The following is a 107,735-nucleotide window of genomic DNA, read 5'->3' as shown; positions in this document are numbered from 1 at the left end:
TCGACGATGTAAAAAAAATTATAATAGCCTTTCAAGACGTCATAATTATTTGGACTAAGGCAATTAGTTACCCAGCTGAGTACGGTGTATAAAAATACACTGAATATCCTCCACCAGTATTTACATGCGCACAGTAAATCCGTTAAAGAGTAAAACCCTCCTATCCCCCTCATGAAATGCACCAAGAATTTCAGGGCTGTAATGTAGGTCATTTATACACACCAAAATTGTACAAACAACTTATGTCATGTTCTGTATACCAAATTATCATGAAATTGAGCTGTTTCCTTCAACATATACAAATATGTAGAAATAATGTACATCGTTTTCATTAAGATACCAGATACGACTAAACATGTAAACAACCCCTGAACTACAATGTTATTTGGAATCGTCCATAATGTAAACCCCTAATTTACAATGTTGTATGGAATCGTTCATAGCAGGCAAAAGACAGAATTCGCGAATACACAGTTTCCGCTGTTAATGCCAGTGTTATCATGACTGACATAAGGGGATGAAATGCATATAGATGTCTATAAACAGCTGATAAAGTCTATTCAATAGTAACTTTTTTGTTCGTTGAAATGTGTGGGATTGTGCAGCACGTGTCATCATGACATGTGTCCCTTCGCGACCTTCAGTTTAGATTATAGACTAGAGAAGAGACTACATGCGTACAAACCTGATGTCAAATAAAGATATACGGAATTTAAATAACGTTGATCCTTTAAATTTACGAAACACAAACACATATGACAACTGTTCACATAAAATAGATAGTAAAATTTTCCAAATGAACGTCCATTAAAATTAAGTCTCTGATGAATATTTCCCGCGCAAATGTCATGGGATAGACCAAAACGAATTTTAGGTGTGTGTTGTCATTAAAACATTCGGGTCAATGAACACAGTTAGATTAAATATATAAATATGTTAACTATATTTATATTGGTTTATCAGAAAAATGACTTTACCAGATTTTTTTTTGTGGCAAACAACGGTAAATAGCCTATATCATCTTGACATGACATATGAAAACCCCTTAAGCATAATGGTGTGTGTATTGGAATAGTCCATGGAATTGTCCAAACCGATACAGGTGAAATACGTAGAATAATATATTGCTGTGTCTATTGTGGACACAGCAATAAAATCAGATTTAAGATCCTTATGAGCCCATAGTAAATTAAAAAAAATTGTAAAAAGCCTTTTTTTAATAAAATTTGCTCGATTAACCTTGAAGTGAAGACTAATAACGTGTATAGTGAACCCCCTAAATAAAATAATACTGTGTTCTAGACCACTTCCCCTTTCGGTGATCTACAGAAATTATATTTTACTTTATGTTCTAATTCGTGACCTCAACCGAACATAAAGCATTTATCAATATAATACAAAACTCTCAATTGGGAGTAGCCACTTGCAAAAGTCAAGTGCATTTTATTCAGATAATAAATACACATAATTCATGTAATACCGATGAGTATTGTGATAAATTAATTGTCTGTCTCTGACTAGCACATCAATGTTTGCGACCCATCCTGGACTATCAACCTGTAAATAAATAATTTTTTATAATTATTTATTTAGAAAAAAGCCTCTGGAACACTTGACTGCAATGACTCGATTGACTTGAACTACCTTAAATCCACCCGTGCATGAAATGCTACCCGCATTCATTATATAACCAATCAAACAGACCTATTTATAAATAGCATACACCCGTGTACCTTACCAAACAAAACAAACTTGCATCGATATATGTTCAACTTTGATAAATATAAATATAGTATGTTAATAATTTAATTTTGGATGTAACGCGTCTTTTCATTGGTTGACGTTATTTTGTTATCAGCCCATAGACATAATTTAGTCATATGACCGTGACGTCATCAGCGTTTTTTCATAGTTTTCTACGGTTTAAAATGGAATTCAGAAGTAAATTATAAGAAATGACTGTAATATTTTTTCTGTGTATTCGAAATAACATAAAAAATGTGGTGCACACTGTTGTAAATAGCAATTCTCTGTAACCACCAACCAAGTTGCGGCACGCATAGTCTCAGATTTTCTTGAAACTTGGTCTGTTGGTAGCTATCGATAAGCTAACAAGAAAAATGTTGAAAAAAAATTGTTTATGCCCCCGTTGCCATGGTTACGGGTCCCCTTGAAATTTGCCTCAAAAATGCATATTTTGAGGATCAAAAATGACCCATTTTAAGCAGTTATCATGCATACATTTCAAGTTTTATGAATATTTTGACTATAATCCATTAAAATATAACACTTTATGAGTAAGATGAAAGATACAAATTATTTCTGACAAAAGGGAAAGAAGGGGGCAGCACTGGTTCAAATAGTTGAATTTTCAATGTATTCAAAAAGGCAAATTATAGGCATTTTGCATGACATAATTTTACACTTTTGCATCCACAACCAATTATACTAAATGGATAAATGTAAATTATGACTATGCCTAGGAATAATTTATCATTAAAGGTTTGGGAAATAGGTTGCTAGGCTGATTGCTATGGGAACATAAAAGTGTCATTTTTTGTTTTTTGAAGAAAAATTTGACATTGTTATTTGAATAGTTTAAAAACAGTGACAAATACAAAATAAAAATCACTTGGGACATGTTGTGCATTCAATAACCTGAAAGTTGATCTCAAGGTCAAAGGTTATTTATGACCTTGACTTTGACCTTCGGTCTTTTTTTATTTAATTTTGTTAGAAATTTTATCAAATAAACCCAAAAAGTATTTAGAAAAAGTGTTTAGACAAAATTTTGCTTACATTTCGTTAAAAAGCAAAATGCCAGAGGTCAAGGTCATGTTAAAAGTATTAAGCAACGACCCTAACTTGATATAAAAGTACCTAGCAACCATAAATAGTTGAGTTCAGATTGATACGAACTATATATGATATACATCCTAATTAAAAGTTGAGGGGTCAATATTTTCAACATAAACTTTACCAGCCATTCTCATATAATGAGAAAATGCATAGCAACCATCCTTGTATTGTTGCTTTACTAAAGTTTTAATTCATTCTTTCATTTAGACTCCCAAAATTGAATAATTCACATACATGAGTTTACTCATGTAAATTGCAGTTAAATGCTAGCAGCTTTGCTTCCTGTTTTTATTTGAATTACAAATGCTGTTTTTTTCCAAAGTATTGTATCAATTTTACGAAAAATACCAGTTGAATCATTATATCATTTGCCAGGGGACTCGTGTTTTACTTTTATGTTCTTTATAATACACGGGGAGCATGTTTGATCATGTTTGTTTACAATAATAATGTCACGTGATCGCGCAGACCTCACATGTTGCATCGCCCTTACAATCCACTAATACATAACCCATTATCATGCAAACATGCAACGTGAATGTGATTGGTTATCAAATAATACAGAAATAATGCATGCACAGTTTATGAAGAAATTAGTTCATCAAATAGATCGATTTTCACTTTTGACACGAATAGGTCGGGTTGACATTTCTGTCATCGGGGATAATATTGAGATAAATGGGATAAAAACTGACCGTCAAAAAGGTCTAGAGAAGCACATCAGTAGAACCTAAACATTAGTAAGTAATACTTACCAAAATTTCTCTAATTAATAAACTATATAACTGAAATTTCACAAAGATAACGGTAAATAACTTTGATGATGGTGATGATGCTGGTTAACATGGCGCGAAATAATATTCTTACTCCTATTGCTTTACGTAAAAAAAAATGTATAGAATTGAATTTGACTAAAGTTGAACATAAAAAAACGTGAATATGCAAAAGCCTGGTAATATATTAATGAATTAATGATAAAGTGTGTATAAATTTCCGTAAACGAATTTACCCGTATACTTCACTAAGAATTACATTTGAGCGCAAGGAGATCTTTATTTAATAATCGGTTTATTAACCCCGGTTGAACTCAGGGTCGAAGTTCAACATGTTTATATTAACGAAATTTTTTGCGTTGCTTTTAAATCATTGAGGCCATCTTTTTTTATTACGGGTTTCCACATCTTTAAGGAGGCTCGAGGGTATAAGATTTTCAGAAAAATATCAAACATTTATTTTTCATTACAAATTTCATTAATTGCCTTTAGTAGTTGTTACTTAATCATATGGTTAAAAAATTATTCAAAAAAATCAATTCGTTTTGGCCCCAGGTGACTTTTAAAATGTATATATCATTGAAAAAGCTCCAAATTATCTCCCTTTGGTGCAAAAATGCCATTTTTTTGCTTTAAAATTGAAATATCTTTTGTAACTCATCGGTGACCTATATTTTTTAATATAATTTCCATATAAGCTGTACTTAAACTAAATTATTTTAAAATTTGAGCGATTTCTGTAATAAATTTCATTTTTTATTTCGATATTACCTTTCATTTCTCCTATCACTTCAACAGAAAATCCCCACCTTTACAAAAATGTATGCTTCTTCCGAAGGCAGATTGTGAGCGCAATCGAACGGTGACCCCACTTTTTTATTTCATTTTTCTATTAACTATAAGATAAAGTTCATTTACAGAAAAATATAGAGAAATCCTATATAAATGATTTAGACCCGCGAACCCCCTTAAATCAGAATTATAGAAAAATTGGAATGTTGTAAGCAGAATCAAAACAGAAATGATGAAAACTGCAACGTTTTCAGCAAAACATAAATAGGATGGAGGATCTGTGTATCCATATTATTTGTAAAACTCTCCTTATTCCTGTGAAGCGTGTGCTTTATATCGAGGCTTGCTATACTTATCATCGACGTCACAGTACTTGTCTTCAACCAATCAGAAAATGTTTATTTTGGGCATTCGACCTATTTTAACTCAGATTTTGGAATTTTTTAATCTAAATTATAGAAAAATGGAATGTTGTTAGTACATATAAAATAGAAAATGATGAATACTTTTAGCTAAAGAAAATTTGGATGGGGTTCCGTGTATATCCATTTTTTGCGCAACTCTCCTTACTGATGCCATATTTTGGAATTTCCGTGACCTAAATGGTTCCGCGAAAATTAATATTTTTATATATAGTATAGTAATTATTACTCATTAGTAAAGCTATTCGAATTTGAAAGCAGAAATTAAAGTTGTTCAGGTAGGTTTCTCTCTATATATATGTCCTATATACATGAAAGAACAATGATTTATTTCCAATGCTTGTGGTCGATACAGACAGACTGACCTTTTTCCTGTGACACTCTGTTAACTTTATGAAAGATTTTAAACATTTTAATTAGAAATATTACAAACATTACAAACCTTAAAGGGATATCTTAATCTTTGGGATATCTTGTGGACAGGGGACTGTTGTTCGATAAATCAACAACTTTTTGTATTTCAAAAAGCTTGTCCGATTCCAGTATGGCAGCCCAATTATGACATTTCTCAAAAAACATAACGTAATTACGGATATAATATGTTATAACGAATTTTGTAATTGCTTTTAAACGCATTTAATTGTTTTCACGGGTTTGCTGAATTTTCCTGATGTGATGACGACTTATCTTCAGTTTGTGATTATTTCGAATTCTAATTCGCTATTACCAAGGATTTGTATAGTAAATATAGTTCCAACTTTTTTTTCTAAGTCCCTCAATATTAAATTTTCCCATACTTTTTGTTTGTTTGTTTTTTAATCGAAATTATAGAAAAATGGAATGTTGTTAGTACATATAAAATAGAAAATGATGAATACTTTTAGCTAAAGAAAATTTGGATGGGGTTCTGTGTATATCCATTATTTGCACAACTCTCCTTACTGATGCCATATTTTGGAATTTCCGTGACCTAAATGGTTCCGCGAAAATTGATATTTTTATATATAGTATAGTAATTATTACTCATTAGTAAAGCTATTCGAATTTGAAAGCAGAAATTAAAGTTGTTCAGGTATGTTTCTCTATATATATATGTCCTATATACATGTAAGAACAATGATTTATTTCCAATGCTTGTGGTCGATACAGACAGACTGACCTTTTTCCTGTGACACTCTGTTAACTTTATGAAAGATTTTAAACATTTTAATTAGAAATATTACAAACATTACAAACCTTAAAGGGATATCTTAATCTTTGGGATATCTTGTGGACAGGGGACTGTTGTGGATCACCAACCCGGAGTTCGATAAATCAACAACTTTTTGTATTTCAAAAAGCTTGTCCGATTCCAGTATGGCAGCCCAATTATGACATTTCTCAAAAAACATAACGTAATTACGGATATAATATGTTATAACGAATTTTGTAATTGCTTTTAAACGCATTTAATTGTTTTCACGGGTTTGCTGAATTTTCCTGATGTGATGCCGACTTATCTTCAGTTTGTGATTATTTCGAATTCTAATTCGCTATTACCAAGGATTTGTATAGTAAATATAGTTCCAACTTTTTTTTCTAAGTCCCTCAATATTAAATTTTCCCATACTTTTTGTTTGTTTGTTTTTTAATCGAAATTATAGAAAAATGGAATGTTGTTAGTACATATAAAATAGAAAATGATGAATACTTTTAGCTAAAGAAAATTTGGATGGGGTTCTGTGTATATCCATTATTTGCACAACTCTCCTTACTGATGCCATATTTTGGAATTTCCGTGACCTAAATGGGTCCACGAAAATTAATATTTTTATATATAGTACAGTAATTATTACTCATTAGTAAAGCTATTCGAATTTGAAAGCAGAAATTAAAGTTGTTCAGGTAGGTTTCTCTCTATATATAATTATGTCCTATATACATGTAAGAACAATGATTTATTTCCAATGCTTGTGGTCGATACAGACAGACTGACCTTTTTCCTGTGACACTCTGTTAACTTTATGAAAGATTTTAAACATTTTAATTAGAAATATTACAAACATTACAAACCTTAAAGGGATATCTTAATCTTTGGGATATCTTGTGGACAGGGGACTGTTGTGGATCACCAACCCGGAGTTCGATAAATCAACAACTTTTTGTATTTCAAAAAGCTTGTCCGATTCCAGTATGGCAGCCCAATTATGACATTTCTCAAAAAATATAACGTTATTACGGATATAATATGTTATAACGAATTTTGTAATTGCTTTTAAACGCATTTAATTGTTTTCACGGGTTTGCTGAATTTTCCTGATGTGATGCCGACTTATCTTCAGTTTGTGATTATTTCGAATTATAATTCGCTATTACCAAGGATTTGTATAGTAAATATAGTTCCAACTTTTTTTTCTAAGTCCCTCAATATTAAATTTTCCCATGCTTTTTGTTTGTTTGTTTTCAATACTGTGAAGATATGAAAATATCAGTTTGTCGTTTGAAGACACAAATGCATAGTGTGACAATGTGCTACATAAGTAATGATATGTTCATGTATATAAATTGGGCCAGCTCTCCTTTACCCGCTATCTTCGATGAGGGTTTACGGTTAGATTATCAACGACTTATATATAATTACTACTTTAGATGACAGAAACCAATCCAGCGCCGTACAGTAGACGTAGTAGTAGGCGTACCCGCGTTAACATGCACTCTAAAACCCATTGTATCATGGGGAGTGTTATGCCGATTAGGTGTTAGATGATTGACCTTCATTTCACTGCCTCACGGCTTTGGTCCTGATAACGCTTCCTTTTTCTTTGTCACTGCCTTTATTAGTCCAGTTTTTCATATAAATCTGTGTGATTAATGTCTATAAGTACATGCATGTGTAGTAAAATAAGCAAGGAGACATGGGATATGATTGAAATGAGACAACCATCAATCCAATATCAAATGAAAATTTTATAAACTAGTAGTCTACGTGTACAATGATTGAATCAATCAATGTATGTCAACCACCATCAAGAAAACCCATGCAGCATAGCAGGTCGATAAATATTATCGAATGAAACCAACAGCCCATACATAATACATACTAGAAAACACCCGCGAAATCGCGGGCATATACAGCTTGTGAACTGTTGTAGGATGATTTTTTGTAAAAGATATTATGTATTGAGAATTACATAAAAAGTATCTCCCTTTTTCCAAAGTCCGATATTTGTTTCCTTTCTGTTAAATTCAATTATATTCGTGTTTCTGGTTTACGACCACAATTATTCTTCTCCTTTGCTACAATGCTTCTTTTGGTAAAATTCATATCAAATTAAAAATTAGCACCGTTTCAAGCATGAAATAAATGTAACTGCTTATATATATATATATACCCTTATTAGTCTAAATAATATGCTTCTATGACAATCCATCAGTGCTTTTTTTAGAGCCTTATTAATATGTCAATGGTAGGGTTTGAATCATGTATAAATGACTAATCATATTACTAAGGGTAATTTGAGGGGTTGTCGATCGGAAGGGTCCTGATCCCGAAATCCCGGTCTTAAAACAATGAAATCCCGAGATGCAGATTTTAAAGAAATTCATATCCCGAAATCAAAAATTATATTTCCGGATCCCGTAAGGATCAATCCCCAAATCCCGAGCTTAAAAACACCCGATCCTGACGCCCCGAAAAAGGTCCTGCCTCCCTCTAATCTCTACCTTACTTTCATTTTTGTCAATGATCACTATTTTCTCTTTTAACAATAAATTATATATAGAAATTCCCTGACAGAATACAGAGAGTCTCTATATATTAAAGTAGTATAATCGTAGTTTACATGTAGATAAACGCGAAAAATATTTGTCATCTCTAAAGGATATAACAGTTGTGATCATTTTGCGATCTAAACACCGTGATATGGAGAACGCTCTACGATTGGTTGTACTTGTGTCACATGTTTCACTTATTTTAATATAAATGCAACTGGTATGACCCCCTGAAATTAGTAAACATTTAAAAAAAAACCAAAAAAAAAAAAACAGTAGACAGAATACAGAGATTCTCTATAAATTAAAGAAGTATAATCGTAGTTTACATGTAGATAAACGCGAACAATAACTGTCCTCTCTAAGGAGGTATAAAAGTTGTGGTTCTTGCAATCTTAACACCATGAAATGGAGAACGCTCTGATTGGCTTATCTATTTTTCTTTTTTGTTATCTATCATACGATTGGTTATTTTTGTGCATGTTTCAAACAGGAAGTCTTATCTATGTCTAAAAGTCAGTCTGATTTCGGAATCATTTCCGGACTCCTTTTTTGTGGTTTTTCTCCCAAAATAACTCAATCTGAATAATCATAAGAATGGATGACAAATGCGACTATGCATGTTACCTATAGGACACAGAGGCATGATGATTGATTTATTGTGGAAGGAAGAGAAGCGACACCAAAAATGAGGTCTTCTCGTTTAATAGTATAGATACAAAAAATAGTTTTTATACCAAATTTGAAGTTAAGACATAAGAGTAAAGAGATGAGGGATTTGGTATGATTGCCAATCGAATGAGACAGCTCAGTTCACCATAAAAACAAATGATGTTGATGTAAGCAATTATTCAATCTATTGTTATTTCTTATCTTGATAGACAAAAATCGTTTTACATGTATATTCGTAATTGTGCGCTACAAAGTCAATACATGTACAAGGCAAAATTGTACAAAAAGTATCTTCTGTTAGACAATAACCATTTCAGTTATCATGTTAACAAAGACATTTATTGTAAAAATAGTTTTTATATCAAATTTGAAGTTAAAACCTAAGAGTAAAGAGATGTGGTATGATTGTCAATCGAATGAGACAGCTCAGTTCACCAAAGTTCAAATGATGTTGATGTACCGGTAAGCAATTATTCAATCTATCCTTGATAGACAAAAGTCAGTGTTTTACATGTATATTAGTAATTGTGCGCTGTAAAGTCAATACAAGGCAAGATTGTACAAAAAGTATCTACTGTTAGACATTAAACATTTTATTAGTTATGTTTACAAAGATATTTATTGATAAATATCTATAGACGCTACAGTTTAGACCTAGCAAGCATGAAAGTTACAAACAGAAAAGTATGACTTTTGTTTTAATACTTGATGTAAACTGCTGTTACTTACCTCATATGAAAGTGTACCTATGTACAGTCAGAAAAAGATAAAGTCTTCTTTGATATATGACAAGTCGCTCTTTTCAAGTTAATTTCTGTATTATACATGTATGATACATAACCAGGAATAATTCCATGACTAACTACTTAAGAGGCCGTTATAAATGTATGACAGAGAGCTGACGCTATAAGATTGCCCTTTTAATTCATCCACAAATTGATGTAAGTGCTCTGATAAGAAACAAAATTGCATTTAAAGATGTAATGTTATTAGTACAATTAAAAAAAATTGCTTGCAGTTGATAATTTATAACACAATGGCTAACGTTTCTTTTATGCCTACATGTTTATGATGATTGAAACCGCCACCGGCTACAGTAACATGCAGAGGCAGTTTCATAGGGTTTACCAGGGGATTCCCTCTTTATTCTTGTTCCAACCTTATGATAATGATCAGCCACTGACAGGTATATAAAACGCAATGCAGTAATTCGTCCTGAAATGCATGGTCAGTTCTTTTTTGCCACACAAATGGTTTTGCACCGGTTTCGCGAGATTGATAGTTTCCGAAGATGCAAATTCGCATATAGCTATAATGACATCATTTTCAATAATAAGTTTTTTTTTAATTTCTTTGACAATTGACTGAAAATAAAAACTTACAGAAGTCAACATTCAAACACATTGTCAACTGTCGTTATACACATTGCATAACAATGTCCATCAAATAAAACACTTAAATTATGACTCAATTATGATTGAAACTTGAGTGAAAATCAATAATAATTACATTTAAGAATGAATACCGTTACAACATTGTCTATACGTGACAAAAATAAGAAAACAACTCGAGGTGGACCTTATATCATATGGAGGCTTCTCAGATTCCGGAAATTAGTTAACAAGACAGAAACTATGCCCCCTATTGGGAATACAGACCACGACATTGTCTATTCTGAATGCAATGTATCTTTAAAAAGAAACAAAAAACAAAACAAAAAAAAAGATCATAAACGTCATTTTTTGAAAATTAAATATATTAGCAGAGGTATTGATTTTATCAACTTATCTAGTTTATTTAATGACTCTACCGTTCAAAACTTTATACCCTCCCTATTTTGATAATATAGAACCACCTATAATTTCATACACATACAAAAAACGCAGCAGAAGTGTAATTTTTAATTATACGTCGGTTACATCAGACGTGAATATAGATAGTAATACTCCCTTAACTTGAAAATGTGAATCGTCGAAGTTTAGATATGTTCCCTATGGCCATGTTATTACAGGGGACCTCAATATCGTCCAGGACAGAGAGGTTAAAAACTTTTTTGAAAAAAGGACCAAAATATCGTCCTCCATCTTAAATAGATTGAAAAGAGTGTCGTCAAGTCACCAAAGATGCTTTTTCCTCATTTTGTAAAAAATCTGATAAAAAATCTCTTGATTATTATTTAAATGTATGAATGTGGTAGATTAGAGAATACCACATTTTGAAAATACTTTAGAAGTAAATAATAGAGTACATAGTACACCTATTTCCAGAATAAGAAATAAACTTCAAATACTTTCAAAGCGGTTTGTGTGTTTGTACCGGCCGACAAAGCAGCCAACAATGTGGTGGTGGTATGCCGTAAATATATACTACACGGACGATCTTAAGAATGAAATTTTAAATTCATCTACATTCAAGTCCATCCGCTCCACAGAGAGTCATATAGTAAACAAGCATATCACAACCACGTCAAAGCGTAAGGCTTCTTCTGAACATTTGAAGGTTCCTACTATGTATTGGCTACCTAAACTTCACAAAAAAACATTTAAATATCGTTTCATCTCGGCCTCTACACAGCTACTTTTGCATAGGTTCTATTTCTGTACTAAAAATCTGTAGTACTGGAAATTTACTTTTAATATTCAGTACTATTTTGTAACTTTAAAATTATTGTACTATTTAGGTACCTGTATTTTTCAGTACTTAATTTGTACTTGAAATTTAGGTACTACAGATTTTAGGTTACTACAGTTACATTTTCAGCATTTTGAAAGTTTTTCTATTTCAAATCTCTTAAAATTATGATTTTCAAACATGGAATATTGTATTATTTCTGTACCAAAATATTTAGTACAAATCAAGTACTGTAAAATACAAGTACCTAAATATTACAATAATTTTAAAGTAAAGAAATAGTACTAAATATTAAAAGTAAATTTCCAGTACTACATATTTTTAGTACAGATATAGTACCTATGCAAAAGTAGCTGTGTAGTAAGCGTTCTACAACTAATCTTTCAGTGCTCTTAAGTAGTTCATTAACTACTATTAAAGAGCTTACCATAAACTATTGTAATAAAATATATGAACATAGTGGTATAAACCATTTTTGGAGTGTAGAAAATTCTTTGGATGTTTTAGATAAATTACGTGCTTTTGATGGTCCTTTTGATTCTGTTAATAGTTTTGATTTTTCTACTCTTTACACTACACTTACACACTATCTCATTAAACAAAAGTTTTCCTATTTAATTAAATGGTCGTTTGGTAGAGCTGAATTTAAATATATTTGCTGCAACTCATTTAAAGCCTTCTTCTCTAATGAGAAAGGTAAATATGCTAGATATACTTACTGGAGGTGTGATGAGATGATTGAAGCTGTTAATTTTCTCCTTGATAATATTTATGTACGTTTCGGCAACAAAGTGTATCGACAGGTTGTAGGTATCCCCATGGGCACTAATTGTGCCCCTTTAATAGCAGACTTGTTTTTGTACTGTTACGAATCACAGTGCATGACTAAACTCAGTAAAGACCCGTCGAAATTGCATTTAATTGATAAATCAAATAACACTTACCGTTATCTTGATGATATTTTTTCGTTAAATAATCAAGAATTTTCTCAATATACTGCTGAAATTTACCCCAAGGAACTTACTTTAAATAAATCAGTTAATCAGTAATAACTGTCCTTTCTTGGTTTTAGATATTACGGTTTTAAACGGGAAACTCCACACTAAAATTTACGACAAAAGAGACGATTTTTCGTTCCCTATTGTTAATTTTCCATTTTTAGATGGTGATGTTCCTTTGGCACCATCTTACGGTGTTTATATTTCACAACATGTTCGCTACGTCCGTGTCTGTTGTGACGTTTTTGATTTTAACGAACGCAACCTATGTATTACTGGTAAATTATTAAACCAGGGATATCGTTACCATAAATTACTTAAAACCTTTACTTAATTTTCCCATAGATATAAAGATTTGGTTTTGAAGTTTGGTTGTACCTGTAGAAAACTTATTTCAAACGGGATAGCACATCCTCATTTTTACCGAAATGTTGTTAACCGTGCCTGGAAATTTGGAAATGATCCATGTAAACTTGTCGCTCCTTTAAATAAACTTATTCTAAAAGGTGACCTATTCAACACTGTAATAAGATAATTGAATATTGTTTTTATTGGTATAAATATTGATTTTGTTATCAGTAAATTCAAAGCCAACTAAATATTACTAGTATGTTAAATGCATATACATATTCATGGATGTACAATCTGTCGATACCTGTAACTTGGCATTGCACAAGGTCATGTTTTTCTCTAGCTGTTTATGACGTCCTTACACTAAATCCATTGTGTGTTGGATGTGTACGGATTGATAGTTTAGATGCATGATTTTTTTATTAGTTGTTAGTGGCTTTGAACAAGCTGTCAGATAACTGCGAGTACACTCAAATCTGTTCATTGTGTCTTTTTGTGTCGGGATGTATAAGTACCGGGCCACGTCCACTTGTATTTTTGTCCATCTGATGAGTTAAGCCTTTTTCAACTGATTTTTATAGTTCGTTCTTATGTTGTACTATTATACCACTGTTCCAGGTAAGGGGGGGGGGGGTTGGGATCCCGCTAACATGTTTAACCCCGCCACATTATTTATGTAGGTGCCTGTCCCAAGTCAGTAGCCTGTAATTCAGTAGTTGTCGTTTGTTTGTGTTACATATTTGTTTTTCGTTCTTTTTCTTTTTACAAAAATAAGGCCGTTAGTTAGCTCGTTTGAATTGTTTTACATTGTCTTATCGGGGCCTTTTATAGCTGACTATGCGGTATGGGCTTTGCTCATTGTTGAAGGCCGTACGGTGACCTATAGTTGTTTATGTCTGTGTCATTTTGGTCTTTTGTGGATAGTTATCTCATTGGCAATCATACCATATCTTCTTTTTTATATTGAACTGCATAGAAGACTTTCTTTCACTTCGCACACAGACGGTATTACTGGAAGGCACCAAATCTGAACAAATACATGTCACATCAGGGGTACCTCAAGGAACAGTACTTGGTCCCATCTTATTCCTGGTGTACATAAACGATCTGAATGATTATATAAAACATGGCACTCTTAGACTTTTTGCAGATGATAGCATCATATACAAAACCATTAAAAATAAAAATGACTTAGAAAATTACAAGAATACCTAACAGCAGCAGCAAAGTGGAAGAGGACTGGCTCATGTCCTTCCATCCGGACAAGTGTTCAGTCCTCCAAGTAACAACAAAGAAAACACCTCTCCCGTATGATTACATCTTACATGGGCACACTTTGCAACAAGAAACATCTACTTAATATCTGGGCTTAACAATACAAACTGATTTAAAATTTAATAAACACATAAATAAAATCACAGCAAATGCAACTAAACAACTGAATTTTATCAAACGAAACCTTAAAATCAGCTCGCAGTCAGTAAAAGAATAGGCCTATATCTCACTTTTGAGACCAAAGCTAGAGTATGGTAGCTGCATCTGGGACCCACATACAAAATCTCAAAAATCACAAATAGAAATGGTCCAAAGACGTGCAGCCAGGTATATATGTAATCTATATCATAACACCAGCTCTGTAACAAACATGCTTACTTTTAATTAAAGTTTTTCATATGTCACGTCATGCTGTTTCTAAATTTCATAAATTCAAATGTGACATAACGTTTGTGCCTTTTCGCCATCGTAGGTGACGTCATTTTTTTTTAATTGCGTTGACGCCTGTACTGATTCGGGTGTGTCTATTCTGTGTTGGACTTATCTTTAGTTTTCTGTAATTAGTTAACACTTTAGTTTCATTATGTATATCTGTTTCATATTCATTTGATAAAATTTACTGTTTGCAATAGCATGTATTGTTCTATATAATAAGAATTTTCTGATCCCGGGCATAAAGACAATGCCGTATTTGGCACAACCTTTTCAACTTTTGATCTTCAGTGCTGTACAACTTTGTACTTTTTTCACTTTCGATCTTTTATATCTGGGCGTCACTGGTGAGTCTTGTGTGGACGAGGCACGTTTTTGGCATATTGAATTTTAAACCTGATGCTTTTTATTATCTATTAATCATGTTGTTCTTTGTCTAATATGCTCTCCTATTTATTTGTATTGTAGTCCTGTAATATTATGTTGTCATTTCAATGTTATATTTAACTTTGCCATTAAAGTGCGAGGTTTGGCATGCAACAAAACCAGGTTCAACCTTCCATTGTTATTCCCCTTTAAAAATGTCCTGTACCAAGTCAGGAAGATGGCCATTGTTATATTATTGTTCGTTTCTGTTTGTGTTGCATTTTAATGTTGTGTCGTTTGTTTTTTCTTATTTTTGAGATATTCAGATAAGACGTGGCACGGTACTTGTCTATCCCAAATTCATGTATTTGGTTTTGATGTTATATTTGTTATTCTCGTGGTATTTTGTCTGATGCTTGGTCCGTTTATGTGTGTGTTGCGTTTCGGTGTTGTGTCGTTGTTTTCCTCTTATATTTAATGCGTTTCCCTCGGTTTAAGTTTGTTACCCCGATTTAGTTTTTTGTCCCTGGATTTATGAGTTTTGAACAGCGGTATACTACTATTGCCTTTATTTATTAACCATCTTAACTGGCCAACACTTGAAGAATAAGAACAAGGTTTATAGTTTTCTTTTAAATTATACACCACCAAGTAGTAATATACCTCACAAACTTGTTAATACCATCAGACAGTCGAAAAAGACAATACACTCACAGTCACTCATTCATGCACATACAGGCAAAAAAACACTCAAATACATTTTCATTCTATCCGAGGACTGTCATCCAATGGAACCTTTTACCAGTTACTGCTGTCCAATGCACCACAGTTAAAGCATTCAGAGAACAGATTCCTATGTCTGTTCTCAACCAATACTACAACATGTAATTGTAACACCTTGTCAATAGTTTTATTTTATATGTACAGTGAAAATCAAAAACAAGTTATTATTTCTTTATTAATTTTTTTTTATGTAAATATATAAAATTGTAAATTTTACCCACACATGCACGGCACATAGTAATCAATATTATGATGGAGTGCAGAAACTAAAAGAAAAAAAAGAATAGCACTGCAGTGGCAAATAACTTTTCATAAAGGGGCTGCTTGAATCCGGGTCCGTTAGCCCTGATACCTGTTCGACCAGGGTCCATTCACCCTGATTTTTATTTTATTTTTTCTAATTGTTGTTTATAGTCGCATAATTTTAAGTATTTGAACAAAATATGTTAAAGTTTGTTGAAAAATTGACAGAATATTTATATTGCCACAATCAATTTATCATTTTCCCTTTGATTTGCAGAGTAGAATACTGGAATACAATGTATTAATACAATGTATGTATCTTTATTGATAATTTGATATTTGTTAAAAAAAATAATTGTATTCAGTCAAGGTGGTATGGGTAAGAGAATACTACTAGAAGTATACATGAAGACAACACTTGTCCAAGGACAGGATATTCCTAGCTCTATCATTAATAAGAGATTTTGGCAATCAAATATAGATATCCAGAACAACATTGCCCAAGTTGCAGTAAAGAAACAAAGAAACAAAGAAACAAGGAAATTGATCAGGTATCTTTGGACTTAAATAATAAAATTACAAAAAGGACCTGTGATATGATTGCCAATGAGACAACTCTTTACAAGAGACCAAAATGACACAGAAATTAACAGCTAAAGGTCACCATATGGCCTTCAGCAAGCCCATGCCGCTTAGCCAGCTATTAAAGGCCATGAAATCACAAATGTTAAACAATTCAAATAAGAAAACTAAAGGCCTTATTAATGTATAGATAAAAAAATGAATGAAAAACAAATATGAAACACAGTAACAAACAACGAATTACAGGCTCCTGACTTGGGACAGACACATACATACAGAATGTGGCTGGGTTAAACATTTAAGCTAGATCACAACTCTCCCCTAACAGATTGACACTATATCATGGTTTTTTTACGGACAACCGTTACAACCATAATCCAGCCTCTCAGATTGACACTTTATCTTGGTTTTTTTACAGACAACCATAATCCTGCCACTCAGATTGACACTATATCTTGGTTTTTTTTACAGACAACCATAATCCAGCCTCTCAGGTTGACACTATATCTTGGTTTTTTTACAGACAACCATAATCCAGCTTCTCAGGTTGACACCATATCTTGTTTTGTTTACAGACAACCATAATCCAGCCTCTCAGGTTGGGACAGACACATACATACAGAATGGGACAGACACATACATACAGAATATGGCTGGGTTAAACATTTAAGCTAGATCACAACTCTCCCCTAACAGATTGACACTATATCATGTTTTTTTTTACGGACAACCGTTACAACCATAATCCAGCCTCTCAGATTGACACTTTATCTTGGTTTTTTTACAGACAACCATAATCCAGCCTCTCAGATTGACACTTTATCTTCGGTTTTTTTTTACAGACAACCATAATACAGCCTCTCAGGTTGACACTTTATCTTGATTTTTTACTGAAAACCATAATCCAGCCTCTCAGGTTGACGCTATATCTTGGTTTTTTTTTACAGACAACCATAATCCTGCCACTCAGGTTGACGCTATATCTTGGTTTTTTTTTACAGACAACCATAATCCTGCCACTCAGATTGACACTATATCTTGGTTTTTTTTACAGACAACCATAATCCAGCCTCTCAGGTTGACACTATATCTTGTTTTTTTTACAGACAACCATAATCCAGCTTCTCAGGTTGACACCATATCTTGTTTTGTTTACAGACAACCATAATCCAGCCTCTCAGGTTGGGACAGACACATACATACAGAATGGGACAGACACATACATACAGAATGTGGCTGGGTTAAACATTTAAGCTAGATCACATACCTTTGATAACTATTGACACTATATCTTGGGGTTTTTTTTACAGATTACAACAATCCACCCTCTCAGGTGGACACTATATCTTGTTTTTTTTAAAGACAACCATAGTCCAGCCTCTCAGGTTGACACCATATCTTGTTTTTGTTACAGACAACCATAATCCAGCCTCTCAGATTGACACTATATCTTGTTTTTTACAGACTACCATAATCCAGCCTCTCAGATTGACACTATATCTTGGTTTTTTTACAGACAACCATAATCCAGCCTCTCAGATTGACACTTTATCTTGGTTTTTTTTACAGACAACCATAAATGTAGTTGTTAAATTTCACAATTTACAAGACATTAAATGTGATAATCCGAACTTTGAACTGACAAAGTTAATTTCGTATGGATCTTGTGTAAAGTGCATATATAAATGTACAGAATGCAATTTTACATCACCATGTATTAACCTGTTCGATGAAATTAAAACTTCGAAACCTGGAACTAACCCTGGAGAGTTAACCCGCATGCTTGTATCTGCCTTACAGGAGACTCCTATGGGAATAAAAAGAGGAAGATTTCTGATGGCCGCAGGACTAAATATACTATCACCCACTAAAAGAACACTTCAGAGGCATTCTAATTTTGTTGCGAATGAGATTAAAGAGTTAAATGACAATGATATGAAGAAAAAACTTGAAACTGTGAAAGAAGTTAACAGAATTCGTGGTGTAAAAGAGCCTTTACATATTCCTGTAGCAATCGACACACGTTATAACAGTATGCATATATAGTGAGCACAAAAAAAAACGGACAAAATGTTTCCCAGGCAATATCATTGGCATGTGAGCAAGTGACTGACCATAAGTTCATTGTTGCATCAGTTTTTCACAATAAACTTTGCTGGACAGGTTCTTGGCTTAAATGGAAAGGACTTGATGTAACCCGTCCAGATGGGCATGCTGGTACATGTACAGCCAATATTAAGCCAACCATCCCTTTAAGTGAATATCTCATAGGTAAAGAAATTGGACTTCAGATTGATAGGCAAAATGTGCTGGTAAAATATGCAGTTACAGATGGAGATATTTATATTTCTCTTATACTAAAGTTATTGTGCAAAAACCAAGAAAAATGCTTATTTGGGACCTTTTTCTGGCCCCTGATTCCTATACTGTTAGGACCTCGACTCCGAAAATCAATCCCAACCTTTCTTTTATGGTCATAAACCTTGTGTTTAAATTTCAGAGATTTCTATTTACTTATACTAAAGTTATAGTGCGAAAACCAAATGTCTTCGGACGACGAAGACGCCAACGTCAAACCAATATACGACCAAAAAAATTTCAATTTTTGCGGTCGTTTAAAAACTTTACACTGAGCAATGAACCGTGAAAATGAGGTCAAGGTCAAGTAAAACCTGCACGACTGACATATACATCATAAAATATTTCCATACACCAAACATAGTTGACCCATTGCATATAGTATTAAAAAGGAAAAAAACAACTCATAACTTAAATTTGACCACTGAACCATGAAAATGAGGTCAAGGTCAGATGACAACTGCCAGCAAGATATGTAAATATTACAATAATTCCATATATCAAATATAGTAGATACCTATTGCATACTGTATATGAAACGCAGACCAAAACACAAAAACTTAACTATAACCACTGAACCATGAAAATGAAGTCATGGTCAGATGACACCTGCCAGTTAGGCATGCACACCTTACAGTCCTCCCATACACCGAATATACTAGATGAGATATGGACTTGACCATTAAAACTTATCCTTGTTCACTGATCCATGAAATGAGGTCGAGGTCAAGTGAAAACTGTTTGACAGGCATTGAGGACCTTGTAATGTACGCACATACAAATATAGTTATCCTATTACTTATAAGAGAGAATTTAACAAATTACACAAAAAAAAAATAAAAAAATTCAACCATGAAAATGAGTTCAAGGACAATGGACATGTAACTGACGGAAACTTCGTAACATGTTGCATCCATATACAAAGTATAAAGCATCCAGGTCTTCCACCTTCTAAAATATAAAGCTTTTAAGAAGTTATCTAATGCCGCCACCGCCGCCACCGGATCACTATCCTTATTTCGAGCTGTCTGCGACAAAAGTCGCAGGCTCGACAAAAACTAGACAAAGTGATACCCCCGCACTGCACTCCTAAGTAACTATATTATAGTAATGTAGGAATTTCTTTGAGATATTATGTGTCTTGGCGACACAATTTATGCCTCCGCAGATGCAAAGTGTTATTCTAAAATAACTATAACATTAAACCGCTTATACCCCGATTTGATAAAGTTCAACTGTCTCCCAAAAAAGCAAATACAAATTTAAAAATCAAAACCCTGACCACATGCACACCTTTAATATATGTACAAACAGAGAGCAAAGTGAAAACTTCCTAGAATTTAAGCTGAATAACTATATCCCATAATGGGACGGACGGATGGTTTAATATTACAAATTTAGTTCTTACTTCACAAGACATTTCAAGACAAAAAAGTATTGTTGATTTCTGTGATACAGTGCGTATCACTATTTCATCATTTTAAAATTAGGAATGGAAATGGGAAATGTGTCAAAGGGACAACAACCCGACCATAAAACTGACATACATGATTCTTATGCAGACACAGTTATAGGAAAACACTTTAAATTGACACTCATAATTTCTCTATTCTGTTTACATATAATATAAAAGTAGAAAGATATTTTCTTTGTATAAATTCATAAAATAAGAAGTGTTATCATTTCTTTAATATCAATTCGAATCCTTATGGTCCATTGTATTATTAGTAATACACGTTTGTTTTGTATTCTAATGAAGGTCTAACGTGAGAACCAAACATGTGAATAGGTTTTTACCCAAAAAAAAAATCTTTTTCAATGATCCCAAGATTGTGACAATAATATACATAATTAGCTATTCCAAACATTTAAAGATGTCAGAATTTAAGATTTTAAAATTCTATGTCATATTGAAAATCAAATATGTTACAGTCGCCGCTGTAATAGACGTTTGTTTTGTATTTTAATGAAAGTCTTACGTAAGAACCAAAAATGTGAAAAGGTTTCTAGTTACAATTTATTAAATTTTCCAATGATTCCGAGAGGGTGACAATGACATATAAGTTTTGCTATCCTGAACTTTTAACGATGTCAGAATTTTAAATCCTTTAATGAGAAACATTGAAAATCAATATGTTAGTGTCGCCACTGGAGACTATTAACCTATTTTCATCTTTGTCAAAGAATATTGCAGACGGATATTTAAGACCGTCCGACCTCGTAAGAATTTCTCTATGCTGTTTACCATTTCTTGACAGGACTACAACGTTATGCGATACCTCTCCAGTTATATACATGTTTCCATAATTGTCAAATGCAGCACCACGCGGCTGGTTCAGGATGCTTTCATATTGGAAAGTCCACAGCGTTTCACCTAAATGATTGGTACATATAACAGACCTTTTGTCATTCGAATGATATATTTTGTCTTCATAGGTCACCACAAACGATTGATAAGGTAACTTTCCTTGAATGAACATTGACATTTTATAATCTTTTTTATCTATTTGATATATACCCATGTTTTGTACAACACAAAACATCATTTCATCAGTACTAGCTATGCTGTAAGGTTTACCCGGTAGCTTAATAAACTTCATCCTATTCCTGGAAGACAAATCGATTATGTTGATTCCACAGCATTCACCACAACCGGTAGTGACAGCAATATTGTTATTGTGGAGAAATGTAACATCGTATGAGTCACCCATTTCAATTGGAATATAATCTATATAAAGACAGGACCCGTGGTAATCTAATAGGCTTAGTTTACGATTAGAGTGGTGTGTCATAAGCAAAATTTTCTCTGGTGTGATACAGCAACTTCGTATGGTAGCACCACCATTGGATATTAATGTTTTTACTCGTTGCAATGTTATGTCTTGAATAGATATTTGTTTCGATACTACTAACAGTTGTGCTTGTTTGTTTTTTCTCTTTCTAAGCGACAGCCTCTCTTGTATTGTTAGAATCTCTACAGATCCGAATACCTTTATTTCAGACAAACAGTTACCTATATTTGTATCAACTGCTGAATTTAATACCATTTGCTGTAAAAGACCATCGTCAAATAATGACTGCATACTTTTTTCATTTTCTGTTATTCTATTTTGCATTTCTTTCATTCCTAGAAACGTTTGAAGTTCTGACGCGTAACTTCGAATAGCATTTAGGTCTGCTATATTCTTAGATACCTTCTGGTCAGTTTCTTTAACAAACAATATTGTCTTTCGGATCTTCTCGGTCGTTTGCCTGGCTATTTCTTTTATCTCTAATTTTAACTTCCCTTCTAGCTTGTCAAGGTGATTATTGACAAGCAATCGCATTTGACTTATGTGTTCAAGTTGTTTCTCCTTTTCTGTTTCGATATTCGATAAATTGGCCTCTCTGTCATTTTTAATATCTTTAATATTTTCTAGCATGTCTGTCATAATTTGTTCTAAGTCCTTGTACATTTCGGAGGTTTTGATATCTTTCAACACATCATCTATCGGAACAGCTTCACATGTTCCATGACATTTTATACACTTATAGCAAATACAGATTTCGTGAGATAGACAATATAGCTGGTAATTTTCGTTATGTTCTTGACAACTCAGACGAAGTTCGGTAAGAAAGGGGGGTAATTTATTGTAATCTTCAATTGGTATAAGCTTGTGGTTACGTAATAATTTTGCAATGCCATGATGCTCCTGACATTCTGAACAAAGTGACTGTTCACATTCAGGACACCAATGAGTTGACAGATTTGAAAGATGTCTAAATTCGCAGATATTACAGTACGCTGAATTGGTAGCCATTGGTGTTTCTGAAATAACGAATACTTAACATATTGAAATATTACAGCTAAATTTATCATTCTATGAAACCTACTTCTCCAAGTAGAAATTTTAAATTTTGCACACGGTTAATCACGATTTAAAATTCCTATGGAGATTTTCATTGAAAAAGGGAGATAGCTCTGCAAAAAGGCAGAAATATCAATAAAAACTGATAAAATATTATAACTTTACCGCTTCTATTCAGCGGAATGTAATGATTCTTGATATTTTAGAAGTCTGTAGAGTTTAACAAACAACTCTAAAACTGTTTTCATGTCCTTAATCAAGCTACAATCTAGATTTCGAAATTCATTAGTTGACTATTTATTGAAAGTTTTAACAGGTAAAGGTAAAGAATCTCAAATTTAATAAAAATAATTGAGCATATATTCTTGTTTTAATAGTGTTAAGTGTCTTTAAGCAAGATAGATGCTGAACTAATATGATATACAGATATAAACAATACCAAATTTTCACATCAATTATTTCAAAATGATCACAAAGTCATAAATTTGCAATTTCTTTAATGAAAAACGAACAAAAATAAATAAAAATACCCATAACACTCGGTTTTGTACATTTCATGAGCAGAAGATTATATAAAAATGTCAAATACGAACTTACAACCCAATCATGTATCATACTTTACATAAATTTTAAGAAAATCAACCAAATACTGACAAATAAAGACGCATTTTTCAGATTTATCTCTTCTTCCAATGTTAATTTCCAGAGGAAATTAAAAATGCTGATTTTGAGTTCTCCTTGAGTCAGATTTTATGGGACTTTTTTCTGTGTACATTTAGGACGTAATGCTATAGATTACAATTATAATAAATTCTGTTGCAATTAGTTTAAGGTTTAAGCTTAGTTTGACTGGACTAAGGTGCGTGTATTCAATATTTTCATTTCTATAAAGCTAGAGAAGTGTAATTGATAGAAAAATATGAAATAAATTAAAACTGAAAAGATATTTTAAAAGTGTAAGATTGTGATTCTTAAATCCATAATATTAAAACGAATTGTCGTCTCTACAGTGCTCACCAACACAGAAATTATGTCACAAACGGACATACGTAGGTTTTATTCATACACCATGTACACATACACATAGCTTTGTCACAAAGACACATACATATATCCAAACTTTCAACCACTTCAAATGGTATGTATTTTATAATACGCATTGGTAAAGCTATGCGAATTTAAAAGCAGAAATTAAAGTTTTTCAGGGGGACTTCTCTCTTTATTTAAGAACAGTAATGTATCTCAAATGCTTGTGGTCGATACAGACAGAGTGACCTTTGTCATGTGATACTCTGTTAACTTTATGACAGATTTTATACATTTGAATTAGAAATATTACAAACATTACAAACCTTGAAGGGATATCTTCGAGGATATCTTGTGGATCACGTACCCGGAAGTTCGATAAATCAACACCTTTTAGTATTTCAAAAAGCTTGTCCGACTCTAGTACGGCAGCCCAATTAAAACATCTCCAAATATTTAACGTTATTAGTAGAACTAATTACGGCTAGAATATGTTATAACGAATTTTGTAATTGGTTTTATATATATATTTAATTTGTTTCGGGTTTTCTGAATTTTACTGATGTGAAGCCGACTTATCTGCAGTTTATGATAATTTCGGATTCTAATTCGCAATTACTAATTTAAGTTTATCAAATACGGCAGTTTCGGGATACAGTTTTCAGTTGAATCTGTCATACGACTTCCATCACCACGTGAAAAAAAATGTATGCATCGTTTCTGCCAACACATGTTGAGCAAACAGATGAAAAGTTTGATTTTAAACTGCACACAACATTTTTGGATATTGAAATCTAATAAGATGGTCACCCTACCTCATAGGAACGGGAATCAAGAATTAGATTACGTATTTACGGAAATTAAATTATGAAGTATCGAATCAGTCAAACAAAATGAGTTACACTTGTTTCACTTTCAATGTTGACATTCGTTTCCTTTTCAATAGCTGAACACTCCTAGTTCGTTTGTCATCAATCTCTAGTTAAGGGATTAAATTGAAGTTCACATAAAAACAGATTCCTAGCATGTGAATAATTCACGTGTTTATTACAGACATTGAACTAAAATATTTTCAATATCCTACTTCAATCTTGTATTACTAATACTAATATTTGCATGTTAGAATAAAAGGCCGCTTTAGAAAAAATATTGAAATGTATAGACCAGTGTATTGACTTTATACACATGGTTAGAAACAATGGCGGGAAAGTACTCGTACATTGAATTGATGACAAGAAAGAGTGTGTCAGTCAACGTTTGTTTATCATATCTTGTGAAATATTGTAACATCACGTTGACGGACGCATACGATCACGTGTTAAATGAAAACCGTTTTATTCATCCAAATCAAGGATTTTGGAATAGTTTGATATCTTTCGAGGAAGTAAGGACTTGAAAGAGCACAGTTAATCTCGGTATCTTTCGTCCCTCATTGAAGTTGTTCAATAATTATATTAGTGGGTTGGAAATCATTCTAAAGACTGAAGGATAGAAAACGGATGGATAAAGGATTTGTCAAGATTCTTATTCACGCCAATTTTATATAAATTATACAAATGATATGAACTTGATATTACAGCTAATATAAAATAAATGTAAATCTTAGAATTTCAACTGAATAAAGGCAACTTTTGGTTCTTGAATGCTCTTCAACTTTATACCTGTTTGGCTTTCTAACTATTTGATCTGATGGTCTATGATGAGTCTAATGTAGACAAAACGCGCGTCTTGCGTATCAAATTATAAGCCTTGTTCTTTTGATAACTATTTACACCACTGGTTCGATGTCTCTACTGGTGGACCTTTCGTCCTCGAGGGAATCATTAGCCCAGTAGTCAGCACTTTGGTGTTGACATGAATATCAATAATTTTTATTTTCATAACTTTACTGTTTGCAAAATTATGAATTATTCGAAAAACAAGAATTTTCTTTCCTTGACGTTTCTTGCACAACTTTTTGGAAATTTTGAGTCCCCTTGCTCTTTTGGCTATTTTTTTTTCTATCTGAGCGTCACTAATGAGTCTCATGTAGACAAAACGCGAGTCTTACGTATCCAATTATAAGCCTGGTACCCTCGATAACTATTTACTATTAAATATTTTGGGGTGATGCAAATTTTGGAAAGTGACAAGCAAGAATTGATTAATTGTTGGTTGCTTAACGTCCAGTGTCAAATATTTCAATCATGTTAAGGACGAGACAAACAAGAACAAGGTTTCCTATAGTACAACACTTGTATTCAAGAAATTTCTTAATGTCATCTTTCATTTTAATTTTCGGGGCCAAAAATTGGATGTAAGAGAAAAACATCGTCTCCATCCCATTTTTAAAATATAGAGGCAATTGCTCTTAGGCCAGTGAATTAATACGTTTATGCTACCTTTTGATCAATATGTAAGGAATTAAGGGAAATACTATAAGAATTCACCCGATAAAATGATTTTCCTGTATCGCGTAGGATACTAGTATTGTATTTGTATCCAACACTTGTTTACAAATCCTCGTTCATGGGTTTAAATCAAGCAGCGTTATTACTTCTATATTGATAAGATTAATGATGTTTCTTTCATCGTATTAGACAACGCATTTTGTTTATACTTCCAGAATTTTATCATGCATTAGCAAGCGGAATAAGTGCATTGCAACGGTATGTACGTTTTTTGTCATTCGTAAAAGGAAAACACATATTCATTAATCTGCGCAGTATGATGACAAATAATTAACTTTTACGTGTACATAATAGTATCAATTGCAATGTGATATATTTTTCCTTCAAGGTATTTTAAACTTTTGGTATATAGCATTACACTATATGAAGCAATTTGAAATGTAGAAATGACTATTTTCTTCCCATGAGAAAATAATTCAGGTTTCTCTTAAATTGATCACCCTGGCTGTTAAAATCCAATAGAAAGTATATGACTCCTTAAATTAAGAATCTAATAATTCAAAAAGCAGCTTACATATTTTTCATATACAAATTACCTGACTAAGAAAAAGATTTCTTTGTTACTTTTTTGTGCTCATATTCTGTATAGTACTATTGTTTATAAAAATCTGTTTTGCATAACACGATATAGTCTATACATGTATTATTAAAATCGATTCTACTATATACATGTTAGTTTACTGGATTTCTTTGATCCAAAATTGGAATATTATAAGAAAACTATGTTGCATAATAGACCTTATTCTTACTGCCAGTACACAATTTTCTTGCGACTATTATATCAGATGAATACTTAAATGTGTTCTAAATCAAGTACGTTTTTAAAACGGGATAAATAATTTAAAATCGAATTTTAGAATTTATTATTTGGCATCGCCATCGCTAACTGACGCAAATAATATTGTTATTGTACAATGATAACTTTTATGCTAATAACATCTAAAATAATAATATTTGGTTTCTATTTTCAGTGTTCAATCTTTGATTTTAATAATGATCGAAAATTCAAGCTAGCCTTCTTGACGCAGTCAACAACAACGTAAATATAAATATGACCAATTATACAATGACAGTTGCACTTACATAATGACACCTCAAAGCCATGCCTCTTCTTTTAGAAATTTCCTTTATTCCCTTAATGGTGATGTAATTGTAAACAACACAGTGTTCTTCATGAATACTTTTAATGTATTATATTAACTACAAAGCTGCGTAATTTTTGTGATGGGTAAAAACGGAGACAACCTATTATATCTTGCAACCGAAAGCCAAAAGATAACGATGACTATGAAGAAAGTACACCACTAATTCATGGTCCCATTACTTTCTATGTCAAATTGACAATCATTGCATTTCAAAGCAACACTTTATGGTGTCTTGTACTGACAAAATCAACATACCTTTAATGGCATATAGTTCCCGGAACTTCGGATGTACCAAAACAGGTTCTTCAAATCTGACAAACAAACAAAATGTACCCTCCTTTTAAAATTTAATCAGTTTTTTTATATTCAAAATTATAAGTCGAAAAGTATTTTATAATGATCACCAGTCCTTCAGCTTTCATTTGATACCAAAAATACCTAAATAATCTACATATTTTGAAAGTTACACTCATGCGTAGGAACTATTTTGTGTTAAATATGTACTACTTTCTGGTAAGTGCTTGCTGGCCAGGCCTGAATTAGTGGTGTTACACATGAAACAAAAAACATGTAAGTATCACCGAGATCATTGACAAACTTGACATGCTCACTTGTATGACGTTCGCAGTAAATTTCATTATATTGACAACGATGTGTGAACGAAACAAACAGATGTTATTGGTAATAAATGGGACATAAATATAGCCCCTTCGTCCTTATGTTTTTGTAAAGGAACTTCAAAAATTGAGATAGAATTATCCACTAAAAAAATGTTTGAGCTACAACATCTGCCTCTCTTAATGATATGGCATGTGCATAGTTACTGAAATAAAAACCATCTAATAGCTCATGATAATTTCCATGAATTGACATAGGCAAAGGCTATATTATATCAAAAGCAACTCTTTCTAAGGAGACACCGACGTTGTATTGCCGCATTGTATTGGTGGTTTTGATTTTCTTTGGACCAGTTTTTTAGCTGATAAAAGATATATGTAAACCTTGAGTTTCAGCTAAAATTGACAGATCAAAAGGTCGCAAAGGTGCTTTTGATTTTCTATCTGGTCACTTTTTGCAAAGCACATACATCACATCTGCTTCACCAGTTTTCAACATATATTCGTACCTTAATTGTCTAAACTTGCTCCAGGTTTTTCATGATGGCAATCTGTGACACACATTCTTTCAAATATTTAGGAATAACTTTTTGCCAAGTGACAGTATACTCTCTCACTTTCACATTTTCAACATAAAAGTATGTCTCCTATATCAAATAGTTCGATTCTATTCCAGAAGTATTTAATAACTGAACTGAGCTATGATATTTCTCCCCAAATATGTATCAAATTGTTTTGCCCTAATTATCTTTAGGACCAGTTAAGGTGTTGCCCATTTTCTAAATTGAAATCTCTCTCAACATCTTGTTCATACTATACTGCATCTTAGATGACGAGCTCTGTTGTTGTTGGTCCAACTGTTAGATTTTTATGCATCGTGTTTTAACTACTCCTACGTGTTGGTTTCGAACAGCGGTATACTACTGTTGCCTTTATTTAAACAATGGTTATGTATATTTGATTGGCAAACATCAACTGGTGTTTCACTGGCAAATCTCTTTAACAGGAGGTTGATGTAAATTGGAATAAAAATGAAACAGTAATGAAACAAAAAATCAATCATAATTGTATGACCAATTCCATTTTCTTTTTTTAATAGAGCTGACGATTTTTATTTCAATATTGGCAATCAAATCCGAAATATCATATTGTTATGGAAGATTGGCGAAAGATACCAGAGCGACAGTCAAACTCATAGATCGAAAATAAACTGACAACACCATAGCTAAAACTGAAAAAGACGAACAGACAAATAGTAGTACACATAACACAACATAAAAAGACCAAAGACTAAGCAACACGAACCCCACCAAAAAACTGGGGATTATCTCAGGTGATCTGGAAGGGTAAGCAGATCCATTCCCACATGTGGCACCCATCGTGTTGCTCGTGTTATTACAAACCCGGTAAATAGTCTAATTCGGTAGGTCACATTCATGAAAAGGGAAGAGGATTGTACTTACGACGTAAGGAACGTATCCGATATCATCAACAGTTTTATTGTAAATATATACATAAACGAACCAAATAAAGCTATATAGATATAGGAAAATGTGGTATGAGTGCCAATGAGACAACTCTCCATCCAAATAACAATTTATAAAAGTATCAAATATCTACAGCATGTTTTATATGCACGAAATCCCATCATCAAAGTAGTTTTGAAGTCGAATATCAGATTTTGCCGCTTGATTTTGATTTATGGACAGTAGGAATTCAAGTCTTGCTGATTTCAGATATTTAATCGAAATAAGACTCTCACAAATCAAACAACACATTTAGGTATGTTTTTCATATGTTTGTGTTTTAACACTCAGATGATACAGATGTTTTTATTGTTTGCCATCTTTGTTTATATTGTAGTTGAGAATTCGGATAGTGTTAGATTGTGAGATCTGTGGCATTGCCATATATTTTGGAAATACCTGTAATGTATCGCCTTCAAAAATAAGAATAAACTCAAACCATATCGTCGGCTTATAATAAAGCAATGTCGTAAAATACAATTATATTAGAACATAATCAACCCCAATTGAGCCATGTTTTGCCTTTTTTGTTTTTTACACTTTATACTTTTTTTCGTCCTTTATCTCAACTCGTTTTTAACTATTTAATACTGTTTGCAAGGGGATTAGAAACGACATCATGAACAGATTAGTCTTGGATCAAGACGACAGCAAATATCTAGAGCATGTTTTTTGTTTGGTCAATATAAATATCTGGTATTAATCCAGTGCTAGTTTCAATTAGGTTTACTGTATTGGAACCGAATAACTTCCTTTCATAGTTAACTAGTTGTTCCCAGAATCCTATATTTGGACGAATGATTCTTCTTTTACTTTTCACAAAATCATGCGCTTCTTTCAGTTTCATTTTCTTGTGTTTCATTAGGTAGGCTATACATATCGTCGATGATCGACTAACTCCACCAAGACAGTGCACAAGAACATTTCCACCCTGCATAACAACGTCATTGATTTCGTCTGCTACTTTGTCAAAATATTCATCTAAACGGGACTGTGGATTGTCGCCGATTTGAAGGAATGTTGTTTTTATTTCAAGTTCATTAGGACTTGGTGCCTCTAACGTGCAATTAATGATATGGGTTATCCTAAAATCCAGTAGACGTTCGCGCGTAATGGCGAATGCACTGCTGAGGTAGAGAAAATCTGTTAGTTGCGCAAATTGAGAAACAAACGACATGCCTTGAACGACAAGATTGCAATTTAAACTAAACAGACTCTTTCTGACATACAATCTAAAAAAGAAAAAAAAATACATAAAAAAATACTGAAATTTGCATTTTGAAATGACGAAAAACGACGTAACTTTACTCAAATCTAAAAAAAAAATTATCTGTGTTTAAATTATTCTTAAGCGATTTATAATATTCATTCGTGTAAGAAGCAAAACAAATATTGACATTCAAGTATGTTCATAGGAACTGTAAGTTTTGTAAATTAATGCACATGGATCATTTAACATCGCTGTTTAGATACAGATAAACATCAATGGTTATTTTAAGTCTCAACCAGTAATTTGCATATGAAAACGATATACTTCAATTGCGAAATGAGAATGCACTTGTTGTGATATGTTTATGGACGCACTTTACAAAAAGTAAAAAGAAAGCAATAGTGAGATATTGACTAATTAATATACACTGAATAAACTGATCACAATTTTTACTGCTTGGGACAAATAATGTCGATATAGATAGAGGGTATTTAAATCATTTGAGAGATTCTGTACTTACGTTTACATATATACGTCTTCTTGGTCGAGAGGAATAACTAAGCATTTAATCGCGTGTTGCTTATTTTTAGAACTTTGAAGATCAATATGGCTGCCACACTTTAGAATCTAACAGAATAAAAAGGTAAGTTTGCTTTAGATTGTTACATATCCTAGATGCAAACATTATTAAGGTGAATACCAATGTGAAAAAAGGTATTAAAAATTGACAAAAGCAGAATCCGCTAATTATTTATTCAACTATTTGGCTGTTGATTATATTATCGTCCATATTGTTGAGATTGACTTCTGATGTTGAATATTACTTTCTACAGACGTAGGAAGTGTATTAGTGATGTAAAATACCATACTATTAATAGATTTAGAAGTCATTTTCTTGGTTTTGTTTTAAAAAATTTAAACATACAATGGCTGTCAAAGATTATAGATTAGAGAAAGTTATAAAAAAAAAAAAAAACTTACATTCCTTCGAAAAGATATAGGCATAGTTTTCTCTGTACATATAATTTTCAATAGCGGGAATAAAATAGCAAAGCATGACATCTCTTGACAAAGAATTTCCATAGTAAAAATAAAATTTTCGAAATATTTTTTTAATGAGTTACTTTTATAGTTCTCTTATGTATGATTACCTTTGGTGAGCTCTATAGTCTACCAAAATTGCCAGAGATTATGAGAGCAGAGAAATCCATACAAATTCAAATAATCTCATCAAATTATCAAAATTAAGTCTGAATCCCTGATGTGCGTTTTGTCTACAAAATACTCATCAGTGACGCTCCAATAAAAAATGTTAAAAAGGCCTAACTATTCCTGTTTAAGAAAATCCAAAGTTTAGATGAACAGTTAATTCATAAATAAATAATTTTTAAAGGCAACTAAAATTAAAGTATTAAAAATATGTGATTTTTTAAACGCATTAATAAGATGATGTGGCTTTAAAATGAGGGTCTGATATTTTTCTCCTTTTGGATTCTAAAACTCCGATAAAAATGCACTAAGATAAGAACCTCGTGGACCCCTTTGATAATTCAGGATCTGTGCCTTGTTTAATGATACTGAACATGCAGTTGTTTGCACATTAGATATACATATAGATAATTACAGGTATAATTGATTACCAGATCAATAGACCAGGTGTTTAACAAAGGTAACATTGACGTACATAAGTCAATACTTGTGTGTACTTAGGTCAATAATACGTGTTGGATCAATAGTGTCTTTGTTCAAATATAGAACAAGTGACAAATCAAAACAAAGTATTGTTAGCAAATTCAAAAGATATGCATATCATATTTTTCTTACAGAGCTAAGTAGTAACAATGACATTATTAGTTATCAAAGGTACCAGGATTATAATTTTGTACGCGCGTTTTGTCTACATAAGACTCATCAGTGACGCTCATATAAAAATATTTATAATACTTAACATTTGATATCATGCTTAATCTGCAAAGAAGTTGCTGCTTCTATCATCTATGATGAGTTTATTTGCTGTAATGTTTATGATATTTTATGGCCATTTAAATTCACACATTCATTCATTATATCTACAATAATTTTATATTGATTTAATTTAAATGGTATTGAATTTCAATACACGATGTCATAAAGGTAGATAATAAAGATTATTAATATCCCATTTCGGTCGCCATGATGTTTGTTTATGTTTTGTGAGTTGCTGGTTTCCTCCACGTGGATTTGATCTAAGGTGAGTAATAAGTATTTATATATAGTTCAATTTTATAAACATTCGAACAGATGAATGAATAGGTTAATAATGGATTCCTTACGACACCACATAAAAGTAGAGAAAGGTAGGCAAATATAAAGAAAATACGAAAATGTTTAAATGAGTTAAATGCTTTAATCAAAGTTCATTTAAAAATTATGTATAACTTTTACAGAGAATAACATATACTTACATCTATCATATGTTTATGTAAGTTCTTAAATTAACAATACATTGATTTAAGCTACTTCCTCCTATATGTGTAATATCCTTATATAGGTCATGATATACTAGTATATACAAGGATAAACATAGGTAAAATTTGCATAAATAAAAATATACATGTTTGTGTTATCGGTTTAAATTCGTTTTATTTTCAAAAGAAACTGATTGATGAGCAACAAAAAAAAATAACAGAAAACAGTAACATACAAACACAAAAACCTACAAATAAAACCTCAGAATAAAACCAACAGTAGTATACCGCTGTTCAATAGTCTTAATTCGATTTAGGCAAAAACATATCCGGATAACAAACTAAAACCGAGGGAAACACTGTTACTTTAGAAGGAAACATTGAACAGAACACCAGAAACACTAAACTACAACTTGGCAAACACCAACATACATAGAAACGGACTGTCTGATATCAACTGCCATATTCCTGACTTGGCACAGGGCGTTAGTCATTGTTAGAAAGGAAAACATGGGCGGTTAGACCTGTTTGTATGGCTAGTCAAACCCACAGCTTATATGGCAACAATGTCAAAATATAGCTGAAATGACGAAAACACGCTATTCTGACATGATTGTAAACGGTTTAAAACATGCTAAATTCTATTATTGTCTTATAGCCGCATATATGCACAATGGATCATATATAGTTTTGTATGGATAAAAACAAACTATGGTTGAATTGCTTTGAACTATTGCTTTATTTATTATCTCTATACATTTTCTCTATTCAGAAAAAATGAAAGGCTTTAATTCTGTAGCTCAGTTACGGGAATATTTGTTTCTAAGTGGTGTTGCATCTATCAATGAATACAGACTGAAGAAGTACGGTATTACGCACGTGTTGAATACAGCAACTGAGCTAAAAGATTTTCAATATCCCTCTGGTATAACTAATATTTTGCGCGTTGAAATGAAAGACAGTGCTTCAGAAAATTTATTGAAATATATAGACGAGTGTATTGACTATATTCACATGGTTAGAAACAATGGCGGGAAAGTACTCGTGCATTGTATTGCAGGCATGAGTAGGTCAGTCAGTGTCTGCTTAGCATATCTTGTGAAATATGATAGTATGACTTTAAAGGATGCATATGATCATGTGTTCAATGAAAGACGTTTTATTCACCCAAATCAAGGATTTTGGAAGAGTTTGATATCATTTGAGGAAGAAAAGACTGGAAAGAACACAGTTGAAATTCGTCCATATATTTGTGGATGGGAAATTAATGTTATAGAATATGAGACAGATTTAAGAATAGTAAATGGGTGGTTAGAAGATTTGTTTAAATTCTTGTTCACGCCGTTTTTGATACTAGTTATGCAAATAGTATGGACTGGATTTTATAGCTGATATAAAATGATATAAAATCACATCAACAAAATATGATATACCATTCCATTGTAGCTAACTCTGACCGCAAGACAATGTAGGATTTTCCAAGACTTGCAACAATCGTTGGTAAACGCAAAGGAAGCGTGAAATTTAAATGACTAAGGCATGTAACACCACTTGATGAGATGACGTCTACTGAAAGTTCCAAAGTTGACTAGATGAAGGAGTCGTTTGCAACACTATTGTGCCATTGCTAGAGACGTTTCCGAGATAATTCAAATGTTTAGTTGAGACATTTTTCTACCAAATGTTGAGAATAGGTATTACAGGACTGTATTTGACGGTCACATATGTTCGTTTCATTGTCTCCATACCGTCGCCACATGCGACCGCATTATCCTTTATTCACATTTGTAATTTGTCAAATACATCACTTTTACATTAAAATATTTTCATCTGTATCAGTGTGGTTGTTTTTTCGTGTGTCGTATATTATGTTGATATAAAAAGTAAAATCACAAAAATACTAAACTCCAAGGAAAATTCAAAACGGAAAGTCCCTAATATTTTTTCTATTTAATAAAGTGTGAATCTTGTTCGCGAGAGAGCATAGCGATTGATCAGCTTGACGGAGATAAAAACGAAGTGAAGCACGAGATCTGCATACCAAGTAGTAAACACAATTAAAGTGCAGGTGTAAACAATAAAAGTGCAACCGTGCTGTATCAGTCAATACCAATATCAGTCACGGTTGCAACTTAAAATTTAGAATGGAAATGGGGAATGTGTCAAAGAGACGCACCTGGATGCGGGCTTCATTCGGCTTCTTAACAAAATGGTGTACTAGTTCAGTAAAAATGAACTAGAATTGAAAAAATACAAAGGCCAAAAGCTCATGAAGTGGGACAGACGCAAAAATGCGGCGCGGATAAACATGTTTTTTCGTTTCTCGTTTTGTTTATATATAGATAAGACCGTTGGTTTTCCCGTTTAAATGGTTTTACACTAGTAATTTTGGGGCCCTTTATAGCTTGTTGTTCGGTGTGAGCCAAGGCTCCGTGTTGAAGGCCGTACTTTAACCTATCATGGTTTACTTTTTAAATTGTTATTTGGATGGAGAGTTGTCTCATTGGCACTCACACCACATCTTCCTATATCTATTTGTGAGATGTCAACCCTCTCCCTATATATCTAGCCAATGTAAAATAAACAAGCACACAGCAAAACGCACGTTTTATACTCAGTTTATCACATACCAGTCTATTTGATGTCACGTAATCGATATCAGTCACGGTTACAAGGCATGCTTTGTCAAAAATATTTTACATCATGTTTCGTGAAAAACATCTGAATTAGTTGTACTAGAGGTACATGTTTATAATAAAGAGTATTTGATATGGATTTTTCAATTTAACATTCTGTATCAACCCTCATCAAATATAATCCCTAAAACAGAGCTATTTGGATTACATTGGTGTATCGGGTTGATACAGGTAAGCGACTTATTATAGGCGGAATTTATTTTTGCCATTTGTTCTATCCTCGAAAATAAGCGAAAATTCACACCTCTCGAAAATAAACCATAATACGGGTACATTGATAAAAAGCAGGAAAAAAACATTCCAAGCGTTTACCCGCGGTCATAGTTTTCTCGAATAGTGTGAGATATTAGTCATGTATTTGTTGCCCAAATCGTTTTTACAAATCCTCGTTCTGGGGTTTAGATCCGACGGCGTTATTACTCATGTATTGATAAGATAAATGATGTTTCTTTCACCTTATTAGACACTGCATTTTGTGATACCTATAGGATTTTATCATGCATTAACAAGCGGAATAAGTTCATTGACACGGTGTGTATGTTTTTAACCTTAAGAGCAGTTTCAAATGATCACTATAGGGCATGTCAGATCTAGAATTTTATCGGATCAATCGTAAAAGAAAAATACCTCTTTATTTAAATACGCACTTTGAGGTAAAAGAGTTAACTTTGAAGTTTACATAATAGTATCAATGTGATATATTTTACCTTCAAGGTATTTTCAACAATTTGTAAATCGCATTGCACTATGATGCAATTTGAATGTAAAAAAGATTATATTCTTCCAACGAGAAAATGATTCAGGTAATCAAGTGTAAGAATCCCAATCTTCAAAAGCCAAAAAATATAAAGACGGCTTAATTGCTCATTTATTTTAATACTTTTTGGTGCCTAAATTATTTAAAGTATTGGTGTAACAGTGTGTTTAAATAAATCTTGTTCGCATTAACACGACTATAAAACTTGTCATGCTACAAAAAGTTAAATCACAAAAATACTGAACTCCGAGGAGAATTCAAAACGGAAAGTCCCAAAACAAATTGCAAAATCAAAAGCTCAAACACTCAAACGAAGGGATCACAACCGTCATATTTCTGACTTGGTACATGCGTTTTCTTATGTAGAATATGGTGGATTTAACATGGTTTTATATAGCTAGCTAACCCTCTGACAGGCGCATACAACTCCTTCATATTGACAACGATGTGTGAACAAAACAAACAGACATATTTCACAAATAGGACACAGAAGTCAACATTGTGTTATATTCTTAATCACTATGAAAACAGACTAAGCACAAAAAGACATATAGACAAACCACATTAGCAAAAATAAAAGACAAGTCTATAAAAATTTACCATACCACAATAACACAATAACGGTGTTAGAAGTACAGAGCCACGCCAAACCATCCTACTACATTCTATACAAATTATCTTGATTCGTGTGGTCCTAGAATATTGTCAGAGAAATAGAAATATCTACTAAATTTATTGACCTTTTTCTTCTATTGAACAAAATTCGGTCTTAACTTTCTTAACTTATATTGTGAATGTGACCTACCGAATTTGACTATTTGCCAGATTTGTTATCACATAAGCAACCCGACGGGTGCCACATGTGGAGCAGGATCTGCTTACCCTTCCGGGGCACCTTAGATCACCCCTAGTTTTTGGTGGTATTCGTTTTGCTTATTCTTTAGTTTTCTATGTTGTGTCATGTGAACTATTGTTTGTCTGTTGGTTTTTTTATCATTTTTAGCCATGACGTTGTCAGTTTATTTTCGATTTATGAGTTTGACTGCAGGTATCTTTCGTTCCTCTTTTATATGGAATCAGTTTTGAAAACAAACAATTTAAAAAACAAATTCAAAAACACTATCATATACAGATATCTGTTAAATATAGTTGGTTTGCTTTTACTTCAAAGCAATAACATTATATGAAAAAACATCCCTGGTGAGGCAGTGAAACAGTAGTTTGAGTAAATAAGTTATGCTGTTGAAAACTTGCATGCATTCCACATTGATCCAAAAAGTATTCGAGACTCTAATGCAAAAGTTTAAGATTCCGAATTTACGTTAATATTGCATATGTATAAGAGCATATACAAAATTTAATCCTTATTTCTTGGTGTTAAGCCAGGTTTGAGAATGCAAAAGCATCGACAGTCGATATCATAACAATCGCATGGTACCAATTTAAATGCGCTAAACACATGCCTTTGGTGTAACTTTCATCACCATGAAAGACAAACTAACAAACTCAGCAATGTTAGCTAATATTTTGTAAAAAATTCTCAAAGCCAAAATCCTTGAAGATCAATGCTCTATAATAAACATATAGATAGGGTAACCGTTTAATTTCGTCTATGGGAGCATCCGCTGCTAGGTTTTGGTCAAAACTACCAAATATGTCCGAAAAAAATAGCTAAATTAAGTTTTGTTGACAATAGACAAAACTGTTTATTAAATGAAACCGAGCATTTTAAAATAGTAAAATTGAAAAGTGTTCATTTTTTTTTAATTCGATCTTTCTCTCTTCAAACTTTTCTTTTCTTTTGTACATATCACGTGATGTTACATTATTTTGATACGGCGTTATTTTAAACTTATTAAAACTGTTGGTTCAGATTTAAGACTTGATGAAAAGCGAGACTTGTTAATATATTAAATTCGGAATTTGACTATAATGTGAATGACTTGTAGATAAATTGTATAAGACATGAGATGCCTTGTCAGCAAATATATTGTTACCAAAACTCAGTTTCACCGAAACTATACTCATAATACTGGTTTAAATAGTAGTTATCAAGCACAATTAAGTTTTTAAATAGTTTTGGACAACGACTGAATATATTAACAAAACAGCGACGTTTATATAATAGGTAGTCATTACATTCAGAATGATCGCACATCTAAACGTTTATTTTTTTCAAAAGATCGTAAAATTAATTCATCTAATTTTAATAGATTGCTTTTAAACGTAAAATAAAATCCTTTCGGAAAAGAGATTGCTTTTGACAATTTGAAGAAAAGACATGTTATATTTCACAGGTTCTTGTAAAAAGTATGGTATTTTTATTTCATTTAACAGTAGATGTCTAGAAATGATAAGGTCCAATCTTGTTTTTAAAAAACACACACAGCTATAAGCTCCTAAATGAAAATATTGAACAAAATGTTCAAAATTACAATACAAGATTTGTAAGACAGATTCGATAGTGCGGTTAAGACACACAAAAAAATCAAACGATACAGTGGGATTTTTTTATTTTTTTTGAGCTGTTGATATTGCCATTTGATACGGTCATTTCCGTTTTGGATTTTATTTGTCAGTTCTGTATTTTTGTTGTGTTACCTTTTGCAGTTTTACCTGAACGTGAAACATTAGAATTGAACTTTATCATTATTCTTTTTTTATGCTTTTCTTTAATATTTAGCTAAATGAACAAATTAACAACAAACTTGTTTAATTGAAGAAGTGAAAAATTAAAAGCAAAAAAAAAACTAATGGTTTAATGACAACGACCGTGCATGGTCCTATATAAATGTATAGGTGTGCATCCGTCGCCTTTCAAACCAAATGATTATATTAGGAGTGCTGTAAGGTGTGTAGTTCTTTTTTCAATGACAAGCGTGCATTTTACGTTAGTATATGCCTTGAGGTCTATCCATCTTTTTCAACAACATGACATTTTGTGGTATTTCATTGAAATTCACAGAAAATCATCAACGTAATATATATATCACCTTCCAGGTATTTTCAAATATTTGTCAATTACTTTGCACCAAGTTGTTAAAATGACATTTTCCTCCTGCCAAAAATCATCACTTTTTAAGAATAGAAAAATAGTATATCAACTATCATAACTGCACTTCACTTCACGAACAACATATACATTTGATGAAAAGATAAATGTAGAAGATTGGGCATAATTGATATGAGGTTTAGATAGGTGTTAAGATAAAATATCTGTTCATCATTCACAAAATATACTCATCAATAAAATAGCAATAAAATGTTAATTAGTTAGCGCCCACGTCACGCAAATATACGTCAAAACAGTTGAAACTGAAAACTTCCAAAACAAACATATGAAGTAAACAACAAGTACAATACAGATTCCGAGTTCAGAAGTAACAAATTATTAATATAGGCGTTTAAATGTAAAGAAAGTGTGGTTTATAGATCAATGACATACTATATGGCTACCTGCCAGTGTATACCACATAACTAATTATAAATCATAAAGTAAAGGTGTGCTATTGGAGATGCTTGTTATATGGATGTTACTTTCCTAAAATAATTCTTTCGCTTCTAGAATTAGGTAAGTCCAATCAACTTTAATTACTTGTTAATTACATGTTTGTTCTGTTAATTTTACCTGCTTGTTGCTGTGTATATTTACATGCAAACGATTAACAAATAAACCGTGTAAATTGTTATGGAATAAACGTTATTTTAACATTATAAAGAGTCTTTTCAGAATGAGAGCCGTTTGTTTTCAATACAAGACAACCTATAACAATGTTTCATATTGATTCGACAATTATTTTCATTGTTGTTAATCCATTATCGTAATTTTATCATTATGATTTTTATATTCGTTTTTTTATAGCCGGTTTAGTTGAGTTAGAGTTGCATCAAAGTGTTTAAAAAAAATTGTTGGATTGTTTTCTGCGATTTTGTTTCAAAACTTTTTTCTTGCGACAATAGTGTCTTATATCACGATCTTGAATAGGGTTAGATATTCGTCATCTTTATTCTGGTTTCCTATTGCATTGGTTGGATTACATGGTTTAATTTTTGACAAGTTTCATGTAGAAGTCGATAATCTTATCGCTATCTCTAGGTTGATAGGTGTCGATATGACAAACCAAAGAATTATAGCCCATTCACTAATATTAGATATCTTCTTTTTATTAATCAATGACCTATAGTTTTCTTTTTAAATGCTAGAGGTGCCATATTTTAGAAGTTATCAATTCAGCCCCAATTTGCTTAGTAAATATTAAAGACATTCTAAATTGCAAAAATATCTTAACAAACATGACCTTTAACTTGAAGTTTATTCAACTATCTTTCAATCTATGATTATTGCTTTATTGAATCTTTAAATTGTTTGTCAGTGGGTTTAAAGATGTCTTTCACGTGTACAATACTCAATACAGTACACAACTTCCTACGAAACATTTTTCGAGGCCACTGTCTACGTCATTGCACATTCATTCTGCAAGTAAACCAGTATAATCAAGATTATTTTTGCAGAATTGTCGGTTTAAACTGGTTTCTGTTATTCTAATGATCGCGTGCATGTAGAGATGGCTATTTCTTCTTCTTCTTCTTCCAGGTAAGGAACCGGATTCATTGCTGAATGTTAATGGTTCCGCGCGAAAACTTTACGCAGTGTCGGGCAACACAGAAAGATTTCTCTTGGCTATTTACAAATTACATTTAAAACGTTCGCAAAAAAATATACAATTAAAATTATTTACAACTGGTTTTCCTACTTCCTTTCAGAGCATGCCTTCATGGCAGCTCTGAATCCCTCAACGGTGTTGGTCGCTGTAACTGATGTTGGTAGGTTGTTCCAGTCCCTGATTGTCCTCGGGAAGAAAGATTGGCCGTAGGTGTCTGTACTTGTTCTTTCTTGGAAGAAGCGGTTTTTACCTCTGGTCCGGTTATCATTCGGGGTCAAATATTGGTGACGGTCTATATCTATAAGTTCATGCTGGATCTTAAATAGCATGCACAATCTATTTGTTTTCCTCCGTTCTTCGAGGCTTTCCCACTTTAGATTTTTAACCATATTTGTGACACAGCCAGGTGTTCGGTCTGTGTAGTTGTTATTCACAAATCGTGCTGCTCTTTTCTGCACCTGTTCAATTGCCTTGATTTTAGTTTGGGCGGTTGGGTCCCATACTGTGCTTGCATATTCCACTGCAGGTCTTACCATGGACACATATGCAGCTGCTTTTACAGGTTTTGTACAGCCTTTGAGGTTTCTACGTATAAACCCCAACGTTCTGTTTCCTTTGCCTACTGTATTGTCTATGTGTTTATCCCATGTTAGGTTGTTGCTGATGGTTACTCCAAGATATTTACTTGCTTCCTCTGTGTCTAGAGTATGACCGTGAAGATGGTACGATGTTTGTATCACTGGTCTATTTTGGGGGATATTCTAATGACAAGGCATTTTTTGGCATTAAAACTCATCTGCCATTTGTTTTCCCAGTCTTCCAATGCTGTTAAGTCCTTTTGTAGAAGTTCACTGTCAGCTTGGCTGGTGATGGTACGAAAGAGAAGGCTGTCATCCGCGAACAATTTGGTCTCTGATGTAGATGCTGTTTCTGGCATGTCATTAATGTAGGCCAGGAACAGTAATGGACCAAGGACTGTGCCTTGGGGTACACCAGAGAGAACTGGTACTTGTGAAGAGACGGCACCCTCTAATATCACACTCTGCTTTCTGTTATGTAGGAAGGAGCGAATCCATTTATTGGTTTTGGGGTTGACGCCGTAGTATTCCAACTTGTGTAGGAGGCGGTGATGTGGTACCTTGTCAAATGCTTTTGCAAAGTCAAGCAGGATGATGTCTACTTGGCCGCTACTTTTTAATTTCGATGCAATGTCGTTGATGGTTACGATTAGTTGGGATTCGCATGATCGTCTTTTGCGGAATCCGTGTTGTGCATCAGTTAGTATTTTATTTTTGTCAAAGTGGTCCATGATGTTGCTATGTACAATATGTTCTAAGACCTTACATGTGATGGAAGTTAGAGATACTGGTCTGTAGTTAGATGCTAGGTGCCTTTCGTCTTTTTTAAAAAGTGGAACTACATTGGCATCTCTCCAGTCTTGCGGGACTTCACCAGTGTTCAATGATGTTTGATATAGGTCTGTGAGTATAGGAGCAAGTTGTTCTGCTGCTGCTTTCAGTATAAAGGCTGGTATTGAATCGGGACCAGTAGCTTTATGCGGTTTCAGGTTTTTTAATAATTTGTGGACTCCGTTGGTACTAATTTTTATGTCCTTCATGGTGGAGTATGGACTTTTACCTTTATCTGGAAAGTTATTTAGGTTTTCTTTGGTAAATACTGACTGGAATTGGTCGTTTAAAATGTCAGCTTTACTCTTGTTATCACTTTGCAGAAATCCCATTTTGTTTTTTAGCGGTGCCACTCCTGTCCATTCCTGACCTTTGCTCTTGATATAAGACCAGAATTTCTTTGCATTATCTCTATAGTCTGAACTGACCTCTTCCATATACTTCTTGTTGGCTTGACGGACCTCCCACTGCACTTCTTGTTGTAGTCTTTTATACCTATCCTTGTCTCTTTTCTTTTTAGTTTTTCTAGCCTTCTTGTGTGCTTTCTGCTTTTGGTTTATTTTGCGTCTAATGGTTGTATTGATCCATGGATGAGTGTTTCTTCCAAGGGTCATTTTCGTTGGTACTCTTTTCTCTATGGTGGTTTGTACAGCTGTTTTAAATGCCTGCCATAAAGACTCAACGCTTCTATCTTTGATGTTTTTGAAGGTAGTTATAAAGTTTTGTAGATCTTCCTTTATATTATGTATTTCCGCTTTTTTCCATAGAAATATTTTTCTTCTGACTGGTTTAGGTTTAAGTGGTTTACAAGCCATGTCTAGGAGGACGATGTCATGGTCGCTGTTTCCTATTGATGGTAATGGTTTGCATCTTAATTTAAATGAAGGATGAGATGTAAGCAATAAATCTAGTGTATTCTCTTTTCGTGTTGGAAAGTCCACAATTTGTTCTAGCCCGTTGTCAGCTACAAGTTCCAAGAATGCCTGGTTGGTTCTGGTAGGATACTGTCTATGGTCTATAGTTTGTTCTGCCCAGTTGATATCGGGTAAGTTGAAATCGCCACCAATAAGGAATATGTCTTTTTGATGTTTTGATCTGATGTTATTTATTTCGTCTTTCATTTTATTCAAGTAGGTGTCATCTGTTTTATCAGGTGGTCGATAAAAAGCGCCTATGAGCATTTTCTTTTTTCCTTTTATACAGAAATAAGATCAACAGTTATTTACACGTACTTTCACCTCTGAATCAAACAGTTTTTTGTAAAAAGTATTAGATAATATGCTATTTCTGAAGCACGCCACCAGGTGCAGGAGTTTCACGCTGCATTAAAGACCAATTGGTGGCCTTCATCTGTTGTCTGCTTTTTGGTTGGGTTTTTGTCTCTTTGACACATTCCCCATTTCCATTCTCAATTTTATTCTCATATCTGAGTAGCCACGAAGATCTGATAATGCAAAATTATACCCCAATGTAACCGTGATGACATAGACAAAATTAACAAAATATTACAAAAGAGGGACGAAAGATACCAAAGGGACAGTCAAACTCATAAATCTTAAACAAACTGACAACGCCATGGCTAAAATTGAAAAGACAAACAGACAAACAATAGTACACATGACACAACATAGAAAACTAAAGAATAAACAACACGCACCCCACCAAAAACTAGGGGTGATCTCAGGTGCTCCGGAAGGGTAAGCAGATCCTGCTCCACATGTGGCACCCGTCGTGTTGCTTATGTGATAACAAATCCGGTAAATAGTTTAATTCGATAGGTCACATTCATGAAAGGGAATATAACAGTCGTTATCCATTTGTTTGATATGTTTGTGCTCTTGATTTTTGCCATTTGATTAGGGACTTTCCGTTTTAAATTTAATCGGAGTTCAGATTTTTTTCTGATTTTACTTTTTACAATTCATAATACATCATCACGAGAATAATTAAAGTACAAGCATAATATATGAAACGAGTATATAGATAGAAGTAATAAATAATAATGTTATGTTCTGCTTTTCTAAGATGTAGCAATTTGTTTTAATAAATTTAGGAATAGCTACACTTTCAGACGATTTTCTTTTAATATGTATGTTCTTGTAATGAAGTCGTCAAATTAATACATATTAATTGCTTTTGTTTTCATGACGATATGAATCGACGATCTATTTCGTCTTTGTTTTATTGCTAAAGCTGAACTTTTTGCTGATATAAACATAAAAACTTTTCTTTGTAAATAATGAAAGAAGTTTTTGGAGCAGTTGAAACTGTATAACTTCCGATACAGTATTAACTGCACCAAATTCAATGTGTATATAGCCAAAAAAATATATGAAAGTTATGCATTCATTAAAAACACTAAACAAATCTAAATGAGAACCACTCCATACTTATATTTAATTGAAAGTCGAGCTATTTACAGTCTTCCAGAGAGAAACTAATTTACTTTTGTGTCGATTTGTTTTGGTGCAAGACTTTGACATGCAGGACTCATCAGTTTTCAGATAGTAATAAGGCCTTTGCAAAGAATGGGAAAGTGGTCATCCGTATTTAAATGGTACTCGTCTCCTTCTGACAGATATGTATACTTTAATACATGTCTTTTACATATAATATCGACTATAAATCAATATAGAAAATTTCCCGGCTGCATGACGTATAATTTAATTACAATCCATTCAAACCACATTTTACATCTACTTCGGGATATACAAAAAGAACATGTAAAGATACATAGAATTATTCATGAATAATTGACATTATATATATTGTTACAAAATCTTTACCGTCTCGTTTACTATTCACTATTTCAATCTGTCCGTATGATTTATAAATTCGAATACCTTTCAGCACTTCGAAAACCTTGCAATATTCTAGACTTGACGAATAAATGAACAAAACTTTTAAATCTCTTTTCAAAATTGTATCCGTCTTCTTTACAGAAATAAGTACGGTCATGTTTGTAAAACATTTATGTAATATAAGTGCAGGATTTGCTGTATATAAATTGAATTCAGAGAAGGTATGACTTTTTTTCTACAATTGGCTTTTACGCTAATAGAATGGCTGTCTGTAAATATTTTTTAAAGTCAATGCAGGAAATGAAGATATTTATAAAATTGTCCTAATATTCAAAGGCTAAATTAAAAATAAACATATTTTTATGTCTTTTACATTTTTATTACTGTTATACATTAACTGTACTCCATGCAATTGTATAAAAAGTCGTCATTTTCCCCGTACAGATATTTTCTAAATACCAGTGGCAGATCCAGAAATTTTTATAAGGAGGCCCACTTGACTGATTTTAAAATACATTTACTGTGGATTTATCATTATCGCGGGATACCAATTTTTATACATGTCGTATGCTAGTAAGTAAAGATAAACCAAAAATATGAATCTCCAACGAAGTACAAATACTAAATTATATACGTGTGTGCATACTCTATTACTTGTATGTATACTTTTGAAATTGTTGCGCCTGTCCCATGCCAGGAGCCTCTGGCCGTTGTTAGTCTACTTAGTTTTTGTTTCTCATATTTGTTCCTAAATATATTTTTTGGAGTTTAGCATGACGTCCATTTTCAAAATTGTACATAATTTTATTAAGGTGTCAATTGAAGATATCCTCCAGGTGGGCTCTCGATGCGTTGAAGTACCATTGATGGCTTTCGTCTGTTGTCTGCTCCTTGCTTGGGTGTTGTCTCTGTAACATATTCCCCATTTCAATTCTCAGTTTTATTTTGCATAACCACGAAAGCTAATTCCACAGATATACTAGTTTACCCCAACTCCATTGGTACCTACAAAAATAATGATTTCACAAGTACTATATTTATTTGACTTATGATCTGTGATTATCACGAACTTTCAATTCATTGTTAACCATATCAATTTAGTGGTGAAATGATCTATAATTCAATATTTTCGGCAAGATCGATGGAATGTAAGCCCAAATAAAATGCTGCATCAAAACAGTGCAAAATCTATAATTCAATATTTTCGTCAACTTGAAGGTGGAAATCTAGCGCATTTAAAAACCTGCATCAAAACTGTATGAGATATATTAAAAGCAAATCATTCACTGAATACGTATATGTAAGGTATGCAGATAGGGGCACGTATAAAACTATTAATGAGTGTAACATACATTATTATCAGTATCTTGCCAAAAGAATAAGCAGGGTCGTTAACCTGTCATAGAGTATAAGTATACATATATCAGAGCTTGTCAGAGTAACCTATACCTAAATAAAACCCCAACCCCTCCTTTGAACAATATCTCTCATCTGTATATGAAACAGTTTAGGGATAATTATTTTTTTTTAAAACCAAGATACTCAGTACTTCAATCAACATGAAATATTCATTGATGCTTTAATGCATTTTTCCCACATAAATATTCATTATATACTTATTCATTTCACTCCTACTGGGTGATACCCTGGAGAACAATGACGGACACATGATGGTGTTCTCCCAGGGGTATTGAATCCCACTGTAAGCTTAGTGCATTCTTGCATTTATATAAGAAATGTCTATAGCAATAACTTCTACTTTGAATACGGTTGCAACTTAATTATATACATACCAGTATTGGCATTTACATTTATATTTGCATTCATTGTCAGTCGTCTGGAATGCCCATGATCAGGAGCCTGTAATTCAGTGGTTGTCGTTTGTTTATGTGTCACATGTTTGTTTTTCGTTCATTTTTTAATATAAATAAGGCCGTAATTTTTTTCGTTAGAATTGTTTTACGTTGTCATTCCGGGGACTTTTATAGCTGACTATGCGGTATGGGCTTTACTCATTCCTGAAAGCCGTACGGTGACCGATAGTTGTTAATTTCTGTGTCATTTTGGTCTCTTGTGAAGAGTTGTCTCATTGGCAATTATACCACATCTTCTTTTTTATATGAAATATCTGCCCCTGTTGTAAGTAGTCTGGAATATGCATGAGATACTTGACAATGAACATTAAGCCTGCAACCCTCAATTAGTATTCAATGATCTCCATTTCCTCTGGTAGAATAGTCATTTTCCTAAAATAATGCTTGTCTAAACGGGTGAATACTTATACGAAATGGGCTTTGCTCATTGTTGAAGGCTGTACAGTGACCTTTTTTGTTTGTTAATTTCTGTGATATTTGGTCACTTGTGAAGAGTTGTCTCATTAGCAATCATAATTACATCTTTATATTTATAATTAGAAATGACTGAGAATCGCCCATACGCACTTTTAAAAGATTTCGATAAAGAAGCAAACTTTTTCACGTGCGTTCTTCGTCTAATCGAGGCATACTTTTGCAAAATAACTGTACTAATATATCAAAGTTATTTTCCAATTGAAAAGACTGTATGTGTAACCGAATATGTTGTATATGATGATCTCGCACGCACGGCTATGGGGCGAGACGATCTGTGTCGACAGGATAAGCGTTTCCTGCTCCAAATGCATCACCGGCCTTACGAATCCACATGTAGTCAAACTGTCGAGATCTTAAAAATGAAAATGGTTGAACAATCTTTTTTTGTTATTTCTATATTTTGACATTTCATATTTTTTTTCAAATACCTTGAGTTTCCAATTTGTACACGCTAACAAAAAACTAAAACCAAGAAAGAGAATCGAAAAGTGTCGTTCCTCTAGTGAGAATAAAAAAAAGATTCCATATATATTGATTTTCTAATCATTTTATTTTCAGATACCTAGACATTTATAGACAAATCATTTAAAGGACCGTGTTCTACCATCTAAAAACAATGGCATACTTGACACAAATAGCAGAAATCACGGATTACTTATTTCTCTGTAGTGCAACAGCAATAACTCGTCAACGATTGTCTTTACTTGGAATAACCCATATAATAAACTGCACTTTAGACGTACCAAACCTTAATGTGTCAGGGGTTCAGAGTACACAAATCCACGTCGACGATCATCCACAAGCACAGCTATATCTACATTTCGACCGAGTGGCAGACGAGATCAGTACCATAGCGTCACGTGGAGGGAAGGTTATAGTTCATTGTGTAGCTGGTGTCAGCAGATCTGCCACACTATGTATAGTTCACCTGATGAAATATCACAGAATGACTTTGGCAAAAGCTCATGATTATGTGGCGAAAAGGAGGTCGGTGATTCGTCCAAATAATGGATTTTGGAGGCAGCTGATTGACTACGAAAGAAAGTTGTACGGACGCAACAGTGTCCACCTGGTCAACTCTAATGTGGGCATGGTTCCTAATTTATACACAGATAAGGCAAGACATACAGTCTCAGTGCCATCTACTTCATATTCACGAGCTTATGGCCGAGCTTTTAATAGCCGACCACGTTACAGCTATTGATAGCAAGCTTTGATTTAAAACTTTATCAGAAACTACGGAATCGAATATCACCGCTCTTCTTTTTAGTGTTATAGGGATTGTGTCGGTATTTCATTAAATTCATAAAATGTTTTAAAGAAAATGGCTGACTTTTGCCTTACATTTATCATAGAAAACCAAAAAGTCCATACTTTGGTTCCCAAATAGATCTAATAGTATATTAAAAGCATTACTGCTAGATTAAACAATATCTTCATAATGGTATATTTTGGATATCATAAAAAAATTGTGATTTTTTTTAGGAGAAACCTTGACCGTAATCTACAATCAAAAATGTTTTGTAACCAACATATGCCTTGATGGTATCGAATTCCTAGACACACTAAAAGTCTGGATCAGGTATTGCGGACAAAGAGATTTATACTAAAAATTATTATGAATTATTGGAAAATTGGACCAAAACTGACTTAAAAACAGTGTATCTAAAATCGACCTCAATACTGACAAATCATATTTCCTTTGTTCATATTTTCATTAAGGGTGTTTTGAATTATTTATTTTTTTATAGGCGATGTTTTTTTTTATTTGTTCCGTTGTTTCTGATGCCAACTGCTGTAAATTGCTTGATATTTATTTTTTTGTTACAATGTTATGAATGTTATTGTTATTGTGCATTATTAATTTTTTTTAATATTCTGCAAACAATTTCTTTTTGTATAAACTTTATATTTTTAAAATTGCATTAAAATAACAGACAGTATTTCAATTATTAGCAACAGTACAAAATACAATATTTGAAATGTAACACGACGCAAATTATGCATGTTAATTAAAAGGTGTTTTTGTTAGTTTGAATGTACGTTATAAAGCATGATCTAACATATTGTTAAATGACTCTGACAAGTTTATCTTATGATCTATGTCTGTTGTTCTATATCTAAATGTGCATTACAATGTAGAAACTTGTGTGCACTAAGGGTATTTGTTCTCCTGCATCAAGCACACTCATTTTGTCAATATTGTCAAGCATTTATTGAACCTCTGGACAAACATTTGTGCAAAAACACAAAAGCTTAATATTATATTTGTAAATCTTATACTAGTATTTAAAAAAGTGAAATTTCAACCGAATAGATTTCTACAGATTGGAAAATCATTATTTTTAAACATGCAAGTTTCGAGTATGATTGAAATCCTTTTGTGGTATACAAAACGAAACTGCACAAGTAAGGTTTTTCGGATGCTAAAGAGGGTACTTTTCGACAACAAATTAAAATCAACAGATTAAGTTGTTTCTATGGTCAAAAGATGGTCTGGCGTATGAAAGCTCATATTACAAAACTCAGTTTACACTGTAGATCGAACAGATAAGCGTTTTCCGGATTGAGTCTGGAATTACATAGGTTCCTGGGTTTTTCACTTTCGCTACTTAGAGTGTTCTGATAAATTCAATTTCACCGAATAGCCTCTGAAGAAGTACATTATTAATAGTTGTGACATCTATTTTTGTATATATATTTATATAAGTACATATTTCTTGTTTAGTTACATCTAATAAAATTTTTATTTACTGTTGAAATTATTGAACTTGTTATGAGGCGGTATAACTATTTTTATATCTTCTATATATACAAAATTATCGTGTATTCTAGCCATCTTAAATAAGCATACATTATATTTCCATTTTTCTAGCAGCATTCAAAATTTCAAGAATTTTTTCCCAGTCGAATGTGAATTCAAAAAGGGGAAGTTCATAAAAACTGTCAAAATCAAATGTTGAAATATATCAACCAACAGTACAAATGGAAAACAACTGTAATATTCCTGACTTGTATATTATACAACTCCGTTCTATTGACAAAATTTAATGAACAGACACGATTGGTCAATGTGGCAATAATTTGGACCCAGCAGCCGAAAAAAAACCCCGTTAAAGAAACCTTATACGAAAGTACCGGTAATAATATGCATCTTAAAATCAGTTAATCGGTCACTTATGAATAAGTTTTTGAAATAACGTACATCCCACTCCACTTCATTTGAACTTCGGAGGAGAGATGTCTCGTTGGCTATTAAACCACATCTTCTTATTTTTACATATATACTTAATGCATATATATTTTATGGAGATCTAACACGACTAACTGCTGCAACTTGTTTCAGGCGTTAACATTTGAGTATACTTTACTTCGTGTTATTTATAATGAATCAAGTTAAGCATGATGCATTCAAATGAAAGATGAATAAGATAGGTATATCGTGATATTGCTCATTTGTATTCTTCTGAAGTCAAAATCTATTTTTTAAGTATTAGGAAAGGGAATGTCTAGACTAGATATCTTCCAACTCATTAGTTCTTGATGGTTTTATTCGTGTTGTGAGAGTGTCATTGTTTCGGATGTGCAAAGGTGTCCTGTTTTAAATGATATTTTTTTATTTTGATATAAACAAAGCTTGAAATAGAAAACAAATATCAATTTTATAAGGCTAAACTATATAACACTTCAGTGTGTGTTCTTTCCCAATGACAGTGAGCATGTGTTGCTCTTTCTGTCATATTTGAGACGAGTTCTAGACCCTTAAAATGATACATCGATCAAGTTAAACCCGGTGTCATATAATTTGTATGCTGACCCTCATCCAACTACCCGCAGAGTTTTACATGTGAGCAATACGACAGATGACCCTAGTAGGAACTATCTACCTTTCTGGAGCTGATGAGTTGAAACTCGATTGTGATGCTTATTTTTATACCATACCTATCACGTATTTGGTATCTTGACGATATAAAATCTATCTTTATGAATACACAACAATCAGCATACCAATAACGTAAACACGTGGGGTTTTTTTTGTGTAAAAATAAAGAAATTCAGAGTATTTTATGAAGTATGAAGTATGAAATACTAATATGCAACTTCCGTTTAAAAAGGTTTTTATTTTCAACTCAACACTTAAAAGGACAAGACAAGTTACTTGCTTATAAAACATATGTTTTAGTATTTTAAACGAATTATGTTGTAATTGTGTCCAACTATCCTAATTTAGTCAATGTAATTGCATTCACATTTCATAAATCAAAGTTAACGGACGCCTCCAGATGCGGGAGTTTCTCGTGGCATTGAAGACTCGTTGGTGGCCTTCGGCTGGTGTCTGCTCTATGGTCGCGTTGTTTTCTCTTTGACACATTCCCCATTTCCATTCTCAATTTTAAAGGTCTATCACCTTATTAAATGAACACAGTAAATGCCCCCCCCCCCCCTTTTACAGTTGGCCAACACCACTAAACCCGCATCTTTCCATGCATGTGTTATATTATTTTACTTCGTTTTTAATTTTTTAATTTTTTTTTATTGTACTAATAAATTTGGATAATATTAGTTGATGGATAAACGTCAATGAGACAGCTAACAAATCCCCATACATCACAAAATATACGCCGTCTCTCATGCTGAGATAGGGCAAAACCATCAATACACATCAATTGACCTTCATAGATTACACCAATGTTTGAAAGAAAGATATCATGAGAATAAGCCATGTTTTCCATGCAGTGTCTGGCTCGGTTTTTAAATTTTATGGACTTTACTTGGTTCTCAAAAGTGTACATGTAACATTGAGCGCTAGATTTCAAATAATATTTCTTTTATAAAACATTACTTGATATCAATTATACACCAAAAGTACAGACAACTTATTAATTAACAAAACAGAGAAGATCTGATACAACTGATGCAGAAAGATTGTTGACTATTAGGTTAATGAATGCTATATATTATTTGCATGTGCACTGGCAACAAATCAAGACACAATCAAGTAATCGCAGATTCTGCAGCAAATCAATTAAAAATTCCTTGTTTTAGCATTCGCATTTAACACTCTAAAAAGATATGTCTAAGTTCTATTGTTGTATATATTTACAGGATTTGTACTGTTTTGTCCATAGTTGAAGAAAACTAACCATGAAATAAAGATACGGCCATAAAAAGAATGAACTGATGTTACCTGCATTGTTGACTGTTATAGGACAATGAAGTGTTATATTATATTTACTTAAAAACGGGATATCTATATTGTTTTTTGTTTATTTTCCGAGGTTCCTTCGAACAAAACAGGCTAAATAGCAAACGTACAGGCCATGTGTTCTAACGAGCTCTATCTGATATTTCGAACAAACAAAGTTCAATATCAGAACTATGAAGCATCGGTCAAGGTTGCAATACGGTGCCAACAAAGATTTGAAAAAAAATAATATAAGGATATTGCCCTCGTATCTGGAAAACAGCATATTATTTTCAAATTGGATCATGGATTCGATCAACTTAGTCAATTTACGCATGTATAAACAGGTCAATACAGACAAGAGCTTCGACATTATCAAGTATTTGCGTTTCAATCAATTATCAGTTAATTTGTTTTAAAATTGATGGTGCAACGAAAGTTCAAGCCTATCTTTGGCAAAGTAGTTCTTGGTTGGATAGTCGAAATATATCATGGTTACTGCTGAACAACATTGAAATAACAATATACAGATGGTACTTTAGATTCGAATATGAAATTGCTGCAACAAGATACCCTTAACTTGATGTTCCCGTAACATGCATATTTTTTTCGTATTCCCAACTTGTTTTGTTATGTATACCAAATGAAGGTACGGTTTAAAAAAATAGTTTGAGATATGATATCAATATGACTGCTGCATGATAAATTCGTCATTTCGGGATAAAAATTGTTCGAAAACCAAAATGTAAATAATTTCAAGTCCTTGGTTGAACTTCCATTGTTTAAGACGATTTCAACTTATCTTATGTTTTTGGTTTTCGCTAAGGCGATTCATCTATCACAGAGGTAAAATTCTAAAGGTATCAGGCAATTTTGATAATTGTGTTATTCCAATGGTATATGTAAATTGTGCCCCCCCCCCCCACCCCCCCCCCCCCCCCAGTTTGTAAACTATTTAATTAAACTAATGTTTATGTTACAACTCCCGGAAACTTGATTTTGTATGATTTAGGTTATTTTGTATATAAGTACTTTTCGTTGTGATCCTCTTAATCGTTTTTATGCATCATCTGCATGGTCCGAGACCGCAATTATTTCGTAGTGCATTTCTTTTAGACAATAAATGAAGTCAAAAAATTCCAACTAGCTTTTGGAGTGTGTTATACTACTTTTGGGACAAATTATATCAAAATTATAGAAAACTTCATCGGCTCTAACTCAAAATATGGACAATTTTATCTTAAGGGGGTCTTGAAATCTTTTGACAGCTTCCGAAGTGCTAATTTTTAACCTTTTTCAACAGGACCAAATCACTACTTTGCTTTAAAATTGATGACCCAAATTTTTTGACAGTTTCATTTCATCACTTACTATTTGAGGCATAAAACATGGAGAAATACATTTTGAAGGGGTATAAAAAAAAATGGCAAGTAACCCACTGTCCACACTAGGGACAATATTCGTGGACAAGGAAAATTAAGGAATCTTAGTGACAATTTCATACCTAATGAAGTCTCTTCTTGAAACATCTGACATGCATAATAGAACAGATATACGTATATTATCAAAACTTGACCTTTTTATTTACATTTTTTTATTTAATGATGATAGTAGATATATAGTACTATATTGACACATTTAAACATGAAATGTTACAAAGTCTTGTTCAATGTCGTATCTTTTAAGATGTACTCTTATAGCGTACGTTACTCATACCAGTCTTCAGCATGCAGAATTCTTTACTTTAGTTACGCCTCTGTATAAATGAATTTAAGAGATAAAAAAAATATGAAAATATAATAATAGATATGGTACGTTTTGAATAATAAAGTGTAGATATAATTTGGGACGATTATGAGCTGGACACATTGTATTGATACATTTTTAGTACCGCATGTTGACCTTAAATGTCTTTATGATTTTTTTGCGTTTTTGCCTGTATTGCTGCTTTTTCTCATTGACTTATTAAAGTGCAGAAGCAATTCAAAGTGACTAGTAAAGGTCCCCAAGGCAAAGCTTTCCGTCGTCCTTGTAATAATCTTTTTGTGGGTACAATGAATACGATTTAAAGTTTCTGTTTCTGGTAATAATGCTGTGAATATGTTAAAGATGTGGATGGATTGGTGTAAAATTTTCAGCGGCAAATATTTCATGAACATAGGCCTCGAAAACATGTTAATGAGATATATGAACCTTGCTTTGTAATAGACACACGCTAAGCTTAACCTAATCGTTAACAGTCATATGAAGACCAGTCACCATTATCGGACCCATCATTTTAATATGAGCCGACATGTTTTGGCTCTTAACACATTTACTATCGCATGCTCGGTAGAAAAGCAGCACATACAATTTTTTAAGTCTTTGGTTGGACCCAGTCAGGGGTCGAACCTTATATATTCAGCCATCCATACCAGCATGCGAGCACGCTTAGATGGAAACACTAAGGAAGTTAAATGATTTCGCCGATTGATATGTACAATTCAATAGATTTTTTAGTGTGCTGCATCTAGCAGAATGGGCCATCAGATTGCTAAATTATAAACTAATTGGTAATAATTCTAATTTTTATTTTATTTTTTATTTATAAAAACATATGTATTCGATTTGTAAGTAGTCTTATAAAATAAAACAAATAATTTTACTCAGTGGAATAACATATACTTACACACAACCCATGACGCACTCATTTATGTATGTCTGTCCGTCATTTCCACATACGGGCTGCTCTGTAACAGGACAATTACAGTCACACATACCCTCGTGCTGAAGAGGGACGCCACTGTTGAATACAAATTAAAAATAAACAAAAATTGATGCATTTCTCTTTTTTCGAATTCTAGTTTTGAACAGTTGATTTCTGTTTAATCTCATTACCACTAACTGCTGTATTCTTTTAGCATGGCAATGAATCAAAGAAGCATAAAGTTGGTGCAGGCAGCAAATATATGACTGTCATCATAGTTACAACCAAAATCAAACCTTAAATTTTGATTTATAGAAGCTTTAAAAACTATTATTCAAACAAAAATAAATTCTCTTAAAAACATATTCTTTCCATTGTTCAGATAGTGACAAGAGTTTCTAAGATGTTTACACGATAATTATGAGAAAAGACATTCACAAGTTAATCATCAGATTCAGTCAGATAGCATATTGACATTTGTCCTGGGGAGAACATTCCATTTTGTTAAACATTGTAAACAACACATTTCAAAATCATTTAGATTGCAATGCGATAAATGACTATCTGTGCCTTAAATCTTTATAATTATGTTGTTTGGCTTTTTGTACGTTATTCGTTTTGGGAAGGTCGGCTGTTTGTGCAGTTGGTGGTGTTCCGTTGTCCTGTTATATATATGTTTGGTATTTCTTTTGTCATTTTAATATACTATCAAAGAAGAATTCACCAGAGTTTACACAGATAGGAAATATGCGTATATAGAATAAAATCAATTACACATAAAAATAGCCTTAAATTTAGAGTCACAGGCACTTGTCTCAGATTTTTTCTTCTTCATATGATATATTAATTTTTTCTTCTCTAAGACAAGTGCCTGTGTAAAGAGTGACCATTTTTTTTAAAATTTGTTGAAAAACCCTTTTCCTACTTAATTATGTCGGTTTTACTTACCTTAGGTGTGTACGGGTGCTCATTGAAAAAAATGAAGGTTAAGATATATTACATATATATACTTTTTTGACTTTGTCTTCTTGCTACCAAAAACTCTGAGCACAAACTACATGCGTCCATGACTATCATCAGAATTATTACAATTAAGAAATAAATGTTTGACAGATTAAGATACTTACTTGCAGGCTCTCCAGCAGTTGTTTACAAAAGACACTTCGCCATTTTGATCAACGCCACATACGGGATCATAGTAATCTGGACAGTCACAATGACAGAATCCATCCTCGAACTTTATGTAATGGTTTCTGGAATGATGAATGGCAACTAATTTATAAATAGCTTAATGTATATCTTCGCGTATTTCTAAAAAAAACCTCCCTATTTAATACGTTCTCAATATACTAGTAAACAAATGTGTACAAAAATATATGGAATATGTTAGCATAATTATGACAAAAGGCATCATTAATCTATGAATCTTGCAACGAACTATTACGATTATAAGAATTCAATGATTCTATGTCAAGTTGTAATATTATTAGCATACCAAGACAAAAACATTTTATATTTTATGGATATCAACCCTGGATTATGTTAAATCAACAGTATGCAAAGAATTTTGAAAGTGTTTATTCTTTGCTCTTTCTCTAAAATGTTGCTTTCTTCACTAGAAGGCAGCAATTAAATACCAACTCAATTTTCAAGTCTCTGGTTTATCCCGGTTAGGGACCAAACCCGAAACAATCGACAATCGAGACAAGACCACCGATGTAACTCATTTTCGGATATATCAGATATTTATCTGTTTTATATACGCAACATGATTATAAATGCTAACGTGATACAAAATCTGGCGCATTTTATTACAAATTTATACGGTTACATGTATTACACAAAAACAAAACAACAATAACATTTCTGTGGAATTTGAATATATAAGTACTTTAGTATACCCTTCAGTAAAATGAATAAATGAATAAACTACGTATGAAAAACATAAACATAGGGTTTTTCAACATAATTTTATAGTTTAGTATAGACATGTTTTTAAATCAAAGAAAGGCAGTAGCAAATAGTTCATGCATTTGCGGTACGAAAACATATTAACAACAATATATGCAATAGGTTAGTTCTGTTATAGTGTTTAACGGGAATTTAGGGTAGTTAATTTGAACTGCCACTGAAAAATGAAGGTAAATTGGATAGGGACAGAAATAAGCCTTGCAACAGCTTATGCACCCAAGGACCACACGGACCCCTAAAACAGTTGTCGCACATGTTCTGAACGTGCTATACAGAGAGTGTGATTCTCTTTCTACACTAGGCATCGAATCCAACGTCCACATGATGACCGGGCAAGGCTACGAATTTATAAATAAAACACAACCAAACGGACTCCCCTTTTTGATTAGGGTTTTACGGGTTTTATTACTGTCAGTCGGAAGAACTAAAGTGATCATATTTCTATTTCCCAGTCATTTTTGAGATTTCTTAAATAATTGACTTCTCGAATACTGTTTTAGCTAACATTCGAACTGAAAGGGATTCTCAAAATATTAAATGCCGTCCAGTTTTAGATATACCTGTATAAGGTGTCCGAATTGACTAAATAAAATGCGCTTTATTTGGTCGATACTGACTACTCAAATTTGATACTCATGATTTGTGTGCATGGTTTTATTACCTTCACCAAAAATAAATAAACATTTTCCAATACATTATTTTACTCACAGACTACATCTCATGTTACACTCATTTGCAAAGTTGACGGTGCCGTCTATAAAGTTAGTAGCGCAGACAGGTTTAAACTCATCAGTACAACCACAGGGCTGCTCTAAGAAAAGATATATAAAAATCGTTTTTTTTTTAATCAATCCCGACTTGTTTTATGTTTATCACATGTTTATGGCATCATTTATAAACTTTGTTACACAATAACTTGCAGTGCAGGATATAAGTACTCTTCCGGGTCGCATGGTGATATCTTTGTGTCTTCTTGAATGTACGCGAATGTTTTCAGTGTTGTCTATAGGAAGGATACGTCTACTCTTGTAGTCCCTAGTATAGTGTCATGGACTCGGTAGCTCAGTGCTGATAGTTTTATGCTATTACACGAAAATGTCTAATCGTTTAAGAGGATTTAGCTCCGACACAGAAAATGATATGGAAATTAAGCACAAAGATTCATCCATCTCAGCGTGTTGTATCAATGTTTTTGCTTTAATTCTTCCCACCCCCCGGATGTTTCAACTCTCAAAAGTATATAAGGTTTCGGATTCCATATTATTTTTGTCGAATCATCATCAAAAGAACATATGTGTTTGTAAATGAGCATACGTACCTTTTTTTAAATTATTTTCTTGGTACGTGTGGCGTTTTTATGTTAATTTCTGTATTTGGTATTTTCTGTATATATTTAATTGTACTTGTAAGTATGAAAATGTGTATGTAGATTCAATGTCATCACAATTTTGAAAGTGCTGCAAGAAGAGATTACCTTTTTTTTGTTAATGCCATAATGGAATATTTAGTATATTTTAATTAAACATTGTTCAGATATTTCGATAATTCCACTAACCTCCTTTTGATACATCAGACACACAATGAGCTCTGTGTGGACATGTCTCTTGGAAATGTGGACATCTTTGTGGAATAGACGTACAGGAAAAACCGGAGGGACATTTTGTAAACTTTTAAAATAAAATAATATAGAATAAAAAGTATAACCAGTAACTTTTATTATATATATATAGAAATTGGTTATGTATAAGAATCAAAAGTTGATGCCATTAAAATTAGACAAAAAAAAATCCAGCAGTAGTTAGTTATGTTGCGGAGATGCAATACAGTAACTGTGGATTCCTTATTATTCGTCGGATAACAATTTTCGTGGTTTTTGTGGGTACAGGTGAACCACAATTCAAATGTTCAACAAAATATAAATTTCTTTAAAGTTGTATTCATACATTGCCAGAACCACGGAATCACATTCACAAAAGTGCAGTTTCCACAATACACGAAAATTGGTACCCACGAAAATAAATGAATCTACAGTACTTATCATTTTATAACGTTAGGAGCTCATTGTATAAATGGATGAAACTCGTCATCGAGATGCATGACCTTTGCATTTGGGATAACCTTCATCAAAGACAAGCGAGACAAAATATGAAACAAAATCAATGAATCTTTGATAATCATTATAACTGAAAGAAATTAAAAAAAAAACATTCTGAAGTGCATTAGTAGTAGGGAGTTTCAACCTTATAGTTTTGTCAAATTAAAAATGTGTGCTTGACATTTTACCATAACAGTTTTACATCAATTTTATCTGATGGTTGTTTATTCAAGTCTTAGTTATACTGTGTTATCACTATAGTGAGCTAAAACCAACTCACCAAACATGGATTAGGAGCACATTGACAACGTGGACAGCCTGCAGGGACATAGCCGTATGGACATGATTTACCCGGACATGCAAATATACAGATCTTCGCTGTAAATACCGAAATAGAAAGTTTATTATTTCTGTACGTTTTGTTTAACTTAACAAACTCTTTGTAACAAAGTTATCAAAGTACGAACATAAAGTCTTTCTGGTTTCATGGTCAAAAGGAAAGGCTTTATATAGATAACCTTTATTGCAAAATTAAACCCATAATGGTCAAGCAAACCATATTAAATGATACAGTTGAAAACAGTACAACATAAATTACAATATATACAAAGCTTTTTACGGCACTATTGATTTTATTTCAGTTTTAATGCAAATATTTGCTATGGTGTGAGAAGTTTAATGAATAAAAATTGAAGATCATTAATATGGAGTAGTAAAAATATTGGCATGATAAAAAATAAAAAAAAACCGTAAACAATAATTTTGTATTGGCAACCTTGTGGTTATCAGGGGTTAATTTCAACAATAATATGTACATAGATATAGGAAGATGTGGTGTGAGTGCCAATGAGACAACTATCAATCCAAATAACAATTTAAAAAGTAAACCATTATAGGTGTAACATTATAACATGTTTGTCACACACTCAACATAGTTCTGCTTTTGAATGTCATGCCTTTCTTTATTTTCTTGAATTTGAATGAATAAGTTTAGGTCTTATTTTAAGATATTTGCTGCTTTAAATCATCTAACCTGAAGCCTTGCATTTAGGGATACTGAATATAAACAACAAAACTGTCATCAATGAAATCACGGATAAACTGAAAAAGAAACATGATTTACAAAGTCATACAATTCACTGAATTGAGGTCTGCCTACACAAGAAAAAGAGTTTTTTGGGGGGTAATAAATACTGTTTCAATGCGTTATGTCAGTTACGAAATAATAGTGACTGTCTGAGAAGGAGTTAAAAAAAAACCTTTTTGGTTCCAAATAAGCATTCTCCCCGATATGAAATATTCATGTTATAATTTGTTTTGGATGGAAGGTGAAAAAGATAATGTTATTCCTATTCTATCCTAAACTGAAGCAATGACTTTTCTTACAAAGCTGCTATTGACAGTGCATTTTTTCCAGAATGAACCACTATCTATTACATTTTCTAAAGAAAAACATGTACGGGAATTATGTTGAATCTTTTGCCCAATGTCTACATATATAGTCTTCAGACTTAAGCCTTCTATACAAAAGAACTATGCAATTTATAATCAAACATTGATTCTTAGCTTAAATGCATTATAAACGGAATGCTATAGTCTTAAATGATGATTTTTAATTAGCAATTAAATGGCATTCACTTAATTCTGTGCAGGACATTTTTTTTTTATATATATACACAATCTAAATAACTTACCTCATATTTGGAGTATACTTTTGATATGAAAACTTTTAATACTTATATCTTGTAATTATTCAATACGATTTAACGGTTTTCCAGAATTTCACATTTTATCAAATACAACATCAAAACCTGAAGCCATTTTTTGACCGACGCAGTTATGTCAGACATTACTACTGAAGCGAGTATGTGTATGTTTATTGGTCGGGAGACGTGTTATATTGATGAAATACTGACTTCAATATGGTACTGCCATTGGCAAAAGATCCCGATCTGACCCCCGTGTTTATTGGTTTTGTCCTATAGTGTAATGGCAGGCCATGACATGTTATTTTTCATGGAAACATTTTTTTTCTGTACTCGTTCTTTTATTTTTCTTCATGAATATTACTCTTACTGTTTAGTCTGCTTTTGGTGATACCCGATAGACGTGGCTCTGCACTTATATACATCCCGTCATTGTGTTACTGTTCTCTATGATAATTTTTATATCATTGTCTTTCATTTTTGCCATGGTGTTTTTTCTATATGCCTTTTTGTGTTTCTTTGATAGATATGACGTGGCTCTGTACTTATACATCCCGTCATTGCGTTATAGTTCTATGATAATTTTTGCATTTTGGCTAATGTGCTTTGTCTATATATATGCCTCTTTGTTACATATTTGTTTGTTTTTCTAGTGATTAAGATTATAACACAATGTTGATTGCTGTAACTCTTTGTTTGACATTTTTACCTATTATGTCTGTTTGTTTAAGCCACCATTTCCTACACAAGAAAATGCCTATACCAAGTCAGGAATATGGCAGTTGTTATCCATTCGTTTGATGTGGTTGAGCTTTTGATTTTGCCATTTGATTCGGGACTTACCGTTTTGAATGTGCCTCGGAGTTCAGTATTTTTGTGATATTACTTTTTGAAATGTAGGCAACAATATTTTAAGTACCGTTCAATAAGGAATTTGGAAAATTCTTATCCTCGAAAGCGGTAAAAATAAGAAAACTTGTCAATTTACAGAGGTATAGAATTCAACTTTCAAACAGGAAATTTGAAACTCAGATAATATGTTGGTCTTGAAATAATTGTCAATGAGACAGCTATCCACCATCTCTTTACACATTCCTGTCTCCCCAAAAATATATTTTGAATTAGTAACTGTTATTTCCAATAACAACGTTAACACTGTTTGACTATGTCGTTGTCTTACGTAGGCCGACGAAGATATGCACCACAAAACTGATATAGTGATACATGCTTTTCCTTTTTGTAACATATTACAAGAATAAAATAACCATTGCATGCAGTAGTTCTTGTTCTTTCGCTTGAAGTTCTTTTACATGGTGATGTTTTTATTTTGGCAATTGGAAGGTGGAATGCTTGTGTCGCCACCGTAGATATACTAAATCTCTTAAAATATCAAAAACGAAGTATGATTTGCCTTCTAATTCTTTATTTGTAATATCTGTTGTATTTTTATGGACTGTTCTTTTTTCTCTTCGTCATCTTTGACCATGGTGATGTCTTATTGGACACCCTTGTTATCATTTCCCTCATAAAAGCTTCGTTACATTTATACACTTTGGATCTCAAAAGTTGTGGGAGTGAACTAAGTTAGTGAAGGTCCAGAAAAGCGTATCGATAGCAGCAATTTAGCAAGTTTTACTTTGATACACTGTCACTTAATGTCTTTTAAAAGAACTGGGATGTACAACTTTAATGTCGAAACATCCGTGAATTAAAGCTGATTATTTCTTGGCTCTCTGAACGTCTGACCCTGAATGCTAGACAGAAACAAAAATGGAATACAGAAAAACATGAAACTCAAAAGTTTTCTGAAATGATGGTTTCAAATACTGTGTCACATGCCAATCCTATACCGTTACGTTCTGTTCTGGACGACCTTTTATAAGAACATTTCCGTTTGTATATATAATATATATTTTATTCATCGAGCCATTTCTCTGAAACCTTAAATTATCATAATGATGTCAAAGTTCACATTTTTAATTAATTCGCCAAATAATTGAAATTCAATTACATCATAGCCGAGCAAGAAAACATATAGTGTTTGGACAAGCACCTTCAGTGCATGCAATAAAGATGATCATACGGAAACTCAAAAGGGTAAGAAATAAGACAATCGTATTGTATTTCTTCTTTTTTTTTGGGGGGGGGGGGCGTATTTCATTCAGATCTACTCCTTCAGGCAGTAATATTGTTACAATTGTGTTACACAATGTACAAAATCTATTGCTAGAGATCTTTCTCTTTCTATACGAGACCATATATCAAAGTAAGGTTGCAAACTCAGATATGGTATTTTTTTTTTTATCCTGTACAAATTTATTAGCTTTGTCCTTGACCTTTAATGTGATGACCTCAAAATCAAGAGACCATATATTCAATTGAGGTTGTCGCTCCCTTGTTAGCATTTGATTTACATCTGGACATTACCCTTTTCTGTTGCGTGCAACCACTGTGTAATTAGAATAATGTTTGAAGAAAACTCTTAAGATTTCATATCAGACAAACTTAGAACCCACCATGTGTTTTGACAAATTGAATGGTGAATGGAATTATGAATATCAAGCCTAGTCTCCCCTATCCCCTATGGCAATTCAGGTAATCAAATGTTCTTGTGGGCACCAATAGTGGTGAGGATTGTTTTTTGATATTGTATTGCATTAATCCAAGTACTGATCAAAGAGTGTTCAGTTACTGAAAGCTAATTTAAAGCACAAATTTAACTATTATTCCCAAAACTAAAAATTCAATTAGTACACCTATTGATTTTTGTTATTAACATGCTGTTATAAGAAGTCCACAAAGTATTACCTTGTGCAATGATAATAGTATTGGTTAAGAAGTTGTAAGATAGCAAACCAGCCAGTGGCAAAATTGATTTGCTTTCATTGTAGTTTTTACAACAAAAACACTTCAAATGCAAGATACTGCATCGACAAAAGTACTAGATTGATCAAAGTGGCTCTTAACTGATATTCTTTGTTCTGAATAATGATTATTTTCCCAGTTCTAGAATTTATGAAACTGGACATGTTTTCCCTTTAATTATTAAAATAGAGGATTTGGACTCTGAATCAATGTGCATCTTCAATAATGGTATTGTCAGTGTTTTTGTAAGTATGAGTTTGAATGTTCCTTGGGTATCTTTTGCTACTCTTTCTCTAACATAATAGAATAAGTTAATCTGGTGAGTGGTGATGGATTTCATAAACTTGAAACATTTTATCTGAAATATAATGATGACATCATGTTTGGTTCACTCTTTTACTGACATCATTTTATGTGTTCTCCTTTGCAGACATCATTTTATGTGTTCTCCTTTGCAGACATCATTTTATGTGTTCCCTTTTACTGACATCATTTTATGTGTTCTCCTTTGCAGACATCATTTTATGTGTTCTCCTTTGCAGACATCATTTTATGTGTTCTCCTTTGCAGACATCATTTTATGTGTTCCCTTTTACTGACATCATTTTATGTGTTCTCCTTTGCAGACATCATTTTATGTGTTCTCCTTTGCAGACATCATTTTATGTGTTCTCCTTTGCAGACATCATTTTATGTGTTCCCTTTTACTGACATCATTTTATGTGTTCTCCTTTGCAGACATCATTTTATGTGTTCTCCTTTGCAGACATCATTTTATGTGTTCTCCTTTGCAGACATCATTTTATGTGTTCTCCTTTGCTGACATCATTTTATGTGTTCTCCTTTGCTGACATCATTTTATGTGTTCTCCTTTGCAGACATCATTTTATGTGTTCTCCTTTGCAGACATCATTTTATGTGTTCCCTTTTACTGACATCATTTTTAGTGAATAATTTAAGTTGAACCCTTTTTCTTACATCATTTAAGGTGTACTCTATACTGACATCATTTTGTGCATCTTTTACTGTGATCATTCTCAGGATTTTTCCACTTATGAGCTTGAATGTTCCTTGGGTATCTTTTGCCTCTGTTTCTCTAACAGTATAGAATAAGTTAATCTGGTGAGTGGTGATGGATTTCATGAACTTATCAATCATTTTATCTGAAGTATTATGCTGACATCATTTTAGATGTTCTTTTTTACTGACATCATTTTATATGTTCTTTTTTACTGACATAATTTAATATGTTCCATTTTCCAACATCCTTTTGTGTGTTCTCTTTTAGTGACTTCTTGTTAAGTGTTCTGTTTTAATGACATAATTATAGGTGTTCTCTTTTGCTGACATAATTTTAGGTGTTCTCTTTTAATATCATAATTTTACGTTCCCTTTTACTGACATCATTTTTTATGTCACATTTTCGAAAACATAATTTTATGTGTTCCCTTTTACTAACATCATTTTATATGTCCCATTTTCTGACATAATTTTTGGTGCTCTCTTTTACTAACATCATTTTATATATCCCATTTTCCGACATAATTTTAGGTGCTCTCTTCAGCTGACATCATATTTGTTGTACATCTTTTTAAATGAACCTCTTTTAATGACAAATAGGTGTTTTCTTTTTCTGGCATATTTATGGTGTTTTCTTTTGCTGTACTTCTTTAATATCTTAATTTTAGGTGGTTTTTTTGCTGACATCAGTTAAGATTTTTTCCCCTTTTACAGAAATCTTTATGTAGTACTGTTAATGACATAATTTTAGGTGTATTCATTTAACTTTTTTTCTTTTGTAGACAATAAGACATCATTTTAAAAGGTGTTCTCTTTTGCTGACATTATTTTTAGGATGTTTCTTATGCTGTAATCTTTTAAGATTTTTCTCTTTTACAGACATCTTTTTAGGTGTACTCTTTTTGACAATTGTTGATTTTGTGGTTTTGCAAAAGATTTTATACAGAAAGAGTATACAAAATATAAACTTATCGAAAATTAGAGTTCATTGTTTCCAAATGCCCATGATATCAATTAGAATTGGTAAAGAATAATAATGAATCCACAGTTTATAAAGTTAAACTCTAGTTTATGCTTTCAAACATCATATATAATAGCTATGATTGTACCTGATGAAGGTTATTCCCAAACTATGTGTTGAGCTTTTAAAAATAATATCATTTAGTTTTATTTTATAAACACAGGTGAAGCACCAACTCAGTATACTCTAAATATCCAGATTCTACTGTATGAAAGAATTCAACATGAAATCATAAATACAAAATACAGATAAAGATTTATTAAAATTTCTTTTTTCAAATATTGACACATAGCATATGAATAATGGAGAAAAGTACTTCAATGAAAAATATGACTTTCTTAAATGCAAAATACTCATTTATTCTTTATAATAAATAGATATCAACACATTCATAAAATTTAATTGCTTTTGAAAAGTATATGCCAGCACATAAAATTATCAACAATGATATCGGAATCACCATTTCATGAATTTATTCCAAATTACAAAAACTATTTTTAAATAACATAACATTTAACATTCTGTCTATATAACACACACTTTCACTTTGGGACACTAATAGGACAAACATCCAAATGACAATGAAACAGATCCATGTCTGATACATGCTGCCTAAACAAACATAATAAATGGAACATATAAACATCTTGATGACCTTGCACACATGAAGTTAAGCACTGATGAGATTTTTTGACAGATCATCAACTGGTATCGTGTAGAATTTCATACAAACAGTTTGCTAAAGCTGTTGAAGATTCTACCGTACTCATCGCTGTATAGTTTATATGAGACTCATGCTTTTTTATCAAACTGAAAAAGAAAAAGAAACACATGAAATGTCATCTGACAACATTATAAAGTTACAGACACAATCTTATTTTGTTTAAGTGTGTGAACCAAATAAATTTGTTTTAATCTCCAGTTTCATTATTGAATTTTTCAGAGTGAATTTCTGATAACTAGCTGAAGCAGCAATGGCGGTAAACCGGGAATCGTCAATGAAAGGGTTAAGAAAAATTTAGAAGGCTCTCTATTTTTGATCAGTCATTTTATAGAATTTCAAACACATTTACATGTAGCTGTTGACCTTCACTCTTGTTGCTTAGGCCAAATAAAATAATATGTGTGTTTCCTGTTTCATCTTTGAAAAAAATAGGGTAGGTAGGTAGGGATTTTTTTTTATTTTACCATTTTTTTTTACATTGAGTCTATGGGAGAGAAATCCTGACTTTAACAGTGCTTATTGAAAAATGACCAAAAAAACTTTAGGGTAGGCTATTTCTAAGCTTAAAATATAGGGTAGGTAGGGAAACAGGAAACACACATGCTTTTTTATTTGGCCTTACAATTGATGATCAAAATTGTATGTTTCCTGTCGAACAAAGTTCTTTCTGTTATTGACCTTATGTAAACCAACCTCTATCAAAAGTTGTTATACTTTGTAGAATTTTTGTTCATGAACAAATCAAATATACTAAAAAAAATTAATGCAGGTACCTCTACATGTGATGTACATCAATAGTTCTATTAATTATATGTATTTGGCAGAGAGATCTGTGTTTGCAATTAATTTATTGTTGCAAAAATAGCCCCAAAAAATATACATGAAACAATCCTATTTCTTGCTGTCTGCAATTTTGGTGAAATCTTAATTTAATTGCATTAATTGTTGATGCTCAAAATGCATCAGTGGAAACTCTTGTCCATTATTTTCTATGGATAACTTACCTTCTACCAAGAGAAGAATATCTAGCTAAATTCCTGAGTATGAGTGCAGCAGTCAGTCTGATGTGTTTTGTGACTGGTCCTTCTCTGGGTTCCTAAAAAACATTAATTCAAACTCAAAGTTTTGTCCTGTAAAATATTGTCTACTTATTTCTTTGCTCATCAGTTTTTTGTTTGTTAAATTAGTTGTCATTTATTTGAGGTTCTATATAAATCCAACTGCTGAAGAGTCATAAATTTGGGGAACATTCCATTAACTCATACATTTACAACAATAAATGGTAATTGACAAATTTGTAATATATCTTAGATATTCATAATAATACTCTAGAATTTCTGTTTTTTTTAAACATTATCTCACTTCATTCTTCACAAAAAAAAACCTCCTAAAATAACAACTGAAAGAGGACAAATAATTTGCTACAAAAAAAATAACATTAACTTGGAAAAAAGGTGTGTATTCAAACTTCCCCATCAACTGTATCTGTTAAAATAACTAATTGTTGTTGGTTGGTTAGCTTCCAGTTGCAAATATTACATGCACATGATGATAAGAACCAACTAAAACATGGACTTGTGTTAAAATCAAGCCATGTTTTTGTGTTTATAAATTTGTAATGTATTATGATCTTCCTCACCATGAATTCTGGATATGGTGGTTTTGGTGTAAATCTTCTAATAGCCTGCCATGCAGCATCAGGTGGATAGACTAATGCTGGTATCCTGGGGTTCTGAGCTGGGGCACCAGTCTGTGTTGCATGGAATCGTCTTATAGCTGCAGTCTGTAAGGCAGAGTCGGAACAGTGGTGGTCCTGAAATAAGGGAGGAATGTTATGTAATTGTAGACAAACTGGTGTGTACAATAAAATTATGATCAAAGACATACTCAACAATATACTTATATGGGTCAAGTAAGCTTTTCACTTGGCATATGTGATTCTTGTTCCTTGGTATATCTATTACAGAGAAATTCTTGATATATGTAAATAATGACTGGATAATATTTTTTTGCTAGCCTGTGATGTTTTTAAAAACATTGTAAAAAGCGGAGTCAACAGTGTGTAATCAATTTTCATTTAAATTGAAAGGTGTGTTATTCCAAATAATGATATATAGTTGTCAGTAAATCAATTCAAACAAACTATGGTTATGGTTCATGCGAAAAATGTACTATAATCTGCAAAACAAAGTCATGTAATTCTGGAACAGAAAAGCAGAATATTTCAAAAATTGAAAGGGGTCTACAATCCTAACAATATTCAAAACATTTTGAGGAAATTAATCCTGGCACCCTGGAATTAATGTTCAACAGTTAAAGTCCCATAACTCTTGAATGACAAATCAAAAAAAATCTGTCAATCCTAAAATCATGTGATGATCGGTTAAGGTAACTAGGTTTATCAATCATCCTGTGACAAACAGACAATGGTATACAATTATTCTTGATTGGAATACATCTAGTCCAGTAGTGAGATACAGAGGTCTGTTTAGTGCAATTACAACCCCTGAAATCAGATTATGATATTCGAAGTATTGTCACAATCACTGATGTTAGCATTAGAATTTCAACCAGTTTGAAATGAATATGATGTGCTTAATCTTATGATATAAAATTTAGCTATAGATGCAAGGACACTTCGTGTTTATTTCTTACAAAGACAAATATCCTACCTGTACGTGAGTTGCCAATGACCATCTTTTGCGTAATAATTTTTCACAACCATCCCAAAGACAATAACCCTCTGGATTCCGACTAAGATGGATCTGATATACATGAACAAATACACTTTTGGCATTCTCAAAACATCTGAAAATAATTTACAGAAAATGATCAACTAATTTATAAAGATATTCAATTTCTGACAAATAAATACAATTACATATACTATACATATAATTAATTAAAGTCATTATTGGTAAATTCTTAGAATTGACATACATGTAGTTGAGTCAACAATTTGTTTGATTTCATTGTAAGGTCTTTTTCATATGTTTCTATTGGTTAAGATATAACTTTTCTCAAAACAGCATATAAATCAGGTCATTTAATATTCCATTATTATCTCATGTATCTGTTTTCAACTTGTCTGATTTTTCTTCATGTATATTTTAACCATATTCATTTTTGCTTGATGGTTTAATTACAAAGTTTTTTTTCAAATAATTTAATGTGGTCTCTCTTATCTTTTCAGTGAACATATATACCGTATCAAGTTTGACATAAGGATTTCATGCACATAAATATTGTATATCATTTCTTATGTAACCACATTTTGTTGTTTTTTTGGGGTTAATTGCTTTTCAACCTGTGTTATATATTTTATCAGAATTCTCCACAAGATATCAAGCACCATTGTTCTTTTCTTCTTTAAAATGCTCATATCGCTTCAAATTCTGAATCTTGTAATTTTGTTTTGCACATTGTATTGTAAGTGCATCATCATGATCATGAACACTTATAATCTTTTCTAAGGAATCATAATTTTTTTTTGGCAGAATACTTGCTCTAAACATGAATATCTAAATATTTTGTAGACTCTCACAACAACTGCAGTAATTGTACTCAGACATGTTAGCTTACTGTTCTGTGTGAGCCAAGGTTTCTGTGTTGAAGGCTGTTAAGACTCTGCATATATGCAGTATCCATTACAGAGTATCATATTAGATATTTACAAGGTGTTGATTCACTTTTGTGTATGATTAATATATTTTGTGGTAAAGGACTGAATGTCATACATATTTGTTTTTTGTTCATTTTTTGTATATGAATTAGCTCGTTAGTTTTCTCATTTCAATTGTTTAACATTTGTCATTTCAGTACCTATCTGTAGGTGACTATGAGGTATAAATGAGATTTGCTCATTCTTGAAGGCCATACCATGTCCAATATTAATTTCTGTGTCATTTTGGTCTCCTGAGGACAGTTGTCTCATTGACAATCGTACCACATCTTTTTTTTTATAATTACAATAAAACCTAATTATTAAAGTTTTTAAATATAATATATTACCTTTTACAACCACTCCATTCACACATGTATTCTAATGCAATAACTGTGGTAGTCGATGATGAACCCCGTGAATCTCCAGACCCACTTCTACTTCTCTTCTTTGATTTTTTCTCTGGCAGTTTGGATCTACTTGAAGACACAGGTTTTGGATTACTATGGATAATGTTTAAGTTGAAGTGACAATTTTGTGTTGTGGATGCCACTGGTGAAGGCATGGAATGTTTATCGGAGTCCGTATTAGATGATGCGAAGCTATCACAACTAAGTTCATTATCACGAGAAGATTCAGGAGTAGGCACATGACGAGTTGTACAAATTTCATTAATAATGCGTATTTTAACCTCTTCACTCTCCTGTAAAGGAGGGTTAGGTTTTATTTGAGGTTCCTCCTTTGGTTTCTGAATTTCAGGAACTATGTTGCTAGGAGGATGAACAATTTTTTCCGTGTTAAGAATTAAAACAGTCTGATTTTTGTCCTCAGTATCCATAGCCTGCGGTGGCTGTTCAGCCACCAACACAGGAGGAGTCACCTCATCTAAAGTTTCAGTGGCTGAATCTGTAGCAGAACCATCCTCTTGATACATAACTGCATCATTACTTTGCTCGCTAGCAATGGTATCATTAGCCACAGGTTTTGATGGTTGAAGCATCATTTCATTTTCAATGATGACTTCATCACCATCAGTTTCTTCTTCGGATGGCTCACCTACCAATTCATAACAATGAGATGTATTATCCATAAATGCTTGTTCAGATTGTTCTTCCTCAGGTTCTTGTTCCATATCCAGAATAGAATTCACAGCATCAATAGTTTCAGAATCAGGGAGGGGTTGTATAATAGAATTAACAGCAGAATTTTTCATGAATGGCGTTTCTTCTGTTTCTTGTGGAATAGAATTGACAGCATTAATAACTTCCAGATCTGACGTGTCAGCTTCAGCAGGGGGATCATCAATCAACATTGGATCGTCCTCATCCTCGTCAGGGAGACCATTGACCTCAATTGTTCCCTGTGAACCAATGATTAACTGATCTCCTTCTTTTACAACCAAATCTACTCCATCTGTCCTTAAGATAACTTCATCACCATTAGCATCTACAACTCTCACAGTATTGTCTTTACAATCTACATCATCATTTCCATTCACTAATGTATTTTCACCATTATGCTCCAGATAGTCATCAATGTTATGATTAATTGCACCATTCATTTTCCCAACCTTATCAACAATTTTGCTAATTGCCTGTTTTAACTCCTGTGATTTTCTTGATTCAAACAGATCTTCCATTTCATTATTCCCGTTGGTTTCCCCTGTTGGAGAAGGAATGATGACCTCTGGTGAACTAACATTACCGTTCATTGTCCCAAAGTTTGAACTGTCTTCATGGTTCAATTTAACACTAACTTCCTTTTTGTCTAGATTTTGTTGAGTATCAGAATTTAATTCATTTTTAATGCCATTTATCCGACCATTTGTTTGAACACAACTGTTTTCTACCGATTTCAAATCATCTACACCTGTTTTTACACTATTTGTAGAATCATTTTTATCACATACTTTTTTAACACATTCACTGTTTGTGGATGAAGAATGAGATGAAATGATTTCAGATGGATTACTCTGTTCTACTGATGAAAGACTTTCTGATTGGTCCTTTAATAAGTCACATGATGTTTCCTTGGTTTCACACACATTATTATGACTACGGTGGGTATCATTTGTGATGAGATTAGAGGTAGATGAGACGACTGTTGATGATGATGAGTCGGTGATAATAGCACTATCTGACAATATGGTTGAGGAATTATTTTGATTTTCACCATTTGTAAAAATGTCATTATTTTCACTTTTGTTTTCTGGCACAACTGTAGATGAGGACGGATCAGGCAAAGGATCTGACTTTGGTACGGATTTGTTTTCAACATGCTCAATTCTGGCTTCTATGCCAATTTGAGTCAGGTCTTTAGCTCTTTCAATTTTGCCACAAACATCAAGATCATAAGTCTTTGGTGATTTTGGTGAATTTGTTCTTGGTGAAGATGATCGTTTAGGAGAGGTCCCTTTTGGTGATGGTACCCTTGAACTACTCCGTGTTGGTTTTCGCTTGCTTTCAGATACAGGAGTTTGTGGTTTTTGACTAGATTCAACTGGTTTTTTAGGAGTTTTTTCAGCTTTTGGTGTAATTTGTCGTGGAGGCGGAGCCACTGGTTGATGAATGATTACTTGTGGTATGATTGGTTGATTCTGAATATGTCCTTGGATAACATTACTCTGTTGTGCAGTGAATGTCAATAAATGCATTGGATTAGACGATGGTTCAGAAATCTTTGGACAGATTGGGACTGGAGTAGATTGGGGTCGTAGCTTTTTGGCTAACAAATTCTTGATCATTTTGGTTTCTATTGGTTTATTAGCTGAGTCCAAATGATCTGCAGACATTCCTTCGATAACAAGTGGCAAGGTTTGCTGTGGTATGCCAGCCACCATCGGCTGGGCAATAACAACATTGACTCCTTGAGATACATGAGGAATAGCACCAGACGATGTGACAATGTGTTGCTGAGGAGACTGCGGCCAAGTTTGCTGAGGTGACTGGGGCCAACTTTGTTGAGCCAGGGGAGATTGTTGTATTTTTGGTTGTTGCAGCTTTGCATGAAGAAGAGCCTTTGACTTGGACATGACCGGAGACGCTGCTGTTAGCTGTATTGCACTGTGACTGGAGGCTATGGCACCACCTACAGGAAGAAGTGATGGAGAGGCTTGTAAGGGAGATAATCGTGGAGGATCCAGAAGACGTTGCCGTAACATTGGCGTTTGTGTTAAATCAGAATTAGCAGATGGAAAGCCTTGCAGTACACTACTAGGTTTACTGACTGAAAGCAAAATGAAGGAACATCTAAACACGCAAACTTTGAGAAGCAAACAACACTACATAACATGCATTACACATCTCATGGAAAAATCAATTCAGAACATACTCAAAAGCAAATTTTAAAACAATGCAAATTTAAGAAAAGTCTGTTCATATTCACAACTTTTTAGCTTAATAGTTTTACTAAATATTTAATGAAGTTTTAATAATATCACTTCTTTCAAAGATACCTATCGTGCAAATTTAAAAAAAAAAAAAAAAAAAAATTTTGACAAACACATTTATCAATTTTATCCATCAAACTTTTTTATATTTTTTTCGCCATGAAATGAGTAACAATTTGTTAGTTTCTATATACATAATCAATACATGCAATATGTTCTTCAATATTAACATCATCAAAAACATGCAATAAACAGCTTTAACAAAAAAAAAATTGTTCTAATGGCAGCATGTCAAGACTGTCTTATAAGTTCAGTTTTTGATAAACTGTCTTTATTTTACCAAATTTTTACTTGCTAAAGATGTTAATATTGAAATAAGTGATGCACATATGCTTGAGGCCATAAAAATTATAAAATTATTAACATTAAAATAGGTCCACTTTATTCCATTATTCATTGTAAAACATAAAGATTGCCAACAATGAGGAAAAACCAAAAGTTTGAAAATTTTCATGGCCTTATAAAATAGCAATAATGCATCACACAACTTAAACTCTGAATACAAATGTAACTTAATTATGAAGATACTATAAATTTCTTTATTAATCAGAAATAACTTTTCTTTTTAAATAAATGATTCTGAATATATCACTAAATATAAGTCATGCAGCAAGGCAAGAAGATGCAGTCCCTTGGCAGCATAATTTCTTTCCACAAAATAATGTATATTCATAAATCAAAAGGCTTCAATGCTCCATGCAAAAAATTCAAAAAAAAAATGAACTTAAGTTATATCATATTTTTCTTTCAACAATCAAATTCAAAATATGCCTCAGAGTTCTTTTAAAAATACTGCCTTTTGACATTCAACCAAAGTTTTAAAAAATTTTCTTATCACATGCTTCTGAACTATTCAAAAATTATAAATACTAAGATGTTTTCTGCTTATACAATAGTAAGACAAGGATACACAAAAACATCTAGTAACAAATTGTCTACAGTTTTAATGCTAAATTCTTCTTAAATTCTGTTTGTCAAAAATAATGTAATAGCTGATATCTTTTTAATATTTCCATATATCAGAGTAGACAATCAATTAAACTAGATGAAAGAGCCATAACAAAAATATTTCTAGAATCTCATTCTACAACTTATCAAACTGAAGAGGAAGAAAAATGCATAACTTTTCATGTTTTCATACTGTTTCTGGTATATAAATGATTTTTTTTCATGTTTAATAAGGACAACATATGAGTCTAGAAATATTTCAATTATGGACAAATTGAAACTTTATAATTCTTGCAATACACACACAACAAACAACATGCATACTACAACAACTATGCTTTCCATCTTGTGCAAATCAATTTTAAATGACTTAAAAGTGTAGAAAAAAAATATAAGACATGGTCTAAGGTTCTTCACATGTTTAATAGTAATTAAAATTTATCTAATATGACTAACTAATGAGTTAGATTTATAGAAAATGAGATCAATGGGTTACAGAAACAAGATCTATTCCTTGTCAATCAAAAACATATGATATAAATAAGTGATAACTGTAGTCACAAAAAGTTATTGAAAACATTCTATAATAATCTGATTTTTTTTTAAAGTAGTTATATCTGGCAATAAAGAATACTATAAAGAAATATATTAAAAATTATATGATCCATTTTTAGGATATAAATAAAACCAAAAAAAATGAAAAATGAAAAATGAATGATGCCTGTTCTTGTATGTTAATAAGATAAAATGTTACCTGAACAGTGAATAGTAAATGGTTGTGACACTTGGCGTTTACTGAGACCATGGTAAGATAACTCTTTGGTTCCGTCTGATCTGTCACTGGCTACAACCTGTACTCTGGGAAAAACAGACCTAAAATAACAAACAACGTAAATTATTATTACAATTCTTTATATAATAAATACAGAAAGAACATCCGCTGTAAAAAAATTAAATATGGGTATAGTTTTAGAGTCTAATAACGCCAGTAGAAATAGTCAAACCTAATTGAACATGATGACAAAAAATTGTACTAAGTATGAATTCTTGTTGGCAAACAGTCTCACATGAGTTGCATACATAAGGTGTTGTTGTAGTAGATTTGACCTTTCTTGTCCATAAATGGTCAAAGTTCCATAACTCCTGCATAAACTGTTGGAAATTATAGCCAACAACACATGATTTAGACAATCAAGTAGAAAGTTTTGACAAACATGTCTCACAGGAGTTTGTGTCAAAAAAATATCATTACCCCTGCAAGAAAACTATTATAAATTCATTAATATTTGTTGGATACTAATTTTTGTTGATGTCATGGATACAGGAGAAGCATGAATTCAAATGTTCACAACATACATATTTTCTTAAGGAATGGATTTGCATAGAGACTTTGCCAAAAACACGAAATCAAATATCCACAAATATGCAAATTTGCAGTATTTCTATGTTCCTCGTGATGCATACAGCAGAGGACAATACTTTGAATACTTACTTAACACTATTATGAAATGAATGTGATGGAAGTATTTGTGGTAGACTGTACTTTTTACAGAAGTGGACATATTCAGCATATAAATGCAGCTGGGATGTAGCACAATCTCCTTTTATTTCAAATGTAGCTTGCAACCTAGAAAAAAATAATAAACTTTCAATGCAACTTGACAAATCACAATTAAAAAAAGATAACAAATTTAAATAAGTTTTTGTTATATGGTTTCTGAAAATAGAGTCATGATATAAACATATTTAATTTCAACAATCTCAATGAAACTAGAACTATAAATGAAAAAAAATCCACACACACTTTTCATTATTAAAACTACAAAAGAGCCTGTGTGAAAAGCTTAAAAAATAGACATTCCTACAACTTGTTTATAATGATTGGATTTTTTGTATTCAAAAATTCAATTTCAGTGACAGAAGGCATCCACTTTTCTTACATCATTCACACCTCAATACATATTCAATTTCATAAAAAAAAAATATTTCAGTGTTCACTCTTGAGAGTATCAAGTGTGTAACACACATTGTTATTTCTTAATGATATTCAAGAACATACCAATTACATGTGGTAGATTCGACATCACATGTGACACCAGGTTGTAGAGTAGGGGGAGGAGGTGGTACTGGTTGTTGTTGTGGACTCTGTAGTACTGCTGGCTGTACTTCTGTAATAATTCACTCACATTAGTCACACTATGTTAACATTAGGTACAAACAACATTAACAATAGACATATTAAACAAATTTCCTTATTCAGTATACATTAAGTACACAGAAAATGCTATATTCATTTCATAATAGAAAGCATCAAATATTTTAACATTTATCAAAATTTCATCGTCTAAACTAAATTTGTTACAGAATCTGTTGTAAGATTGATGCTATAAATATATAAGTACATATTGCTTTAAGTATTGTTTCTTTGCCTTTGTGTTTTTCAAGTTTATATGTTGACCTCTACAGATTTATTTTGTGTTTTTTGGTAGCTGTCTCAATGATGTATTAGAACCAAGCAATGTATATTTGTCAAATGGAATACTTACTTTGAACAGGTGTATTAGGAGCAGGTACTGGAACAGGAGAATTTTCATGTACTTTTCTCTCTCCTGGAACCCCAGACGGAGGGCAGTATTCTACAACCTTGATACCGATCAGTGAGTTAGGACCATAGGACTGAGCCTCTATAGATAATAGTGTCACTAATAAATCTGGTGAGGAAACAAAGTAAAAGACTATAAACATGAACACAACAGCTTCAGATATATTCTGAGATACCAAATTATACAAAACTGATTTTCTATACATAAAACATTTAAATTATATACATATTTTTATACACAGGGGTTGATAATCAAAGCTACAATTTGAAAGCCAAAAAATGCAACTTTTGCATTAGTAGTTTTCATTCAAGTCACATGAGTAAGACAACTGATTTTTTTTTCACTTAAAAAAGAAATCATAGAAAATTGATGAGTATACAATAAGAAAGGTTTTTTCTCCAACTCGGAATAAATTTCAAGAGATTTGAGTGTGACAGCACATTGTTTGGCATATCAATGCACTTTTTTAACATTCAAGTGTGAGGATTTTTTATTCTAAAAAAAACATATCTCAATGTTAATGCCTTAAGTTATGGCAAACTTGACACTTACTGACTGCATTTTTAACTGAAGCTATTCTAGTACTTGTCTGTTCTCCAAGTTCTGACAATTGATACAATGTTTCTAAACTGTGCACAATCAACTGAATGTCAAACACACAGGCTAGTCTGAATAACTGACTGTATATACTTTCATCTAAACCCTCAGATATGTGTAGTTCATTTTCTTCGATTTGACACATTTTACCCAAGATTTCCAGACCTGAAAATAAGGTTGACAATTATAAATATTCTTTTTTTTTATTAAGTATTCAAATATTGTAATTTTCGGCATGTCTTTTCTCCTTCTCTCAATCTCTAGTGCATCTAATACAACATTTTCTTTATTTTTTAATCTTTTCAACTCTGTCTCTGACCAAAACTGTTAAAATAATTCTTATCTACATCAATGTTTGAACTTAATCAATTGCTGTCTCATAAAACGATTTACCCTCTTCAAACTTACATCAGTTCATTTTATACTGTAGAAATCAATAGAAACCAAAGAAATGTTTGGCAATTTTGTCAGTGTGAAAGAAACCTTCTAAATAGTGATTACGTCTTTAATTGAAGTTTGATTATGTACAAGATAGCATTATTTCACAGATATAGAGAAAACAGGGAACATTTTATCTGGAAATAACTATTAAAATGAACTATATGTCCTATATCTTTTCAGTTTAAAATTATGACTTCTATCATTCAGATTTGATTGTTAATATCTGCATATTTATGCATAGTGGATATTTCCATAGTTAATAAAATTGAGAAAGGAAATGGTGAATATGTCAAAGCCACAACCACCCGACCATAGAGCAGACAACAACCGAAGGCAACCAATGGGTCTTCAATGTAACGAGAATTCCCGCACCCGTAGGTGTCCTTCAGCTGGCCCCTAAAAATATGCATAATAGTACAGTGATAATGGACGTAGCATATAAATACTGAAATAATATATGTAAATCTTTTAAAAACTTATTTTGATGTGTATAATGTGTTTATTTAGTAGTTGTATATTACAATTGGCATTGTTCCAACCAATTTTCAAAACAACGTAGCTAAGTAAATTCATTGAACTTGATTAACAACAACAACAATAGTGTATTAGACTTCACTTGTTTTAAATTTAGTATCACCTGATGATTTCAAGTGGTCAATAGATATATGGAAACATTCACTTACCTCTTACTACGTCAAATTTATCATTAGATGCAATACATTTACTGATAAGATCTAAAATCAGGTTCTTGTCGGCATCATCATCAATTATCAACTGAAAAACACACAAAGTTTATAAAAATTAAATTCACATACTTCTTTTAACTTATTACAATAAAACCAGTCTTAACAATTGGTGATTTACCACTATATTCCAAACTTTATAGTGCAGGCACTTAACATCAACTTTATTTGAAATTATTTTATAATGATAAAGTTTCTAAAATATCTATTTTGAAGTTATTTGAATCAATATATATTTATCTAAAATTCTATCCATTCTCAAACTGTAGTGACACTAACCTTTTCTGCTAGATTTCCGAATGTATCTAGAGCCAGCTGCCGCAATGATCCATACTGACAGTGTATACATAGGAATAAAAATCTGAAATGTACCAAATAATATTATTCTATAACTCCCATTTGATACTCAGTAAAGTGCTGGCTTTCTAATTAATGATTATTACTTTTTTATTTTTTAATTACACTGAATGCAACAAAAGCCTCAAAGAAGATTATCTTTTAAGCTTCACAGATGCACAGTAGACTTCAATATAAAGCACATGTTTGAGTATTTACAATTTGTGTGTATTATAAACAGCAATGCAATAATTATTAAATAAGTACAAGAATATTTCCGTAATGTTAACTTACCTGAATACAAGATCACTTGATGCCATAAATTTACAATTATCTTCTTCAAATGATAAATTTCTTAAAATCACAGCCACCTGTAAATATATGTAATACAATATAATCCAAAGTCATAAAGCATGTGGTAGCATCATATGTCTCAATTACTTTTGTAACCTCAGCATTCTGCATAAAACCTTTCAACTTTTTGTAAATGAATTGTAAATGTAGAGGTTTGATGCTGTTTGAAATTTTTCATAGCTTGTGTTTTAGAAGTGATGCTTTAAATTTCTAGAAACAAAATATTTATCAATTCCCATTTTACCTGGACAGTTTACAAAATTTTAAGGTTGAATACTGCAACTTAAGTTAAATTCTAGACTATTGATTTAAAATGTGTTTCAACCAAACAGCTATAATAAATCTTTCTGATCCTATTTACATTGACATACCACAAATTAAGTTCTTGAAAATATTCTAAATTTAGACCTCATTATGATTATGTTTTGGTTTATATTTCAGTATAGTAACTCACCTGCATCACACGTTGACCTTCCTTATCATTTTTGCCCAAGTCCCTGCCAAGATTTAATACCTCCTCTCCAGTTAATGAATCTGAAATAATCAAAAGATTCTTATGTTGACATCATAACATTAAAAGATGCTATGTATGCATATTCACCACTGAAAAATAACTGAATTTATTGTACTTTTTGACTGTCTTTTCCTTAATTTTCAATGATTTATCTGTAAAGGCAAAATAATTAGTTTCTGAAGCAAAATCTGATTTGACTTTAAGAGTACGAATTCCATCTTAAAAGTGTATATTCAATCAATAAATAAACTCATCATAGATACCGGCACTAAATTTAGTATTCACGCCAGACGCGCGTTTCGTCTACTAAAGACTCATCAGTGACGCTCGAATCCAAAAAAGTTTAAAATGCCAAATAAAGTACGAAGTTGAAGAGCATTGAGAATCAAAATTCCTAAAAGTTTTGCCAAATAAAATGATCTTATTAATAATGCAATGACAACCTTTTTAGAGTAAATATGAAACAAATTACATGTAAATAGAAAACAAAATTTTGATATTTTTTTGTTTCTGAAGTCATTAGTTATGCATTTTTATATCTTAATGTAAATAAGCTAGTTTGGATTTCTTTTATTGTTGTTCAAAGAGAGATAACTCAAAAATAAACTGAACCTAACACATACCAATCTGACATTCTCTTGTACTTGATATTAACATTTTGGCTGAACTGTCTTTCACTGTGTCTAACCAGAACTGTAATACAAAGAACAATGATATAAAGAATGGTTTGTATAAATTTATAAATAATGCTCATTTATGTATACAAATTTCATACATTCAAAACTTGAAAAGAAATTTAGCTGTTCTTGTGCAATTAGTTAAGATACTTCAAACTTTGCTTGATAGCTATATGTATGACACCTCCCAGTAGACCAGCTTCGTAAAATTTAAACAGCTATCTACATCAAAAGCACTCTGTCATTAAAATCTTGAAATTTCCAAGTAAATCATGAACCTTTACCCTGGTATTTACACCAAACATTCTGTTTACTCTGTTTATCAAAGGCAATATGCCATCACTAATCATGTACATCTTTATTAATTTGTACTTGTACTGTGCAACTTTTCTAGGTAAACTGTTGGTTCTTTGTAACACTTGAAGGTATTCCTTTTAATTCTATCCATCAATTAAAGGATTAAAAAAGTCGGACAAGAAAACTGTTTACATGACTAACAATACTTACTCTTACAAAATTTCTTTTAGAATGTTTATACCAACCATTCACATACAGATCTTCTAATCCATCTTTACCTGGAAAATATAATCTTACCTATAAATACATGTCTTAGTGAGAATGCTAACTTATATAATTCAAATTCAATATCTTTTGCACATGTTTTACTGAAATTTAAAAACTAACTATCAAAACGGCTATAATATCTTTATTTTTTTCATGTGTCTTGTTACATGTAGAATGTGTTGTATGTCTTTTCACTGATACTTTTTTCTATCAATAATTTATTAATTTTATACATTTGTTTTGTTCTTACAGACTGAATACAATTTGCATTTAACAAAATAACGAACTTCATCAAGTAGTTTTCCTCAACCAACTAAATCTTTCATTTCAGAATCAATCAAATTAGTTTTCCTAAACCAACTAAATCTTTCATTTCAGAATCAATCAATCAATAACATATCTAACCTTTATGCTAATCAGAATACTTTTTCTTTTTTCCAAGTATACATTATAAATTTGAAACTAATATTCAGACAATGTTGTCAAGTACACAGTTATTCATTTAGTGCTTGGACAATAAATTTTAAGATAATTCTAGAAAACAGTACACTAAACTGCATAGCATGGTATGTCAATCCTGTTTTTTTCACATCTGAATGATTGGCAACTTTTAATGGTTTTATCAAAGACTTTCTTCACATATTTCTAAAATAAATGAGTTATTTCCCCTTGACTGAAAGTTTACAGTGTGGACCAGGTAATAAATAATTTCTAATCTTCCTTTTCACATTGGTATGAGCACAAACTATATCAGTCTGCATATTGACTAAAATAAATTTCAGTCACATCGGTCAATACATTCAATGCTATTAAAAGTTTCCAGAAATAAACTGTAAAACTAAATATTTTTTCACATTTTACAATTATGATGAACTTACTGTAATCAAACAATCCTATATGAGCCAATAACAAGGTAAGTAAATATCTAGATTGATCGAGTCGTAGAATATGGCGACCTTCATTGGACAGAAGTGTACAAACATTGATCACAAAGTCCACTTCATTTGGAAGTCCAGAAAGTAACGATTTTTCCAATTTTTCATAATCACTTGAGGCAGCCAGATCCTGAGACAGTCCATACATCTCTCTAGAAGCATCTGAAATACAAGTAAAGGTTTAATAAGTGAAACTGTGAGCTATTGCTCACTGATGATACTCCTGCCCAAATACTTGAGGGTAAACACAAAGTTGTAGCGTGATGAATCTGAAAAGGCATCATACAGTATAGTTGACTTATATAAACCTTGAAACCAATTTCAGAAATCCTTGTTCTGTAGTTTCGGAGTAAAATGTGACGAAAGATACTCATGGGACTGACAGAAGGATGGGTGGCACAAGGACGGACAAACAAAGGTAAAACAGTATACACCAATTTTTTAAAAGCTGGGTATAATAAATAGACTTGGAGACAGTCCATACTTTTCTTTGAAAGCATCTGACAGTCTGCCTAACTGTTTGAGGGTTGGTTTGTCTAACCGAAAAATATGTATCCTACATTTGGTGAGCAATCTGATTCTAATTTCAATAAATCTAAAGATTTGTTAAATTTAAGTTGCTAGTATAACTTTGTTTTTCTTGTTTGAAATATTCTATTGTTCATTAAAAAAAATAAGGAATTACTATTGAATTATTACTTCCAGGCTGGCTAGGCTTTAAAGCTAAAATATGCAAATGATGCAATTCATCATTCTGAAGCTTATTTGATAACCTCTGCCAGATTTGATCAAACAATATCCAGCAGACAAAACAATAAGTTAACTCATGCTTAATCAAATACATGATGAAAACATCTTTACAATGGCATTTCCCTTCACTACCTTCATTTGATTCGAAAATCAATTAAAGTAGAACTTAAGCTGAATTGAAACTGATTATATATATATAAAAATTTTAAAAAACTTTCTTCTTTAATTATTTTGTCACAATATTAAACCAATTCTCTTTTATTTCTAAATCTGGCATGGTTAGTCAGCAGCCTGATATAACAGTTACACAGTTTCAATAGATGACGAATAATCCTGATCTCCAATAATCACACAAAATGTCAACATTATTGCATTCTATCATTTATAAATACACAAATTTCCTTTTCATTAAATTCCCATTCTGATACATAGTTAAAGCAAAGAATCTCTGATTTCAGTTTGCTTTACAATTCTTTACCATATCATTAGAGATATTTTAAGAAGATTAGCCCATTGACAATATTTTTATTGATTTTAAGTCATCAGGTAAATCACTCCTTGTTTTACAGCAATGATAATCTATTTCATTACAAACTTGTCACCAAATCATGATTTTTCTTTCTCTGGCTTAGACATGCTAAACATTTTAATATCAAATTATATTCTGTTAATAGGATTGTACCAGGTGATCCGTCAGACACAAAATGACATTTGAGAGAAAAAAAAACAATTAATCAAAAGCAAACAACAGATACATTATAGTATGGTTATACACTTCCTAGAATTACCTGTAACTTTATGTTGTTCATGGTTGTATGTAAGGGGAATTCCAAATAATGGTAGCTTAACTTTCTTCCTGGCTGGAGCATGGTCATTATCATCGTCAAATTCTTTCTTGTTAGGATCCTCACCATGGAAATGCACACGTTCATATTTATCTAAATATCTGCAGAAAATATTGTTTTATGAATAAGAGAAGGTCACTCATAGAACATACAGGATATTGTAACAACAAAAAAGAATTAAATTCACGTGCTGCAATGCAAAATTAATAACAATCACCACATATTGAATAGGCTGTACACAGAACATAATTTAAAACACTTGACTTGAGTAATTTCCTCAGTTCATTAAACCCAGGAAAAAACTGTACACATGCTTTATGAAAGGTTACTTAAGTCAATAAAGACTGCTGTGTTTCATCTTTTATCCTACCAGCACAGCATCAATTGATTTCATTCCTGTTTACATTTTTCTATCTTTTTGTTTGTCTACATTTCAACTCACATGAATGAAAGATCAAAAAGAGTATATTTGTTTGAAAAATATTTTAGGTATAAAACTTCCCATTATGTATCAAGTTAAGTATAACTTTACAGTGACCCTTTGAGAACAAACTTGCGGTAAAAATATTGTTATGTACAATCAATTCACAGGGCCTGTGGGACAAAGTATAAAATATGGTTTTATTTTCCTTGACTGGACCAAATATCCCATAGGTATAAGAAAACATTAGATTCTAAAACGATGTCTTATTAAACCAGCTTTTCTCAGAATCTCGATTAAATATCAAGTAAAATCAGAAAACAGATACTAGGTGAGGGACCATTTAATATGGTCTGAAAAGACCGTATACAGTTTTACAATTGCAAGTGAAACTAAATGTATTCTACCTTACAGAATAATATAGGAATAAAACAACATACATTCCAAATAACTTCCTATTAGTTGCCAGAAAAACACCAAATGCGCCATTGCCAAAACACAATTCTGGAATAACCCTAGGCCTTAAGTACACTTAAGCTTTTGACAAGAAGTTCGAAAAGGCTATAATTTCCAAAAGAATTTAACAGCATCAAATCAAAAAGTAATTATCAAATGAAAAAAAATAATAACTGAGTTTATAACTGAGTTTTAAGGCTAGTCAAAAGACCTGTAATATCAATTTCAAATACATTTTTAATAATGTCATGAATGTCTTACTGCACAGTTTGCACCTCTGCTGTATAAAATGAAGGATTAATTACTTCTACTGAATTCATGTATATAATGTACAAAGTTCCTACCTGACATAGATATGTTTTAAGGCTTGACTTCCATTACAACAAGCTTTTGGCATTTTATGATCTGCCGATATTTGATTCCAAGTTTCTTCATCATGAATCTGAAAAATAATTGCAATCTTTAAAATAATAGTCAACAAAATAACCAGTAGTCTCTACAAAGCAGACGATTTTTTTAAATATATGAACACAAGACTCCGAACTTCAATTCATATTAATTTGCCAATACTAAATAAATACACAATAATGCACTTCTCAGACGATTTTTTTTCTAAATATGTCAACACACGACCACGAATTCAAATTTATTTTTGCAAAACTAAATAAACACACACTTATGCACTTCTGGTAACTACACCTGGCACACTCTATCCTTCTTTACGCCAAAACACTAATTAACGCTAACACTGTGCCGTTATACACCTGTGCGTCTGATATTTAAATGTAAACATTGAACAATATCAAACCTGATAAAGGTAACAGCTGACCGTCAATGTAATTACATGTCAGAACTCTTTGTCCTCACACAATGACAACTAAATTATCACCTATAGTGTGGCCTTTAAAATCTAAGTGTGCTTTCAAAGCATCCTTATTCTATTGAGTAATCCTATTTTGTACTGTTACATTTTCCCACCCCATTAGGCATGTTAAGCAAGGGTTTTCATTTTGATTAAGTTGAACAGCATGAATGACAGGTGTTTTACCTGTACAATATTGATTCTGTCCTACACCAGGACAACAAAAGATATCCATTGTCAGTGAATATTAGGCTTTTCATTTCTCTAACATCTGATTAGAAAAGGTTTATCAAACTGACGTTTATAAGTGCCCTAACATTTCTACATTTCTTTTACTGCATTGTACAACAAAAAGACCTGATTTCATAACAGACATCATGTACATGAATATTTCTGTTTATTAATAAAGAATGAAGATTATACTGAGTTTGTCAGGAGAACAAAAACTTCCCCAGCACTGTTCAGACTAAATATCACCAACTTGAAATTAATAGAAAAGATGTCATAAGACATGGAAATCAAGCAATACAAAGTGGTAATCACTGGTACTACATGTAGGTGATAAATGTTATAACAACTACAAGATGCCCACAACTTCACGCTATAATTGGGCACGTATTGAAACAAAGTTTTTAAATTTTGCAAGCAGTAATTTGACTGAGCATGTGCGACAGGGTATAAGACATGGATTGAAAACGGTGTCCTAATTTGGATATTTTCTCAAAAATTGACTTTTTTCTGTTTCAAAGATCAATTTAGGAAGTACATAACACTACATATCACAAATATTTCTGACTGTATGGATTCAGAGGAGTTGCTGCTAAATGAAGTCGGTTTCTTCCTTTCGTAGAATAGATCAATTATTTTGTGATAAAATAAGGCTTCTTCAAACGAGGCTTTTTACACTTAAGGCTAAGCTGACTATGTGAACATCTGACATCATAACTATTTTTTTTAAAAGTATGTTAATGTAAACAACTTAATAATTAAACTTACCGTACTTAACTTAATTATCATCTAACACCTTTTATGTATTGTATTATCATAGTTCATAATCAGAAGGTAAACTAAGCTTTAAAACATAATCAGACTTTAAAATGGTTTTATAACTGGGGTTCAAAATAAACTTTATATCTTTTAAATATGTGCAATGTATTCCAAGGTTCAACAGACTCAGATTTTATGTATTCCCAGATTCAACGCATACATGCATATGTAAGGACTGATTTATTGTATTCCCAGAATCAACACAGACTCAGATTTAATGTACAAGTATTCCCAGGATCAACACAGACTCAGATTTAATGTACAAGTATTCCCAGGATCAACACAGACTCAGATTCAATGTACAAGTATTCCCAGGATCAACATTGACTTAGATTCAATGTACAAGTATTCCCAGGATCAACACAGACTCAGATTCAATGTACAAGTATTCCCAGGATCAACACAGACTCAGATTCAATGTACAAGTATTCCCATGATCAACACAGATTCAGATTCAATGTACAAGTATTCCCAGGATCAACATTGACTTAGATTCAATGTACAAGTATTCCCAGGATCAACACAGACTCAGATTCAATGTACAAGTATTCCCAGGATCAACACAGACTCAGATTCAATGTACAAGTATTCCCAGAATCAACACAGACTCAGATTTAATGTACAAGTATTCCCAGGATCAACACAGACTCAGATTCAATGTACAAGTATTCCCAGGATCAACACAGACTCAGATTCAATGTACAAGTATTCCCAGGATCAACACAGACTCAAATTCAATGTACAAGTATTCCCAGGATCAACACAGACTTAGATTCAATGTACAAGTATTCCCAGGATCAACACAGACTCAGATTCAATGTACAAGTATTCCCATGATCAACACAGACTCAGATTCAATGTACAAGTATTCCCATGATCAACAGGCTCAGATTTAATGTACAAGTATTTCCAGGCTCAACACAGACTTAGGTTTAATGTACAAGTATTCCCAGGATCAACATAGTCTCAGATTTATTGTATTCCCAGGATCAACACAAACTCAGATTTAATGTACAAACTATTCCCAGGATCAACACAGACTCAGATTTAACGTACAAGTATTCCCAGGTTAAACATAGACTCAGATTTAATGAAAAAGTATTCCGAGGTTCAACATTTTGTGTTCAACATAGACTCAGATTTTCTGTACTCCCAGGTTCAACAAAGACTCAGATTTAAATTAATTCATTCCCAGGTTAAACACAGATTCAGATTTAATGAATTAGGGTTCAACATAGACATGATAGACTCAGATTTAGTCTATTCTGAGCTTCAACAAAGAAATAAATTCAAGATTTTTAACCAACTCAGAAATAAGGTTTAATGAATTACACCAAAAAATATAATTTTAGATACACTTCCCACTGGCCATAGGGATCAATAAAGAATAAGATATGTTCACTAGGGTTCAACACAGACACAGATTAACAAGAGTTACAGTTCGACATTCAGACAAAGTTTAGTACAGCTAGAGAGATGCCTTGGACAGACTCAGAATTGATGTTTACAAGATTGTCTAAAATTCAAGGTTAAGCAAACACTTAGTTTGACAACCTGAGTACATGAATGTATCTCTTTAAAGAAAATTGCATAATACTTTTGAAAATAACTCACCAATATCTCTGCCAATGAAGAAACTGATTTAGCTTCAGTTATTCCAAACTTTCAATGTAAATTTACAGTACTGTTGTATTTTTTAAATCCAGAATATGTTTTTAATATAAACAACAGCTTTACATGATTAGGTATGTTTTGTATCCTTAAAGCACTACATGCATTAGTTCAATAACAAAGGATAGTTTCTACAATCATCGCCTCTAATGGATCACAAAGATTATCTTTTTATTTAGAACTGTTTGTAGATATCCATTAATTCTTGTACTCAGACTCAAGGAAGACAGATTTAATCAATCATATATTCACTTGAAAGAACTTCAAAGGCCAGTCAGACTTTCCTTTTTCTCTAACATACCTACTGATAGACTTTGATAAACTTTAATTCAGACCATGAAATTAATATCTCAAATTCCCTTAAAATTGAATTTTTTTTTTAAAGAATTTTCTGACACAGCCTTGACTACAAATGTCGCATTAAGATTAAACTATTGATTTTCCCCCCTTTTTTTCCAATAATAATATTATTCATTTATCTCTCATTAGCTTCTGAGAAACACACTTAAAGTAGAACACGTAATTTATCACTGAGTATTCTCCCTTATTTGTTTCCGATGCAGTTTCTAAATTAGACAAGTTCAACTTTATACAAAATGGTCCACAGAATAAAATAAAATTGAGAACGAACTAGGGAAAGGGCTTTAACTGAACAAGGAGCTAAAATCATGAAAATTGAACTTGACGTTACCTGACATGATAAAACAATACACCAAATATCAAATAAATATCTTCAAGCATGAAGAAAAAAGTCTGGAATAATGATTTGCCAGACTGACAGACGGACAGAGTGCAAACCATTCCCCTTTGAATTTGTCAGTAGGGAACTAAAATGTGGAATGTGTCAAAAAGATAGCAACCTGGCCAAAGAGCAGAAACAATTACTGCAATAGTAACTACAATGTACATGAATGGTATTTATAGTAAATCGAGTTACATTGCAAATTTGCATTTTTAATAAAAGTGACCTTTACTTTGACCTCAGTCTGGCTCAGACATCTGCTACTGTTTTCAGCATGTGCAACAAAGGGATAGTTTAATTACATTTTATATATGATATATATTATAAAAATGTTATTTTAATGCACATTTAGTGTAAATGTGAGCTTTAGATTTAATCATTGTCAGTGACAAACGTATGTTGATTGATTATTGTTAGATTATTGCTCAACATTGCTTCAGTGTCAGCCATATACAGTTTTGTGTCTATAATGTCAATGTTTTTCGTAAAATCTGACCATGTCTAAAATTGAGAATGGAAATGCCAATGGGGAATAGGTCAAAGCTAAAAAAACACAGACCAATGCCAGGGTCTTAATGGCAGAGAGAAAATCCTGCACCAGGAGGTGGTCCTCAGCTAGCCCATACATTTGTAAATGAAATTGTGTGCTAGTTCAGTGAAAAAAGACATCACACTAAACTCTATAACACATAAATGAACTAAAATTTAAATACATATAAGACTAACAACGGCCAGAGGTCAAATTGCATTGACCGTATATTCATATGTGATATAGTCACTGACCGTATATCACCTTCTTTATGACGTTGACAATGTGTTTCCGTAGTTTTATTTATGACGTCAATAAAACATACATGTTTGCGGATATTTAACGTCGTCCGTTTCAAATTAAGAAATGATGTTTTTTACCCAAAATACTTCATTTAAAAAATGTAGAACAGTTTTAAGAGCTGCAGTATATAAAGAATAACCATACATTGTCTGTTATTTGTACTCAGCTCGAAACAGGTAGAAATGCTCGGCAGAGCCTCGCTTTCTACCTGTTTCTAAGCCTTGTACAAATAACATTGATATTTCGAGACAATGTATGGTTATTCTATATGCATACAATGTTCAATATACATGATATAACTGCCCAAGTAAAGTTTTGTCCAAAAATAATCACATTGGAATGCCTCAATAGTCTCAGAGAAGAAGCTTTAAATATGGCTCAATATGTATATAGTTTCTGAGGAGAAGATTACAATATAAGTTTAAGCCCATACTTGCCTAATAGGCTGGCTGCTTACAATGTAGGTAACCTTTAAACCAATCTGAAGCTTTGACAAAGAAAGTTCTCCTGAAAATGTCATAACTAACCTAGCAGAAATTTGTCTCAGAAGCAGCAAAATTTATTCTGTGGGTCTTCATAAAAACCTTTAACATCTTTGTCTGTTACAGATTTGATAATGACAGAAATGTATATTTTCTTAAGACCTTAAGAACTCTCAAAATATTACATCCATAAATCTCACATTTACATGTATTGGCCAGTACAGCTCAAAATTAATGTGTCAGGGTTGATGATGATTTATTTAAAACAGCAGGTAATTATAATATAAACTATATTGAGAACTACAATGTGTTACAGTGAATAAAATGTATGCCAGACTCCAGTATTTTACAACTGTTACATTATATCTTTTTTTACATACATACATGTATACATGATATACAATCATGAATGTAGCTCAGCTTAGTTGAAACAGTTCATGGATTTTGGATAAAAGTACAAATGTATATATGTATGTACAGGGGTTAAAAAAAATTGTAAGCTCAATAGCCCAGGACTTATTGGTACATGTAGCATGTTTTTTTACAAGCCCTGTTTGAAGAACTGCTACCTCATCAAAACTGACCTGCTAGTCAAGCATTCCTCACAAATTCAGAGTTTGCTGCATAATACAATGAGTTCTATAAACTAGTTGAGTAGACTAGTTCCTTTTTATCTGCTGTATCATGGGAGACAAATATTTACAGACACAGAAAACATGTTCATTGGTCTTGTCGTCTGAAACCAACCATTTCTGATTCCACATACATGTACAAAGCAGACTTTTATTGGTGTTATCAGGAACATAACGGCAATATTCACATAAAATCATCTCCATCAGCTGACCTCACCCAAGAGAATCCATTTACATGTACACCATGTACACTATATATGTTCTTTTCAGATTTTTTTGGTTGTATTTGGTGTTTTTTGGGTACTTATTTTCAGCCCCATGTTCCCCTTCATTGTTTTGAAACTGACTGTGAAAAAGTTTATGTAATTGTGGAACACGTCCGTACTTAACTATTCAGAAATATTTTGTTGCATGGTTTAGTGCTCATCAGCTATCCGACAAGACAAGTCAAGTTCAATCAATGCATCATTCCCCCCTGTACTGTTAACTGAAAATTTCGCCAAAAGCAATGTACAGTACCCCCAGCCCCTGTACAGAGAAATCCAACTAATGCAATATTTAATCCCTAGTAAGAAATTTCCAATTTTTCTGCAAAGAAGTTGAAGAGATCAAATTTCAATTCAGCTTAAATTTACTTCATATAAATGTTTTGTTATTTTCTATTAATATTTTTATTCTCTTTAATTCAAAACGTACATGAAAATGTTAAAGAGGAGGCTTAATTGATTTCACAATCAGCAGGGAAACGGCACCTTGAAAATGCATGTGTTAGAATATTACCTGCTGACAAAAATGAAATATTATACTCTGTTTGAAAAGTACATTAAAATGAATTGGTTCAATATGTGTTCTTTTGGGCTTTCCAGACTGCAACATTTTTTATTTTCTATGAAGAGTCATAAATACATTACGTAAGTATTGTGAGATCAGCCAACAATTCTTATGAAAAGGTTTTAATGTTAATGTACATTGTACCATGTTACATGTATACATTCAATTACAAAAAATGTACAATTTCAGAAATATGGTATAAATTATAGAGGAATTTGCTTTTGTAATGCATGTACAAAATGTACTTAACAAAACTAAAACCTACATGTAACTGCCTAACTGAAATCCAATTCCTGTAAATCTGTGAAACAAAGTGAATGTTTCAGAGTGTGAAGGATAAAAAAATTACAAGGTTTTTAATAAATAACAGTCCAGCTTACTAGAGCTATTTTTAGATTTAAATTATTATCAGAGATTACACTGTCACTCTAAGAGCATGGTCATTGATTAAAAGGTAAATTCCAGTTCTATTTATAGATCACTTGTACAATGTAAGTAATTATCTGTTTTTCTTTAGCATGTTTATAACAACATTTTTGTCTAAATGTAAACACCTTGGAGAGCATATGAAAATTTCATGGATGTGCAGACAACATCATTACAATATACAACACATATTATTGTTTATGAACAAACATGACAAAAGGAAGGGGTACATTTGCAACTAAAAAACTTTAAAGCTTTGCATAATCTTAAAGTTACAGCTTCTATCCTTTTGTTATCATTTTTTTTAAATATACACTATATATTAATAATTTGTTTTCCCCATACAGCCTATTAGTAAGCTTAGTTCAACTTTCATTAAATTAATTCTTTGGTCAACTTCATAGTTGATTTTGATGGTTTCAATTTACTAAGCAAAAATGTATATATATTCTTTTCTGCTGAAAACTCTTTCACCATTTTCTGACAAAATATCACTACAGATCTTCCATAGTGTTCTTAAACATTAGTGAAATATATCTAGATTGTCCAGATTTTTTTTGAGAGGGTGTTTACAATTGTAAAGGAAATACATTGTAAATGAACTATCAAACTACATGTACCAACTTTGGCAACTTATATTTGATTTAGTTGGATTCAAGCTGACCTACAAAATGTATGCACCTATTCTAAAATCGAAAGTTCACTTATTCAAGTTCTGTGTCATGGATATGTATGTACATTTTTATAATGAAGAACTGATGGAACTGCAATACTGGTGATCGCATTCATATAAGAAAAATATTTAAACATCAGAGTATTAATCAAAGTGCAAAAATTCATAAAAAAAAAAAAGTTGCAGAAGTCAAACTTGGCATTTTGCATGTTTTACCTAGTTTTCATCATGTTCATAGTACATTGCTAATTTATTTTTTTTGAATTTAATTAATTTTCAAATATATCAAAAGGGATTTTGCATATATCATGTGCATGATTATAAATGTCTATTCTTTTCTGTAGGGGTCCATTTTTCAATCCTGCAAAAAAAGTTTGGCTCACTCTACACAGTTGACCTTGATTGCACTTATTTTTGCATAAATACAGGCCTGTTCTTAATTGTCAACCTTAAAATAAATAACCAGGGTTTGCATATACATTGTTGTTATCAATTAACAACCTCAAACAATTCAAAAACTAACTAAAATCTGCAGATTTTGGAATAATATTGCCAACTTGCAATACACACAGTAAGCCCCTCCCCTTAAACCACAACATGGAAGCCATCTTTAAAATGGCAATGCATTAAAAATATTTTGATCTATTATTGCCAATATTTATAGATCATAATGATAATCAAAGAACAAGAGAAGCGCGAAGCTTCTATTGATACACTACTTGACTGTGAACGGAGGTAAATTCAAACCGACTTTACCTTTCGCAATCCACCAAAGCTGATCACACGCCGATACAACAAATACAGGTCGATCTCTTTTCCACCAATTTTAGGAAGTTTTTCAAATGGTGTTCTGAAATATAATAATTAAACATGAAAATACAAATATATTGTAATTATATAATAATATGACAACAATTTAATAACTAAGAAAGATGAACTTACCCTCTGTTTTTGTGGAAAATGTGAAGTTCTTTTAGAAATTCATTCTTTTCTTGCTGGAATGTGAGCGGATCTTTGTTTAAAATATTGGCCATAATATCACAGTTTTACACTACTTTCCGTCACTAAATCCAATAAATATGATAAAACATTGAAGTATATTGTTGTTTGTGCAACGCGCACTCAAAAAAACGTAAACACAGGGTTGACAGACGAAGGGAAAATCCTCAATATTATCGGGGATTCCTCATTATTGTCGTCGGTTACCGTTCAGTCAACGCTTTCTTCACACACAAGGAAAACGCACTCCACAGTAAAAATCGATAATGTGTTACTTTCCAATAACTTGTCCGAAGAGATCCTCTCTTTAGTAATTAGCTGGATATTTAATTTTAAATGGTCATTGTTGACCCTACGTGGACTTATTCTTGGAAAATCGTAACAAAAAACATTATAATCATGCCTGTAAGCAATTGTCCGTAGAGGGCCATATATGCAATTGACAATATCCCGGCGTAGTTATTCAAAATGGAGGGTACTTGGACGAAATTTTACGTTTTAAAAATTTCTAGTCTTAGAGAACTTTAGATTTAACCAGGATTTTGTCAACAGAAAATAAATGATTTTAGTCGCCAAAATCAAAGTTTTGATGACGCTACATAATGGGAATTAAGGACAAAAGTACTAATTTCACAGACAATAAAGACTCAAATTACTGCGCATGTGCACATTTTGATTATGAAAGGAACCAGATCAACTGGTAGCAAAACGACTACCCTCAGCTCATAATTTCCATAATTCTTTTGTTTTAGGTTATTTTTACGAGAATATTTTTATAGAATTTAATAGTGACACTGCTATTTATATATATTTACGGAAGCGTATTAGGGACCTAGAAAAAATAAAATTGGCAGTGAACTTTTTTTTCAAAGTCGAAATTTTGACTTTTCAAATCTCGAAATTTTGACTTTAACTTGAAATTTTGACTTTACAAATTCCGAAATTTTGACTTTCTAAAATCTTGAAAATTTCGACTTTTTGAAAAGTCGAAATATTGACTGATTTTTTTTAAAAAACTCGAAATTTCGACTTATTTAAAACTCGAAATTTCGACTTATTTTAAACTCAAAATTTCTACTTTTTTAAAACTCGAAATTTCGACTTATTTTGAACACGAAATTTCGACTTATTTTAAACTCAAAATTTCGACTTATTTTAAACTAAAAAAATCGACTTTTTTTTTTAAATCGAAATTTCGACTGTTGAAATCTCGAAATTTTGACTCTTTCGAAGTACTTTTAAAACTTTGAAGTTAGTGTTCAAACACAGTTATAACAATTTTAGAAGGAGTGGACATGGTCGCAAATTATTAAAGCGTCATCCATATATTTTGGCAATTTATATTCAGAAATTGGTTTTGTTCTTAAATTAAGATATGAATTAGCATTTAATATTGAAGAAATTATTCATAAAGATCATGTATGTTGACAAATTCCCCCCCCCCCCCCATATTCCATGTTTTAGTTTCCACGACACTGTCATAGGATCGTCAGATCTGAGTACATTTAGCATCACAGTTTCAAAGGCCTGTTTGGTATCCCAATAGCAAGTCACTGACTTTGCCTTGTTTAAACAATGGTAAATCAAGTAGCCAAAAATGCCATGCATATTCAGGACAACCAATGAGCTGCTCGGTGTTCTAGTTTGGGAAGTTTGCATTCTTATAACACAACTATTAACCCTTGTCTTTATATATTAGACTGTTGAATAAAAGTATGTCGTAATATAGGTGTGTCGGAATAGCGGGGTTGTCTTGATACACATATCTGAAGTCGAGACTTCAAAAATGTATTTGAACATGAAACATTTTTTTATTTATTCTTCTGCAAAAACAAGATTTTCTATCTAAAATATCCTCTTTAAAATGGTTTAGTTTATTAAAATATGCTTATGAAGTTTATGATGTATATGACTCTCCGCCTTGCTGATATAAATGACTGTGAATGTGGTAATCGCAAACGTATAAATACTGAGTTTTAAGATTAAAAAAAGTCGAAATTTGAGTTTAAAAGAAGTCGAAATTTTGAGTGTAAAATAGGTCGAAATTTTGAGTTTAGAAAAAGTCGAAATTTCGAGTTTAAAAAAAGTCGAAATATCAAGATTTTAGAATTTCAAAATTTCAAGATAAGAAAAATTAAAATTTCGAGATAAAGTCGAAATTTCGAGATTTGAAATGTCAAAATTTCGACTTTGAAAAAAAAAGTTTAGTGCCAATTTTATTTTTTCTATGTTCCTAATACGCTTCCGTATATATTTAAGTTTTCCGCGAATAAAGAGTTTTAAATACGTGTTGGGTTAATAACGAGTATCTATAGTATATAATGAACCATTTTTTTTCAAATAAAAAAAGAGGGCTATCCTCATCTGTTAACCTTCGAGGGGGATAGGACCTTTATCGGGACTTCGGGATTGACCCTTCAGTTGGGATCCGAGAATTCTTTTTTCGAATTCGGGATGTCGGTCGAAATTTGAATTTATTTAAATTCGGGAACTCGATATTTCGTGTTCTTTTAAGCCCGGGATTTCGGGATCAGGACCCCTTCTAATCCCTCTCACCTTTTTATCAGGAACATATGCCAAAACAGAAAATAAAGGAGTGTGTATCTAGCTATAAAACACTTATCGGCCTTGAAAAATAGACAACTCACCAAGTATATGAACAAACTGCGCCTACCTTAGTTAGATTACTAAAAGAGATAGCTGAGCCAATAAAAAAACCGCTTTATTGGTCACCTGAGAGTAAGTCGGTCCCTACTGACTGGAAGACTGCATTGATAAGAGGGTGCAGTGGGAATGGCATGCTTCTTAAATTACCGAAAAGCGTCAAACAGACATTTTCGGCTACCGTTAGCGTAAAATTTTACCGTGATTCGTCAAAAAATCTTTATCACTAATCAATTATCGTTACCGTTTTTTTTGGAAAAAAATCAACGTGATTCGTCAAAATCAGTCATTTTTTTTATTGTCTAAAATCAAAAGTACATTTTATCGTCGGGCACCAAAAGCTATCGTTAACGTCATTTGCATGGACAGATGTTTTACCGTTATTCGTCATGAAGCCAGGTACTCCCATTACTACCCTCTGATATAAGTGCATTATTTAACTGGCATGGGGAAATAAACCAAAGCCCCCAAATTATCCACCCGTAAGTTTGACATCAGTTGTATGTAAAGTAATGGAGAATATATGGGAATTTATATTAGAGCACATAAAAACAAAAAACCTATTCTCTAAAAAAAAAACACGGTTTCATTGCAGGGAGGTCAACTGGTCTTCAATTGTTAGAAGTGATTGATACTGAGTGGACAGAGGCACTACATAAAGGTTTAGCCATAGACTGCATATATACTAACTACGAAAACTTTTGATAATATGCCCAGTAACGATATTTATCGACTTTGGATAAATGGAATAACACACGGCTGTACCCATGCATATGGCATCTTTGGAAAGATGACAACAAGCCTCATCGAAATATTGATGTCGTTGTCTGCTGTGGTCAGGTTTTCTAAGGTCGAAGTTCAAAGCTAAAATTTCAAGGAAAATGCAAAATCACGTTTGGACAGCTGGTTGCTCCTACAAATATGCGTTTATAGCAACAATTTTTTTTCTTCTTCAGAGGATTGTAACGATTGTTTCTATATTTAGAACTAATTTGATATTCATATTGCCACATATGGACCGAGATCGACATTTGTACCGAAAATCGTGACTGGTCTTTACTGAGTTTAGCCATAAACTGTGATTCATAACAGTATATTAACCATAGACTTATTAAAGGGCACACTTAGTGCCCATGGGAATATCTATAATCTGTCGCTACATTTAATTGCGAAACCGAGAAAAAATAAGGCTGTAATCATCTCTACACACCTCCATTAAGAATATCTAACATATTTACTTTTCTCGTTTGACTGAGAAAAAAGTCTTTGTATGAGTAACAGGCTAGCAACTAAATTTGCAATTACCGAACGACGATTAAATAAAACTACTGTTTGATAAGATTGCGTGGAAGTGTAGTGGAAAAGTCAAAATTGTCAACCGAATCATAAAGACCACCACAAGTACGTATATAACTTATCTAATACCATTAAATCGCAACTTTTAAATAATGTAACAATTTAGGGAGAAGCGAACACATTATTTTTTTAATTTAATACTTACCAAACTTTAACTACATAAAAGCGTATTTCATCCTTTCTTTACCCTATAAGAAACTTTCATAGGAGCCGTGGATTGCGGAATATCGTCCTCATATTTTCAAAATTATCTTGTTAATTGATGACGTCATGTGTTTAAACTGTTATACCCAATCATATCGGTATTAATCATTTAATCTGCACGGCTCGGGATAACCCTTTAACCCAAGCTCCTACGTCGTTCGGTTGTATATTAGGGTCACCCGAGTCGTGCAGATTAGATAATATCGACATGCTTGGCCAATTACAATAGCGTATTTTTAAAATGAAATGGACTGCTACAATCCTTCAGCCCCTTATTACAAAAAAATGTATACACAGTTTGAAAACTTATTGATAAAGGAACTCAATGGTAAGAATCAATATGTGCCGCAGTGCCCATGCATTCGAGGGATTACGGAGGTCATAATGCCTAAATACGTGAAAATCAAATTGAATAATGGAATGGAATGGACAGCTGCGACCCTTCAGCTAGCCCCTAATTATACAGATATATACCTTATACGTCATTCGTAAGCGTATTCATAGGAGAACAAAAGGTTTATAGTCAATATGTCCTGCAACGCCTATTAGAAGAGTTACTGAGAACCTAAATGTCGAAAAACGCGTTAACATTAAGAAATAACTTATTTTGAATAATTGAAATGACTGCTACGACACTTTAGCCCCTACTTACAGATTTTTGTTTTACACCATTTGAAAGCTTTTTTCCACTGATTTTTATCATTCAAACTAATACTATTCTTTACTTGAAAACGAGTACATGGACCTCTCGTTTTTTAAATGAAATTTGGTTTAAGTACGTATAAAGAATATTTGTACCAATTTTCATAACAAAAAAGTCAACAATGCACTTTTTTTTAATTTGATAAATATACAGCACAAAAAGTCTCTAAATTCATGAACATTTGATGAAAAATTAGTTATCTCTAAGAGAAAAAAATAACCAAAAAAACCAGCCTGTTTTCATATTTTGAAACAAAAAAGTTATGTAATTCCTTCGAAAGGAAAAATACGTCAACAAATCCGAATTTTGAACAAATATCTGAAATTCCGACCTAATTTTACACAAAAAGTAGCACATGAAGGTATATTTTTGTTTTATTAATTATTTGATTCAATTGGGTAAAAAATAGCCTATATGCAAATTTTCAACATGGAATCAAAACTGTATCGTATGCCCTTAATGCCAAAATACGCGTGAAATTAAGAAATAGCCAATTTGGAATAATGGGATGAATATTTTGAATAATGAGATTGACTGCTGTGACACTTCCACCCTCATTACATATATATATTATACGTCATTCGAAAGCTTATCAACATGGGAACAAAGGGTATATCTAATATACAATATGTTTCGCAACGCATATTAGAGGAGTTATGGATAACCTAAACGTCAACTTTAAATAAGAATAGGACCAATACATGCATAGTAATGAATAAATGATTACCTGTACATCACTACAGTATATAATAGTTATTTGAAAAGGTGATGTTGAATTCCTTGTCATTACCACATGTATTGCTCCTATTCTTATTTAAGGTGACGAAAAGAAGTCTACGATTAACCAACTCAAGATGACATTTTTTTCGACTGAACCGGGATTCATTGTTCCGAATTTCAAAATATCACTGCCCATATCACTTCCAGCCCCAATAATATTCTGATATTCTGACAAGTCATATATATATATACTATTGTCAGAAACAAATGATTACAAATGAACCGATGATAGTAAATATGGTTTGATAGAATTTTTACAAGCCATGTGCCACTCGAGAAGCAGAGACTGCCTACCCTTCCGGTGTACCCAATTTTATCTCAGACGGTTTAATGTGAAAGGGGGGGGATATTAGTTTTATTTGTTTTGTGTGAAGTATTTTGTTGACATTTGTTTTTTCGTTGTTTCTATTTTTAGATTACTCCGTTACAGATTTATCTATTATTACTAATAACTATGTATACATATAGTATTTTCTTTGTCTACCTTACATACATACGAAATGCTTCGATATATTCTAAACAGAGTACGAATCATACTGGATATGTACATGTGAATAGTTTCTTCAAGCTTTATAGAAATTAATAAAACGAGATGCATACAAGGATAACGGCAATGCGTTAGCAACATAGCGGCTAGCCTACGGACTTAAATAAGAAGTGATCTATATAATTATTATCTCACGAAAAAACCCTTTTAATTATCTTTTGTGTCGTTGAAATGTTGTATGACTATCATTTGCATATATCATGCAGCCACCTCCTTTAAATTTTCTCGGAATCTGCTTCTGAGACTGCCTATTGCATCTGGCTAAGATGTCGTCCTCCACAAATCAATTTAACAGTGGTCCCCATGGAAAGTAATGTTGCATTCTTAGATTCAGTTGACACCAGGGATGAACTATGATTTTGTAGTGTCAAGTATATAATTTATGATGTCTGTGTCTATTTAACCACTACGTATCGTGCATGCATGAGCACGAGTTTTTAAGACCAGAGAAATACAATACATCTATTATGATTCCCATTAAAAAAAATGTTGTTACGGTTAATTTGAAATTCGAGATCTCCGCTACTTAGGAACTGGTTAAATTTTAAACCCTAGCTATATAAAATGGAGAATGGAAACGGTGAATGTTGTTTAACCTCGCTGAACTTTTGTGCCTGTCCGATATCGTCAACTTCTGCCTTTGTAAGTCTTTAATGTTTGTTTAAATGTTCATTAATATGTGCTGGAGTTAAGTGTAACGACCATTTTTGCTGAACAAGTATACATTATTGTATAAAGGGTCCAGTTTAAGCACGTCTCCAGGATCGGGATTATCTCGCTGTGTTGAAGACCAATGCATTGCCATTGGTGGCCTTTGACTGTTTTCTGATCTTAGGTGAGGTTGTTGTAATTTATACATATTCCCCGTTTCCATTTTCAATTTAAAACACATACTGTATGCAATCGCTTTAAAAAGATGATTTATGCATAAATGCTGGTGGTTTTTCCAAGTATTAGTATAGTTACTAACTATACAAATCCTTGGTTTTTCTAATCATAAACTTTTAATTTTGATATCTGAAAAACCGATAATGATGATGACGATGAGATAATGGACTGACGAAATTCTAACACAGTATAACTGAAAACTAAAAGATTCCGGTCAAACCAGTACTAGTTGGTATAATCTCAAACTTGTAGTGAGTGTGCTTTTATGCGACGTGTTCATGGCCTTACTGTGATTTTTTTTTATAAAGAGGTGGAATAGAAGTATTGCTTCCTTGCTATTAATTCGGGGGTGGGGGTCCCGGAGCTTAATCAATTACGCAAAACACGCTGGTAATGAGAAGGATAAATGTTCTTATTACAAATGTTTTGAGAACTTTTATATATATAGATTAAAGTTTAAACACACCATCGATTTATAATTAAGAGTAGCAATGTACTGAAATATAAACATTAGACCGTTGGTTTCCCCGTTTGAATGATTTTACACTAGTAATTTTGGGGCCCTTTATAGCTTGTTGTTCGGTGTGAGCCAACACACCACATCTTCCTATATCTATTGTAGTATTTGTTTTAAGAAAGATAACTCCAATTTATAATTTAACTGCATAACGATAGACTCCATTACTGTAAACATGTATATTGTTTTGATTTTTGTGTTTGAGGTATATAATATGCAAGGTTCCTGATACAGTCACCGTAACTATCACCGTGGTTTGTGCGCATGCGCAAGAAACGCCTACTGAATTTCCTACTTTCATTTTTGAAAAATCTTCTATTTGGAGATAGATTTGTACGCATCTATTTACATTTTATCTGCGAAAGAAAATACACTTGCTCAGTTGCTGAAATGGCTCTCTTTCTCGTCCTTAAGAGCACACATAACTTCTAAAACGAAAAAAAACCATGTGAAAGGTATGAAAAATAATGCATTGTAACAATGAAAACATACATCATCTTTAAATGCAAAATAACATTTTAAAGGAAAGGAGGCTTCACCCCCCCCCCCCCCCCCCCCCTTTTTCCTTTTCTAACTACAAAATGTGATCTGGTTCAAAAGAGCCGGACAATTAATACTTTTCATGTGCTAGTGTCAGGTCAGTGTTCATAGGAGGTGGCCGAAATGATTTCTTGGGGAGTCCAGAAAGTTTTAAAAAGATTGTTATGGATCGTGCATGTATGAGGGGAATAGGACCTTTATCGGGACACCAGGATTGGGTGTTTTTAGCTTCAGGATTTTGGGATTGACTATTTAGGTATCCAGGAATTCTATTTTTGAATATCTGGATGTAGGGATATAAATTTATTTAAATAAGGGATCTCGGGATTTCATGTTTTTAAGCCCAGGATTTTGGGATCATGACCCCTCCTACCCCCAGTCATGCACATGTATGAGGGTGATACTTGTAATCCCCTGGGAATCTTGGTACCCCTGTCTTCACTAATAACCGTTAAAAAAAATTGCCAAATGACAATAGACAATATAGACAATGGACAATATTTTTATTATGACATTTATAACAGTAATTTTTGATCCTTGACGATAAAAAAGTACACATTCCTTTAGGCCATATTAAAATCAATTGTTTTTGACACAGTCAAGAGTGGATAAATATAGTATTGCACAAGATTTGGAGGTTAAATATATTTCTCTGTCTTTTCATGTCGTCACAATGGGAATTTCAGATGAAAGCATGAAAATTTTACGTCATAATCAAAAATTGACTAATGAACAACTACAATGTAAGATCAAACTAACCACACCTAGATTAAATGAAAATAATCAACAGGTTGGGAATGCGATATATCGAGTTAAAAAATATTTATAATAAAAACAATATTTATAATAAAAAAATATTTATTTTTTATCACCAATGTAAACATACATGATATATATTACCATTGTATATATCTATCACCACTGTATATATCTATCATCCTACTGTTTTTATATCTCTCACCAATCTATATATCTATCACCTCACTTTATTTATCACTACACTATATCACCAATATATTAAAATCCCCACACTAAATATATCTATCACCACACTATATATTTATCACCACTCTATAAATCTATCAATCCACTGTATATATTTATCACCATTCTGCATTAATCACCACTTTATACAACACTTTATATATCTATCACCATGCTATCTATTTATCACCATTCTGTATTAATCGCCACTTTGTACAACACTCCCGTATATATCTATCACCACACTATATGTTTATCACCACTCTATAAATCTATTAACACACTGTATATATCCAAAACCACTGTATATATTTATCACCATTCTGTATTTATCACCACTTTGTACAATACTGTATATATATCTAACACCAAAGGTGTTTAATTCAGATCTTTCTATATATATTTTCCATTATTTATCACAATATATATCTATCACCATCTACAATATCTATCACTTTATCTCTCTATCACCATACTTTATATATATATACCACTTCAGATATAGATATCCACTATATATCTATGTCTTTACTATACATCTATCACCTCACTTAATCTATCACTACACTTTTGTATCATCAACATATTTATCCATCACCACTTTATATTAATATCACCATACTGAATATATATTAATATACATGTATTACCACTTTTTAAATCTATTACTGCTTTATAATTCAATCAACACACTGTATATAACTAAAAGCATTATATATAACTATCACTGTTCTGTATAAATACCAATTTGTACAATACTGTATATATTATCACCAAAAGATGTTTATATTGTATCTCTCTGAATACCTTTTACACCATACTATAGTCATTAACTGCCTCCCTTTATATGTCTATGGCCTCACTGTTTATATTTATCGCCTCACTAGATTTCTTTTAGGTAGCTTCACATTTTTATCCCCACACTTCATATATCCATCACCTAACATTATACACCAATCAGTGAATCACCTCACATTTTTCTCTTTCACCACACTATATATATATACATCACCACTCTTTATAAAGCTGTCACCACACTTTATGTATCTATCACCACACGTTATATCTACCACCACACTATATACATCTATCACCACATTATCACCACACTATATACATCTATCACAACACTATATACATCTATCACCACACTTTATATATCTATCACCTAACTTTATACATCTTTCACTTAACTGATCATATATCACCACACTTTATGTATCTATCACTACACTATACATCTATCATCTAACTGATCATGTGTCACCACACTTTATGTATCTATAACCACACTTTATACATCTATCACCCTACTTATCATATGTTACAACACTTTATATATCTATCACCACACTTTATATATCTATCACCTCACTATATACATCTATCACCTAACTGATCATATGTCACTACACTTTATGTGTCTATCACCACACTTTAAATATCTATCACCTAACTCATCATATGTCACAAAACTTTATGTATCTATCACCACACTTTATGTATCTATTACCACACTATATACATCTATAACCTAACTGATCATATGTCACAACACTTTATGTTTCTATCACCACACTTAATGTATCTATCACCACACTTTATGTATCCATCACCACACTTTATGTATCTAACACCTATCTGATCATATGTCACAACACTTGATATATCTATCATCACACTTTATATTTCTATCACCACACTTTTTATATCTTTCACCTCACTATATACATTTATCACCTAACTGGTCTTATGTCACCACACCTCATATATCTACCACCTCACCTTATTTATCTATCACATCACACTTTTACCTATCATCTCTTTTTATATTTATATCAACATATTGAATATATCTATCACCTCTCTTTATATATATATATATATATACAACTCGTCTAAACATCAACCCAACAATGTTAGATCTGTAAATTTGCTTTCGCAAATTTTTGGTTCTTCCCTCGCCGGGATTCGAACCCATGCTACTGTGATATCGTGACACCAAATCGCCTGCACTGCAGCCGTCCCGCTAGACCACACGACCACCTGGGCTCTCAAAAAAAGAGCTTTCGGTGGCCAATTTAGCTGATCATTAATTTATATATATATATATATATACAACCTGCTAAACATCAACCCAACAATGTTAGATCTGTAAATTTGCTTTCGCAAATTTTTTGTTCTTCCCTTGTCGGGATTCATGCTACTGAGATATCGTGACACCAAAATGGCCTGCACTGCAGCCAGTCCCGCTAGACCACACGACCACCTGGGCTTCACAAAAATAAAGCTTTCGGTGGCCGTGTGTTACCTTTCCTCGTCAGTTTTAATCTAGCAGCGTACTACAATACATGAATATATATATATAAATCGCCACACTAATAATCTATTACTTCTTTATACTTCTATCAATACATTTTTTTATATTTATCACCATTCTGTATAAAATCACGACTTTATACAATGTTATACATATTTACCATAGAAGATGTTTATATTTTTATTTATTACAACTGTATGTTTATATCTATGACCTCACTGTATATATAGACTATCAGCTCTCTAAATATATATCACCATATTGATAAATATAAATCACCTCAATAGAAATCTATATCACCTTACTATATATCATCTCAGTACTAAATTTATCTATCACCACACTATTTATCTATCATTACACTTTTTATTCTATCACCAAACTGAATACATCTACATTGTTCAAATCTATCACCACATGTTACATTTCTATCACCACACTTTCTTTATCCATCACCACACTCCCAATAGCTATCATTACTATATGTATTTCTATCACCACATACTGTATATCTATTTTCACACTATTCACACTATGCAATTATCACCACAATCTAAAAAATAAATTTGTCTTTCCTTGTACTATATAGATCTATTACATATTTTTTTTTATATATTAAAGATTCGTATATCCATATGTTAAAAAGTAAAAAAACAGCTTTAATATATGTTAACAAGTAAGAATGACCTTTATATAACAGTTTGTTGATATGGTAGAATGTCTTTTGATTTACTGAATTTGTAATGTTATTTTTTATATGAATTTTTCCAGATTGCTATTCTACAATGGACCTTGATAAATTCTGATGGAAAGGAAGTAATACAAAGGTACACATCAAGAAGAAAACTGCTTCTCATTTTGATTATTCATTTTAATCATGCACAACTTGCCAGAATATTCATCATATTTGGAAGAAGAAGAAGCTATGTCATGAAAAAACTGCTTCAAATACAGTTGGTGTATCTAGAGGAAAGAAATGGATTGATTCAGGTTTTTTTTATTAGCTACCAAGTATCCTGATTATATTGGATATCCCCACACTATATATATCAACAACCACACTGTATATATATAACAACACTAATAGTACATATAACTACACTTAACATGTATATCATTCAACAAACAATTGATATGTGTCACCCCTATATATCCATCACCACTTTGTTAATATGTCTACCACTTCATTGGTTAAACCAATCACCACACTGTTTATATTTGTCACCACACAGTAT

General features: G+C 32.3%; 5 protein-coding genes and 2 long non-coding RNA genes across 11 annotated transcripts in view; 3 read left to right on the top strand and 4 right to left on the bottom strand.

Moving 5' to 3' along the window:
* Positions 1 to 30,557: 30,557 nt before the first annotated feature.
* LOC134687718 (dual specificity protein phosphatase 18-like) lies at positions 30,558 to 31,076 on the bottom strand. Its single transcript, XM_063548176.1, has one exon. The coding sequence runs from the start codon at positions 31,074 to 31,076 to the stop codon at positions 30,558 to 30,560; it is 519 nt and encodes a 172-aa protein (XP_063404246.1).
* A 37-nt stretch (positions 31,077 to 31,113) lies between these two features.
* LOC134686901 (uncharacterized) lies at positions 31,114 to 33,715 on the bottom strand. The gene is made up of 3 exons (XR_010101689.1): positions 33,554 to 33,715; positions 31,630 to 31,736; positions 31,114 to 31,131 (listed from the first exon to the last, which is right to left on the bottom strand). It is a non-coding gene; the product is annotated as an uncharacterized LOC134686901 (long non-coding RNA).
* LOC134686897 (dual specificity protein phosphatase 18-like) lies at positions 31,327 to 35,356 on the top strand. 3 transcript variants are annotated; one of them, XM_063546734.1, is made up of 2 exons: positions 31,327 to 31,752; positions 34,329 to 35,356. In XM_063546734.1, exon 2 carries the CDS (start codon positions 34,334 to 34,336, stop codon positions 34,946 to 34,948), a length of 615 nt encoding a protein of 204 aa, XP_063402804.1. In that variant the 5' UTR covers positions 31,327 to 31,752; positions 34,329 to 34,333; the 3' UTR covers positions 34,949 to 35,356. The 3 variants fall into 3 exon arrangements, with proteins under 3 accessions (XP_063402804.1, XP_063402803.1, XP_063402802.1); XM_063546733.1 differs by lacking the exon at positions 31,327 to 31,752 and adding an exon at positions 33,080 to 33,339; XM_063546732.1 differs by lacking the exon at positions 31,327 to 31,752 and adding an exon at positions 33,350 to 33,445.
* A 4,966-nt stretch (positions 35,357 to 40,322) lies between these two features.
* Positions 40,323 to 53,488, top strand: LOC134686900 (dual specificity protein phosphatase 14-like). The gene is made up of 3 exons (XM_063546736.1): positions 40,323 to 40,580; positions 48,793 to 49,351; positions 53,341 to 53,488. The coding sequence occupies exons 2-3, from the start codon at positions 48,851 to 48,853 to the stop codon at positions 53,365 to 53,367; spliced, it is 528 nt and encodes a 175-aa protein (XP_063402806.1). The 5' UTR covers positions 40,323 to 40,580; positions 48,793 to 48,850; the 3' UTR covers positions 53,368 to 53,488.
* Positions 53,489 to 54,978: 1,490 nt separating this feature from the next.
* On the bottom strand, positions 54,979 to 62,043 carry LOC134686899 (serine protease inhibitor dipetalogastin-like). The gene is made up of 8 exons (XM_063546735.1): positions 61,866 to 62,043; positions 61,205 to 61,272; positions 60,452 to 60,549; positions 59,632 to 59,743; positions 58,785 to 58,887; positions 57,233 to 57,358; positions 56,088 to 56,201; positions 54,979 to 55,175 (listed from the first exon to the last, which is right to left on the bottom strand). Exons 1-8 carry the CDS (start codon positions 61,868 to 61,870, stop codon positions 55,142 to 55,144), a joined length of 660 nt encoding a protein of 219 aa, XP_063402805.1. The 5' UTR covers positions 61,871 to 62,043; the 3' UTR covers positions 54,979 to 55,141.
* A 4,983-nt stretch (positions 62,044 to 67,026) lies between these two features.
* LOC134686896 (AT-rich interactive domain-containing protein 2-like) lies at positions 67,027 to 95,576 on the bottom strand. Of its 3 annotated transcripts, none has more exons than XM_063546729.1 (21): positions 94,941 to 95,576; positions 94,755 to 94,848; positions 86,145 to 86,242; positions 84,867 to 85,024; positions 83,272 to 83,490; positions 82,337 to 82,404; positions 81,776 to 81,845; positions 81,093 to 81,172; positions 80,579 to 80,655; positions 80,228 to 80,309; positions 79,889 to 79,979; positions 78,720 to 78,929; positions 78,111 to 78,275; positions 77,624 to 77,732; positions 77,057 to 77,191; positions 76,319 to 76,437; positions 71,519 to 74,393; positions 70,180 to 70,315; positions 69,147 to 69,320; positions 68,512 to 68,603; positions 67,027 to 67,593 (listed from the first exon to the last, which is right to left on the bottom strand). In XM_063546729.1, the coding sequence occupies exons 1-21, from the start codon at positions 95,030 to 95,032 to the stop codon at positions 67,485 to 67,487; spliced, it is 5,253 nt and encodes a 1,750-aa protein (XP_063402799.1). In that variant the 5' UTR covers positions 95,033 to 95,576; the 3' UTR covers positions 67,027 to 67,484. The 3 variants fall into 3 exon arrangements, with proteins under 3 accessions (XP_063402799.1, XP_063402800.1, XP_063402801.1); XM_063546730.1 differs by having other exon boundaries at positions 71,519 to 74,255; positions 94,941 to 95,575; XM_063546731.1 differs by lacking the exons at positions 94,755 to 94,848; positions 94,941 to 95,576 and adding an exon at positions 86,477 to 86,495.
* A 7,411-nt stretch (positions 95,577 to 102,987) lies between these two features.
* LOC134686895 (uncharacterized) overlaps positions 102,988 to 107,735 on the top strand; it is an 18,927-nt gene continuing 14,179 nt past the window's right edge. Inside the window, exons 1-2 of the long non-coding RNA XR_010101688.1 lie at positions 102,988 to 103,111; positions 107,272 to 107,490. This is a non-coding gene — a long non-coding RNA (uncharacterized LOC134686895). The remainder of the gene's footprint in view (positions 103,112 to 107,271; positions 107,491 to 107,735) is intronic.

Source organism: Mytilus trossulus, chromosome 10, assembly GCF_036588685.1.
Source record: "Mytilus trossulus isolate FHL-02 chromosome 10, PNRI_Mtr1.1.1.hap1, whole genome shotgun sequence".
Classification (NCBI taxonomy): Eukaryota; Metazoa; Mollusca; class Bivalvia; order Mytilida; family Mytilidae; genus Mytilus; species Mytilus trossulus.
This window is presented reverse-complemented; position numbering and strand designations above follow the sequence as displayed.

Coding starts and splice junctions, on each gene's coding strand:
- LOC134686900 (XM_063546736.1), top strand. CDS start 48,851: ATGGCATACTTGACACAAATAGCAGAAATCACGGATTACTTATTTCTC. Junction 49,352..53,340: donor CTAATTTATACACAGATAAG/GCAAGACATACA, acceptor ATATATTTACAG/GATTTGTACTGTTTTGTCCA.
- LOC134686897 (XM_063546732.1), top strand. CDS start 33,394: ATGAATAGGTTAATAATGGATTCCTTACGACACCACATAAAAGTAGAG. Junction 33,446..34,328: donor CCACATAAAAGTAGAGAAAG/GTAGGCAAATAT, acceptor TTCTCTATTCAG/AAAAAATGAAAGGCTTTAAT.
- LOC134687718 (XM_063548176.1), bottom strand. CDS start 31,076: ATGTCGTTTGTTTCTCAATTTGCGCAACTAACAGATTTTCTCTACCTC.
- LOC134686896 (XM_063546729.1), bottom strand. CDS start 95,032: ATGGCCAATATTTTAAACAAAGATCCGCTCACATTCCAGCAAGAAAAG. Junction 85,025..86,144: donor TTAAAACATATCTATGTCAG/GTAGGAACTTTG, acceptor TATTTTCTGCAG/ATATTTAGATAAATATGAAC. Junction 80,656..81,092: donor AAGGTCAACGTGTGATGCAG/GTGAGTTACTAT, acceptor ATATATTTACAG/GTGGCTGTGATTTTAAGAAA.
- LOC134686899 (XM_063546735.1), bottom strand. Junction 58,888..59,631: donor GTCTGATGTATCAAAAGGAG/GTTAGTGGAATT, acceptor ATCTTTTCTTAG/AGCAGCCCTGTGGTTGTACT. Junction 55,176..56,087: donor GAGTGCGTCATGGGTTGTGT/GTAAGTATATGT, acceptor TCATTTATACAG/AGGCGTAACTAAAGTAAAGA.